The sequence below is a fragment of the Indicator indicator genome, chromosome 20 (genome assembly GCF_027791375.1).
Source record: "Indicator indicator isolate 239-I01 chromosome 20, UM_Iind_1.1, whole genome shotgun sequence".
NCBI lineage: Eukaryota > Metazoa > Chordata > Aves > Piciformes > Indicatoridae > Indicator > Indicator indicator.
In genome coordinates, this window is record NC_072029.1 from 10,251,507 (window position 1) to 10,395,685 (window position 144,179).

Genomic DNA, 144,179 nt, shown 5'->3' on the forward strand with positions numbered 1-144,179 from the left:
TACATACTTCTGCAACTCACAGAATATCTGTGGCTAGAAGAGACCTTCAAGATCATCTAGTCCAACCTTCGATCCAGCACTGCAAAGCCACCACTAAACCATGTCCTTGAGAACCAGGTCTGTATGCTGTTTAAATATCTCCAGGAATGATGACCCCACCACTGCCCTGAGCAGACCATTCCAACGTTTGATAACCCTCTCTGGGAAGAAATATGTCATAACATCCAGCCCAAACCTCCTCTGGTGCAGCTTGAAACCATTTCCTCCAGTCCTGTCACTTGCCACCAGGGAGAAGAGGCTGCCCACCTCCTCACTCCAACCTCCTTTCAGTTAGTTGTAGAGCACGAAAAGGTCTCCCTTCAGCCTCCTTTTCTCCAGTAAGCTACCACTAGCAGGTAGTTTCTGCTTTCAAAAACTTTATTTTAAAACCTATACTGTCTCTCAGTCAGTCTCAGACTATGAGGTTTCAGGACAGGAGCAATTTATCTCAAGGATTGTCCAGCAGCATGAGAGTTTCAATAATCAGAAAGCACTGTTAACTCTTCCCATCCCCCTTCTTCTGGGAACTTCACTAAAGGGAAAAAAATAAAGGGGGCTTAATGTGCTACCCATAAAATATACATCTCAATCAATCAAGGAAATGCAGAAGTACTGCATGTCGTGATCCAGAGACTGCCTGAAGACAGAGAAATGAGACCGAACCAAATAACTCAGTCTGACTAGTTCCAGCCTGCCTGGTTTCCAGCCTGCCTGCAGACATGGGCATGAGCAGGAGCAAGGACAAGGGCAGGGGCAGAGGCAGAAGCAAAGGAAGGAAAGAATGAAGTGCAAAGAGAGTATACTTTACTGCATGACATTATAGAATTGCAATCTCAGAAGAGATGGGGAATGTCTGGCAGAAGCTCAGAAAGTAGTGATGAGAAAGTGTGCAGTATGAAACCAGCAGACAGATTTCCTACAGACTTAATCTCCAGACTTCAGCTGACCTTAAAGTCAGGGCTTCAAAAGGGCAGTGAGGGAGAGTGAGAGTGGAAGGCTCAGACTTGGGTCTGGAGACAAAGGGATGGAGGAGGCTGAATCTGTGTATGATTTCTGAACACAGATGTAACACATTTGTAGTTAATCTGTGTGGCTGCAGCCTTACAACTATGTTTGAAAACTATTTCAAACATAGTTATGTCTTTAGAGTGGACAGGGATTTACTGCTGAAGCTCCAGTCAGAGGATGACCCTGCCCCCAGCAAAGCCCAGCTCTTTTCCTTCTGCATCCTTCAGAAAGCCTCCTTGTAGAGTAGGTCCTTTAACAGGCCTTTTTCCTGGTGAAGCGTTGAGAGAGTTTGCCTCAGCTGTACACCAGTATCAAATTGTTTTCAAACTCTGCTCTGGGAGATACGAGTGGCTGACACCCACCACTGGCTGCAGGTCAGACTCCTAGCACAGACCCATCTTTGGGGTCCATTTAACACTGTGTTTCAGCTTTCAGCCTTAGAGCTCTTTGTCTAACCCCCACCCCAGTGACTGGATTGTCTCCATACAGAGGGAGCTCAAAACCACTCCACATAAAAGCAGCAGACAGGTTCAGCTAGGTAATCACTCCTCATGTTCAGGGACAGCCTGCAAGGCAGGGCAATGGGGCAAGGAAGGGACAGCCCCATAACTGGTGAGCACCAGACCATGCAGCCAAAGCAGCAGGACTCAGAGCCCACTATGTCCCTTCTTTGTGGCTGTCCAGTGGTGCAAGCAGGGGTGGGGGGACTGCTCAGAAGAAGACACTCCCCAGTGGGGATTTCATTCTGCGTAGGCTCCATGGGGAGTGGAGGTGGCCCTGAGGGACCCCAACCATTCCTCAGCCCCAAGAGGCTTCGTGTGAGACAGACAGACTGCGGGGACAATGTCGCAGGGAAAGTGAAGAGAGGTGGGAATGACAGCCAGAGTGGGTGAGAAGAGAGGTGGAAAAAGGGTCGGGAAGGAGAGAGTTCATGGAGGCCCTTAGGAAATGCAGAAATGCAAAGGGGACAAGGGTCGTGGCTAGCCTGTCACCTGGGGGCACCCCCATGGAGGCTTCTCAGAATTCAACCCACACTAGCATGGCCAGCAGCCCCTGGGGTCACAGGGGATGTAGGTATCCCACTGAGGGACAGCGGGGATTCCGAGGGACACGCGTGGGGCCGGATGCTTGACTGCACACTCGCACGAAACAAAAACGGAGAGTTGGGCGGGGGAGCGGTAGAGCGGGAGGGAACGGGGCAGGGTGCCTCTGAGGCACAGGGCACCCCAGAGGGAGCGGGCGGGGAGGTGAGCAGGGGTGCCTGTGTCTGTGTGTCTGCGTGTGGGGTAGGGCCGGCAGGGGCTACGGGGGCTGCTGGACAGGAGCGGACCGGGCCCGGCAGGGCAGGGCAGGACAGGGCTGTGCGGGGGCCGCTCAGGGGGCGGCGGGGCGCAGGTGAGTACCTCCCGGATCGGTTCAACCTGCCGTGGCGGAGGAGGACGCTTCTCATTCCCCTTCTCTCCCTCCGCCGCCCCCACTCTCCCCCCTCCCGCGAGCCAGCCCCCGCCCCAGCTGGGTGTCAGGGCTGGGGCTTGCCGTGTTTGTTTGTTGCTTCTTCCGCGCTGCCGATGTCTTGGGGGGCTGAGGAGGAGGAGGAGGAGGAGGAGGGCGGGGAGGGGGAGGGGACTGGGGCTTGGGAGACGGCGGCTCCTCGGCCTCTCTTATTGCCGCTGAGTTGCGCTCCTCTTCCTCAGGCTGCGAGCAGGAGCCGCCCGGGCGCTTCTCCCTTCCCCACCGGTCCATAGTCCCTGCCGCAGCAGCGCGCGCTCGCTCGCCTCCCGCCGGGGCAGGTGAGTGCGGGGCTCGGGCACTGCCGCCCCGGGTCTGCCAGCTCCGCGGGAGCCGCGGCGGCGGGAGAACGGGACAAACGGGGAGACGCAGTTTGCCAAACTCCAGCGCCAGGCTGGTCCCCGCTCACGGCCGCTTTCCCTTCCTTCTCTCCGCAGAGCACCCCCGCCCCGTCTCCCGGAGCTCGCCCTGGCAGAGCGCTCCCGAGGTGCCAGCAGCCGCCAGGATTTTTGTTTGTCTTGTTTGTGTGTTTGTTGGGGTTTTGTTTTCCCTTTTTTTTTTTTCTCCCTTGTTTTCATTTGGGTTTCTAGTCTCGCTGGGAATGGCAGGGACAGCGGTGCCTGGAACAAGTGTGAGGAAAGGGAGAGGGAGCCGGAGCTGAATGACAGGATGCAGTCGACTTGAGGCACAGAAAGAAGCCAGCGTCCCCCTGCCCCAGGGACTGCCCTTGCAGACCCAGCTTTCCTGGCCAGTTCCTGACTCCGGCTGGAGGATTTAAGACCAAGGAAGAGTTGTACGTGGAGGGCATTTTTGTTTTGTTTTGTTTTTTTCTTCCTTTCCCTGCTGTCGGAAGAGAAAATGGATTGGGGACTTCTCCTGCACTGTGCAGCCCTCACCTTCACCCTCGCCAGGGCGCTGCGAAGCGGTAAGTGTCACGGGGGGACGTCAGATGTCAGTCCGGCCAAGCAGCTGCGCAGCTAGGCTCCGGAGCTGCCGGAGCCAGGGGGGAGACGGGGTCGGCACCGGCCTGAGGCCGACTGAGGGTAACTTTCTGCCGGGGAAGGGAGCGGTACGGCCCTCGCCCGAGAATCGCCAGCCCTGGCCTTGCCCTCCGACTTTATTTTCTGCTCTTCGGGGTGGTGTGTAGAGCAGGCTGCTCGTTCTCACTAGACCAGGACAGCCAATTATCTTAATAATGTTTCCTCCCATAGGCAATTAAATAAGTCTCGCCTTCGATATCTGAAAGATAATGAACACTTTAAAGGGAAGGCTTTCTCATCACCTCCTTTTCTCAAAGCATAACATTTCAGATTATCGTGCTCTTCACTAGCTGTTTGTGTACCTCCGGGCAAAGCTCTCTAGCCTACCCCTTCCCCAAGTCTGCAGTTTACGTCCAACTTGCTCAGTGCCAAGAGAGAAGCTGAGCTTTTCTGTGAGAGAGATCCCATAACAAATGACTGATGTAGCTAGTGTAGTATCAGGCAGACCTTGAAAACACAACTAATTAAAAAGCAGCGTGCTCCTCCTTCTTCGAACAATGCCGGGGCACCGTGACTATTTCACTGCATGATGCATTTTTAAAGACAGTCTAATTGTTGAACTACTTGACGTTTAGCTCTCACACATAAAACAGCTCATGCAAGCTTTCCTTCCCTGACAAATCCTGAGCAATTATTATTAACTAATTATCAAATATTTACTTTTGCCTGACTGGGTTTTCAATCAAAGTAATTAAAAAGAAGAGCGCACCTTCCACTTACGCTGGTATATTGTTTTAATAAGGGACCACAAGTGGAGTGTGGTGGAAGAGAGAGTATTAAAATCACATGTTTTATGATGGAAGTTAATCTCTTTCCCAATATGTTTTGGGAGGCTGCTTAATTTAATCAGGATGAGCTGCCTCCTCCAGCACTGTGGTGCAGGAGCGAGGCACTAGAGGCGTGTGCCAAGCCTGGTTTGGAGCTGCTCTGAGAGGTACACTTTGCTCACCCCCTGCCCAGATTGGATGAGGGAGGTAGCCAGCCACGTCCTTGACTCCCATATTAAACCAGGACTGCCCGTAGTCCGGCACCCTCTGAGGGGTGGGAGGGGGCCACCCAGTGCCTTTCCACTAAAGGAAGCAGAGAAGGATGGGTTGCTGGGCAGAAGCCTCTACCATAAGCAGTTAATGTGTTGGCCCTGCTGGAGTAACCAAGGCCATTAACCTCTGTAACCTACCAGACCTACTAATGCCACCCTCACCTACATGTAGTACTAGTGTCCATTAAATTAATTCATTAACCTTACTTAGAACTAATGGTCCAAAGTCATTAGAAACTGCTCTTCTTAATCAAGTGTGAGAGAGATTGCACAGAGCCGGGGAGTCTAGCAGACCACATTATCTTATTACACTGTCACTTTCCCAGAAGTCACAGATTAAGGAGCACTGGTGGTAGTGAGTCCACCTCAGCGTCCTCTAAAGTGACTCTGTCAAGTGACTAGAAACAGCACTGCTTTATTTCAGGCATTTAACAGATGCCAGACTCTGCCATGTTGTTTGCCGAGCTGGAGTGGGCTTAATGAGACAGGATCACTTTCTGAGTGTGCTTACACAGAGAGGAAAAGGCAAGATTCCCTGAGAGCCCCAGACAGCGGATTAGCAAGATCACCAGTGACAGCTTTTGAGCTTTGAGCTGCCATGCCTTTTGTTCTGGTCAGAGGAAAACAGCCAGTTTTGCAAAGGCAAGGCAGAAATAAATAATATGATACCCTTTCCCAGTAACATGCTTACCAATATCTGGGTTTTAAACATACAGCTGAGTGCATATCATCCCATTCCCTGCTAATTTATGGCAAATAATTTCTGTAAGGACTGTAGCTTTATGCATTTTTGATGTGCGCTTCCTCTTTCTCTTCCATTTGACCTGTTTTTCCTACAATAAAATCTCGTTACACTTATAAATTGATTCTCAGAGCAAGGAATGTCATTTTGCTTTCACAGGGAATGTATTAGATACAGAACTGCAGACTGTATATAGCATTATTGGGATGTAGTGATATATAGTCTTGTTTTTTTAGTGTAGACATTCTTCCTGTCTGTGGTTTACTGTCATATTTTATTGCTCAAAATTAAACAATCAGTGTGTGGATAAAATTTTTCCTCCCTGAAGGCCTATAGAAAGAAATCCATAGTAGTAAAAAAGTGATAATACAAACCTGCACTGGACAGTGAAGTGACTGTGTAGGTTGGACTGGATTTTTTCTTATAAACCTTAAAATGCAATCCTGACAATGCTGGCCAGAGGAGTGAGAAGCAGCAGCATACTGCATTTCACAGTCACACTTGGTGATGCTGGAAACTTTTTGCAACTATTTTGGTATTAGAAATAAATCTTTGTTGTTGAGAGGAGGAAGGGATGGAGAGAAGAGGAAAGGATGTTGTTCTGCTCCATTACTTTGATGCAGTTTCCAAGCATGAACAAACTTCCTTAAAGGAATAAATAGTGGATGATTTCTGCCTCACTAAAACCACTTTGTTCTCTGCTACCCTGAGTTTGAAGATCACAGATAGTTTCAACTGGCCTAGATTTATGGACTGATAAAACAAAGGGAGGGTCTGCTGTGAATCAGCTTGGATCCACCAACACAATCTCAGTGGTCAGTGACACAGACCAGGCTGATCCCATGGCTGGGCAGGGGATCAAATAGCATTCTTCTAGTTCTCCTCCCAGCTTTCCTTAAAATTTCATACTTAAGAAGATTATAAATTTTGGAGACAATTGTGTCTTGGAGACCCTTCTGTGCCAACATTAACACTGTTGCAAGGATTCAAAGTTTTAACTGTGTAAGTGGTGCTGTTTGCTCAGGGTGGGGGGTTTTTTAAAAGGATACTGTTTAGAAGTGGGTTATCTTCTGCTACCTGCTCTCTGTCTAGCTGTTGGATTTAGGGGTGGGCACGGAGATGCAGACCTTTTCCCTTCGGTAAAATGTAGCAGAGATGCCTTTGCCTTAAAGGCATAAGGATGGTTGGTTGAGGAAGGCTAAATCCCCCCAGCGTTCCCACGACCTCGTGTGGTTGGCTGCTGCGGGCTGAAACCGGCTACTTGCTGGGAAGGTGGAAGTGAACTGTTTGCTTTCCCTGCAGATAAATGTGGCGACACGATCAAGATTTTAAGCCCCGGGTACCTCACCTCTCCCGGCTACCCCCAGTCCTACCACCCCAGCCAAAAATGCGAGTGGCTGATCCAGGCCCCGGAGCCCTACCAGAGGATCATGATCAACTTCAACCCACACTTCGACCTGGAGGACCGCGACTGCAAGTGAGTGCTGCCGCGCTGCGCTGCGGAGCGCCACGGCGCCACCTGCCGGCCCGGTTCCGCCCCGCGGGGCCAAGCGCGGCGGGAGATCGGCGGGATCTGGGGCGATCTGCTGAGCTCCGGGGGTACCCGCTGGCTTCCAGAGGCTCCGCGGAGCTCCGGAAGGATCTGAGAGATTCCGGAGGGATCAGCTAGCTGTCGGGGGATCCACATGGATCCCCTGGCTCCCCGGGGGTATCCGCGGGGTCCGGGTTAACCCACCGAGGGGCTGCAAATTATGTTTGCTGTGGTAAAAAAGCAGGAGTTGCTCAGTGTCCCAGGCTGGGGGGGGGCGGGGGGGGAGGATTAAAAGATCTTTGCAACTTTTTGAACTTTGCAAAGCATATGCGAATTCTGTCTGCCTGATGGGAGAGGCAAGTGGATGATGGTCATGATGCATGTCATGGGTGTGCTATTTGGATGAGGTACCGTTGTGTGTTTGTTGGCCTGATTTGTTCTTTGACTAAATTTCTTAGAGTTTCAAAAAACAGTTCCTTTTTTTTTTTTTTTTTTTTTTTAATCCACACAGATACATACAGCCCATTGCAGAAACAGGCAATTTATAAACTGCAAAATCCTCTTAACATGAAGTTAGTCCAGCTTTTACTCTCGCCCTTTAAGGGGCAGTGGGCTGCAGGACTGATAGCCATATTTCCCCTTTTTTCCCTTTGATGCTGGCTTACAGCCAGTAGCCCTTCTTTTCTCTCTTCCTGCTCTACAGCAGTGCTCTGAGCAGAGGAAGAGATTAGCTGAGGTTAGCTTGGGTCCCCTATGCTTGCATTCCCTTTGACCATTTATTTCCAAGAGTCAGAAGGGGAGTCAGAGGCTCCCAGAATCTGTTCTCCACTTTTCCCTAAATCTGTAAACCACTTAGCTTGCACAAGGCAACACATGGTCAGATCATTCCGCTCTCCAACATGCCCTCTAAATTCAGCCTATTTGTTTCATGAAGAAAATATTTTAGTGATTCATTATTTTAAAATTTCTTGACTATTGTTTTTTTTTTTTCATCTCCTTCTGACAACTGCAAGAGACAGTTCTTGTTCATTATGATGTTACTAGTCAAGGCTTTCTCTGCATGTCAGAAAGATTAAACTCAATAGCTATTGGTGTTTGGCTATATGGGAATAGTCAGGATTCTACAGGATTTGGTCCAGTTAAATGATGCTCAGCATTGTCAGGAGTGGTTGTGACAGACCATGAGGTTAGTGTGTTAGACCTACAGAATGAGAGCAGCTGTACTCAAGTGCTTCATTTTTTTGCCATGCATGGGTTTTGTTCCTATTATTTAATAAATTCATTGCTTAGATCACAATTATTGATTTCCGTTAAAAATGAAGTTCTTTAATGAACTAAGTGTGGTGCTTAGTTGCTTTTTTGTTTCTGTTCTTGTTGGGGTTTGTGTTTTGTTGGGTTTTTTTAATAATATTTCATACATTAGTATAGAGTGATAATGTAGAAAAACTCTGTGCTCATAAAACTAAACTGACTCTTTGTTAAAATGAGGCTTTTACGGTGGTGTTGGAGCTGCAGCTCCTGTTCATGCCATATGTTCACACACTGACTTCCCATTCTTTAATTTTTAATTTGTTGTACTCAGGCAATGATTTAGGTCCCTGTGTCTTCTTGATACAGGTTTTGCTTTCGTTTGGTGGGACAGTGCTAATGCTTTAAAATGTTTGTCTCTCTTAGTCTCTCTTAGTCTTGTAGACATTAGGAAATTAAATCAAGCATATTTCAGTGTCAAATCCTTTTTGTCCCTTTCTAGAACACATGTTTTTCCAACACTGTAAAACCAACATAGTCTCTGACAGCAGTAAAGTGGTGTAGAGCATACAGTTATTCGAGGAACAAGTAATCTTTGTGGCATAGTGTTGTGCTAAGCAGTGCTAGACTGAGCTGAACTGGGTCCAGGGAAGGAATTGACTCTCTCCCTCTGTCACTCCCTTCTCAATATTCATTGTCCACTCTCCCCCCTGCATTATTTCTTCCCCTGAAAGGGGGCCCAGTGCAGTAATGAGATGGTAGTGGCCACAAGGAAGTCTCTAAACAAGGTTGTTTGCATTGTCTTTGCAACAGTGATGACTTTACTGTTATTTGGTCTATGGTGAAATGATAATCTTCTAGCCTATGCTAAGTTATTCAGCTGCTACTTCACTTGTATTTAAAATTGCTCTTTTTAACTTGAGAGGGATTGGGTTTGTGCCAAAAAACTTAGGGCCAAAATAATAGAAAATTATTTCAGCAACAGGAATTTGTCAACAGTCTCCCTCTGGTTTGAAATTTCAGTGTCTACTTACAAAATTCACATTCCTTGTAACAAATGTTGGATTCAACAGGAGATTAATGCAATAAAACACATCACAAGATTTTTTGATTTTGCAGATAAGTACATTTTGAATTCATAATATACTTAATTTATTAGCAACTCAGTCTGCAATCTAGAAATGTGCAATTTATGTTACACTCTAGTTTATTGAAAGGTTTAGCACTGGAAATTAATAAGCACTTAAATATGAAATGCAGATAGAAAATGAGAGATAGGGGAATTGTGTCTGGGAACAAAAAATGCCCCATACAATTAGAGCAGACTAGAGGAGAAGATTAGCTTGCTGGCCTAGCTCCCAAAATCCTCTTTATAATGCTGTTCATTGCATCTCAGACATTAGTTAGCATTGAAAACAACTTTAATAACAAGGACCTCCTGAGTCCAGGGAGGGAAACAATGTGCCTTTGGAAAGGGTACCTTCTTGTTCTGTAGTGACAACAAGAAAATCAAGAGACCTTATCTAACTTTTAAAAATATTACTCTATATAGAGGGCTAGATGTACTGAAATGTAAAACTGGTGAAAGGTTGATTCTCTGAGGAGAATCAAAAGCAGCAAATTTCAGCGTTAGCTGTACTGAAGCTGTTCCCAGTTAGTCTCTTTGTGTGTTAGAGTTTGGAATTAATTTTAAAAATATGTCCTTGATTTACCTTGATTTATTATGCTATGCTTTAATGAATAAGTATTTCTCAAATGACTCCTAATAAAATCACATATGTATGATTTTCTGAGGATCAGAACCATTTGAGTTGTTTTAGATTTCAAGCAAGCATGGTGAAAATTCCTGTTTCTCTGGAGCCATTCCAAAGGACTCAACTTTCACAGTTTTGAAGAATAAAGATAGGCAAATAATTAAAATATGTTCACACAAGCTAGATTCATCTAATAAAAAAAAAGCTTCTAGCCAGAACTACTGAACCAGCATAATGGAAATACAGGATCTCAAGGGGAAGTATACAATCATGTCAACCACAGATTGTTATCAAGGACATACATAATGAAAAAATACACAGTCTCTTTTTGACTTTTAACTTTAATGAGTGTTATGCCTCTTCTTCAGGAGGCCAAGAAACAGAAATTGTGGTTATACTTCAAGAGAAAAGCCATTTCTATTTGCTGTTTTGCCTTTTCTCAAGCAAGCCCCAGTAATAGCCATGCATTTTTGGAGTCAGGAACAGGATTAAAATGAGAAGAGGAGACAAAACATATGGCTACATATTAGCTAAAACGCTCCAGTGTTTGTTGCATGTGGTAAATGCTTTTCAGCACTTAGTGCAAGCTGTACAAATCTCGTGTTGCTGAAGTATCCTACTGTGTAAATGTAGCCATCTTGAATCTAGTAAAACTTTATACCTAGATAATAAACAAGACTGTCACTGATACAGTATTTTGAATTTATGGAACTTTTCCGGTTTCCCAGCAATGCACACTATCAGCATGATAATTTATAATGGTTTGTGACAAATGTTGCTGAGCAAAGAGGTGTGTGGTTACATTCAGATCAGATGTCATTACCTAGGGAGCAATAAAAATTTCACAGACACTAGGTTAAAAACATTAAGAAAATGAATGTGAAGCTTCAGAAGAAAAGGGCTTAAGAAAGGTGGAGGGTTGGGTAGAAAAAGCCCAATAGTGGTTTCCTTACTGACAAATTATTGACTTTGTTGCCAGACCTGACTGTATTGTTTTACAAAGTTTTCATAGATATACCACACAGCACAGAAGTTGTTTTATTTGCCATCATTTATAAACACAGAGAGTAAGTATCATCCTTCTTTGACAATTACAGAGTGTATAGACAGTGCTGTCAAATCTCTTGGAATGGAAAAATGGCCCATTTTGGAAACATTCAAATTGTAGAAGGAGAGATGTCACAGATAATTATTCTTTATATTGTGTTTACCAGGGATTAGTTACACTGATGAGATCAGAATTGTATAGAAACTGCAGTCAGTTATAGAATGCAGAGTAAAAAAATACCTATGATTGTTTATACAGATGAAAACATATACTCCAGATCCTTGAGCAATGAAGAAGGCATTGCAGTCTAGACCTACAGAGAGTGAAAATGTAGCCCCACAGAACTCCTGTAGACCTTAATGACATTAGAAATTAATCTGTTCATTTTACTTCTAAATAATGTCAATGGATTTATGCTATAAATCTGTAGGTATAACAAACTGCAGCTGGTAAAATAAACAGGAGCAAGGCAAGCCATGGCTCAGCCTCTCCTTGGTTTCTGCAAAGTTTAAGCTTTCATTTACTTTTGTGTAAATCCTGGTTCCTATTCTCCCATGCAGTGAGATCTGCTTTGTGCAGACTTTGTGCTTCATGTTTCTTTCATGCAGAGGCAGTTTGAGCCCTTTGGGTTGAGCTGATGGAAGTAAAAGGAGCCTCGGATGGCTCTGAGCTGCTGTGGTAATTTAGTGGTCACATCCTAGCTGCCCACCCAGAGAGCTGTCTGTAAAGAACTTCTCTGGGCTGCCCATCAGGCCTTGCCTATCACAAGGCTCCTGTCAATAGCTGCACACGTGAGAGCTGCTTTCTCAATGCCCAGAGGTGCAACTGGAACCTGGCTCCAGGCTTGCTAGCCCTGTACTGCTCCCACAAACTGCACCGAAGATATCTCAGGTGTAATGAAGAGTCTGAGTCCAACACAGCCCTGTTATGGTTGGAAGCAATGGAAATTTCACCCTCCACTTCCACAGAGCTATCTCCTGTTACTCTTTAAGGTTGTGAAGAAAGCCCTGTAGGACTGGTTTATGATTGTATCAGTTGTTTTCATGGCAAATGTCAGTCAGAGCTTCTTATTTCCCTCTCCCTTCACTGCTCTTGTGTGAGGTGACTGCAGCCAAGAGTGTGAGGTAGGCAGGAGGGCGAGCAGATCATTCAGAGCTGTGACAGGCAGGGACTAAGTGTGTCCAGAGAAGTCTGAAGCAGCCAAGGCCTCTGAGCTTTGGAAATAAATATGGTTTTAATGGCCTGGCCCTGCTGCCCTGGGCATCAGCATTGAGCCTTTAGTGATTTGCCTCAGGACAAAGTACCAAGATAGGCAGGAATGCCTCCTCCTCACTTGCTGGGGGCAGCTGGAGGAAGTCCATGCTCCCCAGTTTGTTCTGTTTGGAATTAATTAAATCACACAGCCCACACACCTTAAACCACTCCACTATGTGCTTCACCACAGGAGGCTGGCAGAGGCCTGAATGTCTCTCAGACAAGGCCAGGTTCCACAGAGCTGTGAGTGGGACATGGTGCCCAGCACTGACCTGCTGGAAAAGCTGTGCCTGGGCCAAAGGGATGCCATCTCCACCCTCTTGTCCCTCAAAAATCTGTCCATCGAAAGCTGTCTGGAGAAGAGAAGACTGAGAGGGGATCTCATAAATGTGTATAAATATCTGAGGGGTGGGTGTCAAGCAGAGGGGGCCAGGCTCATTTGGGTGGTTGACAGTGATAAGACAAGGAACAATGGGTTCAAACTTGAACATAGAAGATTTCACCTCAACATGAGGAGAAACTTTTCTACAATGAGGGTGACAGAGCACTGGAACAGGCTGCTCAGGGGGGTTGTGGAGTCTCCTTCTCTGGAGAGTTTCAAAATCAACCTGGATGCATTCCTGTGTGGACTACCTTAAGTGATCCTGCTCTGGCAGGGGGGTTGGGCCTGATGATCTCTTGAGGTCCCTTCCAACCTCTGATAGACTGTGAGACTAAGAGATTATTTAAGACTACTAAAGGGGTGAAGGGGACCATTCTTCATTCTATCCCCAAAACAAGAAATTGGTGTTTTTGGCATAGTTAAGGATAAGTCATTGCTGTGGATTTGGGGGACATAGGACATCTCATGTTTCTGAGTGTATTTTGAGGGCATTTCTCTAGTTTATATAAAGCACACAAAAGGCTTTCTCAGGGAGTATGCTGCTGCAGCACTGTTGTTTGATAGCCTCTGAAAAGCTACAGTAAAATAGGCGAAGGAAAGGAGTCGTCCCAGAAAAAACACTTGCAAAAAACACTTGTTGCAATAGACATAGAGCATGTTACTATGCAGACACATGCATACAACTCACACACCAAGATAATACTTTTTCTTAACTTAAAGGTTCTGGACCATGAAAGTACATACAAGTATGTGCTCTTTGCTACAGAATTCAACCTGTACTTGCACACGAGTATCAGATGCAAGTATCTAAAGACAATACTGTCATTTTATTGTGCTTTAGAGACTAAATTTGAAAATTATATTGGTTTTCTGATTACCCAGTTGTTTATCCAAACAGTTAACTCTTATGAAAGTCTCTGTTGTCAAACTGTTTAACAGTTCTTTCTTTTAGAGAACTGATTTGGGCTTGAGTTTTCTCAGGAAAAGGTATTAGGCAAACCATGACAAAAATGAATGGTCATAGCTAGAGAGTTTGTGCTGGTCTGTGTTCAGGACTAAGGTGTCTGGACTAAGGATTCTGCATATGGGTGCAATCCCTGGCTCAGCAGAGCCTTAACTGAGGTCTCTGTGTCATAGCACATTAAAATTACAATAACAGTCATATGAGGTGTTTCTACTAATCCAGGTAATTAAGTGAACTGTGGGGAAAATTCTGTCTTGATGTGCTACAACTAGATACCCTTCAGACAGGAAAAAATCTGAGAGTCAAATATAGATTCCCATGAGCCTTCATCCTTTCTGTGGACAGAGATAGACAGGTTCAGAACAGAGGGCTGAGTCCTTTCTAAATTGAAACCCATAATCAGCATTAGCCCCATGTTGAGCATTTAGCTCAGTATGTTTTCAGTCAACCCCACCCTGCTCTCAAATCCTTTCTCCTATGCTGATGTAATTAAAACAAAAAACTTATGTATTGCTAAGAATTAGTTTCTTAATTATAGCTTATTGCAAGCTACAACATTGGATCATAATTTGATAATAATGATATAGGGATTTTTATACAGCTGATGTAAAAGCAAATTCAATTATTTCTTCTGTAGTATTTCCAAAGAATGAAATTATGTCTGCAAACAGGATATACATGCACTCACATGTATATGTCTAGACTTAAATATGGCACAGAACTACTTGGATATAGGCATATTTGTGACATGTAGTTCTTTAAGACTGAGCATATATACACACATCTCTGCAGACAGTATAGATTTCATAGTTTACGTAGAAGTTCCTAAAGTAAATCTACTAATTAAAGTGCTAATACCCATTTTAAGGATGATAATTAGGTAGAAAGAGAAAGAGACAGGATTAGTGTTCAGATCATGTTCCAAATGCCTCTTAATTGGGTGTTTGTAATCAATCCTGATTGCAAGAGGCAGAGGTTTGGCAGAATAAAAAATGAAAAAAGCTTAGCCCTACTATTTTCCTTTTACTTGGCTTGGCCGTAGTACAGAGGTCAGGATCCAGTGTCAAACAAGGTAATTTTGCCTTAGCCATCCTCATAAAACATACAAAAATTTACTCTAATTATATTTGTTCAAACTAAAATCTTTCTCAATCTAGGGAGTTATTTTTACCCAGCATCAGAAAAAGTGTTTTCAAGTGAACCACAGAAAAGACTTTGTTCTTCTGGCCTCCATCCACCACTGACTTCTGAAATCAGGTCTGAGTTCACTGTGGGGCTTTCATTGCATTGACCTTGGCACTTTTCTCACCAAGCCACAGTTTTCCATTACAAAACCACACATCTTGGTATAATGATTATTTCTTTATCCCAAGTAATCAAACAATTTTTTAAACAAGGTGACAGATTTCCCTCTTGCACTGTGGGAAGCAAGCACCTGGCCATTTCCAAATAGAGTTTTAATGAACTTCCTGAAGGAGATTTGAGAGAAGTTTAATAAGTCACCTGCCAACTTTTGGGGTGCATAGGTCACCTGCTTTTCTGTAGGAATTCACAAAAATGTGAGAATAACTCCCTTCCCAAGTCCTAAACTTCCATGGAGGAAATTGATTTTCATGGGCAATATCAAAGGTTTTTTTAAAACGTTAACCTCACAAAAATCGTATTTCTGATTGTTTTGTCACACATAAGGTAGTGTGACACCCTGTGGTCCACAAAGCTGGCTGTGAACTCTGCCATTTCAACAGAAATGGATTGTGCATATTTAGACTCCTCTTGATTGTTAACAGCATTAGAACGAGTATTTTACGTAATGCTATAAAATGAAGAATTTAGATAGCTCAAAAGGTCCATTGAGAGAATATCTCCATATGTGGAAGAGACACCCATCTGACGTGATGATTTCTTCCAGAAGAAACTATGCACATCCCAGAAGCACAATAACCAGCTGTTGTACATGAGAAATGGGGTGGTTGTTGCCTTCCATGCTGATGTGGAGCTGCAATGGCCACATGCCCCATGCCTCCCCAAAATACAGATGGGCTGAGCTTCACACTGCACAGAGAGTCTGGTTTAATTCCTTCCTTACATTCCTAGCAGCTTGGGCTCCATTGAATATTTGCATCATGCCCATGTGTGAAGACACAGCCCATCAGAGCTGTGGAGTGTGAGGGGGTTTGGAGCACCCTGCTGCAGGGTAGGGGCACACACTGCCCTCACAGCTCAGCCCTGTGCTGAGGCAGTGACCTGCTGCTTTTCATGTTGGAAGACACAGAGAGTTTTGTGGGGTTGTAAGTTGGTTTTGGATTTGGGTTTTTGTTTGGGTTTTTTGGTTTGGTTGGTTGGGGTTTTTTGTGTTGTTTGTTTTTGTGTTGTGGTGGTGTGTTGTTACAACACTCCTTAGACTGGAAGTTGTAACCTGGAGAAAAATAGATAGGTCCGTGCACACGGGATTATTCTGCCTCAAGCTTTCATAAACCCTTCCTCACAGCTAAAGTTTTGCTCTCCTTACTCACATGAACAGTCCCTCTGAAGTCAATTAAAACAACAATCTCATTTGGGCAGGGCTAATAGCCAGGACACACATATGACACCACACATATTGACCAATTACTTCTTGTCACAATGGATTTCAGGTGCTTGCAGAGTAATTTACAATACAGTAGAAAATTCAGCTTCAGTCTTTTTTGTCCCCTCAATTCATAAATCACCATAAAGAAGTTATAATTTCTTCTCCAGAATCTCATCTCATGACAGTGAAGCTTTGGGACAAGTTGCTAAGTGTATGGGTAGGAATCAAAGCTCTCTTTGTTATAGGACATTGTGCTAATCTGTCCTTATGCCAGACAACTTCTCCCAACTTTTTTCTGATGTATTCATCTGTAACAAGGGAAGCAGATCAGCAATTTAGAAAAGCTTTAGCTTGATCACCATGCAGAAACATAAACTACACTGCCTATTTCCATAGTGATCACTCCACTTTGCCAGATGCAAAATGGGAGGCTTACATCCCTCATGCTAAAAATCCTTCTTAGAGGAAATCCTAGGCTGTCGTTCCTTTTGAGTAGCTTTAGTTAAGTCTGGAAAAATATGCAAAGGTAACTCTTAAGTAAAAGCTTTTTTTTATTTAATTTTTTTCCTGTTTCACAGCCATCTCCATAATCTGTTTAGGAGACTGAGGCATATGATGTATTAATGTGGCAGGCATATGTTCTCCTTGCTGAGTGTTTTTTGACATTCCCGCAAAACCCCTGAGACTTGGTGTCACAATTCTATAAACTTTATCTATTTGTATATTCATATCTGGGCTTAAATCCAAAACTCTTTACATGCATTTACAGCAGACAATTTGGGTTCATCTCCTTGTATTTCAGATGGCAAGCAGTTAAGGCAGGTACATGTTTTAACCACTCTCTATAGTCTAACGCTCTAATGCATTTTGGAAGGGTTTTGTTATGTTTCAATAGCACATAGCTACATCATGTAGGTATATAAAATAGATACAGGGCCATGTTGAGCTGTGAAGCAAGTGAAGACAGCTCCACTGTTGCCAGTAGTGTTGAACCTGCTAATAGCTGAAACACAAAATACCATAAGCATATCGTATTATGTTCCTTACTGGTTTCCATTTTCATTTATCCTCCACAGCTATACTAGATGATGGCCTTCAAAGAGTATAATAGCCTTCTTTATCTCATTTCTCTGACATCATTTTCAAGTTCCCTATTACTCTTGAACAGTGTAGCTAATAGTGCCCAAATTGCTTCTCATTCTTCCCATCATAGCATGTCATTATTCAAGAAACCAGCGCTCTTCACCCTTTCCCACATAAATAGCTCTCCCCCAAGCTAACGTTAAACTTACTTCCAGGAGCCAGTCTCATATTTCCTAAGCAATTAGGTTCCTTCTAATGTCTATTACATTTTTACTTTGCACATTTTTACATTTTTTTAACTAACTGTACCCACATACTACTTGAGACTTGAGTCTTTGTCTAAAGCCTAGTCTTCATACACTGATTTTTGTACTGATGTAACAGTTTTAATTAAGGTTTTGTTGGTGCCTAGTTAAAACAATTCAGCATGCACCAGGGGATACACGTATTCTAGTATAAAGATGTCTTATGCCAGTGCTTCTGCAGAAATAATCCTTGCTGGTGTCAGCAGTTTGTAGCAAGGGCTGTACTACTTTATCTATAATGCTTTCTAAACTGATAGAGCTAAAGTGGCTGTAAAACAAAGTATAGGCTTAGTTCTGTGTTACATAACTAGTCACAAATGCTAGCAGAGGGGGTTGGATGCTGTATTAGCTAAATTAATTAGATTGCCTTACTGATTGCAAGTTGTAAGTTGTGATATAGACATATCTATGTGTATGTGCATATTGGTGGCTTACTGACATTCATTTTCTCCCACCTTTTACTCTTCAAACAAAATCTTAGGCAGTGTCTAAGCCAAGTAGTTCCTCTGCCTACTGTAAGTTATGCTTTCCAGGAAGGTTTTTTTTTAACTTGCCTCACTAGGCAGCTAGATAAATTACTGTTATGTGACCTTCAAGCACCTCGCTTACTCCATGGAAATTGTCCATATGCACACTCTCACCCCGTGATACTCCATATGACGTGCAAGGTAGTTTATCCCTTTTCTTAGTTCCTCCTCCCCTCACCTTTGACATTACAAAGTAAAAACACACTCATAGGTGTAGCCACAGCTCGGCTGATGGTCTGAAATAAAACTCTGAGTGCTCTGAAAATAAGCATCTGATCATGAGGTAACTTTTGCATGTCCCCATATGCTTAGCACAGAAAGTAAAAATATATCCTTCCTTGCTCCATCCCAGCTTCAGCTCTTTCTCATCTGAAAGATATCAAATAGTTTTGAAGTAAAAATGTAAAGAAAACAATCTGTTGTTCATGGATCCTATTCTTAATTTGTCAAAAGATTATTCTACTGAAGCAGTGGAGCACCAGTGATTTATATTAGCTGAGTAAGGAGCTGACTCTGCATTTCTGCAGTTCCTTAGAAAATCTCAGAATAAAGGCCAGTATTGTAGCTGAAATGGCATTGACTAAGTGAAGTCAGTTAGAGTTTTGCCATTCAGCAAGGTCAGACTTTAATACTCATGCAGAATTGGTAGGAGCTTCTTAAATTAGGTAAATAAAGACTGAAGTCCTGTAGCGTACAAACCTTTCTTTCCACTGACAGGATTGGGTGCTAGGGCTCTGTAGCTGCTTACAGTTCTCACTGTCTCGTATTTGGGCTAGTCAGTTATCATCTTTGTGCCTCAGTTTCCTTAGAAAGGATGATATTTCCCTGGTTTGAAAATATCTGAGGAAGCACTTAGTAGTGTTTGTGAAGTCCTTAGAGACCACTGGGTGGAAATGTAACACATCATAATAGTTATTTGTCCTTGTTTTGTATTGGTTCATCTTCTAGCTGTTAATTATTTTTTTAACAATATACTGCTGTGTAAAAAATGCATGTGGCAGTCTTTGTCTTTTGACTTTCAGAGAGGAGTGTTATCCAAACAAAAACAAAGAATAGAACTTATGCTCACAAGAGACACATTATCCATGATGAGAAGAATCTATAACAGACACAGCACTAACTCAAAACTGAGCACCAAACAGCATCCACACGCAAGCAATTTCAGATGTGTGCATATTGCCAGTACAAATCCAGGCCATTCTGCAAACACAGCATCCCCCAAGGAGTAGTGAACCTAGCAGCAGCAACACTAATGGCTGTCTTCTCATGTGCAGTGAGGGAAAGCAGCACTTTAGAGCCGCCTTGGGCAGCTATTAAGTTTTTCATTCTTAACTTACTTCTATAAAGCTGTTCTTGGGTGGAAGCAGATGACACAAAGATTTTGGACTTGATGTGTCTGTCATGGGGAAAGCATTCCCCATCCTTGCACATAGGTGGAACTTCTGGTTTCCTTCAAGTTGATAGCAAAATATCTTTCCTAGCTCACTTGTACTCAAAAAAAAAAAAAAAAATTGGTGCCAGTGTGTTCTGTAGAATTTTTCTCAGTTTGGACATTACTTTCCCTCCACTGCACACAGTGTGTGTAGGGGAGGAAAGGGGCTCATGAGTTTTCAAATGCATTTGTACTGCTAGAACAATGAAGAAATAATAAAGTAAAACAACCCCAACAACCTAGTTTTCTGTTGGTAGAGTACACATCATGCATGAAGTACTATACTAGGTTATCTACTTGGCTTCTTAACCTCCTTTCAGAACATTTCAGGCTGGTTTGTGGTTTGCTTGTTCCACCTGATGCCTCATCCATCCCTTGCTCCTCTCTATAGGTGACATGAAGGCTCAGGCTCTCCTAAGTAAAACATTTCTGTTTTCTTTCTCAATATTGTCTACTTCCAACATCATAAGCTCAGCTTCAAAAAATGGTGAAACTTTATAGAAACCATTATATCTCAAAAACTACTGTTGATTTCTTTTTCATGTTCATCTGGTATATATATGGACAGTTCCTCTGTGATGACAGTAGCCAGAAAATTCCTCCAACTTAAATGAGAACACTGTGACATCAGCAGCTGATACCTTAAAGCCTGAGAACAAATTTCATGATATTCATGATAAAAATCATTAGAGCTTGCAATGCTGGATTCTTGCTCAAGTTCCAACTTCCTGATGCTCTTTCTATTGTCAGTTGTAGCCCTGAAACTTCCACTCAAGTGATAGATTTGTAGAAGAAAAAGCAATCAAAAGGAAATGGAGATGTTCATTTACTGATTGATTTCACTGCTTGGCCCTTCATTTCTTCACCCCTCACCATATGATCAAAAGTTTCAGAAAGCAAAATTCCTCCTAGTAAAAACAAACCTCCTGAGTTTGCTACACTTCTCTCTGAGTATACAAAAGTAGCATTAGAAGTTCTGTTGTTAAGGAGGCTACATGCTTGCTTGGCTTCAAAGCCAACTTCCAGCAATGAGAAGAAAATTGATTGAAAGCCATTAAACACAACTTTTGTCTCAAGAAGACCCTGATCTGCAAATTACTGTCATGTTTGGGACAAAGATCACATTGGGCTGCTGCAGGATCCTTACACTGTCCAACTGCTACCTCCCGGTAGGCATGTTGAAGGTAAACAAAGTGGACTGGCTGAAAAAACTTTCTCATGCCACGTTCTTTTATGCATTGTGCATGCTGATGTTTTCAGGGGATTACACAAAAATAGCTAACATTGACATTGCACTCAAAGTTCTCCAGAGGTCCCTTGCAACATCCTGTGATCCTGTGATCCTCCACCCAACTATACCATTTTTATTATAGAATTGTCAGGGTTGGAGGGGACCTCAAGGATCATCTAGTTCTAACCCCCCTGCCATGGGCAGGGACAGCTCACACTAGATCAGGCTGCTCAGAGCCACATCCAGCCTGGCCTTAAAAATCTCCAGGGATGAGGCTTCTACCACCTCCATGGGCAACCTGTTCCAGTGTCTCACTACCCTCATGGTTAAGAACTTCTTCCTAATATCCAATCTGAATCTACCCTCTTCTAGTTTTGCTCCATTTCCCCCTAGTCCTACCACTACCTGACACCCTAAAAAGTCCCTCACCATCTTTCTTGTAGACCCCCTTCAGATACTAATAAGGTCTCCTCAGAGTCTTCTCTAGACTGAATAGCCTCAGCTCTCTCAGTCTGTCTCCATAGGAGAGGTGCTTCAGTCCTCTGATTACCCTCATGGACGTTCTCTGGACATGTTCCAGCACGTCCACATCTTTCTTGTAATAGGGGCTCCAGAACTGGATGCACTACTCAAGGTGGGGTCTCACCAGAGTGGTGTGTGGGGGAAGAATCACCTCCCTTGAGCGGCTGTATATTTCTAGTGAGGTCAGTGAAGTGGTGACTGGCTGCTTTGTGTTTCCTTTATGGTTTGGATCCTTCCCTGCTGTAGTTACAATAACTGCAGTGGGTCTGTTCTGCTGTGCACCAGCTGAGAAGTGGCTGTGTAGCTCTAAACTCAGAGGCTGTTCTGAGGACAAAACTAATTTTCAAAATATTTTTATAAACTCAAGGAAATCTTAATGCCTTTATTCTGTAACTACTTTAAAATAATAATCCCAAACTGGCCTGGGAGCTATTACTCAGTGAGCACTGGCCCCTTGGAAGGTTTCAACTTGTCAGGTTTAGCCATTTTTTGAATGCACAGAGGAAGTCATTAAGGCACATCAGGCTGCTGATTGCTATTAAACTCTGCAGAGAGTTCTGTGTAAAAATCAATGCCATAACAGGGCTACAACAATCTAAGAGGCAGGAAAAGCATTTCTTTACCCTCTGGTAGCTCAGAAATTGATTCATATATTTTGTGAAACCTAAAACATAAAAAACTAACTAAATAAAAAATTCACCTATGAGCTAGAGGCCAAATGTAAACCTCTATGACAAAATAATACAGATCAGAAAGCTCCAAGCGTGTGAAAATGGGATTATAATGGAACTGTTACTGCCATACCCTCAACTGTACATTTCTGTGCTGGAGAACTCTCACACATCTGCACATACAAGCATGCACATGCTTATTTATTGTATCCCAAAGAGTACCTTTTTACTGTATTGCCACTAAGGAACCCAGAGGGGAAACTTGGGCTTTTTGTAAAGTATGACCTTGTATAGCTGTTGCCTGAAAAATACTACAAGAATTTTCTGGATGAGCAGCATCAGCAAAGTTGTAACTTAGATGGCTGGTGGGTTTTGCTCCCATGGGAGCTGCACTGAAAAATGCAACACAGTTTGCTATTAGTTGAAGATTTTTGTGGGGAAAAGTACTTCTCATGCAAACAAGCAAGCAAACAAACAAAACTACTTTACATCATATTAGGAAGTTTTATTTTAAAGATGTAGCATGTAATCTAAGCAAAGTCCATTGTCTGGCTTTGAGGCCAGTTGCTGTGGAATGATTTCAAACCACTCAGTTCTCATACCCTAGAAAACAAAGTGGCTGCATTCAACATTTTTTTTCATGCATTTTTTCCCATTGTTTATGATAAAATATCGAAACCTTATTTTTCATTTGATTATTTTTCTTTGGTTCTTATATGAAAATAAAATTTTACTGAGCTGTAATAAATTAGATGCATTCTGTCATACGATCAATTAGCTTGGAAGGAAATCACCTTGTCCAACTTACCAATCAAAGGAATTGCTTTTCATATAACATAAAAGCTAAAATGAATCCTTATAAAACCAAATGTTTCCATAAAACCAAGTTAGGATGTTTCAGAACCTTTATTTCATGGTCTATCTCAACCTTCCTGTTCAAATAACTAATGGGTCTCACCAGGTCTTCTTATTAATTTTAAAGTTTAAGATTACAGGCTGTTATTGAAAAGAAAGTTCCCTCTGGTTTTCCATTTTAAAATACATGGAAATATCATGTAGGATTGATGCATCTTACAAAAAGGGCTAAGGGATAGGGCCACAAGCAAGTCCCCTCTGGATCATGGTCTGTTCTCATGGCTGAACCTAGAAAAGGGATTTTTTAAAGAAAGAAACATGAAGGTGACCTGCCTCAACATCAGGGCTCAGGACAGGCAGGAATTAGGACCAAAACAGCCAGCTTTGGTACAGGTGGCTCAAAGCTCATCAAGGCTGCAGGTGTCTGACAGTTTCCACCCTGTCCTGGGGAGCCACCACTTTGCATTCACCTGAGCCCATGGCAAGAATATGCAGTTGTGGTATGAGCCAGCATGTCAAACTCTTCCAGACTATCCAGCCCCAAGACTGATATCTGGAGAAAAGGATCAAAAATATGCTTTTTGTTGAGGGCATGCAGTGAAGAAGTTCTCCACCAGTGAGCTGGTAAAGCCTGGCTTAGTATGGATGGTCCAGATCAGCCACAATGAGGGGGCAGATTGTGGACTGCTTCCCCAGCAGAGCAGTGAGGACTGAAGCTGCTACACTCATTACAGCAGGGGAAAATCCACTTTTCTTACATGGCTAATTTGGAAGTTATGAATCAGCCTGTTGTTTTTGTTTCAGTGGAGTACAGACAAGAGCTGTGTAAAATGAGGCTGCTGCCTGTCTGTCAGGCAGCTGTAGTTTTTTAGCCTGCAGCCTCTTTTAATGTGCATTCTTGGGGAATTCTGAAGAGAAGCAGTCACAACTGTGCACTCAGACATTAGAGCAGATCTCATACCCTACTCACTGAGCTGGGGACTTCACTCCTACATCGCCCTGTATTTGACACAGCCAGTAAGCAACCTGACCCAGTAACCAGAAAATGGAATTAGTGTCTAAGTTAAAAGGCACTGTACAAATATGCTCTTGAATCATCTAGTTTTGAACAGAGATTAGGGTGGGTTTTTTTTCTGCAGTGTATCTACTATTCTCAGGTGTTAGATAGACCTTTAGCTGTCTGCTGGTTTTTAGGCTTTTTTAAAGTAGGTATTAAAGGCTATTCCAGCCTAACTCTAGAGGGTTTAAAGGCATGACAGTTATCTGCAGAAAAAATGTCCGTCTCTCTCAAATAATTAGCAATTATCTGTCAAAAAAGCTTTTGAACTGACAGCAAGAAAAACACTTTTCATCTTCATGGTTTTTTTTTTTTTTGTTCTCACTCTTTCCCACCTTTCTCTGCCTCCCCCCCTTCCCCAACCTTTCTCCTAGCATTTTCTGAGCAGTCTTTGCCAAAGGAAACACTGATGAAAGTGTTCCCTCTGCCACTTCCTCTCTGTCCGCCCCCTAGATTGCAACAGACATCTGCCTTTGTACACACCATGTCAGAGTCCAACAGAGTGATTTTATGTTCATTGTTTCTTCAAAACAAATAAAAGCAGCACAGACGATGCAAACTGGCCGTAGACATCCCATTGCTAATAAGGGAGCTATGTTGGTAATTGCTAATAATGATGTAGTGTTTCAGCATGGGAACATGGTTCTAGCTGTAATGTGGATCTGGCCTGAATAAAGTAACACAGATGGTAACATTATTGCATATTTCTTTGGAGTGGAAGTTGAAATTCTACTGTGGGAAGAAAAAAAAACCAAACCCAAACATTCCTATATTTCCTTCTAGTTATTTCTTTAGTATTAGCAGCACTGACATGCTGCATCTGTGTACTGTGTCAGTGCCACCTGAGGAGCTTAAAGAGGAGTCTGAAAAGTTGGAAGAAGCAATTGTTTCCACTCAGCAAAGGAAGCGCTTAGGTGCTGTTTGAGAGAGCTGCATTTGCCTCCCTTGGCAGGGATGACCCATTTTGGTCACACACAACAGCAGCCAGTTTGCAGTAAATTAGACTTTAAACATCTCTATAGCTGCTCTCTGAAAAAATTGGTTCTGGAGTCCTCTTTCATGAAGCAGATCTCCCACATCTCTACCTCGGTTCTCCAGGAGTGCTTTGTTGCCCTTTTGCAGGCTACAAACAGCAGGAGCACATGGTTTGTGGGCCAGCTCCTGGATTTCAGCTTCCTGTGAAGCATGTAAAGTATGTGCTCCGTTGGGAGTGCCCAGCGTCCTCCGTGCTTACGTGCACAATCACTTTGGAGCCCTGGTGAGCCAATACCAGTGCAAGCACACACTGCTACTTTGGCCTGACTGCAACATGTTTCCTTTGAGAGGTGTTTGCAAAGCTGTGGCAGCGTGTCAAAGATAAGAGAGGCAGGAATTGGTTGTATTTGCTGAGTGCTTACCTTTGTTGGCTGTGTCCGCAAGGGCAGCTACCCTCACTTTTGAACTCTCCGAACTTGCTGCATGTTCTTCCACAAAAATCACTAACTCACCCAGACCTAGACTGTCAGGGCCAGAGTTGTCCTTCCTGCAAGATTAGGTCACAGCTTTAGATCAAAGTCATTTTACACCACGTGGATGCAACAGGCAGCCAAGTTTTGAGTCTCAAGCACAGGTGTCTAATGACTGTATGATGCACACATGAAAGTTAGAGCCAGAAGCCAAACTTACAAGCTAAATTTCATCTTTTTCCCCTAACATCCCACCTTTCTCATCCAACCTGCATTCCCAATTTAAATTTCAGAGGATAGCTGCTAATGTCTGAAACTTCCCTGCCTGCCTTTCCTTTGCAATTTCGTCTCGTGGTCTGGCAGTTCAAAACTGAGCTTAATAATGCCTTCTTAAACAGTTGAGAAAGAATGATCCACCAAAGAGGCTTCTCCCTGGAAAAAAAAAAAACACAAAACAAAACAAACACTGCACAGTATTAATTGTCATGTGGAGGGAACGTGGAACAGAAAGCAGTGGTGGTGTGTGTATAGGAAATAAACACATTGTATTTGCTGCAGAGCTGCTCTGTATGCATCCGGAAGTGCAAGACATGAGCAGAAGTGATCATCAAGAGTCATTTAGAAATTATTATGAGAAAAATAGTGAGAAAGTGGAGAAAGAGCAGCTAATTTCATCTAATTCATCCTTCCCAAAGCTGAATGTCTCCTTTGAACTGGATATCTGGGCCTCTTCTGTGACTTAAGGGGAGGGAAATACCTCCAGCAAAGATATATCCCACCTTAGGAATGATCACCAGGATAAATCATTCTTCCAATGTGCATTTATCTCTCTCCCCAGACTACGTAGGGATAACTAGCTCAGAGTATCTGCCTGGGTTTAGAAAACGACTCTAAGGTGAAATAAATTCCACCCAAAGTCCTCAGAAAAGGCTGCCCAAAGTGGACAGGAAAGCTGGCAGGCTGAGATAGCTGCAGAAGCTCCTTTCTGTCATGGTGGACACAGAGCAAATTGCCAGGGCTAGTACAGTATTGCCCATGTCAGTGAGGTAAAAATAATCTTTCAACTGCTGGGAAATTGTTTGCCATGTCACAGGCTTAATGGGTAACAAGCAGTGCAATTGGTTCATGAGTGAAAATGAAACCAGAAAATGTTCTGTTCATATAGATGTAAACAGTTTCTTCAAAAACTGAAACTGTTGTCCTAAAATACAGAACATGTTGATGTACTTACAGTGTAAAATTGCTTTTGCTTGGGCAGTGTTACCTACAGCTTCTGTGGCTTGGCTCAAAGCCTCTTTGAATCTCAGTGGGGCAGGCTGACAGACTTGTGCTCACTGGTCTGTGGCATTCAAAGCCACCCATGTAGAGCACACCCACCACAGGAGCACACTGGTCAGCCGTTAGACTTCTGTAGCAAAGAAGATGCTTGATAGTCCATAAAGATAAGAGCAACATCCCTGGAGTGGAAAAGAATGGAAAGGAAAATACCAGAGTCTAAATGCACACAACATAGACTGCCTAATTCAGCAAATGCAGTTCATTCACTTGAGCTTCCTTTATCTTCTCTCAGCACACCCTCAGCACACTCTCCGCCCTGTTAAATGTTGGCTTGAACCCAGTTATTTTAATGTATCCAACAGGTGCTTGGAATTAGGCACATGCTTGGTAATGTGACTGAATTAAGGCCCAAATACCTCTGCTCCAACACATGAACAAGGTTGTTTCTATGAAGATGGAGCATTGCACACTAGGATTTGTAATCAGTGCAGACCAAACCGCATGGATGATGAGGCTCTATGAAATGCTTTTGTTTAGAAGACTGTTCACATGCATCGAGTTAGGTCTGAGCTCAAAACTTTTGCTTAATCAGGGTCAAAGCAATGGCTGTGTCTTAGATCAAGTTATGAAGCCCAAATCCTGAAGTTCCTGTTGCTGCAAAACTCCCACAGACTTGAAACACGCGAATCGGATGCAGTTCATAGACTCCTGGCAGATTGTCAGGGCAGTGTCCCTAAGTTTCTGATGTTCTGCTAAACTGTTGCGAGTAGTCCTGTTGTTTAAAATTTAGGAAAAAACAGAAGACACTGCATTGTCACTTACAATCTGATTTTTGTCTCTACCTTGTGTAACTAAAAAAGGGTGAAGGGAAGCAGCAATAGGTTAAGCAGTAATGACTTCAGCCATGCTAAAGACACAATACTAATCTAGAGCTGTTTCTCTTTTTCCTTAAATAATATTTTTATTGAGCAAGAAGCGGATGTCAGAATGGCCTTTTGATCAGCTAAAAACAACAGTGTCTCTAAGGGAATCTTTCCTGTTTATTGTATGCTTCTGCATTTGAAAAATGCTAGCCTACAGCAGAGCTAGACTTCTTAACAAACAAGAAGCAGGGCAAAACAGGATGAGGCCAAAACGGGAACAGTATATCACCGGAACTTGGAAAGGCAGGAAGTAACAAAAGAAGTAGAAATTCTTGATTAAAAGTATAATGGTACCATCTTGTGCAAGAGGATAATGACTTTCAAATGTCAGCCTTTGTGCCTGTTCATAATGATAAAGCTATTAAACCATATGTACTCTTCTTAATTCCATTTCTCATGGCAAGTCATTTAGGATCCACAACTATTCTGTCCAATAAAAGCTAAAGTATTCCTTCAGCAGTATATTCAAACAGTAGATTAAAAGGCCTGCTGACTAGAGCAATGCCATCCAGGACTGCTACACAGGGGTTTAAAATGTCTCTGAGATTCTGCTATAAGCCCCTACTTTCAAGGATTTAAATATCAGCCATAAAAATTCACTCTCAGGATAAAAGTCATTCAAGGAGTGAATATTTAAACCTAATTTGTTAAAATTAAAAGACACAATTTTTTGTAGTTCAGACGTTTTATGTGTCTTAAAACATTTTTTTGCAGATCTAAAACTGAAAACTAAATCTATTTCAGAAATTAACTCAACAAGAAATTAAGTCTCAAAGCAGTCAGTGAATTTCTTATTTCAGGAACTTAGCTGTAGCAGAGATAGTCACAAGTTACCAAATTTTAAAACCACTGCTGCAGAGCAGAGCTTGGTACATCTCCACTTTGCTAGTGGAAAAAACTCCTTTGCTTCAGTGGTGATAAGATCAAATGCTAACTTCCTTGATAGGAAGTTAGATTCTGGAAGAAAAAGTAAGAGCTCAATTTGACAATCACAACCCTTGGTAAAATGTTCACCTATCATGTGAGTGAAGCTGCCTCCAAAGACAAGAAGGCAAATGTCATGTTGGTGTTACCATGGGTGCCTCAGCCTTCCCCAACGTTTTGGTCAGAGTGTCAGTGCTTCTGATCCCAGGCTGTGGGATGGTGTTGCTTCCAGACTGAAGCTGGTAATAACATGTTTTATAATTACAGGCACATGCCAACAGAAAAGCTACAGAATAAATTTGTCATTACCAGATGGTTCAATGTTTGGGGTGGGGGGAAAGATGTTAGCAGAGAATTCTGCAGCAGCTTCCGCAAGTCCTACCCAGCAAGTTATATTTATGGATTGTTTACAAGATTTTCACATATGGCATTCTAAAGAGGTTTGTAACTTTTATATTCTGCCATCCAGTTTATTTATTTTACAAAAATCCCACTCCAAAGGTCAGCTACATTCTGTCTGTTTCAACAACTTCAGGTCTAGGGAAAAATGCTGAAGGTAATCTCAGCATGGAGTAGTTAAACAAATGTGTTTTTAAACATGGTAGAGATGGTTTTGTGTCTTATTCTCATATATCTTAGACCCTGTGTCACTTGGCTTTAGGCATCATTTAAATGAGAGCACTGTTAAACATCTCTTTCACATTCAAATGATATATTTGTGTTCCTTTGTGTGGAAATGTCTGTGTATTTTCAACACTGCCTAGTTCATGTGAAAGCAGACAGGAACAAACCAAGGAGACAAAGATTGTGTCAAAGTGGGTGAATAATACTGAATTGATCATGATGCATCTATTCTTCTTTTCAAAATCCTCAGCAGAGTCCCTCCGTGCCTTTTCCAGATTCCAAGCAGCACAAGAAAGTTCATTTCAAACTCTTCCAGCCTGACACTCTTCTCTTGGTGCTGAGCCACCTCCCCTGCTACATCTGATTGAGGCTAAATCTACTACTGACTTCTCTCCTTACTCGACAGCAAAACAGAATACCTTCTCTTTTACTTACCACAGCTTATCCATACACCTGAATAGATCTCATGCTAAGTGATTAATTACACGTGAAATTCAAGTAATGTAAATGCCACTAGTCTCATCTGGTCAGTTCATTTTGTGAGTGCAAAACGTGCTTGCACACAGGGAAGCCACAGATCACCTCTTTGATTTATCCTAAATGTCACTGTAGCTGGGAGGTATTAGTAGTTGGAAATTATATTTGCTGTAGAAGACCAGTGATAAAATTTCAACAACTGACTGAATAGTTGAATCTCTTCAACTATATTCACAAAAGCAATATGACTACAGAGCAACTATTATTTATACAATGTCTGATTTTTGATATATGTGTATAATCAACTGCAAATAATGTACTTTTCAAACATCTGCTGTAGTTTATTGTGAGTTTATTAGAGGATATCTAATATCCAGGGGGAAAAAAATGTAAGAAATCCATCACCTCTTTTCTGGCAGGAGGGTGTTGCAATTCCAAGAGAGTCTATCTGTTTTCTTTGTGGAATCAGCTCTCTGGATTTGAAGATTTTAGGCTTTCTGCTGAACCATCCTGAAAACATCTTCATGATATTTTCATGATTGGCATAATAAATCTATTCTCCGACCAAGAGAACACAGCAGCCATGCAGTATGCAAAAAATGGGCCCAGCTGTAAAACAGGCACAGGTTCAAAGTAATGAAAACCAGTGAAAACTAGGGTTTCAAGTTAACATCATAAAATTGTTACTTTCATCAGCTGGTAATACCACAAGTGTTATCTTTCAGGAATGCTCCCGAGGAGTATAGTTTCTTTTTTGCTCCTCAAAGTCTGATGTACAAACTCTGGAAGCAGGATGTGTGGTTGTTTGTAGGATGCAATTTCTGGGCTTTTGCAAGTTTTGTCAAACCACCACGATTTGTGAATTGCACTGGAGGAAGAGCACCTGAAACCTCATCTTAGCTGCAAGGTATAAAAGCAGCTATTAAGTATACCTACTGCTGCATGTTTATAGGTGTACTAAGGAGGCCTTGCCTTGGGCTAGCCCTCAGTGGGTTAAATTGCACTCACTTAATAGAGCCGTGCCAGTTTTCACCTTTGGTGGAGCTGAAGCACCAGGACAGGACACCAAGCAGGTCCTACAAGCAAGGCCAGAAAATCTCTGTGACAAGGACTTGAACGTGTGTTCAAGTTGCAGATTTCAAGAGCTGAGATTCTTCAATCAGCAACACTTTTTCTCCTCTTCAGATTATTTGGTTTTACCAGCAGAATCTGCCATGCTCTCTGCTACCAAATCTGCAGAGTTTCACAAATGGCAGAGAGCAGGGTGTGGTTGCAGAGTAGGATTTTTGGGTTCCCCATTGGATGAGGCATCTGCCTAGATCCCATGCACAGGATGGGTGCTGCATGGCTCACTTGGAGCTCCTGGTCTCAGACATGTGGCAGAATGTCATGAATCCCTTTTTCACTATGCTTTTCATCCTGGAAAAAGTTCTCTTGTCTCAGTGAGAATACAACTTATTCAGAGACCACAGGATCAGGACTGTGTCTTACTCTGTTGCACCTAATTAACCCTGGGAATTCATTTCCACAACACAGAACTAAGCCAAGAACATAGGTAGCTTTTCAAAAGAAAATTAAGGATTTGAAATAAAGATGTGGAATACCCACAATTATATTTCATATGATACAAAATAATTAAGGGATATAAGCCAAAATGGTTCATGGCACAATCTAACAGATGGGGATAAGATGAAATTTACCCATGGGAAAGTGATTTTGTAATTGTAGAGGTGGGTGTATTCCTCTTCTGTATTTATTTTAGCTGTGTATTTATATTTGTATAAACATTAAGGAAAAACATCAGTCTATAACCTCTGGGTATTTTTACAATTTCTTTAAAATACAGAAGTAATTGCTGCATGCTTCTTGAAGACTAAAAGGGAAGAAAAAATTAAACCCCTCATTTTCCCCACCCACACATTTCTTGTCACTTCATATATCCCCATTGCCCCTCCCTCTGCAAAAGCCTGGGAAAAGATTCACAAGCACATGTGAAAAATGATAGTTTCACATGGCTGTAGTAGGTTCACATCCTTATTATGTAAATGAGTGGTTTTGGTTTGGGCGTCTCTTTTGTGGGTTTTGTGCAGATGGTTAAATACTTAAACACAGTGGGCCAAATTGTTCCTACTGGAATTTCACTGGCTTTGGCTAAACTACACCAGGAATTGAAACAGGCCATGGAACTAGAATCTCCTTCTGTATATAACGAAATAGCCAAATGGGGAACAGGATTGCTGCACAGTAGCAGAAAGGAAGAAGTAGTTATGAACAGATTTCCCTTGGCCTGCTCAGTAATTAATGGAGTACCTGGTGAACCATAGATCTGAGAAACCTTGCTCTGCTCCTGTGATCTGCACTTCCTCCAGACAGGTAAGCACAGAGCCCTGTGTGCAGGAGGCTGATTAATTAGCCCAAGCCAGTTGTAAAATCTTTAGGAAACAAGTGGTGTCTGTTTTCTTTTGCACAGGATGCCAAGAGATGTATTTGAAGTGTGAGAGTCAAAGGTCAGCTTGGCATCCCGTACTCTGAGAAGGAGCTCTCGCTGGTATCCCTGTTTCATGTTAGGAATACTGTCTGGGAGCTGTGGAGCTATTGTACTTGATAAGAGAAGGAGTGGGATCAATCTGCAGCAAGGAAAATTTAGGTTAAATATTATGAAAAATGTTGTAACTGCGAGATCACTTAAGCAAAGTATCAGGCTGTCAAGGGAGGCAGTCAAGGCTGGAAGTGACACTTTTCTATCAGAGCTGCTTTGGAGAATAATTAACAAGCATTTCTCTTTGAACAGGGGGAGGGGCACCAGGCTCTGCTCGAGGTCTCTGCCAAACCAAATGAGCCCACGAATCTCACAGACACGCTGTGACTTAATGCCTATGTACAGATAAAATGCAGCTCTCTGAAAGGACTTTTCCAGCCTCTTCTCAGCTTGTGTTACATATTCTAAATGTAAATTGAATGCAAATACTCTGAGCCGTTCACCACAAAGCAGTTTACAATCTCCTATACTAAATCTAACCCACTGGAAATTTAAGGGGCCATAGTAATGGTTCATATAATTCTTTCAAAACTAATTGGGTTACAAGAGTGAAAGTGTGCTCCAGTCTCTGATTTCTTACGCTCGTTTCATATTTATTGTCACCATTTTTTTTATTACAGTTTATTACAGAAATATTTTTCCTGCGTTTTTAACCAATCTCTTCCACTATCAAAGTTAATGAATGTGTTAACATTGTATTCAGTGAGGAAAATGTATTAAAGGTGTGGCTTAAGTTCTAAATATTCTGCTAAGGTTTTTCAGATTGTTCTGCTTATCCTCTTGCACTGAACCAGTGATAATGAGGTATCTTTCTTTCTGTCTTTGCTCTGGAAAGATAAAATTTGTCATTTCCTAGCATTATGTCCAAGTGCAGCACACTGCAAAAGAAACACGTTACGTCTACATTATTTTGGGGGTGCAGTGTGAGTTAAATTAATTTTCTAAATCAGATTACAGGAGGTAAAATCACAGCCCCTAATTTGCACCAACAAAATTGGCAAATCATCTTAACAAAGAGCCAAAGAGTTATTGCCTTCATAATAACAGAGAATTTGAACTTGGCACTTTTATAGGTTGGCCCATGTCTAAAAAGCTTTAGTCAAGGTTGTTCTCCACCATCTCCAGTGCAGTGGTGCTTCATAAAAGCAAGCATTCCTTTCGCCCACTAAAAGGAGTTTTGGCAAATAAAGCGGGGGAGGGAGAGGCATAAGCAACACAAAATTTAATCCATAGCTTTCCAGCTACTGCACCCTACAGAGCCACAACCCAGGGAACCAGAAAAAAAAAGAGATCAAAAGGCTTTTAAAAATGTCAGGCAACAGGATCTTATTTAAATTATTAGGTGAGATGCTCCCTTGTTTTTAACAATAGCAAAGCAAGCCACATAGCCTATTTTCCTTTCTCCCTTAATGCTGTTTTTGACAGGCTGGAGCACATTCCAGGTAGAATTTGTATTTCTGCTTTCCAGCATCACTTTGGACAGCATTTAAAAACATGTTTTTGTAAAACAATGTAATGTTCAAAGATACTTGAATCATATGGAAGCTGGAGGATTTGTAACAGGCTCTTAACCAGTATTGACCGAAATAAAACTAATTTGACTAAAAACCCAGAAACCTGCCTTAGTTGGGTCTGATAAGAATGTAGGGAGTATAAAAAGGCTTATGTGTAATTCTGTTAAGTGATTCAGCTTTAAGAATCACATATTTCTGATACATATACACATGCTAAAAGCTTTTTACTTTTTTTTTTTTTTCATTTCCAACAACAGAAATTGTTAAAACCATGTAAGAGGAGATTTTTTTTTCTTGTTATTTATGTTGGCTTTATTGCAGAAAGCTAGATATCAGCCCAAACTGATGTCATGCTGCAGAATAGTAAAACCTTCCCAAGCTCTATATGCAGCCTCTATGCTGCTAAATCTTGTCCATGAGAAGTCTCACTGTCCTCAGCAAAAGCAAGGCTGTAGAATCTGATTCTTAAAATATGTCATGTATGTATTAATTTTGGATGCTGCCACTTCTAGCTCAGCTTTTGTGAGGTGAAGCATATGTCCTGAATATGAGGCTGGCTGAATACTAAACTTCTCTAGTTCAGTAAGTAATTAGTGTTTCTAAATCACATGAGTAGTGGGTAGCACTGATTTAACAAAGCACCAATCAGACAAGACTTCCGTGCTTTAAATGAAAGAAATGCAAGCAGAAAGTCATCAATACACACATGATTAATGATTACTCTTAAAAGCAGTTTTCACCATGCCTCCCAATCATGGATTTGCATGTCTATATGTCTGTGTGTAGGAAGGATGGCCTGAAATGAGGGAAAAGATCTCAGCACCATTCTGCTTCCTTACTTATGTCAATGCCCTTGGGATTCTTTTACAGAATAACACAGTTATTGCAGATGAAAGAAAACAGGATGGGCTATTTTTAGGATTCAATTCATATGAAACTATTTTCACTTACCTTAAAGCAACTCCTTGATTTTCTTCTAACAAAATATGTTGGCGTAAGTTAGATGGGCAGGAGACTGCAAAATTGAATTTTAAGTATTAAAAGCGTCAGGAGACAAAACATGTTGAAGAGGAGCAAGCTTAAGTTCTAGGTATAAAGGGCACTGGTCATACTGGCTGAAAGGCATTTCACATTCAGAATGACTTGCCAGAGTGAAGTGTTTGCTAATGTGCTGGCTTCCTCTCATGTTCCCTCCAGGTATCTAAGACAGTTCTTTCATGGGAAACGGGGAGAGTCATTTACAATGTGGCAGTCTCATGCTAAGGATGGCAGGGAATATCGTTAACCTCACAAGTCTTGATGTGACTGAAGAGGCTTGAGATCTGTATGGGAGACAAGTCTGAAAATTAACAGCCTCATTAATCAAATCACAATGTTTTGACAACTTCATGGTGTGTCTGTAATCTATCCTGTACACAATTTAGCTAAGGCTTTTATGCAAGGAGAATTTTTTCGCAATAACCTCATGTGGAAAGACTTCACCCCACAACACAATTATTGGATTGTATGCTGATTATCAAAGGGTGAAAAAACAGAATCTGGTGAGATTCAAATACAACATAGTGCCAGGATTATGAAGGAGAAAGCACATCTTCTTCCTATCTCGTTTTGCTGACTGAAGTATAATCAACATTGTCACTTATTTAGAGAGTCTAGGGGAAAAGTGGCCAACCTCTCACACCTGAGCACAGGTACAGGGAATACTCCTCTTCAAAGAAGACATCCTTTGAACCTATTTGCCCAATGTCTTTAGTCAAGAGTGAAACAAGGGTGGATAACCTGCTGAGGCACCCTACTGCAGCACACCAGCACGTGTCCCCCAGATAACCAGTTCTCCAGAGCACAGCACAGGATAATTCTGGGTCCCTCAGATGACAGATAATAATTTTCTGCTTAAAACCAGACTTTCCCACAAATTCTTTGTTCTTCAGACTCCTTCTAAGTACCCATCTTAAGGTGCTTAAGGACACACAGTTGCTTCTTTCCACACCTAGGGATTTATGTGAAAGACTTATTAATACTTTTTAGAATTATTTTTGTAAATCACTGCACATCACTGCACAGTACTACATCCATGAGTATTTCTGAGTTACAAAGAAATCTTATTTCTTGTTATAATACACCATGTTTTAAGGCTCTTTGTCCTTCTTGTTCATCGTCCATCTGCAAAGGTAAAAATTTTAAATCAAAGCTCAAAAGAGTTAGGAGCAGGAATGCAGAGATGTCAGCTAAATATATTTACAAAAGAGATACTAAAATTAATGATAGTGACTACTACTGTAGCCATCTCACTTCATCCAGTACCTTCAAACTCTTCCAGGCTGGGGAACTGAGGCATAGGGACATTAGCTTCACTGAATAGCAATGGCGTAGGAACAGACCCTGAGCTTTCAGCCTTCCTTAGAGTCTAGTCTCTGCCCACTTTGACCCCATCATCTCCCTGAACAGCCTAACTAAACCTCAAAGTGCTGAGACCTGTCCAGGCTCACATTTGCCTGAATTTGAAGCATGAGATTTCAACTTTCTCTCTAATCTCACAATTTTATTGACTTATTAGCTGCTGTGTGAACAGTACAGAGCTTTAATCGCACAAAAAGTTTACAGGTGAACCCTGAGCAGCCCAGTTCCCTACCAATGCTCCTGCATTCCCAGACAGTGGCTCTCATGAAAGCAGAATGACTCCCAGTTCCCAGCCTATTACACACTGGACATCTGCATTCATGCTGCAGTTGAAGATATGACTGCAGCATCCATAAAGGTACAAATCCTTACCTACTCAGTGGCATGGCTGTGGTGGCATAGGTTTTATTGTCCCCAGTGGGAGCATTCAGCACTCTGCAGAGTCTATGACATTTTTAGTACCTCAGTCAGTTGAATAAAAATAGTTCAGACATGTCCCTGCATTGTAATCACATCTCCTAGTGCAAGAATAGCAATTTTTGGTAGAGTTTATCACCGCTCTGAGCAGCACCATTAATGAGCAATCCCTTGATTTTCCCAGAGCACATTATGCTGCAAAGAAACCCTACTCAGGTTCTTTCCAGCTGATATAACCTTTTGTTGCAGGCATGGGAGGCTCTTCCATGATCCTTATGCCCAGGGGGAAAAAAAAAAAAAAAAAAAAAAGAGACAATCCTTCATGAATTTCTCTCTTACCCCTCCGATAGTTCTGGGGTTTGTTAACTCCTATGTTAAATTTTCGCAAGAGGATGGGACAAATGTTTGAAATATTTCTGAGTTGGCTCATTGATGGGCTTCCTGAATTAGACATAGAAACACAGAATCATAGAACCATTGTGGTTGGAAGACACCTTTAGGATCATCAAGTCTAACCATTAACCTAGCACTGTCAGGTCACCACTAAACCATGTCCCTAAGCACCACATCTACACATCTTTTAAATACCTCCAGGGATGGTGACTCTCTTGTGCAATTTGAGGCTGTTTCCTCTCATCCTGTCTCCAATGTGGCAATCATGCAAGGGCAAAAGAGACTTCATGGTATCTGTTTGAGGAAAAATGTAAGGTAATTGAGGAAAAATGGAAATATTGATGTTCTCTGCCAAATATGTGAAAAATCAATTCACTGGAGCTGATTCAGGAATCTGTTCATCTTGGCCATGTGTTGGCACTGTGAGTCAGGCTGGCTATTGCCTCTCCAAAAGCCTGTTAGTCTCTTAACATCCCTTTGTTCAGAAAGAGAGAAAAAGGAGGAATGGCTTTACAATGCCCACGAGACCAAATTCAGGGTAAAGCTAACGAGGAATGTGTATGTTTAATTTGTTAAAGGGGTTTTCTGCATGTTTCAGGAAAGAGGGGGGATTATTACTGCTTCACTCCTGTAATAAAAACCAGGATCCTGTATCTTGGAAATGTTTACAATGTAACAAAATGAGGTTATGTTACATCATAAAATTTTAAAGGGGGCTATGCACTGACACCTAGGCTCATTGGCATGAAGCACATAATCTTTCAGACAGGAAAGATTGGTATTTAGAAATTATGAAAATAATGTTTCAGTTTGAGAAAAACAAGTTCCTTTGTCAAAAAGTTTATCAGCTACAGAGCCTCCCCCTGCCAGGTACTGTTTTATTCAGAGTAGGAGATGAACATCAGTTTGTATCATCTGGCTTAGGGCTGGGTACGATGTTGGTTATCTCAGCACCTGAGAGAGCAAAACTGCAGGTTCCCTTTCATTAACAAGCTACAAGGTGACAGTGTCTGGCTGTACTGGTGAAGGGAAGATAGCTCCAGAAGTGCATCTTGTGACCTGCAGTGCACCCCAGGAGCTGCACCACCTCAGACACAGCGCAGGGAGGGTTTGCAACAGGAGGGTGCATGCTGTGCTGCCAAAACAACTCCTTGATTCCTTCTGTGCAAGCCAGACAGTTCTGTGAGCCAGCTCAGGGGGCCTGAAGTGAGGAAAGGGATGGGGCATTATCTCATTTCCTTCCCAGACTTCCTACTACTGTTTTGGGCAATTTATACCTTTAAGAATGCATAAGGCAAACAAACCCTGTTCTCCCTGGTGAGTGAAAGCCTGTCTTTTGCATTATTAAACCGCAGAGGAAAGCCTGGCCTTATCTCGCTCAGATTCTCTGCACGTACAGGAGAATCTGGCCCAAATATATTTCACGGCTTGTCTGTCTGCGTTAGTGTGCTGCTTGCTGTGAGGGAAGGAGAGGAAAGAATCAATGCTTAATGCCACAGAGCCTTGTACAGATTGTTCTTGTATGCTTTTCACTACTGAGTAGACAAAGAAAGTAAAAGCATTAATAGATACCTGACTAGAAATGTAAATGAAACGAAAGCCATCAAATGAGAGGTTTATTAATTTAATTGCAGAGTAGGTGTTTTCATCAGCCATGTAATGGTTTATTGCCTTTCAGGGCTTATTTATTGTAATTGATTTAAAAAGACTGAGAGCACTACTTCCTTGTGGATAAGAGAAGGAAAGCAGTTGTAATACCATGTATGTTTGCAATTCATTGAGTTACTACAGGTCTCCCTGATATTTCAGGTAATATATTGCTGTAGCTCTATGTCACACTGTCCACTGGCCTGAGTAGAAAACAAGGGCAGAAATCTAACCCGTGAAATGCAGAGTACAAATCAGCATCATTGCCCCATGGTTTCTCAGACCCAGTAATAGCCCTTTCCTGAAGGCTGGGTTTTTCTGGATTATAGCTGTCAAAGCAGCCAAGACAAGGATGGAAGAGAGTGGTTCTAGGAGAACATTCCTGCTGATCTCAAAAGCAGCAATGTGTGCTGTGTGAGTCCTGACTTAAACTTTGCACTGCCCTGATTGCAAAGACACGGGTCATCTCACAGCTGTGTGGCTCCAAACACGATTTAGCCTTCACTGAGTATAGGTCCAAATACTCAGCAGCTGAAGGAGAGTATATCTAAAGAATCTGCACTGATGAGGGAGAAGAAGAAAGTGGAAGGTAGACAAACTTGGTCCCATCTGATGAATACTTCCTTGACATTTGTGCAGCTCCCACTGGGGATTCAAGCTGGTGCACATGTATGCAGTATGGTCCCAATTAGTGAAGCCCACAAACTGTGTATACATTTATGTTGTGTGTATGTTCATTACCCTGCTTGCTTTCACAAGTAAGTTTTCAGTAACAAAAAAAAAAAACTATGCAACTTTTTTTTTTTTTCCCAGCAGACACTTGTGAATTCTGGCAGGTTTTCAACTTAGTTTTCCATTTTAAAACAGCTTGTGTCAGTGCACCTCTGATGCAGCTCCACTAAACTCTCTTAAATCGTATGAAGGATAATGCTGATCTGCTGTGCACATTTTCCTTCCTGTAAGTCATTAGCACATGCCTCTCTTTCTAAGAAAGACATTTTTATGAGAGGTGGATCACTGGGGTGTTTTTTTTTCTATGCTTGCTTTGCCCCATGCTCCAGCTATAACAATACAGTTTCACTAGGCGCTAGGTCATAAGGCTGACCTCAGCTAACAAGCTGTTCCTGTTTTTAGGCTACTGTGAATGTTTATTGGCCACTGTTTTCCTCCATTCTAAACATAGTTGTTTCTCAAGACCCATATAGATCCTAAGGTCACAAACCTCATAAAAACTGTGACGTTCCTGTGATATAGGATACAAATGAGCTAACTTCAGGCTTAGCAGCTTTTAACTTTGATGGTATATTTTATCATAATATAAATACATCCATTGGAGTTATATGTAGCTTTTAGTTCAAGGATACACACAATAAAATGATAACAAAATTGCTCAATGAGCATCTCTCCTATGAGGACAAGCTAAGAGAGCTGGAATTGTTCAGCCTGGAGAAGAAAAGGCTCCAGGAAGACCTAATAGTAGCCTTCCAGTACCTGAACAGAGCTACAAGAAGGCTGCAGAAGGACTGTTTCCAAAGGCCTGTAGTGATAGGATGAGGGGCAACAGTTTGAAATTAGGGAACAGAAGATTTAGACTGGATGTTAGCAACCAAGTTCTGCACCATCAGGATGCCATAACACTGGAACAGGTTGCCCTGGGAGGTAGCTGAGACCCCATCCCTGAAGATATTCCAAGTCAGGCTCACCAAGGCTCTGAACAACCTGCTCTAGTGGATGATGTCCCTTCTGACTACAGGGGACTAGATGAGCTTTGGAGGTCCTTCCAACCCCAACCATTCTATGATTCAATACTGATATTTCAAATTGATACCATTTAACTGAGAGATCTATTACAAAACCAATGTACTGAAACTCTGTGAAACAAAGTTAAGAGAAATCACAATCTGCTTGCAATAAATGTATTCACATACTGTATAAGATAATGATACTGAGGATGCTATTGAATTTCCCCATGTAGATTTCAAGAGTGTAAACTCATGGAGATGTCTTTACTAACATGCTAGATTGACACAACGACATGTGCAAAACCCAGTTACACCTATAAGGAAACACACTAAATTATTAACAGAAGTTTTATTTGTAATGTCTGTACTGAAATTGGACAAAAAATTAACAGGAAAGGATTGGTAGCAATTACTACTGTATAGAGCTTTCCACCCTGCTTCCTTGTTCTCATTTGCTTTAGTTGATTGGAGATGCACGTCTTCAAGGCTGAAAGATTCCCAGGCTTGAGGATGAACTTCAAAAAGAGGCAGATAAAATGATTCAGGACCTTTTTTTTAATACAAAGAATATACAAATCTACACAGCAAAATGCACACATGTGTGCATACACATGTTGCCATTGCAAAACAGAAGTGTGGGGCTTTTTCAGGCAGCTCTTCAACCACACTTACCACGACCAGAAGGATGAAATTCGAAAGCACCATCCATGAGTAAATGTTCCTTACATCGCTCTTGTGAAATATCATTTAGATTTCACAAAGCCAGTGCTGCTTTAAAGTTGCCAGCTCTGCATATTACTCATGCTGCTTAAGGGTTGTTTGTTAAAATGGCAATGTACACAACCAAATGGTTTTGTGCTGAGATAATGGCCTGCCAGGAAACACGCAGACATTGTAAGTGGGTTGATCTCTGAACTATAAATGCTTCTTACTCAGCTTTCTGTGTCTCCAAGAGAGCACTTCTAGATGCTATGGCCAGGCACTTGCTTTGTATTGTATGAAAGAAGAAAGAAGAGATGGTTTTCATCTTGAAATGTTACAAAGACTGCCAAAGATCTTCTCAGCATTATGAGAATATTTGGTTGATGCCACACATTTCACACAATTTTAGACTCTGTTATCAATACAGGAAAAAAATAAAAAAAACTTGAATGTTTTTATCTCCTTTATGCAATTCAAATTCTTTTTTCCTGGGTGATAGCTTAAGAGACTCTGCTCCCCCACCCCCACTAGAAAAGGACAGGACAAACTCGAATACATGTACCTGATTAAACACTGGGAAGTCAAAAGTTTCAACAGCACAGCTGTGTTTTTTTCCCAGTAACTCTACTTGCTTGTGCATATGCCTAGGCATGTGGTTCTATGCAGGTTTCAGATACAGACTCAGCAAAAATCAATCCACTCATTTACATGTGTCATACTTCCAGGCCAGGAAGGCCCACAGCAGTCATTTACATCAATATAGACTAGGTATGTGAAGACACTAATCCCACAGTGAGTTTTTCACTTGGCCAACAGCCTGCCCAAAGGGAATGTGATGCAGAAATCAGAACAAAGGGAACAGCATTGAGAAATATTGAGTTCCAAGTGCCTGATTCTGCATCCTTAATACTCTTAATATGGCTCCTAACTGGAAAGAAGTGAAAATACCATCATTTAACTGCATTTACAGAGCTTCAGGACATGGTTGCCATGGAAGAAAATTGCCATAACTTGTGTTCTAAAGTTGATATGTATATCTGCAATTTCCTTTCTCCTTTAGCCTCTTTTACTTTCATTAATTATGAGTGTTGCTCAGGGAGGTTGTAGACAGCCCACAAGGGAGAAATATTTGAGTTTCAAAAGTGTGAAACTTATTTTACATTCTGAACTTTCACAGTTTCTGTGAAAAGCTAAAATCTACCTAATGCTTTTAATAGTCAGGTTCCTTAGGTTATGATTAATACACCACATAGATCCCAACAGGATAATTACAAATTAATCAAGAGCTCAAGACTCCCAAATGGAGTAGGATAAGGTTACCATCAATTCAAAGTGTTCCTTTTCTACTTTCACAGAAAGAAAAAAAAAATCACAGATTATTCTGATCTTCATTTGATCCAACTCTTTCTCTGTTCTTTAGGCATTTGAGGAAGCAAACCTGAAGCTTCTATAGCTTACCAATAAAGCAGGCTTTTTAGTGAATTCAGCAGTTCGTGCTAACAGCACTAATCCAGCCACAAATCATTAAACTAGCTAGGCACTTGAAACAGTGTTTAATGGATCTAGAGGCATACAAGACAGTGTTTGACTCCTCATAGCAGTATGAGTGTGTATATATGCACGAGTCTCTGTAGGCAAGCGAGTAATTTATTCTTCTTCTCCTACAGGAACTACACAAATGTATTTGTGAGACTGTGTGAGACTTTGCACTTCCCCTCTTCCAGTCATTCTGTGGCTCAAGAAAACTTCCAAGTTTTGAGCTTCTGTTAAAAAGCTTTGTTTGAAACCCACAGAAGCTGTTAGGAATCTTTCCATTATTTCAAGAGGAGCTAGACCAGGCTCTTGTGTTTAAAGCACCATATCTGGCTATCCAGGCTTTGTTCCTCGTTGTCTGCAAAATTTCTTGGAGGCTGTTGGCACTCCATCTTTCTCTTCTGTCTCCACATATGTAAAATGAGAATGACAACTCTCCCTCAGAGGAATGTTGCAAAGCTTCACTTATAAACAGATTGGCATACTTGGGTGAAGTTCCTCAACTAATGAGAAGTTTTCTGATTGATGAGTGTCTCTTGGGAGGTCATGAAAACAAAACCAAAACTGTTTAATTCAGTTTATGGAAATATTGAGGGGTGGGGGAGTGGGGGGGGGGGGTGATTGCAAGAGCCTACTCCTAAGCAAGATGTCTACTTGTGCCATATTCTTTTCTCTCTCTCATCACCTAGAGTATCTTCCTAAACCTAAACATGTCAAATTAGCGGCTAAATAACCAAACTAACCCAAGGGATGTCCCTCACACCTGAATTGCCCATATGAAAGAACATAAACCTTGAGGTATAGTGAGTAATAGGAAAATTATGTCTAATTTTTTTTCCAGTTTCTTATGCCTTTAGCTGGCTCAATGTAGATAAAGTAACTATGAAACAAACAGTAAAAATTAGACTGCATTTTATTTTGTGATGAACACTGGAAAACTGGCAAGAGGTAAGATTTTGCAGTGAAACAGGGAGGTGAACAAGTTGCAAATGACTCTAATATCTTCCAGATGGCATATTTTACTTGGGAACTGAGTTTAGAGTAATTAGAGGCATGTGAATTTCCTATAAATACTAAACTTCACCAGTGTGACACTAGAAAGCTCCTTCTCCTCAGAAGTCTTTAAACCGCTAAGTGTTTCTTTTTCCCCCTCTTAAAGTGGAAGTCATAGTTTTATAAATTTGTCTTATGTGACAGGCAGAAACCTTTTTCCATGAAAAGATAGCAATTTTCTACGCCAAAAAGTTATGAACTCAAGTTTCTCACTGCAGAGGTTTAAAATTGAATGTTTCTTCCCAGAAGATATTTTCATTTTTATATATTGGGATCATTATATTATAATTTATTACAATGTGTGGCAAGCAGTGAAATCAGTGGAGCTTGCTCCAGCTCCAAGATCAAATCTTTTCATTGGTAAAATGTTTTTTGCAGATAGATATGCTGAATACTTTAGCAGATGAATTTTGCTTTTACTTCCCTTAGGACACTGCAATACTAAAACAGCAAAACTTCCTCCACAACCTCTGATTTTTCTTTATTGTTACATTAATTCCTGGAGTGAATCCTGGTGTTGTCATTTTGACTGAGGAATTTTTCAGGTTTTATTTGATGTAAATAGATTAGAACTAAGTAAATATAAAGTGAAATATTCTGTCACCACTCTCACTCTCTTTAGCTTTATATCAGTGTAAACTGCTCTAGGTCCATTGATATGAAAGGGCTAATCTCATTTACAGCAGCTAAAGATCTGCCTACTGTCCTTAGTGGAGCTCTATAGATGAAAGTGCAGATATTCAGTTCTGATCCTCAGTTCTGCCAGTCCCAGGTATTCAAAAGACATGAGCCAAACAAGAAGCGTATGATAAGATGAAGGATAATCAGATTTTAAAAGAGTAGTGATTATTTTTATTACTTCTGGGTTTTGAACTTTTACTGGTTAAGGTATGTTGTATTTCAGATTCCTCTGTTCAGCAGAGAACTAAAAGCTTAATTTTAAAATGAAAGGGCAAATCCCAGCGCATTAGGTGATCCAAGACACCAATGTAATAACAAAACTGTTAATATTAGTGGCAATCAAACTGCTACAGTGAGTAACTGTAGATTTTCTTCCATGTCTTTGTTAGATCTTTTCTCTTTTTCACTGCAGCATTGCCTTCAACTAAAATACAGCCTCGATGGTTCATTCTTAATGGAGACTCACTGTCAGTTAATGGCATTAGTAAATCACTGAACAGTGGCCAAATCCCAATGGCCTTATTCCCAGAAACCTCTTAGGTTGACAGGACCTTTGTATGAGTAACTTCAGTGAATTTTGGCCCTGGGCAAAGACCATAAAAACACCATCTCACAAAAAAAGAGTAGTGGAAACAAAGGCCCCCCCAAACTGGTAGGGGCTTCAGTAAATTGCAAATTGTTAATCGATTGCAATTTGCATACTTGAATTCTCACAGAATTTGAGGGGGGGGGAAGAAACAGAACATTTTGCTCATCCTGTGATAGACACATCCACACCAACAGTTGACTTTTTGGGACAGGGAATGACCTGTCCATTGAGAAGACTGCAGTGTGTACTGAGAATGAGCAGCCAGGCAGAGCCCCATGGTACCAAGCACAATGGGAAGGAACTAAAAAGCCAAAAAACTCCACAGTTCTCTGCAGTACCCATGCCTCCCAATGCTCAGGGCAAACCTGTGCCCTGCTTATGCCTGGTGTCTTCTGAGGACCACATGCTGCATTCACCTCCATCCAGGAGTGTTTTGAGGCCCATGCACAAGGAGTTACATCCCCTTGATGCGGATACCTGCCCTGACAGTCCCAGCTGCTAGGGAAGGCTCACATGTCTCCATAGCTGGGGGCTGCCCCTCCAATGCCCAGTAGATGAGTCACGTTGCCATGATGGGGGACAGGAGGCCTCAGGAGCACTCAGGATGCACAGAGGCTCAGATGGAGAGAACTCAACAGACGTTGGGGTTACAGGCAGAAAAATAGCCCATTTGGGTCTGTGCTTAATTTTTGACTTTTAACAGTATGTACTTCTTTTTCTTGTTGCTAATAAAACAGGATTAAGGTTGGTGTCCCACGAGTGCCTGCAGTTCTCAAGCTTTTAGCTCAGGGATACAGATTGCCTTGTGCCACAAGCACTGCAGTAAATCCCACACCTATAACCCTCTGTCACTGCTGGGGCACAAATCCGTGGTGCAGAACAACTTGAAACTCTTTATTTAGATTGCCTTTTGCAATGCCTTCTGTTCAGCTAAAATCAAGCCCTGTGAGAAACAGGGAAAAAAAGAAAGAAAAAGAACAAGAAAACATTCTTAATAAAATAAAGGCAAACAAATAATCATGCTAAGAAGCAAATTCTCAGAACCAAAGATAGTCTGACCAGCTTGGATAATTCATGTCAGGAAGAGCTTTAGCATTTTGGTGAAAGTGGAATCACAGAATCACAAATTGTTAGGGGTTGGAAGGAACATCAAAGGATCATCCAGTCCAACACCCCTGCCAGAGCAGGATCACCTAGGGCAGGTCCCATAGGAACACATCCAGCAGGGTTTTGAATGTCTCTAGAGAAAGAGACTTCACAACCTCTCTGGGCAGCCTGTTCCAGTGCTCTGTCACCCTCACAGTGAAAAAGTTCTTCCTTATACTCCCTTGTCACCTCCTCTGCTCCAGCTAGCACCCATTGCCCTTTGTCCTGTCATTGGCCATCACTGACCAGAGCCTGGCTCCATCCTCCCAGCACTGTCCTTCACATCTTTATAAACATGAATGAGGTCACCCTTCAGGCTCCTCTTCTAAAGAGCCCCAGCTCCCTCAGCCTTTCCTCACAAAAGAGATGTTCCACTCCCTTCAGCATCTTTGTGACTCTGCATTGGACTCTTTGAAGCAGTTCCCTGAAGTCCTTCTTGAACTGACAGGCCCAGAACTGGAGACAATATCCCAGATGGGGCCTCAACAGGGCAGGGTGAGGAGAACCTCTCTGACCTACCAACCACACCTCAGGATGCCATTGCATTTCTTGGCCACAAGGGCACATTACTCACCAGAGTGATAAAAGAAACAGAGAGGTCTAAAAACCTTTTTATTCTAACAGGTGAATAACTCAAACACTCCTCCCCACCTAGAAATGCATAATATAGTAAGTGGCAGAAACTGTGGCATATTCAGATGTAAATTATAGTCATATATGTTTCACTGATTGCTTCATAGGGTTAAAGGGAAGATGTTTAGATTTCATCTGAGTTCTGCAGATGTTTTGAGAAGGAATCCTTTTTTATCCAAAAGGTGTAATATCTCACTGCCCCAATAATAGGGAAATGTGTAGAAGTGGAGTAGAGCTTGGCTGAGTGTTTGGCTTCAGCAGCAGGCAGGGCTTTCCAGCACTACAACGTGCTGTGGTGCGTTTCAGGGGTCGCTAGCAGGTTCAGAGCTGAAACCAGACATAATCACTGTTATCACCTACTAGAAACTGGAAATAGATAATTCGCCAACAACTGTGTTCTGCAGCTGTCTATGTTTTTCATTGCCCAGTGCTCATTTTATAGGTATAGCTTGTTTTTTAACTCAAGCTCGTAACTTTCATAACCAAAAAAAGGGCAATTTTTTTTGCAGGAGGAATTCTAGATTCCAGTGGGAATCTACCCCAGACATTGTTTTACCAAGCCATAAAGTTAGAACCATCTAGTAGTGGCATGTTCAGATAGTAGCTAGGAGGAGCAGGGTAAGCATGCAGCACATGTCAACAGGCTCCCAGCTGAGAGCCACACGTGGTCCTTGCACACAACAGAGGGTGCAAGCAGAAAGCAAGCAAAAATGGTATACCCAGAAAGACCCAGGCAAGCAAAAAGGGAATGCTTTTTGCAGCATGGCAGAGCAGCTCAATGAAGATATCTGCTGATGATCTCCTCTTCTGGGTGGGCATGCCTATTTTTGCTCATGAACTCACCTCTAGTCTTTCACCTGAGACTACTCTCCATGGTTAGCACCATGTTTATATTTACATCTCTGTGCCATTAACCCTAAAGGACTATAACATTACAAGAAATATTTGCCACACCATTGACAGCAGTAACTGAGTGAAGAATTGCCAAGTGGGAAATCCACATTTGCAAACTCAGTATTCTGGGCTGCATGCCAAGACTGTCTGGGCACTGCAGAGGTGACACATTCAGTCTCCTCACAAGGATGCCAATGTGCCAACTGCATCCCTGGCACAGCATCTTCTCCTGACAAACTTATGGAGAAGAACTGCTACCAAGGCCAGAGGGAGATGCAAGCTGCTTTCTGAGCTTCCTTGGCAGCAACTCCATTTTCAAGTTGTGACTGTACTTTCTCCTATTTACAAGAACAGTTGTTTTTGATGCAGTATGGTACCTGGCAGGATTTTGAAAAGTGCAAAAATGACAGCAGGATGTTGAATTCCAATCATAAGCCAGTAAAATCCAGAGTAATTTCATTTCCTTAAAAAAAATATATAAATATATATAATTTACTACTGCCCTGATATAAGATATTGCTGCCAGTGTGGGAGAATCCAAATCCATTTGTTAGCTGCCAAGTGAAAGAGATGATCCTTAGAATATGAAAGTTGTAGGGATGATCTTTAAAGCTTCCTCCTTTCAAATTGTACTTCATACCTATTTTCTCACAGCTAAACTTCTTTTCTGTCTGTCAGTAATTTTTCAAAGCAAACGAGGAAACAAAAAAAAGAAAAGAAAAAGAAAAATCCTCCAATCTTCCATAGGGCTGCATGACCTATAACTTGCAAAATCCATTAGAAGACAGCCTTTTAGTAACCAAATCATGTCATTTACAACTGCACAGCAGCCACAAAGAGCATTATAAATTACAAGTCTGTCACTACAAGGGACAATGGGAAGGTGTGGGCAGGCTGTCACTGTAAAGGAGGAAAACCAGGAGAGTGATAGAATTTAATTTAAATATTTTTTTGCCAAATTTACTTCATATAATAGCCACATTAGAACTTTGAGGTTGATTTTTTTTTGGTCTTTATGTGAAAGACAGTAAGACTATAGAAGATTATCTTTAAGGTGTGGCAGAATTAAAATATTGAATTAAAACCTTTTGGGTGTGGGTTTTTTTCCTTCTTCACCCATGAAGTAAAAAAGCATGTAAAAGTTTTCTTAACATTTTTAGTTGAAATTTGTCATAGCATTTAATAATTCAGAGATAGGGCTCTTCTTATCAGTCATTTGAAAATTTTATCTGCACTTGAGGCTTGAGCAGTGAATGGTGTCTGGGAAATGGGAAATAATGTGGTATGATTTTAGGAGGCTATTCTTTCTCTTTAATTAGCAATTAATTATTTGGAGAAAGGTTGTCTTGTGAAAAATTCTCAGTATTTTTTACCTAATCTCTAAAACTAGTAGCTCACATCCCTGAGTACACCAGATAGATTTTGCAGGGAATCTAGAGATGGAGCTCTTAAAGATATTTCTAAAGAAAACACAAAACAAACCAAAACCAACGAAAAGCAATTCCAAAGTCTTTTTACAACTCTTCTCCTAACTTTTAAAACCTAAATTATCTATAAAAGCTACTTGAACTTTACTCCTAACTCACCTTTTGACACAAATCACATACTCATAACATAAAGAAATTATGGAAATAAGTTTAATTTTAATAAAGTATGCATAAAATTGTCTCTGAAATGAACATTTCTGCTTCACATTTGCACAAGTCTGAAATGGGACAGTGAAGCTAACTAGCTGAGCAATTGCTACAAGAAAAATCAAATGCATAAGAGGAAATGCAGTTAACACACTATTTCACATATGTTAATGCTTGCAGTTCCATCAGTGTCGGCTTTATTTTCTACTTGATATACACCAAAGCTGGCACACAGTTTTAACTGATGAAGTAATGTCATTTTTAATTTAAGGAGCCCTAAGCCATCCACTTTAACTAGTGATATCATCTTGGCTGTTATCTCATGGGACTTCATGTAAACATAAGTAATGTGCCCTGGACAGTTTGGAGCAGGGTTGTTAAAAATGATATTGGTCATCATGAAGACATTTTTTTCCCCTTTGATCTCTTTAAAAACACCAGACACACTTTATTGTCCTGTCATTTTTAGCTCTTCCTTCTATATTAATATGCTTGGAACATTTCAGTGAACCTAAGAGTAGAATAAAGGTCTAAACAAATTAAAGGCAACATTTTGTAGTAGGATAATGAAAAGTAAATGAGATTGTCTGGCAAACAGCAACCTGTTAAATAAAACGGCAGCACAGCTGAGACACAAAGGCACAGGGACAGAGAAAAAGCTTTTGCTGCAGACTGGAAGAGACCCAGAGCACAACCCAGGCTCCAAGTGCCACCACCTTTTAGAAGATTAAATTGATTCTTTAAGTTGTGCGTGCTCCTCCTTCCTGCCTAGACTTGAGTGAAATCATCGGCTAATAAAACTTAAAACCAGACCTGTCTCCACACCCGCAGCTTCTGCCTCCCAGTGACTTGTAATCTCATTTGTATTCCCTCAGCTGGCTCAGTGCACCAAGCTGCTGAGCACTCCTCAGCCCTCTGAAACCAAATCCCTCAGACCAGGCCCTACATATTGGCATCTTTGGGGACAGGGATGAAGAACCCTAACGTCACTGTTGCTTCCAGGCAAACTTTTATTACCAGTCATTACAGTGTTGTTATATGCCTTTCCTTATGTAGCCCTCAGGAATGAAGGGGAGGGGAGGATTTAGCCCAGGCGAATGTCATCTTTTGCACTTCTTCATCCAAATGCCTAAGCAAGGGTGGCATGCAATGAAGCAAATTTTGTCTGGGAAAAAAGAAGTGCTGTGGCTGATATGTGGATTTTGTGATTAGCTCCAAACTATTTGTCCAGCTAAGAAGGAAAATAAATGATTTTTTTTTTCCTATCACTGATCTGCAAGATGGTGTCATTTTGAACAAAATCTAATGCTTAGGGATTTATTTATTATTCTGTGGACATATGTTTGGAGGACAGCATATGGAAATCAAAGTATTGTTCATAAAGGGCTCCAACCAAAAAAGACATTTTTGAATTCATAACAGAACTTCACAGTTTGAAAAGAATGCTATGCATTATGTATTGATAACAACACTACACAGACAAAGGAACACAATTTAATAATACAGAATTGTGCTCAAGAGATTTCCTTTTTTTTTTTTGTTAATTGGTTACTTTAGCTGACATTGTCTGCAAGCATAATGGACGCCATTCTTCCTAATAGTTCCGTGTTGCCAGATGATGTCTACAGACATAATGTAGTCCATTTTAATTATTTCATTTTGCTTACATCTTTCAGCATAATGCATTTTCCAAGCAAGCTAGCATTTTTCTTGATTATCTATGTTGCGTTATGGTTTCTAAATTAATTAGGCCTCCTTCTTTCCTGGAAGTTAAAAGTTTCTTCCTTCCATTTATCTACCAGGTATGATTATGTTGAAGTGATTGATGGAGATAATGCTGATGGACGCTTATGGGGAAAGTACTGTGGAAAAATTGCTCCCCCTCCTTTGGTGTCTTCAGGACCATATCTCTTTATTAAATTTGTTTCCGACTATGAGACGCACGGAGCAGGATTTTCTATCCGTTATGAAGTTTTCAAAAGAGGTGAGAAACAATTCTCTGTTATATAGCTCATAACCTGTGATTCTTGATTGCATGAAAAAAAAAAGTTCACCATAATTCTCTGGAATGGAGAGAATGCATGAAAATGCTTGAAAGAAAATTTTATTACCCTTGTCATTCCAAGTTGGTGCATGTATTCAGTGAATGTAAATCATGAATCCAATGGGTCAGCTGCATCTGAGGATTGCCTCCTTTGGCTGTAACACGATAGTCTTCATCAGATGTGTGCTTCAACCATATTAAAACCATTAGCTTTCTTCCTTTTTTTTTTTTTCTGATAATAATTAGTGTATGATTTACAATGTTACTGCCTTAACAGCACTGTAAGCTTCTGAGTCCCTGACTTATTTTGCTTAGTGTTTTGCTTTGCATTCCCAAGAGATTGCTGTAGGCCTGGAAAGGACCAGAGTACACATGGACAACAGATGATGCTGCCGTTGCACTCACAAATCATGTTTGGGAGGGAAAGGAGAGGAGAATCTCACAGTGTTCACAGCCATGACCCACTGGGTGCTTGTGCCAGGAGTTCAGTGCTGATGAGCACAGATAGCTGTATAGGCTACGAAGAAAGCCCAGAGAAACTGTCCTGGATTAACCAGACCTATAGATAGTCCCTCTTTGGTAACATTCTGGGTTAATAGCCGGAAGGGCAGTAAGATTATTTTTTCTAGCATACAATCTCCCTGTTGCTGGATGGAGAGAAATAATTCATATATTCCATGCCCAGAGAATACAGGGCCAAAATTCATAATTATATAAAAAGGCAATAAGCTTAACTTTTTAGGGGGAAAAAAAACCCAAACATACATTGACTTCAACATCCATGTTTAGGGTCATATTCACAAAAGCAGCTCAAATCTCATTTTCCAGTGCCCACAACTCCCAGACAGTGCCCCATTTTCAGAACCAGCTCAAGTCCCTTTTACACACCTAACCCAGAGGCAGATTTTCAGCTGCGTTCAGCACCTGCACTTGGTGGCAGCTGTACTGTTAATGAGGAGAAGCACAGTAGTGAAGTCCCTTTTCTATTGCTGCTCTGCACAGTGCTAATTGGGGCCACAGACCTCTTGTTCGCCATCTTCTCTGCCTGTAAATCCACTCTTGGCTCCCAGAAATTCTTGTGGCGACCTTCAGGGTCACATTTTTTGAAAGAATTCAGCATCCAGATGACACCAAGATTTCCTGAAAAAATATCCCTATTTATTTTGGTGTCTTTAGGAGACTAACCTCTTGAAACTGTGCCCTAAAGTTTCTGAGTGCTTACATATATGTAAACAACAAGCCTGAAACACAAGAAGAAGTGAAAGAATGACATCTATTTTAGCAACTGACCATTCTCAAGAAAAAAGCTTTTATTTATTTCCTGGTGGTGTAGTGGCAACTTGTAGCTCTGACAGACACATTGTGTTTATCTCCTTGTGTGGCCATTTACATCTCTCAGTGATATACATTAACCATGTTAAGATGGCATTACGAATGTGATTTTACACATACAGAAGTCAAGAAACTCAAAATGATGGCTCCCAGAGCAGCTTTAACTCTAGTTCATTCCACATAAACTGCATATTAAGTCAGGAAAGTTATCACCAGGTACAGTGTCAGAAAATACTGTGTGTACACAAAGGATACAAGTTACAGTTGCTGGGGGAACACAGTCCCTTTTAACTTCTGAGTTGATGCATACATGCTATTCCAAATTTACATACTAATATTTGTACCAAACAAAGCTGATCACCCTGTGAAGTGGGTGACCTCAGTTGCTTGCACCAGACTAATATTTTTCCCTTTAGCATATTCACAACACAATGTATCATTTCCTAGGTATGAAAAGTATTTAAATCGTCCCAAGCCCAAGGTCCTGTGGTACTCAGCTGAAGGCTGAGCTGCATTCCACCACACAATATATTTTTTTTCCATTTTTGTCAAAGCATCCGTAGTTTCTCCACCTCTGAAGTATCCATTCTCTTGGGTCCCTGCTAGAACCTTTCCTGCCAGTTCTCCATCAAAACTGCCCCAAGGAGTTCCTCATAGCCTCAGTGTTGATTTCATTCCTGGAGCTTCTTCACAGTGTCAGTAAAGGGTCAAAATCTGTGGAGGGCATTTCAGTGAGGCAGCTCTTCTGCAAACAGTTTTTGTTTCTCACACCAGATTGACTTGAGTGTGTTTAAAATCAAGCAAGCTGGTACTGAGATACCATGTGTGAGAGTAAGGAGCCTGATGAGCATGCACTCACAGAGACAGGATCTGCCTGTATTTAATAAAGCAAAAATTATCCTGGCTTACATTTTATACTGCATCTTTTATCAGATTCCAGGAGGAGTACAGAGCACTTTATGCTATGAATGGCATAGCAAAGCTATTTTATCCTGCAACAGCAGCTACTGGTGGGAGTGAGGAGCAACAACCAGAATACAACCCTCCCATACATGACAAGGAGACAAGGGAATGACAGGGAGAGAAGAGAAATATCCGACTAATGTGTAAGGGGGTGATTTAATTATAGGCAAAATGTAATTTCCCAAATTGGAATGGGTCAGGTTACATGAGCATTAATATCTACATCTTCCAAAATATGCCATGGAGTGTTCTGAATATTGATGTGATAGCTCAAGAATTTCCTGTCAGTGTCTGCTGAAGGGCAAAACCACCTGACTGACTAAATTCATTCAAACCTCTCTCTTGCATGCTGAATTTAGCTGGGAGGTGGCCAAATCTGTGGGGGGTAATATGTTTGGCACCTTCACAAGGAAAACATTTTCTATGGTGAAATAAGAGTATTCATATATGCAACAAGCCAGACTGTTTTCCCTCAATGATTTGTGTTAAGCATTGAAAATCTTCTAAGGCTCCTGACTAGAGTCTCTAATGGTGCTGGGGATCCTCATCCAAACTGAGACCTCACACATGCTCATCCTCCAGCACAGACCTGCCTGTTGCGACCAAACTGTGTTGCCTTGTGTTCTTCCTACACTCCATGTCCAAAGACCCTCATCTGAGTCATCCTACTCAAACCCCCCCAGGTCAGCTGCTATCCACCAATGCCCTAAATCCTATAAATCACTTTCCATTAAATTTGCAGTGTTAAAAGTCAGAGAGGTACCTATGCTGACCTTGTGGGGAAGGATGTGCCTGCGGCTGACTTTTGAGCACACCTGCAGGTGTGGGATCCTCAGAGAGGATTCCTCAGGGACCTAAATAAAAGAGAAATGCAATCTGTCAACAAAAGAGGGACTCCAGATTTAGTCCCCCATATTCACAAATGCAAATCCAGGCCTTGCATTTTACTGCCACTTTCCTGCTTCAGCTTCTTTGGAGCATCCCATTGTGCCATGGTGGGGACATTGGGGAAAGCTGGTGTGTCAACATTGACATTAGATGACTTCTAGCAGCACTGCCTGTAATCACACAGTTTATCATGCCTGCACTAACAGCAACGTTTTACTGGTGCACCTGTGTCAACACCACTCAGAATGAGTCACTCACCCTTGGTACATGTACGAATTACCTTTCACATTTAGTTTGTCAAGGAGACATAGGTCACATCTGGCAGAGTTACTGAGTCAGTGCTCCAGGAATCTGAAACCACTACTCCCTCTACTGAATTCACTCAACCTCTTTCATAAAAAAAAAAATTCTATTTTCCCAATAAAAACCTGTCAGCTGTAAGATTTAAAGATTTGAGCTTGAAGGGGCTATAATTATTTCTCTAGGGCTCTGTCGAGATTTCTGCAGCTTACACTTTCATTGTTCCCACATGACGTTGTATTTGTCGTCGTTTTTTCTAGAGCTCAGACAAGTTTTCATATTGTTCCACACAAATTGAAAGTTGGAGATCAGGCAGCATATGCGAATTGTGCTTTAAAACCTGACTATCAATAACAAGAACAAGGTGGCTGAATGATTAATGCAGTGATTAAAATGAGGTGTTTCATTGGAAAGCCACCTTTGCTGCTGGAGAGACGACACGACCTAATTTGTTTTCCAGCTAGCTACTTTGCCTGGTAGCACAGCATTAATCCAGGTGATTTTCCTCTTTCTCTTACAGGACCTGAATGTTCCAGAAACTTTACTGCGACAAGTGGAGTGATAAAGTCCCCTGGATTCCCTGAAAAATATCCCAATAGCATTGAATGCACTTATATTATCTTTGCACCAAATATGTCAGAGATTATACTGGAATTTGAAAGCTTTGAGCTAGAACCTGATTCAAATACTCCAGGGGGAGCGTTCTGTCGCTATGACCGATTGGAAATCTGGGATGGATTCCCTGATGGTAAGAGAAAAACAGGCTGTGATATGCAAACCCATTACTCTACAGAAGGCATATTCTCATTTTTAAAATGTCATAGTAGAGAGGTCCTTGCTTGATTTATGTGAAATGAGTTGAATTAAAGAGAAACATGGGAAATGCTCTGTAAATTCATTCAGTAGAACATATCACAGCATGAATGAATTTTACTCAATCTGTTTAATTTTGAATGTTTTACTTGGAAGAAATCTCTCTTTTTAGAGGGAATAGAGGTTGGACCTCCTAGGCTAAAAGAAGTTGAATACAGCCTCTTATAATGGGTCCCCAAACTTTCACAACTAACACATGAATGTTGTCCAGAAATTTCCAACAACTTGCACAAACTAGACTTTGGGAACTAACCTTCCAGCTCATGGAGGATCTGCGTTACAGATCAGCTGTCAAACCAGACAATTTCTTTGCCAGAGAAAACATCCATGTAGTTGAAATTGTAGTGATTAAATTATTATCCAGATCTGCAAATAGTCATTGAGTTATTCATTCAGGTGGCTTCAGTGACAGGGAATTGCAGGGTTCCTCCCTTACAACGCTCTCTCTTCTAGCAGGATAATAGAATTCAAAGGTTTTATCTTCATTTGTTAATTTATAATCTCTGACTAGCTGGGCACATGTGTTGGGGTGGGTGGACGGGTACCCTTCTGGAACTTACTTCTCTGCCATCTCAGTAATTTTCCACTTAGTTGTTGAACACACTTGACTTTGTGCAAATTCACTAAGTGCATAGCTAGATATTAGCTAAGTCCACAGAGCCAGTGAGCCCTCATTTCACCCCCTGCCCAATCTCATGTGCTGGTTTTACAGTACAACTGATGAACAAAACAGCTGTATGATTTCTCTGGGGTTTTTATATGTGGCAGTGAAGCCCCAGGATCCAAGCCCCCTCTAGGTAGGGCAGACACATACCAGTACTCCAAGGATGCCAGCTCAATAGCTCAGCCCTGTAGCTCCAGCCTAAAAGGGACTGTTCAAGCTGAATGCTAACCTTCAGGGTGCTCAAAAGCCTGTATGAATTCTGCAATCAGCTCTGTAAAACTGATGGTTTGTGGTGCCTTTTTCACTCTTTCTATGTATGGCATAAGATGAGAAAGAGAAGCATCTTGAAGCTGTCCTTTTCCTTCTTAATTTTATAACTTGTAACAAAAATCCGACAACTGAAGAGTTATGTTGTTTGTGCTGGGCACTAATTGCAGCTATTTTTGTTTTCCACTGATGTGATAGCCCATATTAATAGATATTTCCTTTGCTTTTATGAACAGCAGTGGCAGTTTCTGCAAACTGCTAATCCTACGTTAATATTTCATTTAAATGGAAACATACAACTTAGGAACATATTTTAATAACACATTTAAACTGACTTGTTTTCCTAGATGAATCCCAAATATAACTTTAATTAAAGCTTTTATTGATGCTGCAGTTAATAGGTATGTGATCTTTAATATATATTTGTTGGGGGTTTCTTTTTCCTTTTTGTTTTATGCTTAATGGGTTTATCATGGCTCTTTTCAATGCACTCCAATAAATACTGAAGAAAGAGCCATAACAATAGCTGAAAGACTATTTAGTATTTAATGCCTCAGTTAGGAGAACAATATTGTAACACTACAATAATGATGTCTGGAACATTTAATAATAGGTTTAGTTGTATATAGGCCAAATCTGTCCAAGCTGAATTCCTGTAGAACTTGCATTTAAACTGACATGTGAAAAGATGATCCAATCAATCAAATTATGTGTAATATTACCAAAAAGAAATGCATTCTTACTGGTGTCAGAGGGTTTCAAAGCCATCATTTCCTGGTTCAAGAAAGTGGCTGAGCCATACTGAAGAGCAATTAACAACAGGCATTAGCAGCCTTCCAATTCCCTCACCAACTGTCTAAACCTAAAATGATCCTGACATCCAGTAAGGGTGTTTATATGTTTGTAAATATTCAACTGAATTTGTAGACTAGGAAGAAATGTTTCCTTAGATACAAACTGTTGGAGGCTGTGGTGGTTGTAGGGAAAGGTTTGCTGCATCAATGCACTGCAGGACTATCCTCAGCCAGCAATCACTCTTCTTTAACTTAACACTACAAAGGCAGACAGGATGTGATTGCTTCTCTATAAATGCATCACAAGATGAATCCCTGGGTGGGAGAAGAAATATTTTAACTGAACTGCAAAGCTGACACGGGAAACCACTGGTATGACCTGGCCATAAACTGAAGATATAAATTAAAAGTTTGTAGATATCAAAAACAGAGCATCCAGATAATACTGGGAAGGGGACAAAAATGAGAAAGGAAGGTAAAATAAGTCCAGTTTGCATCCACATACAGGTGTTAAATTTCTGCAAAATATTTGACAGTATGGTTCCTTTTGTTGAAGGGCTGCTATCCAGGGTGAGTCTTTCATCTTCCAGCTATTTGTACACTTCCCTTTCATCTGCTAAAAGATATTTTGAAGCTATGAACTAAAACAGGGCCAAGGCATGGTTGTGGCTACTTCCTAACTGCAGACATATTCCCTTTCACAATTTTAGCCCATGTCAGTTTGCACTTTCCCCAACCATTCCTAAGCACTGTTTGGAGGACAGTCAAAGCCATTCCCAACAGGCACATCACACACGACCATGCTGCTTCAGAAGGAAGAATCCTATGGAAGCAAGCTGTGTTACACTGTTAGTCTGGTCTCAGAAACAGTCCCTGGCCACTGGTTGCAGGTCCAGAGGGTTTGCTCTATGTGGTGATACAAACATAGCCATGAAACAAGAGAAGCTATTTTGTACTGCATTGCTGCTCACATGCCCAGTTCTGTAAGAAGTTAAAGTTGCTATTGCACTACACTGACAAAAACATGAAGTAGAAGGGGTTTAAAATGTTTAGAAAAAGTGTATATCCTTCAGTTCAAATCCCTTGCTCAACAGCAGCACAGGTGTGGTGTGCCAGGATGGTGGCAGTATTTTAATAGGACGCATAGAGCAGCTTCATGGTAAATAGTTGTGGCCACAGGCACAGAATTAGATGGACAGCCCCCTGAGTACTCTGCTTTCACCCAGCCCTGGAAACCAGGCATCAATGTTTGAGCCAGGCACTGTCTGTCCCTCTGTTCTCAGCAGAAAACAGCACCCCACTCTGATCTGTCTCAGACATATACTGAAGGTAGAGCAGGTGAAACCAAACATAAGAGGAAAATGTTTTCACTGTAGAATTTTATCAGCTACAATCACTAGGAAATGAATGTGCTGTTTTCTACAGTTGTGATTTTTTCCCCCCTTCCTCCCGTACAAAATAAACAAAAAAAAAAAAAAAGAGAGAATTGTTCTGTTAAACAAATTTTCACAATGATATTTAAAAGGACATGTCAAAATCAGTCCTCTGCCATTTACGTTTTGCTCTGGTGCAATTGCTGGCTTTTTTCTAATGAAAAACAATTTTCTGTTAGACAGTTTGCCAGCAACTGTAGCAGCCATTCACGACGATGTTAATCCTGAAATGCTCTGTCACAATCATGGAGTCCTCAGACTACTTCCTTGTCCTTTCAGTGGATTGAATCTGGCAAATGCTGAGTACTTGTGTCTTGATTCTGCAAAATATGTGCTTATCTTCGAAGCCTGTGAGCAGCTAGATTGACTTCAAAAGGAATTCAGTGAGGACACTTATGGGTCTGAAGTTAAACAGTGATATAAGTGTTTTGGTGGTTCAAGAGTGGAATGGTAGGCATTTGTGAATGCCTCAAACCTGGCATTTTGTTTCTGCATAACTTCATGCCAAGGGCACGCTTTGGTTTCTTTGAAACAAAGTAATAAGTGAAACAAAGCAATAAGTGAAACAAAGCCTGTTGCAGAATATTCACGTTGCAAATACTGTGCAGAAAAGGGACAGAGGTTTGATGGAGGTAGCAGGTGGAGTTAGAGTAGGAGAATGAGTAGATCACAGAATAGAAATATGTGATTTTGCATGAATAAAACAGACACCAAAAATATCTTTGCCCAAGGCACAAATATACCTTAGCCAGCCTTGGCTGAGAAGAGTCCATTGATGACTTTGAAGAAAAATAGCCCACTCAAAACGAGGACTAGCTTAAGCCATGAATTGCACATATTCATCATGCAGCTCTCTTTGAAGCTCGGTAGACCAGGGGCTCAAAAGTAATTTAGAGAAGTTTACATATGGTTTGAGAACCACAGGCTAAGCACTGCTGCTTCGGTCAATACCACAAGAGCTTCCACTGAATTATAGAGCAAAACAGAACACTTCCCTTCAGCCATTAACATCAGCACAAATGAAGGTTGCTATTAATCTAAGTGTGTTTCTCTTCTGTTGTGGTTGCTTTCTACACTCTTGTGACAAGCTATTAAGATTTATAAGAGTACACACAAGGACTGTCCACAGCACATCAAAATACTTTTAAAATCCAGCTTTAAAAATTCAGTAAAATGGCTAGTTAACACTTCTTCTAATAATTTAGAAGTCCAACATAGCATTTTTCCTTGCATGTGTTTTCTTAGGGCTTTTTAAACTGAATCCCAAAGACTACAATTTCAGCTGGATAGGTAAATGTGTATTTCAATAAGTCTCAATATTTTCTGGTATGGATACTCTTCCTCCAGAAGGGCAAAGAGTAGAAAAGAAAATTAGGGTTATTAAGAATGAGATTTCTGTTTAGTCTTAAACCACCAGCCATATTCTACATGTTCCACACTCAGATCTGAAAACCTTCAGACATATGTATTAAGACTCTTCACAGATTTATTCAAGTTCTAGAATTCTACTCTGCATTTTGGGAAAAGCTTGTTAAACACATTTCTTATTTGCCCCTCCATCTTCTAACCTGAAAGTTACTCCACTTTCCACTGTGTCATGCTATATGCATTGGAAGAGGAGCCTGGGTCCTAGAAATAGCTGCAACACGGACAGTCAAATGAAGTATCTGGCTCACTGAAATGCCTTTTCCCTGTGGGTAGTGTAGAACTGTCCTTGAGCAAGGACATTTCTGAGTGACTCATATTTGGAGCAGACCTTCAAGGGGGATGCTGACAAAGCAAGGTGATGGTCTACAGGCACAGGCTGCAGAGAACTTTCTGTGCCCAATGACTTTTTAACACTTGCTACTCTAAAATTCCCATTTGCAACTGCGTATGATCTGTCATGAAAGCCTCTCTTGGTTTGCATGGAAGGGTTAGGAAGATGGTTTAAAAAAAGCTGCAGCTGGAGAAGAGAAGGCTCTGGGGAGACCTAAAAACAGCCTTCCAGTACCTGAAGGGGGCTACAAGAAGGCTGCATAAGGACTATTTACAAAGGCCTGGAGTGATAGGACAAGGGGCAATGGTTTGACAGAAGAGAAGGGTAGATTTAGATTGGATGTTAGGAACAAGCTCTGCACCATCAGGGTGCTGGAACAGGAACTGGTTGCCCATGTTGAGGCTCTGGAGATAGTCACAGTCAGGCTTACCAAGGCTCTGAGCAACCTGATCTAGTGGAGGATGACCCTGCTCACTGAAGGCAGGTTGGACTAGATGACCTTTGGAGGTCCCTTCAACCCGAACCATTCTACGATTCTATGATAGTCTACCTAAGCAGAGAGCAGTATCATCCCATGAATGATTGCTCAGATGGTCTTCCCCACACAGCATTTATTTGATGTGGTGACACCTGAAACATCTGATCATTTGTTGTAGTTCAAAAGTTTTCAAAACTTGAATGGAAAATAAGGAGAACTTTGTCTTAGCTATTTGTGTAAGGAAAAAAAATATCTATTTCACCTCAGATCAATACCATATTATCTCAGTAGACTGAAGCTTACATGTTGTGGAAAATAGTTCAATACCTCTTTGTGTCATATTCTAGAGGATTTGGGGTCTTGTATCTATGTAACTAGGAAAGGGAATAGTACTGTGATAGCAGGGCCAATCTGTAGAAGGCTGAAATGAAGACTCCCTCGATATGTCCTAAAAATTATAAACCAGTGAGTCATGAAGAATCTTAAAGCCTTGTCTGCTTTAAACAAAGTTGTCTTCTGTTTGTCGTTTCAAAGAGGCTTCCTCACAGGAAATGGGAGGAGGAAGGCTCAGAATGCCATAACATGGTGGCCTTATCCTCCTTATTTTCTTGCAGTTCAGAGGAGCATCAGCAGCTGTAATGTTGAAAGCCACCACAGGAAAGGGCAAGATCAGAGCTGTTTGCATGTAGAAAAAAAAAAGAAAAAACAAAAAAGACCTGCAGAACTTGTAGTGGGGACTTTGTATGTTTAAGAAGACACTACAGGCAACAGTCTTAAACAACTTCCTCCCTCCAAATAACAAAACTGTAAAGCTCTAATGATACCTAGGCAGAGGAAGGATTCAACTCATATCCTCTATAGGATGCTTCATTCTACCAATACTGCATCAAATAGTCTGGATGGAAGAGGGCTGAACTGGCAGGTATTTTAAATGCCAGGGGATTGCCAAGGCAACTGAAGACTAACTATGGCCAGAATATGGATAGAAAAGCACATATTGGCAACAAGAGCTACAACATCTGAGCTCCCTCTTTCTGGCAACTCTAGGACCTTACAGAAATGTGTAGCTTACATAATAAAGTTAGTTCAAGCTGGAACTGTTTTGCTGGTTGGAAGATGCCAATAAATTACTACAAAATTATGTTAGCTGAAGATTTTCTTTGAGCTGTGAATAATTACGATATGTAAACAATTTATATTTTAAACTGAAAGTGAAATGGACTTCCTAAAGAAATGACAAGGTGTGAATTTAAGCCTGGAAAGCCAGTGGTGTATGCATTAGAATGATGTCTCACAATTATTTCCATGATTGACTCCATGGATGGGTTTTAGTATTATCTTCTCTTGTTGTTGGTAAGCACAGATGCAGCACTGTTCAACAGCCTGGGGACCTATCTGTAGGAACACTTGAGTGCTAGAAGGCCACATATGTTGGTTGTGAATTGAGTAGCTTAATTAAGGAAAAAGATTATCTCACTGCACAGGAAATCCAGAAAAGAAAACATCAGGAACTGGTTTATAAATTGTTAACAATGGGAGAAGATCATGCATGTGTGTATGTGTGTGTGCTCTGTGACACAGAGATGTACTGAAGAATTCTTTGCTCATTTGAAAGGATTAAGACTTTTTCCTCTCGAATTCTTTCACGGTATTCTTTAATATTGAGCATATGGGCAAAAGATCTGAGAGGGTGTGCTGAAAGTCTAAATAGGAGGGGATAAAGAGTCATTGGTCACAGCCTCAGTATGAGTGCAAAAATGCTTTTCTAAGTTCACTATAAAATTAACAGATTATCTGCAACGTTGAACAAAAAACATGGCAGATGTTGTTTGAACTTATGTTCTTGTAGACTGCATGAGCAAATCAAAGCATTCAGATGTCCTTGTCATAAATGTGTGCTTCAACAACACTTGGGAAAATACCCTGGCTATTTTGTCCATGTAATTTTGTGTATTGCTGCCCTCTCTGCACACTTTCGAGGACACTTTTCTGAAATCTTTTTCTTTACATCTTCAAGAAATTTATGGAGTGCTGTCTGCAACATTTTAGAAGGAGGATTACTAGAGCAGGACAAACAATTTCTTGTTCACTACTGAGTTATCGATGAGAGTGTGATTTTGAATTGCTGTAGAGCTTTCATTGTTACCTGCTGAAGGACTGTGTTTGGAGGCTGTTCAGTGGAGTCTATTGTTGCAGTAGACCTGGCAGTTAACTATTGTATTGTGTCTCTTTGCAGTCGGTCCACACATAGGGCGTTATTGTGGGCAGAACAACCCAGGACGTGTCCGGTCATCGACGGGGATTCTTTCAATTGTATTTTACACTGACAGTGCAATAGCAAAAGAGGGATTCTCAGCAAACTACAGCGTGTCACAAAGCACTGTATCAGAAGGTCAGTATTTGTCTATCCTGCAGAGCTTCTTGGAAAATAGTCTCTGTTGTGTCTTTTTGCACACCAGGTGTTGCAAACTTTAAAGAAACCTTAAATAAATAAAATTGTAGGGAATGTTTTGGGGTTTTTTTTGTTGGTTTTTTTTTTTTAACAACTGCCCTTTGAAAGGCAGTGCAAGAGACAGAGTTTTTCCTTAACAGTTTTATTCTGCAGCATTGCCAGGAAGTTGGGATAATTATTGTGAAAAACTGTGCTGACCAAGGAAACACAGGAATGCAGAACAACTGAACACTTGCATTAAAACAACAAAACAAGAACAATGAATGCACTATCCAAAGCCTTCTTTTATTACATGGAATAAGCTTTGATGATGAATTTCTTGAATAAAAAGGACCCATTTAATATATATATGCTCTTGTTAAACCATTTCATAAGCTATCTAAGCTTTGTTCTAAGTCTCATGTTTTACTTTTTTTCCCAATTGCCTCATTTTCCTGTTTAGCCTCTGGACAGAGAATGAAACAAAGTAAGGGAGATGTAGGAAAATAATAGTCTGTGTTGCACCATATCCTTGCATATTTCTTTGCTCTACTTGATGATAAAACACACACTTTATATCTAACTCTCCTTTCTGCAGCTTACTGGGTTTTAAGCAGTCATCTAGTTTGTCTTTGTTCTGTGCATAACGATGAGGTGAATATTAGTTGATTTATATTATGCACCCATAGAAGTGCCTGTGCTACCCTAGAAAAGAAAATTCTATTGTCCTATATTGAAATGGATACAACACTGGGCTAAAAATATTTGTATGGCATTATTATTGCAGGAATTGTCATGGCAACTCAAATGACACTATTAAGAATGAAACCATAAGCCCAGTACTGGCTCACTTGAAGTTGCTAAAGAATTCAAAGTCACATAAAAAAATATTCTTTAGATATTCATATTCAAAGCAGGAAAATGTTCTTATCATTCAAAGCCTAAATCAAAAGGCTGACCATAATAACAATGGTAATTTATTTTTCTTCAGATTTCCAGTGCATGGAACCACTAGGTATGGAATCAGGAGAAATTCACTCTGATCAAATCACTGTCTCCTCCCAGTACAGTGCTATCTGGTCTTCAGAAAGGTCTCGGTTGAATTACCCTGAGAATGGATGGACTCCAGGGGAAGATTCTGTCAGAGAATGGATACAGGTAAAAATACAATAATTTAAAGATATTATTAATAATACTCTGTGGAGTTTATTGAATGTGGAGATTGTAAAAGAAAGGAAGGGGGGAAAAAAAAACACAAAAAAACTCAGTACAGTACTTCTACATAATCTAAGAATCAGTGCAGGTGAACAGCTCACATCTCCTATTAGATACACAAAAAAGGCTGACTCCCAAAGGTACAAAAAAAAAGAAAAGGTCAGGAAGATTAATTCTTCTGCTTCCCACGTTCTATTGTTTTTTCAGTCTTCTCGGCACAAATAACAGAGATTTTGGTTTAGTGGAAAAGTCAATATTAGTTTAACATGCACTTAAAGTGGAATGCCCCAGTAAACTGAGCATGTGCTGTGTCACTAGCTGATTACAGTTAAGCATTAATACAGCATGGTGTTTTCATGCACTCAGATTTCACCTCAAAAGACCTATGTCCCCTCTAGAATATGTTACACATGAAAAAAGTTCAGTGGTCTCTGGCCTGTGGCTGTTCTTCCATGTCCTTAAACACAACATTTCTGAGCAAGATCAGCTGCTTTGGCATTGCTCTGTGAATACAGGAGAAATGGAGTAAACTTTCATCACCACAAAGAGACTCCTGGAGTGCAGGCAGTCTGCTTGGGCTTCTTGTCTTCTGTTTGTTATCAGGTCCACAGCTGAATGGCACATGATTCCTGAAGGGCTTAAAATTATTCATATGAATTACTGCATATAAATAATCTATGCTAGCAGACAAGAATAAATATCATGAGGTAAAAAACCCCACTGATTTGTCTCAGTTTTAGCTTGACTTACACCTCTTAGTTGTATCCTAGAATCTATTTCTGTTGGCAAAAGCTAAGAGAAAAGCTTGAGCATATTAGGTCAGTATCATTAATATTGAAAAGTTGTTCATATGTTTGAAATAGTCCTCCTGCTTCTGTTGTTTTCTCTAGGAAATGACTAAGTGACATATAAAAACAATGCCTTATTAGCCATCCATACCAATGTTCACATTGGTGTTTCCTGTGAGGTTTGCTGTCTGCAAGAAAGCTTAAAAACATGTTGAGTAGTAGTTAATAAAGGGAAGAAAGAGGGGGAAACCTTTCATTTCTGATCCTTGGCACACAATGGGACTCTCAGGTATCCTGCTTAGGGGCCCTACATATCCTGAGCTCTTGCCAACTTGGTAATCATGTATGAAGAACCTAATCAGACTCCAGAGTTGCAAACAAAATCTGTTGATCCTTTTTCCTTACTTAAGAATAGATGTTAAAACCTCCTCAGCCTTATCTAAGATCAAGGCTTGTTATTAATCATGGCCACTTGCAATCTATGGAATGCACATGGGAAAAGGGTGGAATGAATCAGAACCAAGTTCCAGCTGTTTTGTTTGGTCAGAGGGCTGCCATTTTTTCTTTGTTCCCTTCTTTTTTGCTGTCACTTACTCATTGATGACTGGGTAAGCAAAACAAGAGAGCTAGTCAAATCTCGTTCATGTATTCTGTGTGCTTATTAATTTTATTAAGTTATGATGAATACATGTATATATATATATATATATATAAATCCCTTCACTCAGAACTAGATCTTTCTGAGAAAAACTTTCAAAGAACTTTTTTTCAACCATTAACTTTTCAATAGCAAACACATAACAGAATCTAAGCTACTCAAGGGTTTATGTTTAAAACAGCTCAGGGTATCTCAGGCCTCCTGACCATGAATTTTTCAGCCTTCTTTGCCTTCTGCCATAAACCAGGGTGCTCAGGGGCTGAAACAACCACTGAGCATAATTTTTAGCAGCTTTACACTGCCTCCAGCTACCACATCAGCCAAGAAGCTGATGCTTATTTATATGCTGTACTGCTCACACCACAGCTCTCACCTACTTCACCCAGCTCCTGCTTTGGAAAAGGCAGCATGAACCATTTCCCTGAGCAGTCTAGCCCTAGGGTATCTCCTCCACTGCCCAGGGAGGGACTGGAAACCTCAAGGAAAACTTCATAATTGAGAAGCTAGGCTGTAGCAGCCTTTGCTACAGAGCTTGGTCTTGTTTGCAGAGCTAAGCCTGCAAAGTCTTGCTTGAAGACTAATTGCATTGAATAGATGTGGGCCCTTGTGAAGATGAACCACCATCTCCTACAAAGTCTTGCTGCCATTGGCAGTAAGCACACGTTGAGAGTTGTATCTGGATAAAATATTGAAATCCCATGCTTCCTCTGTACAGATATCCCCAGGAACAGATGTTCATCTCCATAAGAGCTTACAGACAAACAACCAAGGACGTGTAACTGATAAAATGCTCAGAAAATAACAGTTAGGAAAAAATTCATAGTATATGACAAAAGAGTAAGGCTCTTGCATATAGATTCGAGGTCACTTTGTTCTGCTTTGTTCTGTATTCTATTGTAAACTAGTCATTACCAGTCATTGAAGTACCTGCTTTTGTGCAGTGCAGCATAAATGGAATTTTCTTGCACAGTGCAGGAACTCTAGAAAATAACAGCTAAAAACAGTCTGAAGGATGCTGCAGTGCTGAAGCTGGAACTTTTGAAGTGAAAACTTCTGCCAATATGCCCTTGTCTGAGAGACAAAGATTTTGTATATGCCAGTATTCATTAATCTCTTCACAATTGCAAGTTTCCATACCTGCACACGTAGTGCAGCTGCTTAAAGTAGTTATCTCTGCTTTCCAACTCCTAATATACACAGCATATATATATATATATGATATGGGTAAAGCAGCTTGAAAATTCAGCTCCAAATTCTGATTTCCTTACTGCATCCTTTTCTAACAGAGAGGGAATACTATAATTCTCCTTTCCCTTCTTTTTACCCCTTTCTTCAAGGTTACTGGTTTAGCTAAGACAAAAGAAACAGAAAACCTTGGTTAAGTACCAGCAAAGGAGATTGGTATCTACAGAGGACAGCTAGAGGGCATGAGATATGATTGTCTCCTTTAAGGTGTTGACTGTCTTTTGGACCATTTCACTGAAAAGAATAAGGAAAATAGTCTTGGCTTGTTGTTAGTAATGGATTTGTACATGTTCCATCTGTGGAACACATTCTTTGGTGGAAAAACTAGATTGCTCCTTTGTGGCTGACAAGGTACTAACTCCTCTGTTCATCTAAATGCTGCCTGCACACCCAGCTCTGCTAAGCAAAGCTGCCTGTCTGTTCCTTTCCTCACTTATCTGGAAATAAATGTCAAAGCTTAACTTCAAAATACCCATAGCACAGGCACACCATAGGTCTGCACAGTACTTTCTCCATTTTCTTTTTGCTTTCAAACACACTTTTGAAAATCACTCAACTGAGTTGAGATTTGGGGCAATTCCATAATCAGAAACAGAGTCACTTCAGATTGAATTTCTTCTTTAAAAACACATTAATGAAGTTTGTGGATTTTCTAACAAGAATGGAATAAAGATAAGCATGAAGCTAGTTTGTTGTCATATGGGGTGTTATTAGCTCCTCAACTTTAAGCTCAGCCTACTTGTTTATTACACTTAAGCTTCACAGACTCAGCTCCCTTCAGTGTGAAACAGCATAGTCTAAAATAAAAAGTAAACCTTTAATTTAATGAAGGACAGGGAACTGCCATTGCAGCCTAAGTCATTGTCCCTCATTAACGTATCCTTTCACAGGAAAAATAGTGTAGTGTTTCCATTTCTGTAATCTGAACAACAAACATGTTAATAGGTATCAATTACCAGGCAGTGTCAGTACTTAGAGCCAGTAAGAAGGCCAGTGTGAGGGTTTCACATCTGGTTTTGGTGAAACTGTTCCTGTCTGTGGTATTTAAAATTTAAAGAACTCCTGTTATTGTGCAATTGGGAATCCTAGGGGAGCACAGCCTTAATGAAATCCATAACGTGCAGGGATTTTATGATTGCATTTTCAAGGCATTCCTTCAAAAGGGATGACTGATTTCTGCCATGGCAGCAGTAATTGTGTTTTTACAGAGTAGATTTAAAGTTTGCATTAAGAACAGCAGTTACCTTTACACTCATCTGAAAAAGTAACATCAAACCTTTACGTTCAGGGAACTCTTTGTGTCTTCTTTCTGAAGCTTTTGAGCAAGAGCCACAGGCCACTGGGCCTGACAAGCCCTTGTGCCTCAGGGCCACCTCAATGGGTCATGGCCAGCAGCCATCCAGGGCAGCACAGGGGATGGGGGGCAGCTCCAGGAGGAGCACCCAGCCCAATAGGTGCCGTCAGCTAAAAACACTTGAGCCCCACGTGTATGTGGTTTTGAAGGGAGACTGATTGCCTATTAGCAGGGTCACTGGGAACCTGTGCTATCATCAATCCTCATAATGGTGTGGGTTTGCAAACCCGCAAGGAGCAACACCTTCTGGGGACTTTTACTGCAGAACCTGTGTGTTTCCTATCAAAATGTTTCTTCTAATGCATAAAACACAAATCTTTACACTCCTGCCAAGCTGCATGACAGTTTCTGGGTGGTACAATTTTTCTCTTATAACACTGAGTGAGAGACCTCCAGCTTGCCTAGAAAGCAAAGCATCTTTGTTAATAACACAAGATCTAGAGTTCATATTATGGCTGGGGTTGGACAAAAGCATAAATCCAGCTTGAAGAATCCTAGCATCAGATGAAAACTTTGCAGCCATAAAACAAAAAGCACTGCTGTGGTATAAACACACTCTGCCAGTTGAAATTTTTTGTTCAAAAAAGGTTAACAGGGGGTTAACATAAATAGACACTGTACTTTGGTTTGGGTATTAACTGTCATCCTGCAACTGACATAAAGCCATACACTAAGATGAACTCCCTATTGTGTGTTCTGGCTAAAACGACAGAAACAGTTAATCCAGCACAAATGTGTACTGCTGGGTTTCTCAGCAGGGCATAGATCTGGCACCCAGTGAAAATGGCCTGAGTCAGAGGTTGGCACAGGGAAAAAGTCTGGTCACTCCCTCTGGCACCTATGACTCTTGCAGAGTATTTCTCTAGACCTCTAGACAGGTCAGCTCTAGGAATATCAGCTGATATGGTACAAAATTCCTCTCTGCATCTTGCAGCATTTAGGGATCTGGAGAAAGGCCAGAGAGAGGTAAGAACAGGCCTCCTCAAAAAGCAACCTGGGAGACCTCCCTCACCTCCCCTGATTGAAATATCAGTTGTTTATTTAACACTAACTCTCCCATTCAAGGAAAATATACTACCACTGATTTAAAACACCTCTATGTATACGGTACTTCACCAGAGTGAGAGGGACCTCTGAGGAGGAATTTTCCTTCCACATTTGTCTTCATTCCTTCACATTTGCTGTAACCTACGTTCTTTGTTCCATTGTAAGCAAAACCCAGAAGCATGCATCACTGATGTGAGCTGCTATATAGATTAGTACAGATTTATTCCTGTAGCACTTCTGAAAATAATTGCAGTTCATCATTTGGTGTCTCAACCTTTCATCTGTGTCATTGCTTATTTCCTTATCAGATACCCTCTTAAAAATACAGTCAGTGTTTACACATGCTGCTGCACAGCACATTTGCTTCACTAACAGGTTTATTCTTACATCAGGCAGCTGTGTAGGTTGACTTACTGAGCAAGCTTATCTAAATATTTCACATGAAAGCTCAAGGAAGTTCAAGTCAACAATGCCTGTTATTTTTATTCTTATTATTTCTGTTTCTTTTGGAGTTCAATATTGCAATGAAGTGCATCGTATTACTGCATAGAATAACATGAAACCTGGGAAACCTCAGCCTCCCAGTTCTCCTAGCCTTTGAAGGACTGCCTGAGAGCTGAAGTTCAGAGGCTTTGTGGCAGGGCTTACCCATCATTAGGGAGCACACTGACATGAAAGCACAAAAACTGTCAGTCCTTTGTCTTTTCTACCACTTCAGAATACAGGTCATGTATTTGGTTCATGTCATTTTACAGTTCATAACTGCACTCCAGAAATTTACAAAAAAAGCAGAGTGTGGAAAAAAGCTTTGTGTGGAAATTGTTACAGTTATCTTACAGTCTTAGCATGCTTTGCACATGGGCAAGGAATGACAAAAGAATATTCCTTTCTGGAAATCACAGCCAGTACAGACTGTGACACAGTACAGAACTGGGGTTAATTGACCCAGCTGGATACATTCGTACCTTTATTTACTGTGACATGGGAATAAATGGTAGAGTTTCACAAAGGCAAGTACTGAAATTAGACAAGAAGGAGAGAGAGAAATAAAAGGCCCCTACAAAGTATGAAAGTTTTTTTGATTATTCAAAGTGCTTCAAGAGCTATTTCAGTACCAGAAAGTTCCCAGCCACACATTTATCACTCTGGGAAAGCTGAAGGGATGCTCAGAGAACTGAGCCTTATTGCTCCAGAAGTGCAGGTGCAAGATGCAGTTTAGAAGAAAATCCTCTCTACCTCCCTCTGACTTGTTTCAGCACCAGCCCTAATACAGAGGGGAGTCCTGTGTGGCTTTGAGCAATCCTGCGTGCAACATATGGAGGAGCAGCAGAAGCAGAGCCCCTCCGAGTCTCCACTACCAGCCTAATCATTATAATAGTTTCAGTTCTTTCAGGGGATCCATTATGCAGAGATCTGAGTAGTTTGTATATAACTCTGTAATTACTTATGCATCCACTTCCCAGTCCAGCCCTGCATCCCCTCAACGGCTGCAAGACAGATGGCCCTTTAGAGCTGAGATAGAGAATTAAAAACGTGGCCAGCAAAAGCACAGATCCAGCATCTACTAAAATAATTTTGTGCATTTATCTCATTTTCACTAGTTGGTTCCAAAAGGGAAAGAAATTTAAAAATTTAACTGTGTTTTTAAACTAAATACCACAGGGCTCTTGTTTGTTGTTTGTTTGTTTTAAACGTCTTTTTCTTTCACTTTCTTTCACTGAGATAGAAGCCACTTTAAAAACACCCTACAAAATTATTTTTCTCTCTTCTCTCTTTTTTTTTTTTTTTCATTCACCAGGTTCATGCATTTGGCTTGACACAAAACATTTGTTTTTGTTTGGTGGTTTTCAAGCTGCCATCAAGCCAAAAAATCAGCTGTTTGTGCCAGATGGTTGCAGACCCTGTAGGGGCTGAGGCAGCCTTGCCCACTCTGCTACCAGGCACTGCAACACATCTACTCCACCACAGCCAGGGCTTTCTGCAGATGTGAAGGGAGATCTCTCAAAAGGAGATTCTTCTGAGTCCAGTAGAAATAAATTAATCTACAAGACTAGGCAGATGTCAAACTGTGGGTGAGGCAGAGCTCAAGGCTAGAAGTTAAATGACTGAGGGTGGTGGCTAAAAACACATCCTTGGCTGGGAACACACATCTGAGGCATATTATAATAAGCAGAGTTGCTGAGCTAAAGGTCTCTGTTCTCAGGGGGCCAGCCCTCAGCTGGAGATGATAGGTGTACTGCTGAGTGCTTTGCAGAGACAATTCTGTCCTGTAATTCACTCTTTCCACACCTGCACAGTAGTATGAAGCTGAAGAGTTCACGAGTCCTGTGGGCCCTTCACCATCCCAGCATCCATGCTCCAGCTTTTCTTTTGCTGAGCTATTATTTGCCTCCCCTGTCCTTGTGTCATCCTGCTTTTCTGGCCCACTTTAATTCTGCTCTGTCCATTAGGTGACATTTTCACAGCAGTAGCAAAACAGGTAAAAGTGGAAAGATAAATGAGATTTTTTGTTTTTTTTCCCAAGTGGTAAATACTTGCCCTTCAGAAAGCAATTTGTCTTCTCTCCACCAAAAAAATAAATATATATATGTATATATTTCAACAAGGAAATACTTCCAATTTTTGCTTTACCTCTAATATTTTTAATCTGTATTTTTCAAAAACTCTTTTAAAAGGCATCAGAGTAAACTCCATAGCAGTCTGATAAAACTTCCTAGCATAGAAAGCACAGTTGACTGAACATTCAGCTGGGGTTGGGTTCCTCAGCTTTCAGGAACAGCTGGCTGCTCATCAGAGAAGCACTGATTACACACGGCTTCCACCAACCAGCTCTACCTGTGTAATCTGGTCTCCCTCTTCATGGCAGCCTTCTGTGTTGAACACTTTGGGCCAAACTGATATGTGGTGTGATCCTCTGAAGCTGCTCAACAGATTAGTTTGTCCCATTGCATGTAAAACCAGGGTGTGTTTTAACTGGTCACATTTAGGTTATAGATGATTGCATTGCAGACTGAGGTGGCTTTCAGCCAGGAGCAGGCTCGTCCATTGCAAAGCCTATTACATTGAAGCTATGGGCTTGAAGGGTTGACATAGTACAGAACAATTTTTACATGCTCTTATCAGGCCATAAAAATTAACTGGTCATAGGAGTGTTCCCCCCTTTCATGCTGTGCTTAACTAAGAAAATACATCCTGTGTTTATTTGAAAAAGCCACAGCACTTACAAATCTACAGCTTTGCTCTTTGCATAGCTGGAAATGGAGGAACTTTTAAAGAGGCAGAGTGGATGTACACAAACCAGGCACCGTTAGCTGACCAAAGAAACCCTGGAAATGAAACCCCTGTGGCTGGAGTTTGAGTGGGCTTTGTTAAGAGAAGGGCAGAGCTGGGGGCAGCACTGGTTCTGAAGAAAACCAGTCTCCCTGGTTTGCTTTAGAATCAAAGGTGAACTTGTCTTGGTAGTCACCGGCCCACACCATGCCTTCTGCTGTCCTCTTTCCTCCCCCAGCATGGTACAAGAGCACCAGTCTCAGCAGTGGATCTTCCAAATCACAGCCTCAGAAGTATTTCACCTATGTATGTGTTTCCTCAGACCAAAGAAAAAGCAAAATTATCTTTACACGAATAGTCTTTGTCTCTTGCTTTTCACCATCCATTTGCAGTTACCCTCACCACAACATCTAACTGCAGCTACCCAACATTTTTCTGGAAGGTAGCAGAAACTCATATTTAAAAAAAAAAGCAGTGACTTGCTTGGTGACCCAGTAGTAAATTAAAAACATCATACACAATGTGTATGAAATAGAAAATCGAATTTTGGTGCAACAAAACTGACAGTTCCATTTAACAGAGAATAAATGAATGCAGGCTCCTGTGGATGACTGACTGATTTAAAGAGACTCTGCCAATTTTCCAAGATGAGAAAGCTGATCACAAGTAAATACATATATTTCTATGTGACACAGGTTATACACCTATTCCAGTTGCCAGTGAAATTAGGCTTAAAAGGCATTACATCTTAGACACTGGCACTTTTTCCTCATTTTGTTGCTATTTTTTATAGAAAACCCAAAGCCTGAACTTTCAGAAATACCCAAGTGTAGCAAATTCCAGTGGAACTCACTCTGATTACAGTGATGGCACAGTCAGATCTATCAATACCATCAAGGTGTGCTGCCTGAGGGAGCAGAGGTTTAATTCTGCATAGTGTACCATCCCCTGGCCTGCCAGCTTCCTACCAATTAGCAAAGGTATGCTGGAGAACAGGAAGAAGCAGAGGTTATTTCTGTGTGTTTACACGTGTACTACTGTGCTTACATTCAAAATACCAAAATGCATTATAAATTAAGTCCTTCTGACTGGGCTCTCATTTTAAAAGGACAGCAGCTGGCAAAAAAAAAAAATTGTTACAGAAAACCTTTATAAACAAAATTCAGCATTTTCCACCCAAAGCCCAGTCATTCACATGGGAAGCAGTCTGCTAGAGAAGCTTTGGATTACTTGTTTCCCATTTGTGCATTAGTTGCTCAGTACACTAGGGAAAAAGAAGTCCTACAATTATGTCTCTCTCTCAGAAAAGAGTGGTTCTGCAAGTATTGCTATAGAGTTTCCCTTTTCTATAGTTTCTAACACAAACTGGGGAAGGTTACATTCAAACTGCACTAAATAGTTGTCTTCATTCCAGATCAGAGGATTAAGCTCAGGTTTAAAATTAAATGTAAATTACAAATAAGTATTCAGAAAACGTTAATTAAAAGTATTACGTTCCTGACTCATTTATTGCTCAGCAAGGGCTCCTAAGTATCTTAGCTGGAGAAAGGGGCCATTCACATTCCTCCTTTTTTTTGACCAAGTCATTGTACATGTCTTAGGTTATCCATTTGCAAGTTAATGTAGTGCCAAAGCAAAGGTTTTCATTTTAAAGAAGTAATATTTCACAGCCAGATATGCTCCTGCAAGATGCAAACCAATCTTTTTCTAAAGCAGGGGGAGTTAATCAGCCTTTCTCTCTGCTGCCACAGAGAAGGCTCGAATGGCACAAGATGCTGATTACTTAGATCCCAGAGTCTATGGAAACCTCTACACGATTACATTTTCTTCCCTTTGTTATCAGAGTTTATTGTATCTTGGTGTTCAGGTTTTAAGTAGTTTTCAAGTTAAGAAATGAGTGAAGGTGGTGGTATTAGATTCTGAGTCTTCTGAATAGCCATCCTGTTACATCACAGCACCCTGTGAATGCCTAAGGTGGAGCTTGCAAAAGAAGCACAGAACGATTGTTCTCTGCCACTGCATGTGCGCTGGATGCATTTTGTACAATAGGGTGAGCCCTTTTCAGGGGAGCATTGCTTTGCCTTTGCTTTTAAACCAAACTCCTTCCAAGATTCACACTAAAAATATCACAGAGAGCTAATGTGCACCAGTGGCAGTGCTTCTGCCGGCCCACTCGCAGCGTTTCTCTTTCACATTTGATCTTTATAGTTTCCATGCTGGCGTGATTTGGTTTGCAGCGTGCTGGAAGTGTCTCAAGTTGAACTGCTAGTGTATTAACCTGCTGTACTGAGTCTCTTTTGTTTCTCTTTACCAGAGTGTTGCTTGCCAATTTTTACAACTACAGCAGATTTTACTATTCAAACAGAACCAGATGGAACACCAGTTCAAAGAACATGTCAGAATTAAATATTTCTTTTTTTAATTAGTTGCTTCTGATTTATGCAAAAAAAAATTAACATAAGAGTGGGAGAATGTGCCATGAATCCAGATGCAACACAGCCCACACAAGCATTATCTTTTCTCTGTCAGAGACACAGAGGTCTTTTCTTTAGTTTTTTTTCTTGTCTTTTCTTTTTTCCTCCTCATTTCTGGATTTCATTTGTCTTGCACTTTCTGCATCTTTTCCTTCTTGAACCAGCCCCATAATGATGGCTGAGGTTGTTTTATGTGCATCAGTCCTACTTTTTCAAACATTATCTTCAATTTTCTCTTGTGGAAACTAGCTCATCTGCCTTTAAAAAAAAAATTACTGTACTCAATACTGCAATCCCAGCATCAGTAGCTCAGTACAGTAGCATCCTTTCAGTACATTCTTTGTTCTCATTTGGGGGAATCTTTATGCTTTTGTTTTTTCTGCTCAAAAATTAAAAAAAAGGGATTGGGCAGAAGGTGAAGACTGTGAGGAATATTTCAACTGCTCAAGAATGCACATTTCCTTTTTGCTTCCAAGCTTTCCTGTTTCTTTGGCATGGCTGTTTACTCATGTTCACTTTCATGATTCCCCTTTTTTTGCCAAGTCACATAAGCATCAGTTCACCAAAGCACACTGACTGAAGACAGTTGTTAGGCACAGACTAGAAGCTGAGCCTGTGATGAGCTGCTTTCTCTTCTGGAGCTTTCAGGATGTTGTTGTCAAGGTCAATAAGACAGACTTCAGTGACTAGGAAGAGATCTTACTAACAGCAATATTTTCTCCTCACTTTCTTTATGGAGCTGCCACTAATATCACTGAGAAATTCACACAAAGATCTGAGATGGTTTACAGTCTCAACTATTTTCCCTCAAACCCAAGATGAATATTTACACCCTGCCATTAATCAAGGAGTTGTGCTCTTGTAACAACTACTCATTTCAAGGACAAAGACTATTGGAAGCAATTTTCCAGCCAAATTAATCAGACTATTTTCAGAACTTCTACTAGAGCCTGTGCCATTTTTACTTAGCATTATAATCTTCTTTACCTAAAGCTCAATAAATAAAGTAATTAAGTGATTAGTTGCATATGCATTGTGGGGGAGCATGATTGGCCAAATCAAGAGCAATATCCAATTAAAAAAAAAATCAACTCTTGCTTAATTAAATATTTGACAGAAGAACAGTGAAGCATCACAACTGCTAATCTGACTCAGAGCACTCTATGCTATCTAGGGAAATGACACAGTTCTCTAAAAATATTTACTTTGGTATGTTGTGTCAAGTGATGGATTATACAGTTTTTCAAGCCACAAGAGATGCCCACAACAAAAAGCTTCCTGTTGTTAATCAAACTCCAGCACTTTGTCCTTTATTTTCTCAGGCTGTTGAACAGACCTACAGTAGGAGTGTCAGAAGCTGGTAAAACTGCTCCCTTGCTACAGCTCCCTCAATGGCTGTATTTTATTTAGCAAGGCAGCTTTTCATTTTGAAAATAAGTTCTTCCATGCTATGACATGGTTATGGATGACGACAGGAAGTTACAGTATTTATTTCAAGTTGTGTGTTGTTCTCTACCAGCAGTCTACTAAGATTTGCTACATGATGCATTGTGCAGGGCTGAATGTTATTCCTTTTCCCTAATTGGTCTCTAATAATATGCATATGCTACCCCTTGCATATTTGTGTCTTAAAAACGTGTCACCCATCCACATTTTTTGAGGCAGTAAGACAGTAATGAAATTATTTTTCCTGGATGCTAAATGATCCCGCAGAACAAATAGAGAGGAAGTCATTCATATGTAGGAACAGATAGTGTCTTGCAATATGCTTTCACAGAAAAGAAATTGATTTTAGAAGTAGGAACAACTGGGCCTTTTTTAACGTGAAAATTTCTCTCCTGGAAAAAAAAAATACACACTTGAGATCTTCCTTATTTCTTTTAAGTTAGGGCCCCATTCCTACAGGCAAGTCTGCTTCTAGTTTCGTACTTAGGAATAAAGTCACTTTGCAGCACAGGCAATTATCAAAGGCTGTGATTTTGGATAAGGCCTTAAGGCATCATTTTCCAAAAAGAGATACACTTTTAAATCTGAATGAAAGTGAACAACATACTGCAGCTAGTCAAAGCTGGAACTCTGGCCATGGAAATGAAATGTCAAGATTTCAGGTTTGGAGACAGCTGTCTGTCTCGGATCACAGCCATACAGCGTGCAATAACGTACAAAATCGCTTGCATCCTCTCAAATAAATACCAGATGCTTGTTTATCATCTGAGAAAAGTTGAATGTCAAATAATTGCAGGGAAAGGCATTTGATGTTCACCTTCAAAAGTACTGTATTTCATTGCCACCTCTCTTCACAGTTCATTTTAACGTGAAACACAAGTCCATGAAACGAAAAGGGCAAGATGGCCCAAACCAAAAGATAGTTGTTAAAGATGTGTATTGCTATCTGAGCTGAAGGAGACTGGATTTAAGACCTCTGTGGAGAGGACATATTAAGTTGACTGGAAATTGCACAGACAGTTGCACTCCATAAGCATAAACGTCCAAAAAGCATAAGAATTCCAATCTGTTTGGTGATACAGCTGTAGTAGAGCTCCTGCCCTCTGCAATGATTCCTCTGGGTACCATGGTACAGAAGATCTGTGACTTAGCACAGCTAAGTTTTGGTACCTTAGGGTTCCAGTAGTTAGTAGCAGTTCATATGATTGGACTTCAACTCTGAGCAGTGGATGTTGTGCACTATTTTGCATTTTACAAAAAGGAAAGTTTCAAAGGATACTGAAAAAATAAACAAAATACATCACAAAGTGATTAATGAAGGTGAGGTTAACAGCCCCTTAGGATGTGTCATGCAGTTTCCAAGGTAGTCTTCTACACAATTTATTTTTGTCACTTTACTTAGAGAAGATGATTTGTACATTTAGAGCTTAATTTACAAACGTATTTAGGCACTGCAGAGCGGTGCTCAGTGTTGCAGTTCTGTTTTTATGCACCTGGAGAGGAACAATTCTTCTCCAGAGGACACTGTGGAGAGCTGTCAAAGGGAAGAAAATGCCTTAAAGCTCTCTCCTGGATCTCTTCACTGACACAGAGTTAGTACTAAAAACTCCAACTCTTCTGCTCTCTGCTGCTTAGCTCCACTTTTCTTGTTTGCACTGCTCACTTCTCACAGAACAGTGGTAGAGAAAGGTTATTCCTTTCTCCACTATCATCTTGTGAGCAAACACCCCTTGAAATGCAGCAGGTCTGAGGTTACATTTTGCTCTTGCAAGGCCTTTAAAGCTGTGGGAAGCAGCTGAACACTCAAGCCATCAGCCTCCAGGTCCTCCAGGAGAGGAATGCTGTTGATGTAGTTCCAGTTTTCAAGAGGCATATAAAGATTTGCTGGTCTGGAGAGAACACATCTATGTGAAGAGATGTTCTCCCTCACACCAAAAGATACCTGCTTCCTCCTGTACTGCCACTGTAGCCAGGAGAGCTAATGAGCTTGCCTCTTACCTACCTATAAGGCAGTAAGTTAGAGGTCTTCTCAGAGCTGTTAGCTTCTGGCAGGAGAAATTCCACCTCCCTTTTGAATTCTACCAGATTTTAGGCATGAAGGTGCATGTCTCTATCTTTTGTGTATTTAGGAGTTAGTTCTGGGCAGTGGGATGGGTGCTGTAGGATATTTGGTGTCCCAGGAGTTAAAGGGGTCAATTGAAAACCAGCACTGGGAACAAAGCAAAACTTGGGGGCCTGAAGTTCTTTGATGGGACAATCCTGAGTAGCCTGAATGTTAGCTTAGGCATCAAGTAATCAGACCTTCCTCTAAATCCCCCATGTTAAATTTTAACTTGCCTTCAAATCCCTGGAACTCTTGTAATAGGCCATTGCTTGACTGTATGCACAATGAAGTACTTACTGTATATTAAAAAGCCCCTACTAGAATCATTTCAAATCAGTTGGAATGGTACAGGCTTGGGACCCTAATCATTTCAAAACTGAAGAGCTGTTTCAAATTGTAAGAGAAGCAGATCATTTAAATAACTTAGCTCTGCACTCCCTCAGACTTCCAGATTTTCAAGTGCACTTCAGCCTGGAAGTGAATGTGGTATTGGACATAACTCAGTGCAGCACACTTTACAATCAGCGGAGTACAGTTTGGAGAGCATTTGAAGTTAAGCTGAGATTGCTCAGTGCAATGATGCCCAGATTCCCCCATTAACTTTCAGATTGCAACAATCTAACATCTGAGACTCTCCAGTTACTTTAAATCACTTGATTGTTTTTGGAAGGTGGTGCTGGGATTTTCTTTTTTTTTTTTTTCCCCTAAGACTGATTTTTTTTTTTTTTATTATTATCACAACAAAACAAAATGTCACAGTATTTCACCTCCATAAAGACAAGGGCTAAAATCTTACACACAGACTTTACCAGCCTTAAAAACTGGGGCAGGGGCTTTGCCCTGAAAGCTGGTTCTATCTGTGGGACACAAGGCTGCTATTCTTGTGCTGGAAAACTTCAAAATGCCTTGTGTATGACATGGGCATTGAGAGAGCAGCCAGTCTGTCCTCAATAGCACTTCCTTCAGCCTTTAGAGAGAGAATGCAAAGCATGTTGACTTAACTGCTCCAGTGCCTTTGGATATATGACATACATCCAGGAAAAAGGATGCCTGTGGGACACAGGGAACATATATTCTGCGGCCTACGTACTTTGGAAATAATGAAAAAGCCTAAGATGATAATGGGGCATTCACTTCAAGAGAGTTAATTCAACCTATTTTTATCCTAAAAAAAAAAAAAAGTCTGGATGGCCGAAGTTTAGGGGCAAAAAAATTTACTCTGATTAATATTTTGTGAGTAGTATCATTTTATATTGAAATGAAATTATTTGCTTTAGGAAACAAAGAGAAGGTTCTAGCTGCAGAGAAAGACCATGATGAATTTTATTTTAATTGGTTTGTTGTTAAAGCTAAAGAAAGGCTGCAAGGAAATTGCAGGTGTTTCAAAGCTGTGGTCACCAATCTGCCTGTCAGAAAGTTTTGGGCCTGCTTTCAGCCATTTGGCAGCTGGACTTGTGCACTGGGACAAAAAACTGCTTTTTCCAGCAGAACTGACTTGAGTAGCTCATCATCCTTCTCCCAAACCAAGCTGACACATATGCTGTGCTGCCACATGATGGATGCGATGAGCAAAGAGACCTGGGTGACAAATAAATAACTGAGGGAGGGAAAGGTTAACCTGAAGCCCTTATCCATTTGGTTGCAGTGTACCTTCATGAAAGAAAAAGAGAGGATGCATGAAGGAAAAGGCCTTTAACACACATTTACGTTCACAATGTAGCATTCAGTTCTCCAGCATGTTCAGAATGCCATTACTTTCTAATAATCACTACATTTGACACTTGGAGTAGAATTATTGCTCTCATGCTAATGCTTCTGTTTCCTTCAAACACATGCTACAGTACAAGAAACTCGTTTGTTTTTTTTCCCAACAAAATCAGACAGTGATTCATAATTATCTTGTGACTAACTAAAACACCACGGGATTCTTTTCTCCTCTTCTGCGTGCAAGTGATGAGCTCTTGGGTGCTAGCTGAACTCTTGTTATCATTCCCTAAGTGCATGATTTTGATTTCATCCCAACTGTAATACTGCAGTCCTCAGGGCCATTCAGTTCTCCCTGCATGATGCTCCTCTGTATTGACAATGTCTTGCAGCTTTGTGTCCTCAGCAAATTTCATTAGCACCTATGCAAGGTAGCTAAGGATTAAGATTGTTCAGCAGACTAGTCCTTGTGGAACTTCTCTAAGTAACTTCTCTGATGCTTCCCACTCACACTGATGGGAGCTTGTGGTGGGTTGAAAATTCCCTCCCCCTCAACATTAAATTTGCCAGACCAGCTCAGTTGGAAGCAAATGAAAGCTGTATTTACAAGCAAAGCTGCAATCTACAATGGAATGCAATGAATGGGTACAAATATACAATATTTATAATATTTACAATTAACAAACAGCACAAGGAACCCCCTTGGCCAAAGACCAGGGGAAGCTAATAGCTTCTCCTTTTCCTGCCTTCTTCCCTACCCCCCTGTACACAAGGGACAAGAGACAGAAGCAGAGAAGTTAATACCAGTCAAAACATTGCAGCCAAGGTCAAGCAGAAGCCAGATAGTATCTCACAGCCCGAGGAAGCAAGAAGAGAGAGAGATTATTTCAGAAAACAAATCTTATGGTAGATATCTCTCCAATGGGATTGTTTAGAACAATCATTATTTTCCTTTTTACACCCAATACTGATTTATTTACATTTTACTACTTTCTGTTCAAGATCTGTGAAAAATTTTAAAGGCATAGCCTAAAACGACCGCAGGTCTCTTGTACCACAGAGGAACAATAATTCTCTGGTATGTGAGTAGCCCTCCTGGCTAATAAGACAAATGTTCCCATCTCCTGTGATGAGTCTGTTTGCAAATAAGGAGACTGTGGCTTTGTTATCATCAACACTGTGCTGCCATTTCCTTCATATAAAGTCCTTACATCGTTGTAAAACATGGGGGGTGTGGAGGGAGTGTCGCTTCTGCAGTGTTGTTAGGCTCTGACCCGCTTGTCCTCACGTCCCAACTCCTGTGTTCCCTCAGGTAGATCTGGGCCTCCTCCGCTTTGTTTCTGGAATTGGGACCCAAGGAGCCATCTCAAAAGAAACAAAGAAAGAATATTATCTGAAATCATATCGTGTAGACGTCAGCTCCAATGGAGAGGACTGGATTACACTGAAGGAAGGAAACAAGCCTGTTGTAAGTATTTCTTCTCTTACCTGCCTTCAGCCAATTTGGTTGCTATCAGTTGTTACAGAAAGAGGGATCACAGGTTCGGCTGGGTTGCTCAGGGTTAAAAATAATCCCAAATCCAAAAGATAGCTCTTGTCTCAATAGTAATAGGAAGTTGTGAATCCAGAGCCTAGAGCAGCTGAAAAGGGTGCAAGGAGCTGCCCTGTCTGTTGCACCCACCATAATTAGAGTGGTTTGGGTCTTTTCCCTGGAGTGTGCTACTGTTTGCAGTTTGACAGAGATTTTCTGCATGACCTTGAGGTAAACATTATGGGGAACCTTTAAAAAAAACTACCTAGGTCCCTTATCTGCAGTGGGGCTCTGGATAGACAGTGTACCACTGCCTCAGCTCCCCACACCATGCTGTCTTGCAGGAGTGCTAGCAAGTCATGGCATTAGTAGTTTGTTAGACTTCCAGTTTCTCAGTGCTGAGAGTCATACAGACAGATAATTAGGCACATCTTTCCATCCTTACAGATTTTTATCACCTTTCCACTTAGCAGCAGCTTTGCTCTCTGTGACCTCCCAATTATTTGACACTAGAGGAAAAAAAAAAAATCTTCATAATACCATGAGCATAAAGCTCATTACTGAGAAGTCAATTCTGCTCCAACTCTCACAGGAATAGTCCCAATGAGGCTGTGCCTCCTTTCCCACCTCACTTAAGATGTGCTAGGGAGCAACATCCTCAGAGGCTGCCAGGGGCTGATGCAACTGAAGAGGTTTTGTGGTACCTCCCTTCAAAACAGCTTTTTTGTGACCCTTCTGTGAAGACCCAGAAGAGCTGTGTAACATTAAACACTATCAAGTGTAACCATATCTAGCTCTAAATATTTGGTTACTGGTTTGTTCCCGATTCATCTGTAAGGGCCATGCCAAGTCCACTACATTTATCTAATCAAAACGGTAGCAGTGTTTAACACATACATCTCTCTTCTTTGAAGCACTTTATAAAACAATAAATAATGAACCCTGAATGCTTCTCTTTGACAGGTATTATCCTGGGTTTACAGAGAAGGAACTTTAGAAGGTCAAATGCCACAATGTAGGCACTGTATAATGATACAATAACTGACTTGCCCAAAGTCACAAGAGGAGCCAACACTATGTCTCATATGAGACACAGCATTTCCTGGCTCTGGTTCCTCTAATCAGAACAAATGCCTCTTTCAAAATCAGACCATGCCTGATTTTCATTACCAACTTTAATTTGTAAACTTTCCAAGAGTGTGTTTTACATGACTTTCTCTTGTACGTGTTTGTCCTTCATCAGCGAGGACTCTAATTTGTTCAAAGAGTTTATTAAAAAAAAATCAGGTTTCTAAAGTGGCAATATTTTGCTGTTGATCAGAGCAAAATCAAAAGCTGTTTTCCCATTGATCAGAACAAAATGAAAAACTATGCACCTGTCCCCCTCTGATGTCTTTATTCAAATTAAAAGCTACTGAAAGAACAACAAAAGAAGGCAGCCCCAGATCTCCTCAAGGCAGCCTCCCACAAGGGTTGAACTAACCACACATAAGGAGCTGTGGACTATTGAGGAGTCATTTGTTTTCTCAGCCAGATGCAAACCTTGAGAAAACTACAGCAGGTCGTCCCAGAGACAAAAAGTCACCAGGAAGAAAAGCAGCTCCATTTAAAACCTCTTTCTAGACACAAAACTCCTATATTAAGTTACTTGAGATGTGAGCCTGATGAGTTGACAGCTGTGCAGTCCGAATTATTGCAGCTACTGCAAGTAACAAACAGGAAAGTAGGCAGAGTGTGTAAGAAATGGTAGAATCTCCCATAAAAGGAGAGGGGTTTGTAGCCATGGAAAACAACAGGAAATTGGTCCTTTCTACGTGAGGAAAAAGCAGAAGCAGGAAGCTGAATCACCTTCTTTGGACTGGAACATTGCAAGTTTTCATCTCTGCTAGGAAGAAGCCCGTCTGCAGGATCCTCAACATGAAAGAATAGCACAATCCTGTCCCTTCTTGTGGAAGTGTCATTGTTCATCTAATTTGCCTGTTAGCCTCAAGGGACACAGAGAAAATCTTAGAGCCTGTTTTATAGATCTTAAATAGACTTCTACCTCAGTATGCAAGGAGAAAGTCTCAAAAGGAGAGTGAAAAACAGAAGGTGGACAAAGCAAGGTTTTCACAACGCACTCCAAAGCTCTTAAGCCCAAGGACAGCAAAATATTATATGTTTTTATCCTAACTGCATATAGAATTGTTACGGGGTCTAATTGAAATCCAAACCTCCGATTTGGACCTGAGGTTCTGTACCTTTTTGCATCATTCTATACGTGGACAACAAACAAAACTGTCCTAAAGGAGCACTGAGTGATTCTTCCAGGACACAGCTGTCCTTGAGTGATAAACACCAGTGTATGTCATTCCTGCATATGGATCCAAGCATTAGGGACACCTCACTATAGTCAGGGGGTGGACAGACCCTTACTACAGACAGGCAAGCTCCTGCTCTCAAGAGGGCCCTGAGCTCTCCTGGTCTGCTCTGCAGTGTTAGAGTGGGTTATGGGGCTCCGCAGGTGTCAAGGTACTTTTTTAGTATCATTGAAGCCTTACATCTTTTTTTCCTTACAAAGCAAAGCTCATCTATGTGCAACAATTGTGTCAGGATTTCAAGGAAATACTTCCCCGTGCAGATCTCTTGTCTCGCTCCAAAATAACCCTGGTTAGACCTCGTATTGTACCTAGCTGTAAAGCACAGAATTACAAACACAGCTGAAAAGAAAGCCTAACACATACATACTTTGTCTTTCCACACAAAGGTGTTTCAAGGGAATAGCAATCCCACAGAGGTTGTTTATAGAGCTTTTGCCAAACCAGTTCTAACACGGTTTGTGCGAATCAGACCTGTGACTTGGGAAAACGGAGTGTCACTGAGGTTTGAAGTTTATGGCTGCAAGATAACAGGTAAGGCTGGGGAACAATTTTAAAAGCAAGGGAATTCATTCTGCCAATGCTGTGAGGTTTATTTTTAAGAGCAAAATTAATCTTAACTATCTCCACTGTGGTGGGGAAGGGGAAGGGGAAGGGGAAGGGGAAGGGGAAGGGGAAGGGGAAGGGGAAGGGGAAGGGGAAGGGGAAGGGGAAGGGGAAGGGGAAGGGGAAGGGGAAGGGGAAGGGGAAGGGGAAGGGGAAGGGGAAGGGGAAGGGGAAGGGGAAGGGGAAGGGGAAGGGGAAGGGGAAGGGGAAGGGGAAGGGGAAGGGGAAGGGGAAGGGGAGAAAAGAACCCATTCATCTCGTGTTATTTGAATGTTGCTCTAGCATTACCTTTTAGGTGTTCAGCTTCACAAAGTGAAAAAAAAAAATCTCAGATTTAATTACTTTTCTTGCAACTATTTTGCAGTTCCATGCAAAATACCTAAGATACACAAACACTTTGCAAATTCCCATCTTGTTTTTCCTTCCTAACCCTCAAATCCCTCTCTCTCATGCCTGCTATTTTCTAGGTAGCTCTCAGCAGGTTTTGCAAGGAACAAACATACATAACTATATTTAAAAAGCATTGTGAGGTACAAAGACTTAGATCTAAACCCAGTTCAATCAACTAGATATATACAGTCAGGTGCCTGCTAGTGATCAGTATAGGAACATAACTACTTCATATCAGACAGTCCAAAGTGCTTTCTGAAGTACCAGCAAAAGGAATTCATTATCATCAAAGCACTAACATAGGGAAATAAAAAAAAAAAAAAAAAAGCCATAAGCAGAGAATTTCAGTTTTAGGATTTCCAAATGAAGGCATTTGTATCTGTAAAATAAAAATACAAGAAATTATAGATTAAAGAAAATGTTTACAATCTAATATTTTTTACAAGGATAGTTTTCAGAAAAATTATCCAGCATTAAATAGAGTTCATTGGCAATAATTTTTAATAGTTCCAGGTTTGGGGGTTGGTTTGGTTGGGATTTTTTCCTTAAGGTATTTCTTTAACCTTGAAAATGTTTCTTAGGACTGGTTTCCATACAGCAGGAAGATAAGATTGCTGATTACTGTGCTATGGAATTTCAGGTCATTCTGTGAAATCTTTTCAGATTAGATGAAGGTAACATTAGCAGAACAGCTGATAAATTCTAGATTGGAAATTTTCATTCCTTGCTAAAAGCTTTTCCTACTTCTAATTTATATTCATCTGGGACCATAAAAGAAGCAAAGCCTGAGAGACTGAAAGAATACAACAGAAAAAAACTCAAGTACAGCAATGAATTATATTTTACAGAATGTATTAAATACACCCATTCTGAATATAATCAAAAATTAAGTAATCTGCAACCAGCTTTTGGCTGATTTTGGAGTCTTTCTCTAGGGAAATAGTCACGAATTCAGATGTGACCCTGCCTCAGCCAGAAGAATAGAAAACAAGAATAGCGTAGTATTTTCTGATCCTTTTGGTTCCCATCAAGCCAGAAATACTTGTGGTATTTTGGTACTTCCTGCCAAAACTAGGATGTGCAAGCCTGAACAAATGAAAATTATATACAAATCTAAAGACATTAGTTTGGATATGAGAAAGAGCTAAGTAATTGCTTATGGTAGTTGAATCGACTGACATGTCCTGTTTCAGTGCTTGTTCAGAACAACTAGTTCATTTATTTGCTTGGATATTTTTTTTCTCTGTAGATTACCCTTGCTCTGGGATGCTGGGTATGGTGTCTGGGCTCATTCCTGACTCTCAGATTACTGCATCTACTCAAGTGGATAGAAACTGGATCCCAGAAAATGCTCGCCTCATAACAAGTCGTTCAGGCTGGGCACTGCCACCAACTACCCATCCATACACAAATGAATGGCTTCAAATAGACCTTGGTGAAGAAAAACAAGTGAGGGGCATAATTGTTCAAGGAGGCAAGCACCGAGAAAACAAAGTATTCATGAAAAAATTCAAAATTGGCTACAGCAACAATGGGTCAGATTGGAAAATGATCATGGATTCCAGCAAGAAAAAGATAAAGGTAAGGAGGAAAGCTCTGCACTAAGAAAAGCTTCATTTCACCAAAAAATGTTTGCATTAAATTTCTACAAGCCTAGAAAAGGCACACAGCTGGGGTGAAGCCAAGCAGGAGGACTCCTCAGGCAACAACCCTGAAGGGATGCTGTAGGACTGGTCCATGCCTGAGGGCAGGAGCTGGTCTTAGGACACTTGCCTCTCTGAGCGGCAAAGACTTTGTTTATTCAACAGCTAGATCAGACTTGATTTCTGACAGGGGTGGCTGCAAAATCCTGTGCAATGGTAATAAACACCACTGCCAAAAAAGAGTATTTCCTTTACAGTTTTTCTACTTTAAGTGAAAGAACTTTTCTTTTGCTTCCTTTTGCATGAGAATGCTTTGTTACTCAACTCAGTGTGGTACCTGTTAGATTTCTGAACTGCCTGTAGACTGCTTTGAGGGCTTCACAGGCTTTCTGTAGTGGTCTGATCCAAGTACCTCTAAAAGTGATAGAGTTTTTGATGTGTTATCCCACCCCAAGTGAAAAGTAAATTGTACTGTTACAAGTGCAGCATCTTGAAAGGTGCTTGGGAATAAAGGGCAGCTGGTTCATAGGTTCAAGCAGAAACTGCAAGATATTTAGAGAGGAGGGCCACATGGATTGCTGGGTTAAATGCCAGGGAAAAGAAAAGTAGCCCAGAAGAGTTTCTTGAAATGTGCCCTTTTTTTGTTTGTATAATTTTCAGGGCATGAATTGTGCTAAGTGTTTAGCTTATTTACCCCAAATTCCATTTGTTAAGTCTTCAATCCTCTGTGGTTATCAATGCTCACAAAGTACATTTTTACCTCAAAAGGGACAACCCTTTTTCAGTCTTCCTACCCTGTTCCTTGAGGAAGCCAGTGGGTATGTAGCCTTGTTCACAAACTGGTGCTGCAGTACTGGGATGAACAGGGAATTATAAACAGAAATGTGTCCTCAAAAGGCAAATCAGTGTGGTGCTTGTCAGATGGGACTCTGGAGAGCTGCTCCATATCTCTTCTGTGGTAGTCTGAAAATTAAATGTAAAAGCTGTGTCGCTATCTAGACTCATCCATTGGACAAACCTGTGTTTCCTTCAAGGAAAAGCTGAGTGGGCCCATGGATGTAGCTTTTCCAAGCACATTCAGTAAACATTGGACTTCATTCTCTCCTGTTTTAATCTCACTGAATATGTCTGCATTTTCTCACTTCTCATCACTTCTCATCATTTGTTTTGGGGATTAAAACTAAACGAATTCAGCCTTTGCAGTCATCTCTTTTCTCTTGTTACCAAGAGTTTTGACTTCATCATAAAGTGTGAAGAGAGTGTAAATCAACAATGGGATCTAACCATTTTCCTTCTAAGATAGATGTTGTTTTGACATGTACTTCTACACTGTGGCTCAACCAGGGAAAAAAATAATGCCATATGCTTTCAAAGCAGCGCGCCGTCTGCTGCATGGCTTTCTGTTTTCTAATACAGGCACTTGCCATCATTGTCAGAAGTTAGCTGTTTGACAAGCAAACTCCTGTGCTAACTGATGCACTGAGCCCATCCTCAACTTTCATCACTACCAGAAACTGACTTTCAAGATTAATGGAATGGAGAAAGCTGGAATTCAGCTCTCTTGTGGCATAATTATAATCCTACCCCCAAAAAAATTCAAGGCATTTAATAAACTTTCTTCTGAAGAACAAGGTTTCTTTAAAAGGAGTCAGATAAATCCCATGATTTGGGAGTCTGAGGGATTTAAAATATTAATACTAGAAAGTAGTATTCTTACATGCAAGTAGAGCTGGATGGGACAGCATGCTATAATGAGTCACAGCAGGAATGTGGATTATAAACAGCCCTGTTGCATGAAATGAAACACATCATTTCACTTGGTTAGAAGTCTTGACTTTCAATAAACAAACAACTGCAATTTAGGAAAAGAAAGAGCAGTGACAAAGTAAACATAACAACAGAACATAACCCAAGGATAAAACTCACCTTGTTTCTCAGTGTGATCTTATCATCCATTGCCTGGAGCTGCTCTCACTGGGACTATCATAACTCCTTCCTCTTCGGCTGATCCAATTTCTACTTTTCCTTTTTTTTTTTTTTTTTTTTTTTTTGTAAATATACAGCATGTTTTCTCCTTTAGCCTAGATCAGTCAAAGGATTGAACATCACAAGGTCTTGAATAACCACCACTCAGAACCTCATTTTCATTTCAAGATCCAATTTGTATGTCCTGTCCGTAGTTGAGCTTATTCAATAACATCATCTTTCTCTTTCTTATTACTTTCCTCCTTCTACGTTTTTATGGGTTTTTTTATACCTTCTCTCATCATTTCTGGTATAAGAAACTTCCCACTATTCTGCCTTTTGGACAACCTTCTCACATTTTTCCCCCTGCAAGTGTTCAAGGCCAGGTTGGATGATTCCTTGAGCGCCCTGGTCTAGTGGAAGGTGTTCCTGGCCAGGGCAGGAGGGTTGGAACTAGATGCTCTATATAGTCCCCTTCAACCCAAACCATTCTTTGAATATATGAATTTTGCTGCAATGTTTGTTTCCATCTTAAAAGATATTAGCAAGAATTTTTTTTCCCTCTCATCAGTTTAGCTTCTCTTTTGTTTAGCTATTATTTATTATACTTTTATCTTTGTAAATCAGCAAAACAAATTGTGACATAGGCTGCATAAAAGGCACTCATAAAGTGAAGTTTTACTGCATATTCCTCTCTCCTCCCCCACAAAGAATATCAGTATGTGTTTTAAATGATCAGTCAAAATTGAATCACAGGCAGCTCTGCACTACAAAGGACAATAATTCAATATAATTCGAGATGCCTATTGAATCCTAATGCCTATGTGTCAGTACTCCAGCCCTGATGTCTTTTATAAAAGGGTTTTCATTATTATGTGTTGCTATTAAGACTACTATTAAAAAGGAAGCAAGGATTCCTCAGATACGTGTGTCTGTCTACCTTTTACACATAAAATGGAATTCATTCTTTCTCACATGGTAGGTAGCTTTTCTAATCATTTGCACTATATTGCTATTCAATTATAATAATACGTAATTCCATGTTAATTAGGGGTGTGACAGGGCATCTACATGTTGAATTTTGACAACTGTCTTCTAAGCACTGGCAGAACACCAGGTCAGCCAGTGCCCCTGGAAGGCACCTTGGAGCTCGTCTCCTCTAGGAGGCTGGAGCAGAAACATTAATGTTCATAGAATGGCTTAGGCTAATTAGAAGGGACCTTAGAGGTCATGTAATCCAACCTCCCCACCATGGGCAGGGACATCTCTCAACTAGACTCAGCTGCTCAAGGCCTCATCCAACCTGGCCTTGAACACCCCCAGGGAGGAGGCATCCACAACCACCCTGGGCAACCTATTCCAGAGTCTCATCAACCTTGCACCAAAGAACTTCTTGCTAAGCTCCAGTCTAAACCTACTCTCCCTCAGCTTCAAATCATTCCCCCTTGCCTTATTGCCAGACACCCTTATGAGAAGTCGCTCTCCAGCCTTCCTCTAGGATCCCTTCAAGTGTTGGAAGGTGGCTCTAAGGTTCCCCCTGGAGCCTTCTCTTCTTCCATTATCATTGGCTTTTCTGACTGGCACTCTAATCAATGTACAGAAGGGGCTGTGTACCACTGACTCATATACAGAGGTGTACAGTGGAAACAAGTAAGAGCTTTTAGGATTGCACTGAAAATAGAAGCAGCACTCAGGTTTCCTTGTTCTGGTTTTGTGCCTTGAGAAATACAGACAGCTTCTCCCATAGCCTCTGTTTTGCCTGCATCAGATCAATAGGAGGAGTTCATTACAGGCTGGCCTTAGTTCTCATCCAAATGAAGGGTGTCTGGTGGTTTCCTCCTGAAGAAAGCTTCAGGTTCTGCAGCTATGAGTTGCAAGTATCTTAAAATAGCACTTCTAATCCAAAATTTTAAGTCTCCTTCAAAGAAGATGGTTTTTAATGTTTTGCTATTTAAGTAATTCATAGAAAAGATGAAAATGCTTTATTTTTACAGCACTGTTACATACTTTTTCATGTTTGGTACTTTAGAGTCTTCTATACACAATAGTCCAAAGTGGTTTTTTTACCATCAAATAGGGTAAAAGTAACTCATTTTGCCTGTCTTGAGTTATAAACTCTTTGTGGCAAAGACTGTTCCTTTGTACAGTTAATTCATTCTAAAGACTGATCATCTCCACGGGGGCACCTGAGGTGTTGCTGTAAATACAAATTACACCTTGTTCTATATGTAAAAGATCACTGACAAGAAAAGCCCAAAGGTGTCAAACAAATGCCATTGAGAGCTGCATTATGGCTGAAGAACACAGAATGCAACCCAGAGAAGAGAGCTTTGTCTGAAATGCAGATTTCCTGACCTGCCTTGCCTGTTGGATTATATTGCAGTTTTGTCAGGAAGCAGCTTTCTTCTTTATTTCTCTCTTTTTATTCTTATTCAATAGTAGGCTCAGTGGAAGAACTCTTGCAGCTACTGTTCCTGGAGTTTAATTTATGCCTTTTGAAATAACTACAACTTGTGAAACTCTGTCACTGGGGGAAATCAGATTCAAATTTTCTCTTGAATAGTTGGATTATTATTGTAACCACTTAAAAGGTGACAGGATCTTCACCTAAGCCATTTTTTTTTCCCGGAGAAGTGTTGAAAATGTCACCCAGTTAAAGCCCAGAACAGAGAGTCATTTAAAAACATGTCTCATTAAACACTCAGCTCTTGTTATGACCCTGATGGATTGGTTGCCACTGAGTTTATGAAGAATGAAATGCATTACTTTTCCGAGAAGCTTTAGCTATGCATTTTCCACTCTCATTTAGGACAGGAATAGATCACCTTTATTAAACAGTTAGCATCTGGCCCACAGCTCACCTAATTCAAAGACCAGAGACTGAAGGAAAAAAGACAGTTGTTCAAAAAAGCTGGGGTTTTCTATTTTTTTTTTTTTTAACAAGTAGTGTTTATCATGCTTTGCAGACTTTTGAAGGCAACACCAACTACGACACACCCGAGCTGCGGACGTTCGAACCTGTCTCGACCAGATTCATCCGCGTCTACCCTGAGAGAGCCACACATGGAGGGCTGGGGCTGAGAATGGAGCTGCTGGGCTGTGAACTCGAAGGTAATTGCTCTGCTAGAGATGAATGCACTTTATTATTTTCATAAATACATTCCCTACTTGGACTACTGCTGAAGACGGCTGTGTCTGTACAGGCAGCACATCAGACTCTCACTTCTACGACTGCCATTACTGCTGTTTCTTGGCCTAATCAATTCCTTCTTTGCTGACATTTGAATATGCCCAAGGCTCAAATATTATTCTTTCTCCCATTCCTTTGTTGATTCACAGTGATATTCTCCACATGGCTTTCTGTTCCCTTAAGCAGGCTTATGATTATACTTTTGAGAATCATAGAGCTGTTAGGAAACAATAAAGACAGGAACTTAAACTTTCTTACCATAATACAACCCTGGAAGAGACATTTCCTGAAAATGCAGAGGGAGCTTTGCACTAAATATAGCCATTTTGTCCTTTGCTCCTTCAAAGGATGTGAAAATCACATCAGACACTACAGTGGACACTGATTACTGGGCTGGACAGTGCCTGCGCTATTCCTTCTGGTGGGTAAAAGGGACCTCTTGTTCCTTTCATTTTGCAAGAGTATGTAGAAGATAAAAGACCAGGAAAAGCAAAGTTTAGACATCATCCTTGGATAGTGACATGAAGACAAGCTTTGATTCTTCTTATATAAACAATAATTATTTATCTTCAGAGATAACTACAGATAACACTACACTAATTTCACAGTTTTGTCTGATGGATGATGCAATAGTAGCATGGCTTATAAACCATGCAGTTAAACACCACACTGGATAACAAACCATCTTATCCAGGGATTCAGATGTTCCTTGTACAGAAGGAACTGAACAAACTTCCAAGCTGAATGGAGCCAACTGCTGTGCCTCCACTTCTTTCTCATCGTTTCTTCCCCAAGGCGGAAGAGTGGGAGGCATGTGCTGTGAGAACTGATGAGTTCTGTGTTGTGTTTTTCTAGTGAAGGCCAGATTGAATAAGTATGCTTCTCACTTGGCCCGGAAAGTGGAGAGGTTGGAAATACTTCTTAGTTCCTGCAGGAAGTCCTTATTTCCTGTGGGAATGCTTACACCCTTCAGACTATTGTGCTATGTGCACAGGAAAAAAGAAAGAAAACCCAGCACCTGCGTTATGTAAACTCAGTCACAGGGCTCTTGAAGCCACCTAGATATCAAGAAATCCATGGACCATGTATCAAGAACAAATTGCTCAGTGAGATGGAGGTGCCAAAGGGAAGACTAACAGGACAAAATGCCTTTGCTATTAGACAAACTTCACCTGGAAGTACATTTTTTCCCTGGGACACACCTTCTTGAGTTTGTCTTTCTGCTATGGCGTCCATTTGAAGGGTGCTCACCTGTCAGTCACCCATGGACAACTGAAGTCAATTCCCACTTACCCACGGGAGAAGCATAATAAGAAAACTCTGTTGTGTAACTGTATGTTAAGGGGAGAATTCAGTGAAGAGAAGTCACTTAATATTTACTGAGCTGGAAAGGAGTTGAGATGAGAAAAGAAACATGGAGCTAGGCACCGGCAGGAGTAGAAATCAGCTTTCCAGCAATAATGAGCAAAGGGAATTTTTGTGTGCTCGAAGCATCCCAGGGGGGCTTATATGAAATGATGGCAGAGATGCAGGCAAGCTGGAGGCTATACAGTGGCAAGAAGATCAAGATAAGAAACTTAACTCAATGTAGAAAGCCAGAGAGAGGTCCCAGAGGGGGACACATGCTCTGCATAATTCATAATAGGTACAGAAAACTGTTTCTTTAACCAAGGCTCAGCTGTACCTGTAAGGCACAGGTCAGAGTCCTAAAGAGCCATGTTTCATCCCAGATTATATCTACTTCAGAAACTACTTTCCCTCCTGACATTTTCAGGCCAAGAAGTCAGTGTCTAAGATCTGCAGGCTCTGGGAACAGTAGAAAGGCAAAGGAAAAAAAAAAGAGGTGTTACTGCATAGTTTGTAATGAGAGTAGAGCATTGTTAATGAAAATAACAGTGGGTGAGAACAGACAAAAGCCTGGATCACATTCCCAGAGTGGTTATCTTAAGCCAGGGAACTGTACTTGCAGCATAAAACATAAACCTAAACAAAACACCAACTATCTGTATTCTGATATTCTAGGTGTGGTATGTTTTGCAGATACTGGGTTAAAGATATATTTTCTGGCATCTTGCACAAATCTAAAGCTTTTAACTGTAATAAAAAAGGTCAGACTTTTACTGGTTAGGCAGCAGCTACCAGAAAGAAATCACCAAGGAGAAGCAGGCAGGTGGCCGGGAGGGGTGACTGACATCACTGATGTCTTATTTATAACTTCAACAAAAACAAAAGAAACCCCTTCCAGATCTGCTCATTGCTCACAAAGTGATTCTACATCATGCTGCCTTCCTGTCACTATTATCAGGACCCTCTTTAGACACTTCCTGTCTTATGTGTGCTCTGCAGAGGTTATGGTGGGTGCTGCAGAACTGCCACCCTAAACATGCACCTCTGCTGCTCCTCCGTACAGGCCTACTCACAGGCAATTCAGCCTGCAGTAAAATGATGGGTTTAGTACCTCACACCCCATCCAAGAGTCCCATCCTGCCTTGTGAGGCTTTCACTCTTCATCGGTAGGAGCAACACTCAGCAGCCAGTTAAAAGAAAATCTGGGGCTTGGTTGCCCAACTCTTGAGTTCAGATACAGCAGAGTGAGGCAGGAGAGAGATGTCCTGCTGCACAGAAATACTAACTAACCTGCAAAGCAGAGCTGTCTCATTCCTCAGCTAGAAGACATGACAACAGCACATGGTGCTCATCAAAATGTTACTGCCCAGTGCATGCTGATTGTCCAGCACATCTTAACTGAACCACTGGATTTTGTTTCAGCTCCTACCGCCGTCCCCACCGTTTCTGAAGGCAAACCCTTGGATGAGTGTGATGATGACCAGGCAAACTGTCACAGTGGCACAGGTGATGACTACCAACTGACAGGTGCAGAAACCATCCTCATTCCATTGCAGCTTCATTGTAGCTCATATCCATCACCAGTTACCAGCTAAATGTTTGCAGTGATTTAATCACTCAACATAAATGGACATTGGTATGCAGTTCATATTGCCAGTGCTGTCAAAACATGGGCATCTGCCTTTTACACATGACAATACTTTTGATTGTTTTCTCAGCTATGTAATTTTTGAAGCAAATAATAGTGACTAGCTGGAAGAGAAAGCAATTTTTTTTTTTTTTTTGAGCAGGAATTGTGTCTAATCAAATGTCCTAGTCAGACTTGTCTCCTATTAAAAAAAAAGCTGGAAAACCTTTTGAGGGTTGTGGTCTGAAATTGAAGAACTGCAAATTAAATACTGTTTAGGTTCAATATATATATATGCTTCCATACCTAAAATTTAGTGTAGGACTCAAATCTCAGTCCCAAACCTTTCCTAAACAGAAGCAAAGTGCATTTGTTTCATTAAAGCATGCTCACACATAGATCACCAGAAATATTTTTGTGAGCATCCCTGTGAACATCCCATTACATCCACAGAGAGGCTGATGTTCTTCAAGGTGCCATCACTAGCAGGAAAATAGGAGGGAGAGACATAAGACAGTCTGCATCTGGAACAGAGCTAGTTTCCATATTCCCCAACTTTTGCACAAAACCACTGTCCTTCTGAGAAATCTGACACTGCACCGTGACATTTTTGATCTCTTCTTGGAGGTCACTTGCTGCACCAAGCTCTGGGTCTGTTTGATGAGCTCTTCCTGTAGCAGATCTATACATCTACAGTAACTGAGCTTATTTTTGGACACAGTGACAGAAGTTATTTCATCACTGCTCCCTGATGTGCTTATCTAATAAATGTTTATTGCTTCTCATATCCATGATCTAAAATGGCATTAAAATCTGTCAAGAGCTGTCCAAGAGGACATTGGGAAACCTTAAGTAAAAGATTGACTTTTTGGAGCAGCCAAGTAGAACATTTGACAGCAGATACAAATGAAAGTGCAGTTTCAGCATCAAATCCTTTCCAAGCTTTGCCAGTGTCTCCTGTAAGTGCATGTGGCAAATCATAAATTGAAAAACAATTCTTGAGTGGAAAAGACACTGCACGGTCACTGTCACTGCTTTTCAAATCAGTGTCCCAGGTGAATCTTATTCTTTTTGAAAGCAGCCATGCAGGGAGTCTGATAAAATAGTCTGTAATCTGTTAAGGTAGCTCAGAAAGCTTTCAGTGTTACTAACCATTGTAATTTATTTATTTTTCTGAAAGGAAAGAGCAGGTCAGGAAACTCTGGGGCTTCCTGCAAAGGCCTAGATTGAAGGCTGGCTTGCAAAGCCCAGCAGGTAGAGTCGTATTTCACATAGATGGAGGCTGTGTGAGGGAAAGAAGACAGATCTGTGCAAGCACCTTCCCTGTTCACTCATAGTCTGCACTTCAGGGAGCTCAAGACTGCATCCCACATGCCCTTTAGGGAAAGCTTATTGAGCAGAAGAAACTCCTTCTGGCAATTTTTGCAGGTTTTGCTTTAGGGAGCAGTTTATAAACTCTAAGACAAGGGAAAAGTCACCAGACTTCCTGAGCAGCAGCTCTTTCGGAGGGCTGAACCTATTTCAGTACTATAATTGAAAATTACTACATTGCCCTTCTATATAAGTGCAGACACTTTACTGTAATTTATGGCTGTAACACCTAGAAACCCTGAGCAGAGCATGCCCAGCTGTTCTGGGCACAGGGGAAGCACTGCATCGTATGTATGATGTTACTTAGAACACCCAAAAGCACAGAAGTGAATTTACCAATAATTGAATTGTAAGCACTTTTCTTTTTGCCCCCTAAAAAAAAAAAAATGCATAGAAGGAAATTATGTAAATCTTGTGGCCCGTTAAGAATAGCAGAGCAGTGGAGAGGGGGTTTCATCAGTCCCTTCTGCTCTTTTCTCAGATGCATGTGGTGCCTGTGTTCTCGTGGGTACAACTGTGAGAGCCTCTTCCCCAAGAGCTCTTGCACATATGTGAGCATCACAATGGAGCCTCCCTCCCAATTAGCTCTAATTGTGCTGTAGGCCAGATTCCCTCCTGCACTGCTCAGACCCCATGCAGAGCTACTCTATTTGTGTGGCTTATAGCATTTCCCATCAGATCATTCTCACAAACATAAAGCTGATATAGCTTGGGCATTCATTCCCATTGGAAATCATCATAGCCATCCCTTCTATAATGCTTCAAGCATTTGCTTGCTGAAGAACAGAAAAGCCATTGACTGGTAATCAGCACCCTACTGTGCAGTTGTAATTGTGCTGATTTCCTTTATCAATATGAGGCTTGCTTTAAAAAGTCAAGTATTTCAAAAAATACCAATTAGTGAGCTTAGGAGAGGGCCATGACCCCACTCACCTCTTTCTCGTCTGCTTGAAGAAGACAAAAGGAAGTCTTTAATTTCTCCTGCTCTTTGAAACAGAAATGAAGCCTGCCTTAGACCAAAGTTGGGCTACCCAGAGAGACCAGGACAGGTTGGAGAAGTGGGCCTAGGTGAACCTCATGAGCTTCAACAAAGCCAAGTGCAAGCTCCTAGTATCGATCAGGGCAATTCCTGGTATCCATCCAGGCTAGGGAATGAAGGCCTTGCTGAGAAGGACTTGGGGGTACTGGTGGATGGGAAGCTGGACATGAGCTGGCACTGTGCACTCACAGCAAAGAATGCCAACCATATCCTGGGCTGCATTTAAAAAAGCATGGCCAGCAACCTTGAAGAAGGTCATCCTGCCCGTCTGAAATACTGTGTATAGCCCTGGAGTTGTCAGCACAAAAAAGACATGGACCTCTTAAAGTGGGTCCAGAGGAGGTAAACAGAATTGATCAGAGAGATAGAAGACCTCTCCTATGAGGAAAGGCTGAGAGAGATGAGGTTGGTCAGCATAGAGAAGAGAAGGTTCTGAAGAGACCTTATTGAGAACTTCCAGTACTTAAATAGAGCCCTTAAGAAAAATGAGGGCAATCTTTTTAGCAGGGCCTGTTGTGACAGGATGAGGGGTGATGGATTTAAACCAAAAGAAGAAATTTTTTACACTGTGAGTCGTTAAATGCTGGCATAGGTTGCCCAGAAAGGTGGTACAAACCCCATCCCTGGAAATGTTCAAGGTCAGGCTGCATGGGGCTTTAAGCAACCTGATCTAGTTGAAGACGTTCCTGCCCATGGCAGTGTGGCCAGGCTAGATGACCTTTAAAGGTCCCTTCCAACCCAAAGCATTCTATCATAGGATTCTATGAATTCTCACACACCTCTCTTGTGAGCTGGTCTTACTATGGAACAGCACACAGGGAGGACACAGCATGGCAGGAGGACCTCACAACCCTGCCATGAGAAGCAGCATATCATGAGTGAATGCACAAACTGGGGGCTGTTAGGAGGTGCTATGAAGATCAGTTGCTGACTTCCTGTGTGATTTGGAGTAAATCAGTGTCTAGAAAACAAAGAGGTCCACAGGGACATGACAAGGATTGATCAGCTGGTGCTTCAAGGACTCCAAAGATATACAGCTCTATTTAACAATGAGTTCTTGCTTTCTTTTTTGATAAAGTAAACCAGATCTTTAATGGCATATTTTCATGCCTCATCTCACATAGACAGTTACCTACATGTCTAATAATGGTGCTACTATTTCAGATTTATATATAGGATATTCCTAATGACTGCTCTGTCCTTTGTTGCATCCCATGTATCATGATATGCATAATTTCTTTTCCAGGTGGTACTACAGTGCTGAATACAGAAAAGCCAACAGTAGTAGACAATACACTACAACCAGGTAAAAAAAAAATCCTTTTTTTTTTTAATTAAAAACACAACAAATTCCATCAAATTTCATGCCAGAGACACAATAATGAATTGCAGCACTTCCTGACTTCCCCTTCCCTAAAAGTCTCTGAAGTAAAGAAGCATCTGGTCTCTCAGCTCTGCACAGTAAATATTTTATTCCTTTCATCCACATGTAGACACAGCAGAGAACAAGATTTCCTTCTGCATCAGCAAACGCCAAATGCTGACAAAATTAAACTAACTTAATCACACAGTGCACTCTGTTTAAATGTGGTGTGTCAGTGACACAAAATGTGTTTGCAAACTCTAGGAAAACAAAAACAGAGCCACACACAGGCCCACTCTCTATTTATATCCGTGGCTCTATAAAACCCAGACAAGTAAAGTTTGCCAGTTTTCTCCACCAGGGAGCTGGCAGTTTTACAGTATTGTTTTCGAGCAAGTTTCCTCAAAATGGGGTTACATAAACTGCTACCACAGACTTGAAACAGAAAGAACAAGTTGCCACTGGCAGCAGGTCCTTTTGACGTAATCAATACAATAACTAGCAGCTTTTAAAACCCGTAGTTTGCTGCTTCCACAGTTTTCATACAATTTTTTAATATCCTGTGCAATTTATTGGGAGTCAGGGAGAGGCTAGATTTGGGGGGGGGGGGGGGGGGGGGAGGAGGATCCCAAACTCCAAAAATTATAAGCAGCAGTTGAAAATCCTTTGCGTTAATAATTGTGGAGCGGCAAGGGGTCAATTTTCAGTCCCTCCCATTTCCTCCATTAAAGCACAGTCAGGCACAGTCTTGCAAGTGATTTATTAACAGGGTGGATAAGTGTTTATCATTGTTTCCTCAACCATGTGACACAATCCACTCTTGCTTCAAGTCAAAGAAAGAGACTAATAACGCAGAAGTTTCCTAAAGGACACGGATGGTGCTGACCTGATGAAGAGATAGAGCTGACTTAGGCACTGCTCCCACTCTCAGCCTCTGTGCTCTGATGTTGCAGAGGCAAATGCTTTTACTCCCCTCAAAGTCTGTCTCCAGGGTCAGCCAATTGGCTTAGTCAGCACACACTATTTCTAGCTCTGCCCTGCTTTATGAGCAGAAGGAGATTGTGGAGTACCCGTGCAGTGAGAAACACAACAAGGGGCTGGCCTGCCTTCCTGGGACACCTCTCCACAGGGCATGGCTGAAGGGCTGGAAGGCTGCTGGTGATCCCAGCATGGAAAGAGGTGGGGGGTACAAAGGAAGAAAGGATGCTGCACAGTGTTTTTAAGAGTAAAACATTTTAATTTTTATGTCTGAAATAATCTTTTAGCTTCATAGTTCGATGAAATGAAGGAATTTTGTTTACAGGCTTTTTTAACTATCTTCTGGCATTTAAACAAATTGCAAATTCATAAAGTGCCTCTGTGCAATGCAGTTTTCATCCATCTTCCCCCCAGCCAACTGCAATGGGAGGTTGTGTTTAATCCCCTTGACTTGGGTGGAACTTTCCAGAAACAGATTGACTGTTCTGCCAGAGATTAAGATATCCTCATTTTCTCTCCTTACTTCCCTTCTGCACCACCTTTGCCTACTCCATGATGAGCCAAGTTTTTTTCCTCTATTAAAGGAGTCTCAGAGGTTCCCTTCACAGCATGCCAATGTTACTTCCCTGCATTGTGCTGGTAGAAACTATTTCCTTCCGGGGAATAAGGGACAAGTTCACATCCCAAACTCCAGGCTCCCACATGGCAGCACATTACAAAGATCCTAGATAGAGATCAGTCAGATGTTAATAAATCCGAGTAAGATTTCCAGAATCTCCAGTTTAAGATATAAAGGTTTCCAGCTGCTTCATAATCCTTCACTGAAAACCAGCCAGAAAACACCCTAAAAGAGGCAGACAAATTCCACTCAACATGGGGAAACTCCTCCTGGCATGAAGGTGGTATAAGCATTTCCTTCTGCTGAAGGGGCACAGCTGGACCTGGCTGGCATGGTGAAGCACATCAGAGCAAGGGGCCATGCAACTGGGAGAGAGTCTGCTATGGTGGCCACAAATAACACAGTTTAAAACGGCCTTGAAGTTAAGAGCTGCTCAAACCCATCCCAGCCCTCAGAGCTGGAGTGCACTCATCCTCAGCCAGCTTTCAGCTATTCTCAAGGTATAAATTTAATACATCAAGGACTGAGCCTTCAGCTTCAGCCTTAATTCCCTCTAAGGGCTCATTTACCTTAAGATGCTAATACAGCTTGAGGTAAATGATGAACTCCAAGCCAAAGGGTTATTCCAGATCAGCTGCAGGCTTCAGCAGATAACCCAACATGAGCTGTGCCAGTGCTGGCCACAGCAGCTTGTGCCACTGTGATTTGGCACAGATTTACCAGCCCTGTCAGCAGCAGCATCTGCCATGGCACAGGTACTTCTGCATAGGAGCTAACACCATGAACTGCTGTTCTTCTGCCTGCATTCATGCCTAGGAACAACCCTAATCTTGTTTTCCCAGACTAACATACTTGTGTGTGTGTCAAAGCCTGAGATGATCCTGTTCCAACCAGCTTTCATACACTATGGAAACAGTTAAGAGCAAATAGCTGGAAAGCCTCTGTGTATAAACAAGCTCTCCATCAAGGAGACTTTTATAGTTCATTTCAAGGGGGTTGAATTGTAGGAGAATAAAAAAGGATCATGGCTTCAAATTGCTAAAAACGTTTAAAGCTTTGGATTTTTTTTTTTTTTTTTTTTTTTTTTTTTTAAGAGAGGCTCTACTTTTTCCCAAACTCCAAAAGATGCCTTTAACAAAACTTTCTGTTAAGGCAAATACCTTTCAGGCCTCAGGCCTAAGATTCACCAACATCTAGTCTTTTTTGAACACATCTATTTCAGTTCCAGAGGACTATTTGAAATGGCTGAGTTTTAGCTATTTACATACAGAGCAAGCTGTTCATTTACATTCCCTGCTCTCAGTCCTTTGTAGAGCAGACTGTTCAAGAAGTAGCTTGTTTTTCACACACATAATAGCTATGTCAGAAGAATATCACTAAGAAATCCTGAGGTTAAATCTATGCTAAGAAACCATTTTAAGGTGAATAAGTCTCATTTTCATTTACAGTGGGACAACTTTGCATCAATACAGGGATATTAAAGCAGTTATCATTTTACTATCATTTAAGGTAGTTCTGTGCTGCCAGGATAAGTGTTATAAAACGGTGAAATGCAAATATGGATCAGACCAAATAAACTACTTTGAAGTGGTCCAAATTATGGTTGCAATTTCCCACTTTAATGTTGATTTACCCTTTGGCAAGAGCATCACATAGAGAATTTTCATAGCATGTTTCATGCCATCATGCTCCTTCTTGCCTCTTGTTGGGTATGTCAAAGTCTCTGAGCCACGCAAGATTAATGAACTTGCAAGAAACTCACTCAACTAGATTTTCAAATTACTTTCTTGCTCATGTGCAGTAATGGTTCCAGCTGTGAGCAAGATGTGCTCAAGAAGTGCAGCTGTTGGTTATCCCTTGAGATGATAAATCTGGTTTAGTTCAGTATCACGTACCCTATATTTTGCAAAAGGCAGATGGGATTTCGTCACAGCTCCCTCTCAGATTCTCATCTGAGCTGCTGCCTTTTGGTTATGTAATAGCTGGTTTTCTTCATCCTCTCAATATACACAAACCTGGAGATCAATCACCTAATGGCAGGAGAATTATCCTAGCAGGGGAACAGGCCAGTGCTGCAGAGGGAGCCCACCAAATGCTACTCATCCCTACTTTCCTTCCTTCTACCTGAGCTGCCAAGACATATTTGAAGGACAACAAAAAGCACAGATTGACTGTAGCTTACTGTGAGCTACTGTATCAGCCCCCTAGGACACTTAATAGAAGTGTTGAACTATTCTGACTTTTGCTGAGGCAGACCCATTGCCCACACAACTAATGAACCTATCCTGATGCTACAAGTGTCTATTATTAATTGGCTAGAAGCTCTATTTTTCCTTTTTATGGGTCCCTGGGAGAAGTATTGGAAGAGATGCAAGAACAGACAATAAGTGATGGCATGCTTAAGGAGCCCATAAAATAAGAACACTCTGAAATGTCCTGCCTTTGCCCTTCAATTCCATTGCTGTCATTGCCTAAGGAATATATTAACACAATCACTTTTAAGAAAGCAGTAGGAAAGTAGTATCAAATAGCTAACTGAGAGCAGGTTACTGGTTAAATTCTCCTCAGTTTCAGAGGATTCTCATTAACTTCTGCATGGAAAAGAAGTTCATTTTTATGCTACACCATGCTGCATGTGAGTCCAAAGCCAAAGAGCACAGACATGGCCAAAGCATATCAAACTTGGGCTCTTTGCCAATTTCCTGGACTATGATTTCAGAAGAAAGTGTAAGAAATTAGACGATGCTGTGAAATTTAGTGCTGTTTTGAAACTCTCCTTCTAATCCAAGTGTTCAGAGCTGGCTTCAGAAACAAAAGGCTCTTGTCACTCCTTGCACTTCACAATTAATAATTAAGTTCTGGATATTCTCCTTGTCTACTTCATTGTCCAGTTGTCTTTGAACTGTGTTCAGCCTCAGCAACATTCATGGAAAGCGACTATCACCCACATCATGGATATCTTGCACTTCTCAGGCTATGAAATGGAGAAAACAAATATTGTAATCTTCCTTCCCTGGATTTTTCACCTATTTACATGCTTCACTTGTGTCTTCTGCTATTTATTTTTACTCAGAGTTGGACAGTACCAATCCTTTCAATCTCTTTGTGTTGTGAGCTCATTTATGTTGTGTGGTACCTTCAGATCAATGTGATCTATCTACCACTGCTCTCTTTTCTTGTGGTTTGAATACCACCCAGGCTAGCACTGGCTTTGCACGATATAATCCTTCAGGATTAATAAGATTAATTTTGGTTTACATTTTCTAAGACCTTTTCTACAGTTCTGTTCCATGGCTCTGATGTCAAAGCCATGCACTATAGCTCCCCCTGGGCCTTCTTGACAATGAAAGACTATTTTCCAAGAACTTGAAACTCTTTAATTCATATCAATGTCACTCTGTTTCTTTAAAATCTCCCCTTGATTTTCAGATGTCCTCTTTTGGGCAAGATGTCTTTGATCATAACCCCATTGTCTAGAAAAAAAAAAAAAAAACCAAAAAACACCATCTACTGAAGAAAGGAACATAATGGATTGCCTTTCTGCACTCCTGTGCTCCCAGGCTGAGTTCTGCTTCTTCAGTGTTTTGAGCCCAAAGAGGAATTATTCACTGTGATGTGCCCCTTTCCTAGAAGGGGAGAAGGTCCTCCAGGAAATATGTTTTCTCCATATTGAATTCCTGTGCCAGACATTATCTGTTTAATTCATTTCTTCCCAGCTAGGATGCCATATTCGTGACAATGTGGAACAGACCCCTCTGGAGTCCAGTGGGAGGGAGGGGGGAGCCAGGCAGGATGGGGTGGATGAAAGGAAGGAGCAAAGAATGGGGGCTCAGTGTGGAGTGATGCTGCAGCACAGCCGAGGTACTGACAGGCAGAGAAGAGGGGCAGGAGCTGCTGCATGCTCAGGTCTCTCTGCTGACAGACAGAAATTTTCTAGGGGCCAGAGAGGAGAGGGCACAGTGGCTACAGTGCAGGAATCCAGTAAGTTGAGTTAAAATTCTGTCTGGGAGCAAAGTCCTGCCAAACAAGGACACAGCAGGCAGAGAAGGAACAGCAGACAGTATAGATATAAAAAGAATCTGTCTCAACCTACTCATCTGAGGTTTGCTCTGTGTTAAAAACATGATTATTCTAGTTTACTCTGCATTAAAATCTGGGTTGTGTGTTCAAAAGCCTTTCCAGTGTCACCCAGGCAGCTCACTATGTTGAGAAGGTCTTTGCCTCTTCAGACTGGGAGGGCTCCACTGTAAAGGTTGGCCAGCCACAGGTCCCAACACACTTCCCATGTTCCTCCATATTTTCCCACAATAAACAAAACACATTCTAGAGGTTACATTATCTTTCCTGGCTTTTTTTAATCATGGGCAAGAAACAATTCTTCCCCCAGAGTCGATATTGATGGGAGCACAGAGTCCTTTGTTCTTAGTTCATACTTGCACAAAGCATCTCATTAAAGTAAACCTAAGTTATTCATTTAATAAGGTGTGAGTCATGCCTGAGAAAAGCCTTCAGGATTTGGTCACACTGCTGTGGGAAGGGTATTGCTCTATGGGGAGTTGCCATCGCTCAAGGTGAGGTAAAAGTTCATCTCAACGGGGTAGGAACCAAAAGCCCAAAAGGTTTCAAACTGCTTCTGAAAATAAGAAATGCAAGGGATTTGTGATATCTTTGTATAATCTTTCCATTCAAATTCCAAGTTCTATTGAAGAAAATAAGCTACTATGTATTAAACCTTTGGGCAGACTTGAAGAGAAGCTGAAAACAAGATATGATCTCATCCTGACCATAATACCAGACTTCCCTTGTTTTACATGGAGCTTGTTTTCAAGCTCATTTTGAGTTCATTTGGCAATCAGCCACATTTGTCCCTTTTCCATCTCAGTTTGTCCATTTCAATGCTGCCATCTTGTGGGCCTCCTAAACTGTCTGGAAGGTGCTGGAGTAAGTTCCCCACTGAAGCCACGTACTCATACATTTCACCAGAAATCCCTTCCTGCCAAGGACCTCCCATTAGTGTTCCTGTCCTTTCTTATTTTTGTCCAGATCTGATTGTGAGTTGTTGCAAAACGTTGCACCGTTATGGTACAAATAGATATTGACAACCAGAAAAGAGATCAGATCCATAAACCGGAGCTTTCTTTTTGAGTCATGTATGTTACAGCACAGATATCAGCTAATGTGGGCAAATTAGAATTCATCCAACCACAAAAAAATGCCAAAATGTGTGTCATAAAGAGGCAAGAAGCAACCACAGCATTTACTAGAAATAGTTGTTTTTCATTTGTTTCCCGGCAGGGCTGCTCCAGTTCTGGCTTCTCAGAGTTTTAAGTAGGAATAGTTCTGTTAATGGTCAAATGCATGCATTTGGTTTTGAAGTATAAAATTTGATTTATGTGATTAACAACCATATTTCATCCCTCCTTTTCCCTGCAGAGCTGCCACTATACAACTTCAATTGTGCTTTTGGCTGGGGATCTCAAAAGACTTTGTGCCACTGGGAGCATGACAACCAGGTGGATTTAAAGTGGGCAATCCTGACCAGCAAAACTGGGCCAATTCAAGACCACACAGGTAATCATGAGTTCATGATTTAGCCATTTTGTTCTGTTTAATGCTAAAATCCCTTGCAAAACCATAGGAGAGCAAATTACATCTAAAATGTGTGAATCACAAAGCTGATTCTCTGTGCAACCTAACCCCAGCACATGTAGTCACAACTGACCTTAATTATCCTTTCTGTAGGGGAATAAAGATCATTTATTGCCAGGGATGAAAGATATTCCCCTTCCTCTGATTTACCTTTGGATAACCATCATCTGGGGTAGGACAAAAAAAATCTGAATGATCAAACGCTCTGCAGATATCCCTCCCCAACAGATACAGTCAAACAAACCTCATGTTATTCCTGTTTGTAGTTAACTGCAGGGACTGCCCAGCATAGAAAAGTATTTTAAGTGAAACTTCCCAGATGGACATATTTCCATGCCCTCCTCCTCTCCAGCCACCCCTTTCCAGAAATATCACCGTGGGAAATTGATTGGTTGGGTTTATAGTGTCTAACTCACAGCTCTGCATAATCAGGCAATAAATATGCTGCTGGCTAGTGGAGAAGGGAGGGTGCTTTGTGACCCACACAGCCTCTCCCTTCAGTGTTCTCTCTTGCATACATGCAGATTAATCAAATGTGTTGAGATGAATCCCCCTTCCCACTTCTGCAACCCCTTTGCCTAATGAGAATGACAAGGAAATTAGACAAAATTGGACTTTTTAAATTCTGAGACACTTTCAATTGAATCTTAAGACATGTACAGTAGTTTCAGGGGAAAGGGAAAAAAAAACTTATAATACTTTGACTATAAATGGCATTGTACAAATAAATGGCATCAAATTAACTAAAGGCAGTTAGCTCAAGTGAAGGCTGTAATGGTGGAAAAATTGATGTAGAGTAAAGTGAAATGGCTCAGTAGGATCTGACATTGAAAGGAGGTTAAAAGCTATGTTAGCCAGAGACTGACAAAATCTAAAAGGCATGCATAAGTAAAGCCCTAATTAAGACAATGAAGACAGAGTTCCTGACCCAGCACTGCAATAATATTCTGGAAATGAGAGCTATCTGCACTTTGCCACCGAGGATTATAGAGAGACTGAACCTGTCTTCAATCAAGAGATGAAGAAATTATATTCTTCAGATGAGATTCTGTTGTTTCTGCTGGGTCTTGCTAGTGCAGAAAATGTATTTATTGCCTTAGCTGTATCTTCAGTAAGTCTTACAGAGGCAGCCCCTTTTTCTCCTTACTGCACTAGCTTCCAATGTTTTCCAAGATTTTTTTTCAGCTTTAAGGGCACTTTCAACTGCCAGGTTTTACCATTTGCCTTCCAGCAAGTACAGAATGAGAGGGGTGGATGTGAACATAGATCACAGTTTGAATGGCACTGATGTCTCAAAGAAACACCTCAGTGCCACCACAACACAGCTAGGCCACCCTACATATTTGGAGAACCACAATGAACAGCTCCCAGGCATTTCTTGTTCTCAGCTGCACATCTAAGAAAGCTGAAGAAACTCCACAGAAGTGGTCCTCAGCAGCATTTTCTTTAAGACAGCAGGACACGCTGTATTTCACTTCAAGTTGTATGTGTTGTGATTAAATCTGCCCAGGGTTATCCTCCAACTGAGACAGCTATCCTAATGCTGTGATTATTTTTCTTTTTATCTCCCTTTGGATTTCCCTACCATCATTCTTTGCACATGTTGTGCTGCCCTCTGCACAGGAGCAAAGTTGGGAAGAGCATACAGACACAAGCACTCCTGCTAAAGAAGAGGTCACTGCAGTAATTGTCATTTTAGCATCCTTTTCCCCTATAAAATTAATTCAAAGAGCAGGTATTTACACATGCATGTGGGCCAGGATACATTTAACTGCCCACAGAAATCCAAACAAAAGAAAACACCCTTTTCTCACGTTAGAGGAAATATTTCTATTTCTCATTCATTAGGCTCTCTCCTTCCAGTCATTGGGTTTAAGGCACTCCTCTTTGTTCCTGGTCCATCTTTTAATTAACCTGTGATACCTAGGCTTCCCAGAGTAACAACTCTCCCCTTCCTCATTGGTGCAGGACCACACCATTACAATCCAGCAAATCTCATTTATACATTATTTCAAAAGAAATTCAAGAACAATGTACAAGCAAAGACCAATGTTGATAAAACAGCACCCTTCCAGAAGATCTTCTTTTGCCTTTTGTAACTTGTGTTTAAACAGAGCTATGTAGGCTTGCATTTGAGCAACAATATTTCTTACTATTAATTTTCTCCTTCTTACCTTCAAAAGAACTTCATGCCAAAGCCAGCAAATGTTGTCTCCATCCTTTTCTGTGACTGCATTACACATGCAATCTATTCTTACACTCAGCAGGATGAGCTTCATCTTTTTCCATCACAATCCTCCGCGAAGAAGCTGTTCAAAAGCTGCCTGGTGTCAATCAGAAGAACTTTCCTGTAGTCACTGTCTTACTTAGCAATTTTCTGTTACCAAACTAATCACACCCTCCCATGTGCTTCTCTCCCAGTGGGATTAAGCAAGCAGTTTTCCAAGTTAAGGGTACTAAGTGTTCAGATTTCAACGTGTAAAGATCCATTATGGTCTTCAGACAACACCAGCCACAATCTCACTCTTTCAGGAAATGGGTCACAAATATACACAGCCCAGGATATCATTCCAGTAACTCTGACACCATTTGTGACAATGTGCAGACTGTTTAGGAGCACTGCTTAGAGCTCAATTCCTCATGTCTGACCATGGCTGTTCAAAGCTATTTTATCTCCCAGCGTTCTTCTCATTCTTATCTTCTCTTATAGAGCACAGATTACTTTAAACAGAGCTTTAAAATAGCTCTTTGCACAATTAATATAGAGCAGGGATTTGTGTCTAACTTGCTGAACTAAGGCTGTCACAAGATGCACACCAACCAATGGAGCATATGCTGCCACACCAAACATGCTTTTGCCTCCTTCCCTGAGCAGAAGCAAATGTGTAGTGAATATGTTATCATTCATTCTCAGCACAAAGCATCCCAAAGGAGACTCTGGAAGGGAGTCCCAAGGGAGACTGCCAGAGGAAGTCATAGAATCATAGCAAAATTGGTTTGGAAGAGACCTTTAAGATCATATAGTCCAATCACCCTGCAGTGAACAGGGACATCTTCAGGTTGCTTGGAGCTTCAACCAAAAAGACCTTGAATGTTTGCAGGGGCATCTACTGGACAACCTGTCCAGTTTCATCACTTTCATTGCAGAAAACTGCTTCCTCATACCTTAATATAAATTTCTGTTTATCAGAAATGACTGTGTAACACTTCAGTTGCTTTCTCTAGTGTTAGAGCTTGCACTCAGGACAATTACAGCCTTTTAGTTACTTGGCAGGAAGCTCTCACTTTCATCTACTTTATGGTAACACGTATACGTCCATCACCCTTGTGAGTCAGGGAGGGAAAGACAAGAAATTGATTCTGTGCTTAAAACATGGGCCCAAGGCTGGGGGGCTGCCAGGAGCTTGACTCTGTCACTCACACCATATAGTTTAACCATCAAATTTTCAATATCAAGCAATGATTATGAAGACTGCAGCTCAAACTAATGCAACTGTTTGAATCCAGTAGCAGCATGAAATCAGCTTAACTTCCCCTTCATCTTCCCAAAGCAGCTCCCGCTCCCTCTACACCATCCTCCACCCTGCCCAAACAGCTCCTGCTCCATCACCACCATTTTTGCACCCATCCCAGAGCCAGGGGCTAGACCCTCAACCAGCCAAGATACCACACAGAGAAGCTCAGCCCCAGTAAAGAGGCTCAGCCAGCACACATTGATGATATTGGAGTAGTCATCACCCCTATCCTACCCAGCCAGGGGGCCACCAGGCCCCCCGGCCTTTGTCCCACCCCAGTCAAATGGTTTTCACCATAAGGACTCACCAGTGACAAGAGGAGGATCCTCAGCCCAGATGGGCTCAGCTTGGGGCTTCTGCCTTTCCTGGGTGGGATTAAAAAGGGGAGTGGATGGGGAGGGCAAAGTGGCCACACCTGCAGTGGGAGGAGACTCTAACAGAGCCCAGGTGCTCTGGGATTTGAGGAGAAAAAGGGGGAAAATGGGATGGCTGGGGTGGAAAAGGGGCAGATATGGTGGGAAAGGGGAGGTGATGGTGAAAGAAGGGGATTTTAAAATCACTCTTTTTTTCCTTAAATCTTCCATTATGCACAACTGCAGTTCATGGTTTGCTTTGCTTCCATGCAAAAAGAACAAACCCATCAATACTTCATAAAATAAAGCACATTGGTGGCTATTACAATGAAACCTTTCCACAAGTATCATTTTGCTTGGCAGGAAAATCTGTGCTTTTCAGATCAAAATAACAAGTTTTAACAATAAAAAAAGAGTTCTCCAAGATTGAACTTTCTCCCTGGATACGAGGGAGAAAATACCAGAATGATGGAGGGACCGGAGCATATGCCCTATGAGAAGAGGCTGAGAGCCCTGAGGCTTTTTAGTCTGGAGAAGAGAAGACTGAGAGGGGATTTAATAAATGTTTATAAATATCTGAGGGCTGGGTGTCAAGAGGAAGAGGAAAGACTCTGCTCAGTTGCACCCTGTGGCAGGACAAGGGGTAACAGATATGAACTACAGCACAGGAGGTTCCACCTCAATACAAGAAGGAACTTCACTGTGAGGGTCACAGAGCACTGGAACAGGCTCCCCAGAGAGGTTGTGGAGTCTCCTCTGGAGACTTTCAAGACCCATCTAGATGTGTTCCTGTGTGACCTGTGCTAGATTCTATGGTCCTGCTCTGGCAGGGGCGTTGGACTCGATGATCTTCGAAGGTCCCTTCCAACCCCTAACATCCTGTGATCCTATGAAATCCTTTTGTTTAAAGCCATTACCCTTTGTCCTGTCACAACAGGCCCTTCTAAAAAAGACTGTCCCCATCTTTCTTATAAGCTTCCTTTAAGTATCAAAACACCACAATAAGGTTTCCCCAGAGCCTTCTCTTCTCTACGCCAAACAATCCCAACTCTCAGCCTGCCTTCATAGGAGAGGTGTTCCGTTTCTCTGATAATTTTTGTAGCTTTCCTAGAGCTCCCAAACCAGTGTTTTCTGACTCTTACTTGTGAGCCCTGACACATCAGCATGGAAAGAAAGCAAAATGATCAGGGCTGGTCAGGGCTTCTTAGGCAAACAAACAGCACGGAAAGTGGTGTCAGTTCCTAACACAGTCTTTCTGTCACAGTAGGAGATGGCAATTTCATCTACTCACAAGCTGACGAAAGCCAGAAAGGCAAAGTTGCCCGACTGCTGAGCCCCGTGATTTACTCACAGAACTCTGCCCACTGCATGACTTTCTGGTACCACATGTCTGGAGCACACGTGGGCACCCTGAAGATCAAACTGCGCTACCAAAAGCCAGATGAATACGACCAGGTGCTGTGGACTCTGAGCGGGCACCAGGCAAACTGCTGGAAGGAAGGACGTGTTCTGCTTCACAAGTCTGTGAAACACTACCAGGTGAGCTGGGCTGGTCCTTGCTGAGCTAACAGAGCCCAGACCAGTAAGACCTTGCTGGTCATGTAGCAGAAAATGTCACTGAAAGATTGGTGTAGACAGGATGATAGTTACAGCTGAGGTGCTGTTGCTGTAACAGTAATAGTGGAGCTATATTTCATAGCATCTCGGATGACAGCCATGGAAACAATCTGTTAGTGAAGGCCACATAGTTCAGCAGTCATTTTGCATCTGTCACAAGACCACATCCTGAACAGAGTTTTGCTGCTGATGTTGAAGTCTTTAATGAAGTTAGGGCATTATCATAGAATCACAGAATGGTAGGAGTTGGAAGGAACCTCTAGAGATCATCGAGTCCAACCCCCCTGCAAAGCAGGTCAACTTAGAGCAGGTCACACAAGAACATGTCCAGGTGAGTTTTGAAGATCCCTAAGATCTTCAAGAAGGTGACCTAAGAAGGTGACTCCACAATCTCTGTGGACAGCCTGCTCCAGTGCTCCATCACTTTCCTAGCAAACATTTTTCCTGATGTTGAGCTGTTATCAATTCCCATTCACATATGCAAGTTCATAAAGACATGCAATGCAGACTGGCAGGCAACAATCAAACCAGATGTAGATGTGGCATCAGGACAAGTGAAAATGTGTGTTAACAGCTAATATCCTGGATGCTGTAATTGTTTATAACAGAATAACAATGTGAACATTATCTTCTTTTGCCAGGTGGTTATTGAGGGAGAAATTGGAAAAGGAACTGGAGGAATTGCTGTGGATGATATTAAAATTGACAATCATGTAGCACAAGAGGATTGCCGAAGTAAGTATGAACAGCAAGAACATGCAGAAATCTCATCCAAAGCATGATTCATTTTATTTTCATACCTGGTTTTGTCTTGACTATATAGAAAGTTTTGCACTGCAAGCATCCTGATCTGACCCATAGCTTTACTCCTAAGTGCCACTGGTGGCACTTCAGTACTGCAGCAGCTGCAGACTTTTGGATCAGAACTGACATCCTACTGATGTGGGTCACAGCATTTTCACATTCTCACATCTCTCTACTTTTCCCAATGCTCTTCTCTGTTTTAAATAAAGCTCAAAATCCATTCTATTCCTTCACTTTCTTTAGATCATTTACTACCAAGCCTTCTTGAATTTTATTTTAAAGCACCAAATCAAACCCTTACTGGATACACAAATGTAGGTTAACATTCCCCCTGCTCTGTCCTCTGCTGTCCTGTATTTCTGAGTTTGCTGTGACTCATTTGTTGTAGTCACCAGCTCCCAGATGCATGGGACATGACATCATGTTAGAACATGGCCATTTCCACATCTGAGCCAGCCTGTTCCTGAGATACTATTTGCGTCCTTTTACTTCTGGCCAGTCTTGGGTTATTCCAGTCACTGCTGGTCATATGTGGATTGCATACTGCATGTAACTTGGCAGCAGCAAGCCCAGATAAACACAAGCAACTGAAACCTGTCCTTCATGATGGAGATGAAGCAATGACTTTTATGTAGGAGAAGGAATGGAACTGAGAACCCTCAGCATTAAAAATATGAACTTATGCTATCCGAGCTGGCAACACAACTGAGAGCAATAGAGGGTGTTCCTCAGCTTTTGCAGCTGATAGCCTTTTGAGGTAACATGACAGTCTCCGACTACATGGCAATTTCACTGCAGGCTCAGAAAACTGTACAATCTCTTTTATCACACAGTCCACCTCCCAGGGTTGATCACATACCACCAGAGTGACAGTTACCAGGAAAGAGAGGCAGGACACACTGGCTGGTTCTCCTGTGGTGTCCTCAGTACCAAGAAGGGTGCTGGCACCACAATGGAGGTACTTCCCTGATGCCAAAATCAGAAAGGAAAGTAACTTTCTTCCTACCTCTGCTTGTTTTAGTTGTTCAAACCCAATGCTGAGCTGAGTTTGGCCTGTGGGAGCTAAAGCCAAAAGCTCAGTCTGAAGCCTAAACACGAGTGTGCTCACTGCAGTCAGTGAAACTGTTCTTGTGATTAACTAAGTCTACACTGATGAAGTGTTACAGAATTGGGCTCCAGAATTGTAAATACAAGGAATGAGATGCTAATTCATCACACTGATTTCTCTTTCCCAGGCATGGAAAACCCCTGCTGATAACTAAAACTGTGCCAAGACTGGGTGGAGAGGAGCTTTTAAATCTTTCTCCTTTTTTCTCCATTAATTTTCAGAGCCCATCATAATGAACAGTTCTGTCAAGCTGACATAATGATGCTCTGAGACAGGAAAATCTGCTATAGCATCATTGCCAGCATGAGAGTCAATCAGTGTTTGTAACCCTAATAATCAATGTCAATTCTCTTTGCTTCATTAGAATCAACTGATGTGGAGAACGAAATAGATGAAGAAGAAGACCCAGAAAGTAATCAAACAGGTAAAAAATGTGTTGCTGTTAAAAGGGAATGAATTTTAAAGTGCATTTGATGTGAATTTCTGCATTCTATTTATTTATTTATAGATTAGTTCACTAGCTGCATATTTTAAGTTTTTTTCTTATTTATCTAGATAAGATGATAAGAAGGCTTTGATATCTGAAGGATTTGATCATTTTATTCTTCTGTGTTATGAATCTTATGGATTTTGCATTATTCATACCTGTCTCAACCCTCTCAAAAGTTATATACATTCTTTGTTATACTATACACATATATAAGCATGCATGCTATAGCTCCTTAGTAGTTTGTTATTTAGAAGTCCTGTCCACAGCTGAAGAAACAGCTATCATTACATCTTACACTTTATGACTCATGCAGGGTCTAGGCAATTAGGCTCAAAACTCTTCAGGATAATTGTTTCTCAGACCTGGCTGAAAACATCGTTTCATGACCAGTCTATCGAAGCATTATCATTTTCAGTGATGATGGCTATAAATGGATCATTAAATGGATCATAATTGTCATATTGTCCCAATAATAAAATCCACTTGCATTTTTCAGGCAATAAGCTTAATATTTTTTCAGTTGCAGTGAACAGAATTGCTAGCACTGATTTCAGTGAAAGCAAAGTTTGTCCAAAAGGACTTCCAGGCTTTTCCTGCAACAATTAGCAGGGTCTGCAAGCTCATTGGATCTCTTTCATAAACTGAAAGGGTTGAGGGAAAATACATTCACCCAGTGAATATATTACACATGGGGCCAGAGTGTCCTTCTGTGTCACTTCTGTCATTATTTCCATTTCAAGGTCCAGTCCTTAAGTCAGTGAAGTGGAGATGGATGCAAAACAGCTGTCTAAGGCTTTAAGCATTCACAGTGAGCTGCACAAGATTTAATTAACAGTTTTGATCTAAGTACTGCAAGATGGCAAAATAGAATCCAAAGGTCTAGTTATTTATTTCCAAGACTCCCACTTAATCCAAGGCAGGATCAGATCCCTACTAATACACAGCAGATTCGAGGGTTGGAGAACAGTATGTAAAAGAAAAAACAACTTCTTGGGCCACATTCTAGTTTTCAGTCCTAGAAGCTCGGACTACCTCCTAGAAGTTTTCACATGTGGCAATTTATGTCAGAAACTTGATTTCCTTTCTCCAAATTTCCTGCTCATCAAGCAAAGCTCTAACTTGAATCAGTTTTGAAAATGTTGCAATTCTTTATTCCATTTCAGGGTTTACTCCTCCATACCGTACAGGAGAAGACTACGACGATAACATCTCCAGGAAACCAGGCAGCGTCCTGAAGACCCTAGATCCTATCCTCATCACCATCATAGCCATGAGTGCACTTGGGGTGCTTTTAGGAGCCATTTGTGGAGTTGTCCTGTACTGTGCCTGTTGGCACAATGGGATGTCAGAGAGGAACTTGTCTGCACTGGAGAATTACAATTTTGAACTGGTCGATGGCGTAAAACTGAAAAAAGACAAACTGAACACACAGAATTCATACTCGGAAGCATGAAGGTAAAAGCGGCTGGAGACGTTTCAGAGCATCGGGATGAAAGGACATAGCTCGGTCGTGCTGGGGAACTCTTGATCTTCTTTTACTGTACAGGCTGAAAAGTGCATTGATGACACTGAGCCAAGCTTTTCTCAGGAGCTTCAATGAGTGTGTAACCGATAAACATGGACAACAATCTGTGTTAACGATCTGAATCATGTACAGTCTGCTTTTTCCGTTGGTTTTATTTGAAATAATCGAATGCTGGTGTTGAGACCAAGGATGATTGATTTAGAGCTCATTTTCTCTTCCTTTCTCTCCTTCTCTTTCGTTTTTCCCTTAAGGGATGGTTTTGGTTTTACTGTGCAAAATCCAAGATGCTGTCACAAAACGTATTCCGTGGGGTCCTTCGGATGGACATGCTGTCTGTAGCTCAGTGCCCAGAACATATTGGAGTAACAGCAATTAGTGGACTCCTGCACCTGTATTTGTGTATAATTGCTCGTGTTGTGCATAGGCAAAGAAGGGTTAGGCTGTTTTTGGAAGTACTGCTGCATCAGTACCACTGCATCAGTACCACTGCATCAGTACCGATATCATGTCAGCTCTGTTTACGAAGCAATACAGTCCGATTTTATTGATGTTTTTCAGTGTTGTACTAAATTTTGTGCTTATGAACTCCATGAAAGAGTTATGTGCCATCATCAGACACAACTGGTTAACCAAGTGTACTGCCTAAAAACTCAACAGGAAAAAAAAGTCCTTGGCACTGGCTAGTGTATGTCCTCTCAAGTGCCTTTTTGTTTGTACTGCTTCTCATTGTGTTAACATTAACTCCAGCTCTGCTTCTCTGCAGTGATGCCCTTGGCTTTGCTCTTACTCTGGTGGCTCCCTGGCTAAAAGAAAGGCATATTTTAGTGCAAGGAAGTAGCCTCAACAAGGCAAGGGCTGATCAGAATGGACAACCTGGCTCGATTGTTCTGCTTTCTGTATTTCAACTCCATGTCTCTTGACCCTTTTGTATAAAGCTGCAATATCCCCTTTTATTGTTCTTTCACATAGAATGTATTTTCAAATGTAAAATCTCTCTCTCCCTTTCTCTTCTCTTCTCTTTCTATCTCTGAGTAGATTGCATAAGCATTTGCCATTGCTGAGGAAAGAAAACTGCAGCTTTAACTTGCTGGTAATGGCAAAGAGTTTTATTAGAGTTTGTGTTTTAAAAAAGGGAAAATTCTTAACTTTACCCTCCAAAGTCAAACTTTGGGTTTCTTCTTAACAGCATAAAGTGACAGTATCTTTTTTCCTGAAGTCATGAAACGTGTCTTTTATCCTGAACAGCCTGCCTGTTAATTACACCAGGGAAAATTATTCCCTTACTGAAAAGATTGCCTTGAAAATGAGAAAGTTTCCTCCTCCTGCCCCTACCTGAACCCAGAGTTCTGTTCTCTCAGTAAACGTGTATTTTCATGCTAATCGATGCTAATTGGGCTTACACAGGAGTGCTGAGGGCAGAATAAAATCCCACAGTGTATGTAGGGTATGTTCTTACCATCATGTTCTATCCAGTTGGCGTTTCTGTTTGACCAGAAGTGCAGATAGCGACAGATTTGTGAGCTGAGGAACGTAAGCTGTTGGAAAAACGTTTGACGATTATGTGGCAATTTTTTAATCTATTAAGACAAATATTATTGGACAAATTATGTTCAACAGCCTATGCAGCTAGTCCAACAGGGTAAAAAGGAACAAGGTTTTGTTTCCTGCTGGGGGTCCAACAGGAGGAGGTGAGGGACCAGAGGGATCACTCCCCTTCTGCAGCTGTGAGAGAAGCCCCTGGGTGTTCTGTGGTGGCCCACACACAGCACAGCCATAACTGGGGAGGCAGTAGAAGAAGGCTGCTTTGACCTTCCCCTGGGTATCTATCAACCAGCATATAAAATCAGTGCAAACATGGGGAAAGGAACAAACTGCAGAGTGCTGACCTTGTGGTTTTCCTCACTGAATTCCCTGAGCAGAGTCAGGGAAGTGATTGTGACTTTCTGAGTTAGTCTTTTCCAGAATTGCTTTTGTAGTAGAGCAATGAAGTATCCTGTCCATGAATAGGACTAAAGAAGGGCTAATTCAGCCTTGAGTTACATAGAGCAACAGAATCCACCCTCATTTATCAATCAAATGCTTTAAAGCGTCCAATTGCACCAATATGAACCATGAAACAGAAAATTCCGCAGAAAATCCATGAATAACCCAGAAACTGAAGAAAAGGTAGGGAGACTGGAGGTTAAAATGAGAGCTTTGAAGCTGAAAATGCTTTAAAGATGAACCCAATAGGAAAAAAACAGTGGACAGTTGCTACTTCAAAGGAGTCTTAAAGGCAAAGACTACAACAAAAATGCAAGCATCCACATCAGGCCATCAAACCGCAGATGCCTAAATTGGAAGAATTATCCTCTTCTGGGTCCTCCAGAAGGTGAGACAGAGCACCTGAGACCTGAAAGTTTTGCCTGAAAATTAGTCCACAAAATGTCCCAAGTGGCAAACTCATTTTGGCAGAGACAGAATTTTCATTTGTATCTAACACTGTAATTTGACTGTGACGGTATCGCAGCAGCTAGTTAATTAACCCAAAGAAATAAAGGATTGTTTAAAACTCTTTTCAGCACAACACCACCATGACATTCAGGTGCCTGTTCTTAGCTGAGAAACTTCTAGTCCACTAAGTTGACTGAGAGATACATGCATACACAGCCTTGAAGAGAAAATCCCACCGGGGAGCCCAAGCCCAAAACCTTTAGAAATATTCCTATGGATTTCAATAGATTCTGGACCAGCTTCTTGGTCTTGATCTTTCTCAACAGTAAAGCTGGTGGGTGCTGGGGTTTTTCTTCCTTTATCATAATGAGGATAGTGAACCTAAAAAAGAAATATATTTCCTTTGTGCTCTTCAGACCTTACTATGATAATGAGTATCTAGCACTGAAGATTTGATTTCTCTGAAGGTAATAGAATGGAAGTTGCCCTCCAATAAAGGAAAAATGATACTGCAACTTTACATTGAAAAGTATCTTGCACTGATAAATATATTTAAAAAAAAAATATATGTTTATAAAGTTATTAATTTGTAAAGGCAGTGTTACAAAATGTTCAGTTTATATTGTTTTAGATTGTTTCATAATTTTTAAAGTGTAAAATAACATATTTTTTTCTTTATTGAAAAAAAACTATAAAAATGTTTCGGTAGTAAAATGATTTCATTTTACTGGTATATTATTGCTTCATGTTTTGTACCATCCTAAAACTTTGTGCAAATTTTTTTTACAGAAATTTTTTATTTTCTATGACAATATGACACTTGTAAAATTGTTGTTTCAAAATGAACAGTGAAGCCTTAACTTTAAATGACATTTGTATTCTCAGACACTGAGTAGCATAAAAAAAAAAAAATCACCTAGAACTGAACTGTAACTTAAATTTCCAAACTATGACTACTACATTCCAAAGAAACAGTTGAATTAAACATTTTCATAAAATATCCCATACCTGATGTATTTTATTATACTAAAATGGATTTGGTTTATTAAATGGTTGGGTTTCTTTAGCATCTTGAGGCAAGTATAGTGTGTTCATTAGGGTTACATATGCTGGTAGGCAGGTCCAGCAAGCAGATACCTTAGTGGGACCATTAATGGTTGGGGATGAAAGGATTCACCCTTTGCCTGCCCTCTCTCCCTGCTGGGACATACTCCCTCCACATGGGTAACTTTTAGCCACACAGCAGGGATTTGAGAGGACAAATCTGCCACTGCCACTCCTAGGTTGTAGTGCAGCTCACTGCCATAGGAAGCCCAAGCCACTATGTGGATTGTGCACAGCCCTCGTGGCTTAGGGGTGAGATTTACTGTGAAGTCATCTCCATTCCTGACATGTTGCTCTGCTAACTGCTCCAGTAGTAAGGTGTATGCAGATCACCTCCCTGCAATTTTCCACTGAAGTCATCAGGACCTGCCCAGCCATGGCCAAACCTGCCAATGCAGAGCGCAGGTTGCTGGCAGGAGCGAATGCTGCAAGGGCAGCTCACGGGGCCTAATTCGGCATTCAGCTGAATGCTGAACTCATCTGTGGAACATACGACCATGGGTGGGGAGAACTTTAAGAAGTCTGCATCCAGATCAGAAGCTTTAGATTACACATTTCCTGGTTTATACAATAATCTGGTTTTCTCCAATCCTAAGCATTCTGCACAGTAACATTTGTCAAATCTTTACATTGCACACAGGAACGATGCACCTACAGTGAGGACATCGTTAGGTTGAGTACTCATGGACACATATTTTACTTCAGCTACCTTACCACTCCTGGGGAAAATATTGTACTTATTGTCACATATTTGCTGATTGTTTACCCTGGAAGAGAAAACAGCAAATCTTGTCTCCTCAAGAGAGCAGACTTGTGGGTACCCGCTCAAAATACAAAATGGAACTACAACAGGGCACATGAGCAAACCTTTGCTTTGTGGTCAGAGTAGGGATTGCTCTCAGAGGGCAGTCATGAAGGCTGCTGCCCATTTGATGACTAAACCTAAATTTCTTAGAGGTGTACTTCATTGCACTCTGCTTCTGTGATAACCAACCCTGAGGCTCTTTAAGGAAAAATAAATGGCAATGGAATTAATTAGTGAAAAGAAAAATATGAAATCTCTAAAGTGAATCCATTGAGGATGAAGTTCAGAAAAGAAAGATGAGTATTTTAAGTTAAGAAAATTCTCTTTCTTCCATTTAGAGAAAATTAATTAGCCTAGAAGTTCACAACTACTCAGCACTGAGCCTTCAGTTTTCCACTCTGAATCAGCTGCATAAAGGAAAGACGAAATGAGCACAAGGGATCTGAATTGCATTGCAGAGCACAACTTGTAAACTTGAAAGCAAAAGAAGAGCAGATGGAAATGACAGATGTGTCTGCCACAGGCAAGCAGTGCCAGGAGGGCACAAATATTAAGGTCACAGTCTGTAAAAAGGGTGTTTGGCAGGTAGAGACAAGCAAGCCCCATTATTATTTTACCAATCAAACATACCAGCTCCAAGCTAGCACCCACTTATTAGCCACAGTGTTGAGCCCAGTCCTTGCCTTTAGACAGGACACAAAATACAACTGCATAGCAAAAGGCAGATGTGCAGGAGAGTCAGGGGCAGCACAGCTGACATGCTTGGGTAAGGCCCACTGGCATCAAGGAAATGACAGCAAAGCCTACCTGTAAAAATCTGCCTGCTGCACCAAGGTTTTTCATCCCACTTGAGATTAAAGGAGTCCTCATAAACCACCTTTTACAAGGCATACGAAGACTTAACAGGTGCATACTAATATAGCTCTACATTTGACCCTCATAAGGCTTTTCTCATGTACAGTTAGTCCATGTCTAAGTCAGTTCTCCTAATCCACTTTCCCAAAGTCAGATGTCAAAGTTGGTTTTGATTTTCAGATCATGGCACCTGGACGTTAGATCCCAGAAGCAATTCCCTTCCCATTCCTTAATTGTCCTGCCCTTTGCAATGCATTATGCCTAATAGCATAGTGGTTCAAGCAACATTAATTTATTAGAGTTTTAATTTCTTCTTTTATGCCTCCAGTCACCCATAACCACAATTTTATCTACAAGTGTTTGTTAAATTACAACAGAGTGTATCTAATATTTTTTTTGCCATGGGATTCTTAGTGTAGCTGTTTTATTTGCCAATTAGTCCCCCAGGAGACCCTAATTTCTTTTCTACAGGAGGTCAGTTCTCTATATACATTTCTATTCTCATAGCCACACACAATCAAACTCTAATCTTATCACCTCAGGACTGATGGTGTCTCAACGTTCATAACTGAAAATCTCATTAAAAAACCTTCTGGCACTTTTCACAGATGGATGGAGTCTTATCATGTGTCCAAACCTAATTCCACCCTCAATAATCTTATTCTCCCATTTAAATGTACATTGTTTTTATTCATCTCTCAGACGTTTGATTCATGTCCCCATCACTGTACAGCACCACTCTACACCATGTCCTGTGTTTTATTACAGGCAGTTAGTTGCATCTCCATGATGAGTGAGATGGGTCCAATTGAAAAAGGAATTGCTGGAGCACTGGTGGTGCCAGAGAGAAGGGTCAGGTAGTGTTTTCAAGAGACCAAGGTAAGAAAAAGCCTTGGCAGAGTGTTGCCATGGCAAAGATTGAGGGATTTAATGATGAGAGAGGCTGGTGGCTGAAGGGTTTGCCTGCAGAAACAAGTATTTGAGGTGAGATGAACTGCAAAGGGAATTGTCAGAAAACTTCTCTCTCTAGTTCCTTCTTTTTTCCCTCACCAAAAAAAAAAAAAAAAAAAAAAAAAAACAAACCACCTTCACAATTCTCAAAAAATGTCTGCATCACAGAAATATCTCTGGCAGCAGCCATGCACTTCTAAATCCTTAGGCAGGGAAGAAGGGAGTGGGAATACCAACCCTTCTGCTGGCTGAACCCTAATGGTGGATTTCTAGCCAAAGAGGCAACAGGTGTGAATGTGTCTTTGAAGAGCTGGGCAGCATCTCAGGACTATAAGACTGGCATGTGGACTAATTCAAGTCCTTCAGTTATCATACAACTCTAAGACTGAGGCAAGGAGAGGTTGGTTGCCACCACCATTTGTGTGGAAGGTCTCCGACCCTCAAGACCAATTCCTTTGCATGTCCTCCAAACCACTACATGCAGGAAGTGATACCACTTTGTACCATTGCCTGCACGCTCAAATGTGTTTTTGTTTCTTGTTTTAGGCCATGTTATCTTCCTTTTGCATTTCTTTGGCCTTCCTTTTTAAGACAAGACCTGCCAAATAAGCAGTGCTTCTCCTGTCTTGCATGGTGCAGGGCACCCCAATTCTCACTTTCCAATTTAGGAAGCCTAGTGTGGGACCAGACTTCCCATTCACTCAGCTGATGCTGCTCTGCTGCCTCAGCCACTTGTGGCCTGCTGGTTATTTTGCATCACTATCCTGATGGCAACAGGGGGGCATTGAAAGTTCACTTGAAATCTAGACTCTTATTTCAATGCCATACTCTGTAGGCTACTAAGGATTGTCTTTGCTACTTTTAACAAGACTTTTCACAATCTGCTCCCCTTTCCTCATGCCTACTGAGGTCTTCAAGTGGTCAGCTTTAACCCATATGTCTTGATGAAGTGGCTGAATTACTGCTGTTGAATGGGAGGCCATTATCTGCAATTAGTTTATGGCTTTTAATAGCTACTATTGCAACAGATGGATTTCTATATAGCATGATTGCCTTACCAAAGATCCTGGGAATACTCTTGCTTATGAATAGTTAAGTGGTAGCTTCTTTTGGAAAAGATCTCCAAGCTGAAACAGACCTGTACCAGCTTATTACTATGGGTAACAAATGGGTTCTATGCATTACGAGGACTATTTAGTTCTTCTTTGCTATGTACTGTATGCAGTAGTGTTCATGTGCACAGCACTATATAGAGAGACTGAAGAAATACTGAGAGGATGTCACCATCTAGTTTAAGAACACCAAGCATCTGTCAGTCACAATCAGAGGACGCAGCAACTCGCCTCAGACTAGCAGCTGTTTATGTAAGTCTGGTGGTTAGAACAGTTAGTGTGTGCCAATTCATGGGAGAAAGCTATGGATTTATGGATCTCCTTGAGGAGGTGCCTTCAGATGAAGGACACAAAGGAGCAGAGAGTAGAGGCAGAGTAGATGGGGTCACGAACTTCATTTTGCTTCTCATCATGAGTAATAGTGCTAAACTGATAGTCAGTCAGAGCTCTCATTTTCTTTAATTTAACGCTATTCTTCTTGCTCCTTGCATTACTGACCTCACATTAGAGCCGAGCCATGTGTTTTATTACAATGCTAAGCACTGCTTTAAATGCACATGAGAAGACTGCACTGCTTTTTATACTCCACTGTTACGTGTGGTGAGTTCTGTTCTTTTCATATAAAGAACCATCTCAGAGTTAACAACTTGAATTATTTTAATCAAGTCTCGTTTCACACAGGCTGTGAAGTTTAATGCAGACTGCCATTTCTTCTGGGCTTCAAATGTAATGCACAGCTCAGCACAAGTCTGACCTTTGTGGTCTCATATCAGCACATACTTGCTGAAGGAACTTCAGTAGAAACTAATGGCAATAGAGCTTTCAGTCTTTTTTTTACTAGCTTTGATTACCAATAATATATACATTTTAACAAGTAATGCATTGCATGTGCATTAAATAGAGTAAGCACACATATGTACATATCCCCTGAGATGCAACAGAAGGTGAAGAAGCAATGGAAGTACCAGAGTAGATGATTTGCCTAAAGGTAAAATCTGAGTGATTATTAAACATCTGAAAGTTCTAGTCAGCTTCAGGGATTCCTTGTGATAGTGCAATGCACTTAGAAATACAAAAACACCTCTACAGGCAGAAGTATTTTCAGGCTGCTCTCATGTTGCTCTTCTAGCTCACTTCCTAGCTCAGGTTTTGCAGGCTGAAGAGGGTATTTCCTACTTAGCAAATATTTTCCCCTCCTGCTTTATGCATGTAATATCTTTTTGAGATAAAACAATTTACATTTAATATTATGACAGTGCCTACAGGATAATAAATTGTGGTCCCACAGTGCATAACAGCAAGAAAAGATGCAGGAAATGTACATTCTTACCTCACAGACAGGAGCTGTAATGTGGCTGGTGTGAGCACAGATGGTTCTGAACCCACTCTCTTTGTCAAGGGCCTTTATTGCCAACTCTGCCTCTTGGATTTTCCAGAGCTGTTGCTGCTTTTTATGGCAAATACATAAAACTAAGGGATGCTACTACAAATGTCAATTAGCCTTCAAGCCCACATCATTCAGCTGATGTACCACTGGATGAATTGAACATCATCTCCAAAGCAGGAGAGATATCCATTGGTTCAATCATCTACATGAGCATGGGATGAGCTTTCCTCTTACACTATCAATTTCTCTTGTCTGTAAAATATTTTAAATTAATAGTTCTGATGTAAATGCCTGCATTTTAGATCGGTAAAACAAACAAAACGGATAATATTTCCTAACTATTTCTAATTATGAACAAACTAGTGGTGGTTTTGATTGGTTTTCCCAGGGATGAAGATCTGAACAGCTCTGACTCTGGAATGGATTTTCCAGAGAGGTTGTGGATACCCCCTCCCTGGAGATGTTCGAGGCCAGGCTGGATGAGGCCTTGAGTAACCCAGTCTAGTTGAGAGGCATTCCTGCCCATGGCAGGGAGGTTGGATTAGATGATCTCTAAGGTCTCTGACAGCCTAGGTCATTCTATGATTCTATGAATATTTGTCATTGTTGTTCTTAACACCTTAAAGTATTTGTCCATTTGCTAATCTGCCAGCAAAAGCAAAACTTAACCATTTCAGTTATGGTAGGACTCCCAGAAGCCACTGGTTCAGTACCAGTAGTGAAGCTAAACACGTAGTGTGAAGGTAGGTAGAACATTGGCTCCTTTTTCACAGAATTATGGTATGGCTCCTTTATCTACAGAATTATGGTATGCCTTGCAGAAATCTTATCCTACTCTCATGCTTAATTAGTCTTGGGTCTGGTCATATATTGGAACTAGGCTAGAATGAAGAATTAAACCTGTTTTTTTATAGGCTTGCTAAATTTTCTTCTTAAATTGTTTTTGCTCTGGCTGCCATGAACTAATTATATTGTAGCCCTATGGTGCTGCAGTGTAGTCTGATCATTGTCACCTCACAGCCATCTATTCATTTCCTCACTTTCTCATCCTGTATTTTGTTTCATTCTGATCTACATGCATAACTTCACACAAAGATGCTGGGTTTTTTTTTTCCTTAGAGATTTAACCTACTGAAGGTTTTATTGTCTGATACTCCTTCTGACTCCTAGAATAAAAAAAGCACACATTTCAGAAGTGCAGCTCTTTGTTCTCCCTAGGAAGTCTCAAACTTCTTCAACTTAGAGCTGTATTTCATAACTTCCCATGTATTTCAAACCATTATTTTGGATGCTTTGTTATGCATTATTCTCCTCAAGAAACACTTATGTCCATGACAGACAGCATGAAGAATGACCCAAAATAGCTGTCTGCTTTTGATACAGGAGGAGCCCCTAGTGAACACATTAATGAAACCTGACAGAACCTTGAAATGACCTGAAAGAAACTATTAGAAATGTTAATAAGCATTATTAAAGACATTGATGTTGACACCACTGTGCTTCCAGTGAACCTTGAGATCTTTTCTGATTACTTTTTATTAGGAAAGCTCAGATTTCTTATCCAAATGTGCATTTTAACCAAAGGCTCACATCTTCCTTCTCTGCATTTATGTGGGCAAACAGGACAAGCCCCAATATATGCCATGTAAATCCTCATCTTGGTGAAGTCTGCTCTGACTTTTTAGCTCTTGCTACCCCAAAGAAACAGAGGCATCCATATTATCTTCATGTTACTTGTCAATAAATTTGGAAATCTCCATATTTCAGCTGCTTTGATTTTCACCCCTTCCAAGGCCATTTTCTGTTTCTCTGTTTTCACTGTTCAGAATGAAAATGAAGATTTTTCTGAGTTTCTCTTCAATCATTCACCAAAAAAAAAAAAAAAACAACTTTTTTTTCTTTTATGATTAGTGCCTTGGCTCAGATCATGCTCTAAAACATGCAGAAATGCATACAAGAGACAATTGTGATCCCCAAAGTGCATATGTTACCAAATGGCTGGAAGATATTGTACAAACAAAATGCATAAATGATAGAGAAATGGCTCATCATCTCCAAGCCCTTTAAATAGGAGTAATCAGACATCCCAAAATCTGCTAAGCTGTGCTGAGGCTGGAGAAAGCACTGAGCAATCAAAATGTCCCTGTTCTACTTGCTAAAGGTGCTGCCAGACCAAATTCCATGGACCTTACTCAAATAAAATAGCCCAGAAAAAAAAAAAATAGATGGACCTTTGTATGAAGGAGAAACATTCAGGGCCACTGTCCAGTGTTGTCAGCTCAGAAACAATGCTCGTTACTTAAGGCACACTTAGCAGACAAGTAATAAGTGCCATAGCAAAAGGAGACTGTAGATAAATGTGAGAAATGCAAAGTAAATGATAACCAACTGCAAAGCAGAGAAAACTGCTCATTAGTAATTCACACAGCCTTTCAAATAGGAAATAATCATTATCATCTTTTGACCAGAACACAATTTTACCTTTGTCATTACAGCTTAGATACAGCTCTCAGCACTGAAACTATTTCTTAGGAAAAATAGAGCAGAGTAGTTCATCTGACCATATGAAAAGCAGGACTTGTAAGTGCAGAATGTACATTCAGAATGAAAGAAACCCCCAGAAGGCATGTTTCAAATAACCACTATTGCTGACAAATATATAAAGCCACCTTTTGCATAATTTCCTAACCTTGGTATCTCCTCATTCCTCAAGACATTGAAATACCTTCTGATCCCTGCATATGCTGTTTGGTTCCTGCAGATACTGGTTCACATCTAACTCACAGAACTCATTAAGCATCCAATTTAGCTGTTCTGAATTACTGTTTGTGAGAGCTTCTTTCTCTCAGTACTATAGATACATTAGATGACAAGTCTCCTCTTCTCCCCCAAATTAGTTCCAATCCTCAACTCCTGCTCTAAATTAGAGTTAAGTATAAGCCAAAGTCTCAAGAATTTTCTGGCTTGTTTGCTGTTGGCAGATATATTGTGATCATTCAGCAGTTTTTCAGGCTTTTTTGAAACTCCTCTGCTTCTAATTTCACTAGAAGGAAAGAAAACAGAGGTGACTGATTAACATGCACCCAGGACCTGTCCAAGATTTTTGATCCAAGAACCTGATGGCCATCATGTGCAGCAGCACAAATAAGGAATATTTTAAAACACATCTGTAAGATTTGGCATCATCTCAATATTCCACCCATAACAAAGCTGCATGACTGTGAAATGTATTTGAAGGCCACTGATAATGACAGGACTTGTCTTTTTAAATTCCATCTCATCTCCAGGGTAATTGAAGCCTGGTGCAACTGCTAGAAGTTTGAGTTCCAGCTTCCAATGAATCATTACCATTTGGTTGTAAAGTCTTCACTCTTTTCCAGACACTGAAGAGTAACACAAGCCCAACTCTGAGGATTACTATTCTAAAGATCATGGATATTTTTAGACCTTTAAAACAAGCTACATCTGTGGACTGAATAAAAACATCTTGTCAGCCAATCAAGATGCAATGATCCCCTGGAAGCAGGAGATTAGCATTGTGAGAACATTCTCCAAGCTTGGTTTGAAACCTGCTTGAACACGAATTCAAGTATACTGGAAGAGTTACTGGAGAGCACTTCAAATGCTATAGATTTTATTTGTGACCCTAGATTCTGCATGGTCAGAATGATTACATAAAAATGAAGCCATTCATTAAGCAAAGAATGTGACTATAGTTTCCTGACACACATCTTCATCTCTGTATGGATGATGGCTTCTATTGCTTACTTTAGCTTGTGAAACAGAACAAGTTGTCACCAGCTCTGTTGCCTTTTCAGTGAGACAGGGCATTTGTCCAGTTCATCTAATTATTCAACGTACAGATTCAGCTGTCTCTTTTCTGAAGGCTTAACAAGAAGATACACAGCTTAGTCATATTACTGCCTTCAGCACTTAATTAAAAAGGGTGCTACTGGAAAAGTGGATTTAATCCCAGTGTTTTAATTAAATTCTTGCTTGGCACAAGTCCACCTGTCTGGTTTCGACAGGATGTAGTTCTCTCTCCTCCTTGCTCCAGACATTGCCACTGCCTGCTCCCATTAAACTGCAGCAGTGATTGCCCCGTTGCATTTGAGCTCAGATAACTGCAGTCCTCAAATACAGAAAGGTCTTTGCATAAAAGGGATGTAACATCAAAGCTACTGTCTAAAACTGAAGTGTCACACCATTTCCATGTTCAGACTGTCTGAGGCAGGCAGTTGTGTTCACTCCCTGACCCCATGCTGAGTGTGATGGCGTAGCCACACACGGAGCTCAGACTACTCAAATTAGTTTGGAAAGGCATCATCTGTACTGTGAGCAAGGGTCAAGATACCTCTTTGAAATGGTACTGGGCAAGTTTACACAAGGTGCAGTGAGTTCATTATGAATTACAGATGGGACAGAGATTTCCTACTCAGAGTGACACAAAAGGTGAAGCCTAAACCCTGAATGTATTGAAGATAAGCAGTATTGTGAAGTCTCCTTTTACTCATCTTTGAAAATTCTAACTAGTTAAAAATAAAAGGGTTCAGAGAAATAGCCTTCTTGAGAGCAAAGTTGTAAGAAGGAAGTTACAAAACCTCTGCTATTAAAACTCCTATGTCAGTAGTCTACAGGTGGTAAACCTCCTAGTAGTGGAGAGGAACAGAGTACGGCCTAAGATCATGCTGACTAAATTCACTTTTATTTAATCATTCTGACCATGCAGAATCTGGTGTCACATATAAAGCATATAGCATAAGTTTCCTCCAGTAATTCTTCCAGTATACTTGAATTTGTGCATCAGAATTCAGCTGATCTTATGGTGGAAAGGGCTCTGAAACATTTGGGTAAGTACAGCCACCAGGTTTTCATTTTATCACCAAAAAGTAGACAAAGCAACAAAAAAATGGAGGTCTCCACTGCACACAATGAATTTTAAACTCTGACAATACCGTTGAAACAAAAATCTCAGTCATGTGTTGTCTCTTGCCAAAGAGTTGCTTGAGCATATGATGGGGAGTAGGAAACAGCAAGGGGGGAAGGAAGCAAGGAAAGAGGCTTAGAAGCAGGAAAATTGAAAGGAACAAGTGAACATCCTGCTGCAAAACACCAGAAAAAAAGATCAAGTGCTGAGTCACAGCAGTGAGATTCAGCTTTGTCCTCTTTAGTCATCTAAAAGTGAGCTCTAAGCCAGCCACCCAGTTTCCTTCTGTGAGTAGAGATGGGCACTTCCAGATGGCAATTCAGCCCACAATTCTTGGAAGTCTATCTTAGGAAAAGACAAATCCTTGTTGTAGCCATGCAGCTACATGCATCACTGACTCAAGGCTTCTTGGTTCATTGGAGTTGAAATGTCAGCACACACGTTGCTCACTACTCCCACAGCCTCCATCCTCTCTCGTGTCTGTTACTGTCCAACTTTTTACTCCCATCTTCAGGCATAAGAAACAACTTCTAAAAGATATCTGAACTTGTGGAGAGAATCCTTCTGGTAAGGAGAAAGCACAGAGTGTGTGATCCGGAGTATTTCGGGACTACTGAAAACCACACTAGTCCCAGCACAGAAATCAGTCTGCACCAGTAGAATGGCTCTGTTTCTCTTTAGGTGGCATATGTGAAATATTGAGACTACAATCCCCACCTCTCCACATGAAAGCAAATACCAAGAAATGCAGATGTTTACCAGCCTGAACGTTGTGCCACATCATACTGGTACAAACCATCAGGCGCTTGCCAGTTTCACTCTCTGAAAATAGCATTTTGCCACTCTCGGTTTGCCTACCCCTTCTGCTGTTAAAAGGAGACTTTTTGCCAAGAACATTAGTGCCCAGAAGGAGAAATTAAGAAGGGAAAAATGCATTTCTTAGTGAAAATATCTGTGTAACTGAAGAATAAACCACACCACAACCTGTGTTGTTATGCTCATTGAACTTCGGTGACTCTGGCACACTACGCAGTGAATTCAGGCACCCGACAGGAGGCGAATGTTTAACTCCAAGCTGTCTGTGCCCAGATTCATCCTTACAGAAAATCCTACAATAGCCAGAGGTGTATTCTGTTTTGTTGTTTGAATTTAGGGTTTGGAAAAGCTGATAGATCTGCAAAGCTTCACACTTAGCAAATCTGGAAATTAAAAAGCTAAACTCAGTGAGGGGAGATGCCTGAGTTAGGGCAGTTGGACTCATTGGATGGCTGAGGGAGGCACTGGTGAGACAGAGGCTCTCAGATGGATGAAAATTTGGGATTGTGGTTTGTAGGACCTGGCAATCTGGGCACCCCTGTCATAAGCGTTTAGAGGCACTTTGGGGTCTGTCTTTCCCAAATGAGTACTTGTAAGTCGCCTTGATGTTAATGAGAATTACATGCACATATCAGGGAAAGAATAGTCCCTCTACAATGGGCATGTGACAGCTAAAGTGCATCAGTCAGCAGGGAAACAAAAGAGGTCATAATTTATGTAAAAGGTTCATTTTTAATGTAAATTCTGCCCCCAAATGCTCTGCTTACCAGCCTGAATATGTGGTATTTGGCAGCAGAAAATGAAAGGGGTGAAAAACTCACTGCTGGCAGGTAAATGCATAATGTGATAGATTGATTTAAAATCCTTGTCATCTTTCTTCTTCACCTGCATACATAACAATCCTCTGTTAGTCATTAGAGCTCCTTGTATCTTCAGCAGTCTAAAAAAAATATTGGCTTTGAAATGATACTTCATTGTTAAGGAATTTTTGTCAGCTAGCTCCATTTATCGACGTATCAAAGCCATTTTACAAGAGATAGGCTCCACTTTGGCACCCATAGCGCATACATTACGTGCCTTGTGAGGGCTTGCATCTCATTCCAGCACTGAGTGGAAGTGCCAAGTGCCACTGTGGTACATAATGAGACATGTCACCCAGCGTTGGGGGCAGCAAGGAGGCATGAATGAATCAGCCTCCGGTGTTTTCTCCTGGCCAGAGATGAGAAGACCAAGGACATGAAGGGTCGCAGCAGACACATGCTTGGGGTGCAATTCTGCACAGAGTAGCTGAGGACTCTGCTGAGTGAGCCCCAGGGGTAGGGGGAACATATGCCACCTTGCTGCATTTTTCTGTTGATCTATTTACACCTCCTTCCCAGACAGCAAGAGCCAAGCCAGGAAACACTCTTTTCTGTAGCCATATGTGTGTCTGCAGCAAGGGTCTTTTCAGCATACCGGTGATAACTGGAGGTGTCACACTGTTTTGTGAGCAAAATTCTGGAGCATAAGCCAAACCACTGAAAGTCTTCTACCACAGAACTGTCTCCAAAGCTGTGCAGGCTGTCTTGTGAATTAAAGCATTTTTCTCTGTCCTTTTGTTTAGATCTTTACCTTGTGTTGCCAAGCAACTGCACAGGGAAAGTTAATGGCAAAGCTCCCCTTTTAGACCAGACAGGTAGGAGGTCTTTGAACTGAGGCAATCAGGTGTGGAAAAGACAAGGGCTGTGAGAGGAGAAAAAGGATTTGGTCATTTGGATCTTTGTGTTTTCCATACATCCTAGAAACAGAGGATGCTGCAGCAGAGATAGCCAAAGACATGGCTTTCCTGTGGATAGGTTATAATCCTGTCACAGTTCACAGAAACTGAACCCAAGTGTAGGCTGTGTGCTGAGAGATGTCAAAACGAAAATATCATCACACCAATGATTCCCACTCCAAATTATCCTACCAACAAAAGGAAAATCTTGGCCCAGTTCACTGCAAACTCATAGCCTAAGCTTCTGTAGCTCAAGGAATCTCTGCCTCCATTAAGTAGTACTGAAACTATAAAGCATGGCACAGCTTCCTGCCAGCAATGCCTGCTGCACCTTCCAGATGATAAAGCCCACAGGATCCATGTGCTCTGGGACATGTATTTTTCTGGCTGAAGGTTCACAGCTTAAATAGCAAAAGAGGGGCTCAAGCCACAAGCAAACTGCAGCCTCGTGCTGACTCCCACACTCAATTTGCACAACTCACTGAACACAGTCACAGGACTGGAGTTGTCCTGGCCATTAGGCACTTCTACCCACTGCCATCAAAGACTCCTGAGCCTGGTCCTTTCCATTCACTGCCTTCCCTTTTCTTTTAGAAATACTATTAATGATCCCAGTCCTGTTTTCTAGTTGTACCACATAACATCCATGCCTCTCAAGGCCAGGATTTCCAAGGACTGATATTATTTCTAATTACACACTTCATTTTGTAAACTCTTAGGTTTAGAAGGTATTAATGAGATTGGCCTAGTTAGTAGTATTTTCAGTTTGTGATTTTACCATGCCATTTGGCATTTCTCCCAGGAGCTCAGCTGCTGGGACATGGCAGTGGGGCACATCCAGCTCTCTTCCCAGAGATAAAATCCTGGGAAAGTTGAAGCTTTTGCACCTCAAAACTCCTATCACACACACAAAAAATAGCTAAAAACAACCCTCTTGAGTTTTTAAAACAATCGAGTCAGTACAATGACTTTAAAGGCCCTGTTTGACTTTTCTAATTACAGTAATACTAAGTTGATTCAGTGTGAGCTCAAATATTTAAACAGTCTAAACCAATTTAAACCCTAAACAGAGCCAAAAATAGAGAGATTCATCTCCAAGAGCTGTATGTCTTGCTTGTGCCTTATTAAGTCACCAAAGGCTAATAAATGCATCAGTAAGAACATGCAAGAAGTGTGCATGGAAGCCAGGCTTAATAAGAAGATGGCTTAGTGTCTGCTGGACATTTATGGAAACCAGAGAGAATATGGGAAAAAAAAAAAAAAAAACATGGGAAATGCACAGAACTGCTGAGGACTCATGGAGTGAACTTAGCAGCCCCAAATGCAGCATGAGAGAAGTCATGCTTCAAAAGGCTACAGACCTGGAAACAACTTCTCCCTCTCTAATTGGCAAACCTATTCTGACATGAACATTATTCATCCTTCATCTTTCTCTATGTTAGAGATTAAAAATACATATATATATTACCGTTGCAGATTAAGAACTGTATCATAATAAACAGAAACTGCAATCAAGCCTAATATTTGAACCACAGTCATGAGAGTTGTGCTGAGGCTTGGCTAAAAATATTCCTACCATATTTTGCAAAGTATATAGGTTGATCTGACCTGGCAGAGCATCCTAGCTCTGATAAATGCTAAGACCAGCAGCTTCAGAGGGCAAGAGATGAAACCTTTCACAGCCACATGGCACAGCCTACCCTACAAAAATATTATCCAGAGCTGTAACAGCAAAAGATTGATTACTGAAGACAAACTAGTTCAGCTCTGTGACAAATGCCCCATATGCAATAGCAGCATGCTACTTACAGCTCATATGCATTAAAAATCAGAAAGCATTTGCTTTATTGCTAACAGCACCATGGACTTTTAGCAGCTATAGAACTGTGCACAGAGACAACCTTCTTATCCACAAGCTGTCAACTCTCTCACTACCATTCTCAGAACATAATAAAGGTGCCAACATTATAATGTAACTGTATGCAGCCCAACCCACCTTACTAACAGTCTAAGATTTCACAGAATTGTCAGGATTGGAAGGGACCCCAAGGATCACTCCAAGGATCACTCAGTTCTAACCCTCCTGCCATGGGCAGGGACCCCCTCCACTAGATCATGTTGCCCAGAGCCACATCCAGTTTGGCCTTAAAAACATTCAGAGACGAGGCTTCCACCATCTCCCTGGGCAACCTGTTCCAGTGTCTCACCACCCTCATGGTGAAGAACTTGTTCCTGATATCTAATCTAAATCTCTCCTCCTCTATCTTGGATCTATTACCCTTAGTCCAATCACTGCCTGACACCCTAGAAAGTCCCTCCCCAGCTTTCCTGCAGACCCCTTCAGATACTGGGAGGCCAAAATAAAGGTCTCCTTGCAGCCCTCTCCAGACTGAACCACCCCAACTCTCTCAGCCTGTCCTCATAGGAGAGGTGTTCCATCCCTCTGATCATCCTCTTGGCCCTTCTCTGGACACATTCCTGCAGATTTTGTCTGAAATTGTCAAACACTTCATCCTAGTTTGATAACATTTGGGGTTTTTTTAATTGAAAGTCTTTGTGTGTGCATATCATCACATGCAATATATAGTTCTAAACAGGAAATTACACTGCATATTTTCCTTCTAAGATCTGTGATAAGGTTCACACGTGTATAAATAAATACATACCTGTATGCACTTATGTATATAGTTGCTGTTAAAGCCTGTGGTTTTTACACTTATAGTTTTGGGTGACAAGAGGTGTTCACACCTGATAAGTCTCTTTAGCAGGAAAGCCAATAATAAGTTTCTCTTGGTAAGCATTCTGCATCTTCAGAACCACCTAACCAGCATTAAAGATTTCCTAGTTCTTTGCTAACCTACTTTAACTAATATTAATAATATATGAATAAGAATATTCCATGGTAGACATAGTGATTCTAGACAGACCATAGATAGATCAAATTACATCTTTAATTGTAATTTTTTTTTTTAAGGATGTGAAATATAAATTCTATATAACACTATTGAAGGGCTAGGAGTGTGCTACACTGGTCTGTCCTCCCTCAGAGACATAAGATAACACACTGACAGGAAACCGTCAGGAAAATTTATACACAGAGCTCAAGAAAGTGTCTCATGAGTTTCATGTTACTCATTCTCCCTTCACCCACACACTAGATCATAATAGACAAACAGATCAGTGTGGATGACCACATTCCAGTGACCACATTTCAGGTAAACGTGGGTTGTTTGTCCAGAAGCACCAATGATCTCGCCTCAAGACATCAGACCTAGCCTGAGAAGGGTTTCTGCACCTGAGCCAGCTGCCACAGGAACATGGAGAAGACAACAAGCCACCTCCAAAGAAACTTGTGGAATAAACCAGAAAGGGCTGCCATGCACCTGCTTTGCTCCCCAGCTGGCAGGCAGAATTGGCAGCCCATGTTGCTGAAAGTCTGAGCTGCAAAACTTTCTGGTGCTTAGGAGATAAGGACAGCTACTGAGCCTGTGGGAAAAGCAAGATGAACGTTCTACAGATTTATGCTGAGCAATCTCCTGTGTACATCAACAACTGCATTGCACTCTCTGTGGGCAAGCACGTTACCAGACACTGCCTGAGACTCATGGCCATCTCTGACTAGTAAGATACCTTCTTCAGGTGGTATTCAGAGATGAGACTGCAGAGTGTGAGGAGCTATTGGGAGCACAGGGGTGAGCTACAGCAGAGTGTCTGCACCCACATGATTCTGCTATTGAAACCTCCCAGCTGTCCTTGTGTCAACCCTTCTTTCCAAGAAACGTAGCTGGTTAACACAAACCAGTGTGGCCAGGGAATCCAGAGCTTTTCTTTCTGTTCCCGCTTCTGCCGCTACCTCTCTCCATGATATCAGCATCGTGTCAGGGCTCTCACCCTCCTTCTGCATATAGGAGATTGTAACACTTGCACAATTGGAGGAACTTGCTGGTTATGTTTGACCAGCCCCACAGCAATACCAGGAATTTTAAGAGGAAGGAACTCTCTCTGTGCCATATGGCGCTGACATTAGTATATCAATAGATTCCCCCCCTAACTGCCACAGATGCTCCAGGCAGTAGTTTCACCTTACAGCACAACACACTGTTATGTCCTTTTCTGTGAGTGAGAATAAGCCAGATGCTCTCCCACAACATATTGGCAGAAATATGGTGCTATACAGCCAGAGAAAGCATACTTTACCTCCACTACAGATGAGCCTCTACAGAACAGCTTTTTAAATATTGCTTTCTTAAAGCTGATTCATTTTGACAGGAGATTTACCTACTGATAGCTGTCCAGGTGATCAAATACTGCTGGAACCAAGATTGATGTATCACCAAGGAATATGAAATTCCCCTAATATCACAATTATATTTTTCTTATTTCTTTTTATAATACCATTAGACAAAGGGGGAAATTGGTGATTTTAATTTTTCCTCCATTAACTATTTTTCTGCTTTTTTATCTTCTCTGTTCAATCTCATTTAATCTTCCTTCTCATTTCCTCAGAGAGCAAACAGTGCTAACCTGCTTTCCTGCTTCCCTCATTAAATATAATTTTAATTATTTTTCTTTGCCCTTACCCGTTAGTTCTTTAAAGTTCTTTTCCAGCTGCATATATTAACACCTTACTATTCCAATCATTCTCTGTTGCAAATATCATCACCTAATTTTGGCACTTGAATCTTTGCTCTTTGATCCTGTAATTGGCATCTACCTATTGAATTCCTATGAGGTGTGCTCATTTCCCTATGCACCTCTCCAGTAATTCATATCAGCAACTCCTAAGTCTCCCTGCCTGACTGTGCTTCAGGATGTGCTTTCATAAACGGCTTAAAGCCACTTGAAGACTATGTGGCCACCAAGAGAATTACCCTGCCACCCAAATGTCCCTGGGTGCATGTTCCTACCCCATTGGCAGCACAGCATTACCACTCGTGCAGCCACATGCTCAGTCAGACCACAACTGCTCCTTCAGTTCTTTGTGCTATCTTTGCTAAGGGTAAACTTTCTGGCAGATGAGTCAATGCCTGCCTGAGGGAGAGAGTAGAGCTACAAGCATAAAGAGGAAAGGTGGGACTGCCTCTTTGGGTCTCAGGGCACATGGAGGGGTTTACAGCATGCATGAAACTGCTGCCTGGTAAGTGTGAAAAACCACACAGAGACAGGAAGAAGAGTACATCTCGATTCTTTCCAACTACCACTTTTCTGTTCTAATCACAATCACAGTTTTATGCAGGCAGTGCATTACCCTTCTGGGGAAGGGGTTGCTATTTGCTGAACTTGTTGAACTTCACCAGGACATAAGTTCAGCCAAAAGCAAAACACAACCAGAAACAGACAGGTTTTGCAATCCTTAGTCATCAGCTTCAGCAGGAGTTTGTCTGGGAGGGAGGAGGGAAAACCGTTAACAAATAGGTCTAAAAATAAATGCAAGGGTTTCCTGACATTGTTTCATGGTCTGAGGGGAAAAGAACAGTGGACTCAGTTTGCATTTTAGATAGCTGTTAAAATTCAGAACCCAAGAAATTATGCAAATAATAGCAGGATTCAGAAATATGAGCAGGTCTTGGCTGTAGCCAAGATGATCTTCACTTCTATTGTTCCTGGGGTCCAGAGAGAGAAAGGAAATCACTCACCATGACCAGTACCCCTACAAACCATTCATTACAAATTTAAGGACTGAAAGACTTAAAGGATTAATTTTCCTCCAAAATCTAGGTCACTTTCATAAAAGAAACCAGTATGTCTGGTGACATTAGATAACATCTTAAACTCCTACATGTCAGAAAATATAATGAAAGCTCTAATTGTTTCTTTCAGCATCTTCAGAGAACCTGTCAGAAATTCTCCCACATCTGCAGCAGCCAAATACACAACTTCTATAGCAATGCATTTATCTGTGTCACAGGACAGGCTTAAAAAAGAAGCAGCAATATTGATCTTTCAGAAATCTATACAAAAACTATTTAGGTTCATCTGTCTTGGATACTATAATTATAGAGCACAGCTCTGACTGTTAGATTTCTTGATACATGCTGAAAGCTACTAGCCTAAGTATTTATTTTCTCCTTTGGAGCATCTCATTGCAAACCACCCTAAAGATGTTCCCCAAAATCCATATATTTTCCTAATGGATTACAAAAGTGAAAAAGCCCATTTCTGAGGGTTGGGGGTTGTTTATTGTTTTGGGGGGTTGTTTTTATGTTGTTTGGGGGTTTTTCTGTCATGCAAGATGTATATAAAAGGCAAACTCCCTTGGGGTCTGGAGGTATCTGGGGTGTATTGTATTGATGTAGTGCTGCAGTTTTCTCACTTTTGCCCCTTGTGATGCTTTCCTCCATATTCCTGTGAGGAGCAAGCGTGTGGCTATTTGGGGCTGAGCTGCCTACCATGCCTACTAGAGTTGACCTCTAACAACTTGTTCCTTTATTTTTGCTATCCCAGTCAGCCTTGACTTCATTTCATACAGTCTAAGATCCCAAAGGATCATTGGTTCACCCTATATGACCTTCAGTACACAGGAAGTATAATTCACTCATAGCCTCAGGTCAAAGATACTTGCTTGACTTAAGGTTTCCAGCATGAATAGCCAGGGCCAGTTTAACTGGTGTAATTTGCTGCAGGGACAGCTCCTCCCCTGGCTTACTGCTTCCCAGGTGCTGGTCCTGGTCTTCTGCCCTTGCAACACTCAGAGCTGCTCCAGCTGTTCCCCACAGTGCTCTCAGGTGTTTTGTTACACCTTGCACATCTGCTGGGATCCTGCCTCTTCTTGGCCTTGGGTGAGCAGCTATCCATCACCACTCTGACTTCTGCTGGGCAGGAATTACAGAGGTCCAAGGCCACAGTACTATGTTCCCTGCTATTCTTTTATTCTTTAGCTCCTACCCATCAAGTCCCACTGCTCTTGTTTGTTAAGGGGCCTTGAGCACAAGATGAAGATGCTATCAGCATTATTTCTGTCTATGTATCCTGTTTTGGTCTCTTTTTCTTTTAGGTTCTGCCCTCCCTGTGACTTCTCCATGACCTTACCACTTGCTCTGTATATGAGTGCCTCTGGTTATTGTGCATCTATACTCAAATGCTTTCCTGTTATTGCTTTACCTTAATCTCCCAGCAGACAAAAATACAAATGGGAGAAGGCTGAAACTGTAATCAAAATGCATTAATTTGGAAGTAGAGTATATCTATCTGAGGGACAGGTGGATGAAAAGGACCACAGAAGTGTACTAGATATAAAAGACTATGTCCACAGGTTACCACCTTTCTTCTGAGGTAGTTTAGTGCTTACAGAGATGATTTGGGTGCTGCCCTTCATCATTCTGTCAGAGGGCATTAGCTCAGGAAGGTGGCAAAAACTACATAAAGTGTTATTAGAGACAGATTTGGAAAATACGCATCTCCAGACCTAGGGCTGCCACCATTTCTTTGAATTGTCACTCTACATCTCACCAGCAAACCCTTATTTTGCTGGAGGGAGGTGTCTGCCTGGCTGGCTGGTGAAGCTACTGCGTCCTCGAGGGGAAGCAGAACACAGAAAGCATCCAGCCAGGCCAGGAGGCATCTGATTTCTCTACAGTGATGCAGAGACCAGTCACCAGCTCACATCCCTTCTCTATCTTCTGCTTATCTCCTGATGATATAACTATTTGATCAAGCCCCAGCTACATCAAAGACAAAGTTGATCCTGAACTACAGCATGATCCTGGGACAGTAACATTTTTGCAGTCAGGACAAAGCACAGAGCAGGAGCTTTTACACTCAGGATGGAGATGGGAACAGAACATTTTTGAATGCTGAGTACTGACTACAGACATCCTCCACCTCAACATGAGAAGACACTTCTTTACAGTGAGGGTGACAGAGCCCTGGAACAGGCTGCCCAGAGAGGTTGTGAAGTCTTCTTCTCTGGACACTATCAAAACCTTCTGGATGCATTCTTGTGTGGCCTGCCCTAGGTGATCTTGCTTTGGCAGATGGGTTGGACTGGAGGACCTCTGGAGGTCCCTTCCAACCCTTAACATTTTGTGATTCATGACAAAAGGCCAGTCTGAAATCTAATTCATTATATAAAAATAGAAACAATATATTAAGATACAGCTGGGGGATATTTGCTATACAGCTATCAATATAGCTTAAAGCTCAAATGGAACACTGTGATCATCTAATTTCATATCTGATCTCCTACAGACCTTTAAGTATTGGAATTCTCTGAATTCTTGACTTTTAAAGTAAAAATGACAAAATGTTAAAATTGACAAAATTTATTCCAGGCCTGTGATTAATTATCTCCTCACTCATAAATTGTGGGTTTATCAGTGAAACTTGAGATTAAATGTAGTTCTACAGTTACAATAGTGCAGTACAACATTGGTCTCTTCTCTTATAAAACATCAAATTGACAGGTTAAAATTCATACTGAGTTGTAAATATGAACCACAGAATGTTAGGAGTTGGAAGGGACTTCAAAAGATCATCCAGTCCAACCCCCTGCCAGAGCAGGATCAAATATGCAAATAGAGATTTTCACTCTTGTGCCAGGTTTTAAAAACAATCAAATCCATAAAGTGCTGGCATTGCTGAAAACCTATATAGGAATCTGGTTTGGATCCAAAGTCAGTTAATCTCTTCCCAAAACATATTATAAATAAGAATTGATTTGGTAACATTTAAAAATTGCATTATCAAGAAAGCCAGGTCTAAATGCACCATTTTAACTCGGTTTGCCATTTCTCATTATCATTTTACTATTTATTTTGTCCCATTTTTCAACCAAATTACTTAAGTATTGCCCTTGAGATGCTCCTATTTATAGCATATCTTAGAATTTATCAGGTTCACAAAAATTCAGTCGATGAGGTTGACCTTTACAAGAAAGAATCACTCAGACTCCTTAATTCCATTTCGCTGCATTGCAGTGGTAGCTATCTTTCTCCATTTTATCTAAATTTTACTTATTAATATCTCTATCCTAAGGCTGCTTCAAACTAGAGGATATTTTCAAGCTTTTTTTTTTTTTCTTTTTCATAGCTTCTTTATTAAAGGGAAATTTTCTCCTTTTGTAGTTTTCCTTTTCGTTGAAAACTTAGGACAACAGACAACTAAACTAAGAACAAGGTGCTAGTTGGTCAGCTCCTGTTGTAAGGTATATTCTGCAAAGACAAAGAAGCCTTACTTTCCTCAAAATCATGAGTAAATCCAGGTCAGGGCTAAGAATCAAACTGATTGACCATCCAGGTCACCTTACAGTAGTAATGTGGGTTAGATACTTCAAAACTAATAGAAAAACCAGGAGAAATACCAGCATAAAAGGGGAAAATTAAAAAAAAAATGCAAAGCTGAATAAACTTAAATAAAATGTCAGCACAGGGAGGAACATACATCACTGAAAAACTTCAGCATACCAAGCAGATAGTGTGACTACTGATTCACAGAAAAGAAGGTGATGGCAGGTTAATTAACCACATTTCATGTAGCTGTAGAAAGATCACAAAAGGAGCAGAGACTCAGCAATGGTAAGTAAAAGCTGCTTTATTTTAATTTCAAAGCTGGAATTGGCATGGATTTTGTTTGTAATTGCTGCCACTAACTGCTGACTGTTTCATTCTTGCGATAAAGAATATGTGCCCAGTGAGCAGTGCCTTAGCACAGAGGTTCATTTTAAAACTCAGGAGAAGTTAGAAGGACAGCCCAGATTGAATCAAAATATTTACTCAACCAGAGCCAAAAGCAAAAGCTCCAAAACAAAGCCCAAAAGTCCAAAGCAAAAGCTCCAATGCAGTGACAGGGAAGAGGCAGCTATTTACTGCAGTCATAAAATGATTATGCCACATGAAAGGGTCAGGAGAGCTTCTAGGTCCAGTCTTTTTTCTCACTTCCTTATTATTATGAAAAGGTGGCAAAGCAGCTTCCTCCTTGCAAAGGTATCATCTTTTCCTCTCACAGAGCATCTCTGCTACCCAGCATCACCCTACAGCCTTGGCCACCAGGAACATGACTGGACCAGGCAAGCCTCCCAGCCCTGCTGAGACATCACAGCGTAAATGAGGTGATGTCCAGATGCAGACCCTGGAAAATTCTCCTCCTCTCCACTTTAGACAGTCAAAACTACCAGTTCAGAGCATGCAGAGAAATGGACACTGCCTTACAGACTCTGAGGGTCTTGTAACCATGCCTACAGTGTGTGCTACTCTGGGAGAAATCCAGCAATTGCAAAGATCACGATTACAGTAGCCACTACATACTCACTAAGTTTATTACTATACAGCATGGGGATAAAAGGATAAGGGATATTTAATTTTGTGAGATACAGATTAAAACAGAGATCTGCAATAATAAGGTTGCAATAGAAAAATGCAAGGTAGGATAAGGTCATCCTTATTGATCAAGATTTCCCCAGCTGCTGGGGCACAGGAGCTGGCTCCTAAGGCTGGCTATTTGCCTCCTCGCCCTGTAGGCAGGATTGTTCCAGAAGAGACACCAGCCTCTCAGCTATCATCATTAGAGATGGCTGTCCCTGCTTGTCACCTTTGCCATGCTGGAAAAAGCTCCTTTTTTATCTATCAGGTTTTGCCACTTCATTTTCTGCGACAAGTCACATGGCAGTGTGAAAAACTAGGTTATTATCCTTTCCATTTTTCCTTGATGTTTCCATGAGTCACATATCCATTGGATATGTGGATCCCTCTGCTACTTTTCCCACGAGGAGTCCCTTTTTTTTTTTTTTTTTTTTGAGAGAGAGAGGGTAGGGGAGGTGAAAAGGAAACGAGGATGAAATTTGTCATCCCATAGACAAAAGTCTCAGGAGTGTGCTATTTATAGGCCACGTCTACCTTCTCACTGACCTTGCCTCCTCTGCACATTTATATATCCATTAGAATTTATTAACTATGAATATATTAGGCTCCAGGTGCATAACAAAGTGTCTAGAAAAGGTATTTTAATAAAATATCCAAACAGCATGTCCAGATAATGCCTGCAATGTCCCCATATGTCTCACTACACAGATCACACAAGTTTGTATGTCCTGCCAAGATGACCTGCAATAGGTATCATCAGCTACATCCATTGCCATTCAAGGTAGGACAAAAAGGCAAGCTACTATTAATTGTTTTCTGCTAATTGTTCTGTTTGATACTTAAGAGCATTTTTTTTTCCCCATTATGGAAATAATTTTGAAGCAACTTTCCTCCTGGTTGCTTAAGAAGGTTCATTACAATGCAATGCAAGGTACCCAGCTGAACAGGTCTGCAGGTGGCCAGAAACCCATTAGAGAGGTATCTACCTACTACAGGGCAAACTAATATTCAGGAGACAGGAAATCTCACAGGGACTTCGATTTTGCCAGGCATTAACACAGTTGACTGGGTAGCAGGTGGCTGGTAGCATAAATTTCCCTGTAACTTATTTATTAGGGCTCCCTTGCCTCCCTCCTTCTAGAATTATAACATGCTCTTGGCATTGATAAACCCCAGCAAGGGCACACTGTAAAGGCACAAGTAGCAAAGTCCTGATAAATATTTTTTATCTATTTGACCTCAACTATTTGAGCCCAACTGGAATCTTATATGGATTTTTTTTTTTCTTTTCTGAGGAGAAATAAAGTATTCCTATGATGCAAACCTCCTCATTTGGAAATAATATATAACTGCCTGTCCTCCTGAACAGAACAAGATTCAAAGAGGAATTACATTCTTCTGTCACAGCTCCAAACCTCCTTTCAGCCAACTGTCTGCTTAGAAAGCTCTCTATGATTTTTTTTTTCCCCTCAATACCATAACGTGTTTTTTCATCTGTGGCTTTTTCCTCTCTCCCTGTTTCCATGATGGTTTTCTCTCTCACTCAAGCCCTAACCCCCATGCATATTCCTGTTTGAGCCACCAAATTCAGTTTTCACTCAACACATGCCTGTGTACTGTTTTTATGTTTTAGTTGTCTAGTGACTCAAAGGAGATCATCTGTAGTTTACAATTCCCTGGAAGGAAAGCTCTCCACCACACTCACTAGCTCTAAAGAGGTTTACTCTTGTGTATATCAAGAACCTAGAGAAGAAGAAGATTTTCTATTTATTCTGGGAGGAAAAGGATAGTAAATTCTCTCATGAGTGCTTTGGGGCTAGTTATTCAAATTCCCTAGAATATTCTGAAGATTTCAGCATTAATTCACAGATACCACAGTCTGTATGATTGCACTGCATCACACATACAGTAGCTGGGGAACCAGCACTCACAACACCTTGTTTCACAGCACACTCACCTGTTCTGTTAGAGCAAAGCAGAAACATTGCATTTAGACATTTTTTTCCCCAAAGACTGTTCAGAACAATCTCATATTCCCTTTCCAGCCCTGACCCACACATGCCACATGTGGACAGCTGTGGATTTGTGTAGGACATGACGGGCTGATCAGGAAAGCCCCACA

General features: G+C 41.2%; 1 protein-coding gene across 1 annotated transcript; it reads left to right on the top strand.

The window, feature by feature from the left end:
• The first annotated feature begins 3,202 nt into the window (after positions 1-3,202).
• Positions 3,203-115,838, top strand: NRP1 (neuropilin 1). The gene is given in 19 exon segments (XM_054390201.1): positions 3,203-3,331; positions 3,333-3,365; positions 3,367-3,481; positions 6,680-6,854; positions 50,801-50,982; positions 55,046-55,273; positions 63,030-63,185; positions 64,216-64,382; positions 81,842-81,997; positions 84,807-84,951; positions 86,663-86,994; positions 91,988-92,132; positions 94,981-95,085; positions 98,842-98,901; positions 105,989-106,126; positions 111,337-111,611; positions 112,331-112,424; positions 113,966-114,025; positions 115,255-115,838. Coding segments are annotated over 19 exon segments (2,970 nt in total). The 5' UTR covers positions 3,203-3,217; the 3' UTR covers positions 115,545-115,838.
• The last annotated feature ends 28,341 nt before the right edge of the window (positions 115,839-144,179 follow it).